The sequence below is a fragment of the Silene latifolia genome, chromosome 1 (genome assembly GCF_048544455.1).
Source record: "Silene latifolia isolate original U9 population chromosome 1, ASM4854445v1, whole genome shotgun sequence".
Classification (NCBI taxonomy): Eukaryota; Viridiplantae; Streptophyta; class Magnoliopsida; order Caryophyllales; family Caryophyllaceae; genus Silene; species Silene latifolia.
Genome location: NC_133526.1, coordinates 40,467,561 through 40,611,739, shown reverse-complemented (window position 1 = coordinate 40,611,739; position 144,179 = coordinate 40,467,561). Strand labels below are relative to the sequence as shown.

At 39.9% G+C, this 144,179-nt stretch overlaps 1 protein-coding gene across 1 annotated transcript; it reads right to left on the bottom strand.

Annotated features, from left to right (window-relative positions):
• Nucleotides 1–88,856: 88,856 nt before the first annotated feature.
• LOC141587746 (putative indole-3-pyruvate monooxygenase YUCCA5) lies at nucleotides 88,857–90,335 on the bottom strand. The gene is made up of 2 exons (XM_074409231.1): nucleotides 89,301–90,335; nucleotides 88,857–89,081 (listed from the first exon to the last, which is right to left on the bottom strand). The coding sequence occupies exons 1-2, from the start codon at nucleotides 90,333–90,335 to the stop codon at nucleotides 88,857–88,859; spliced, it is 1,260 nt and encodes a 419-aa protein (XP_074265332.1).
• Nucleotides 90,336–144,179: the final 53,844 nt, after the last annotated feature.

Here is a 144,179-nt window from a genome sequence, read left to right as displayed (position 1 = left end):
TTCTTGTGAGATATAAACCAAGAGGTCGATCTCGTTGTGGTGGCATGAGCACTGGTGGTTTAGCCAATATCTCCTTGATTCGGTCAAACGCCTTTTGACAATCATCATCCCACATGGTGTGGTCTGTTTTCTTGAGTTTCTTGAAGATAGGCTCGCAAATCATGGTAAGTTTCGATATGAATCGACTTATGTATTGTACCTTTCCCAGGAATCCCCTGACTTCTTTTTCTGTTTGAGGTTGCGGCATTTCGATCAGAGCTTTGATTTTTGAGGGATCTATTTCTATACCGCGTTGGCTAACGATATATTCTAGGAGTTTTCCGGATGTTACCCCAAATGTGCATTTCTGAGGATTAAGTCTCATGTTGTACTTTCGTAGCCTTGCGAAGAACTTGCGAAGGTTTGCAATGTGTCCTTCTCTTTCCTTGGATTTGACGATCATGTCATCTACATATACCTCAACTTCTTTGTGCATCATGTCATGTAGGAGTGTAGTTGCGGTGCGTTGGTATGTAGCTCCGGCGTTGATCAATCCGAATGGCATTACTGTATAGCAATAGGTTCCCCATTGGGTGACGAAAGCGGTCTTGTGCATATCTTCCATGGCCATCTTGATTTGGTTATAACCCGCATACCCATCCATGAAGGATAGTAATGCGTGGTCTGCAGTATTGTCCACCAATATGTCAATGTGAGGTAGAGGGAAGTCATCTTTCGGACTTGCTTTGTTCAAGTCCCTAAAGTCAACACAAACACGGATTCTCCCATCCTTTTTGGGCACAGGTACTATGTTAGCTACCCAGTCAGAGTACTCGGAAACTTTGATGAACCCGGCTTTGAATTGCTTATCAACTTCTTCCTTAATCTTTAGAGCCCATTCTGTTCTCATTCGTCGAAGTTTGCATTTCACAGGTTTGAAACCCGCTTAATCGGAATCCTATGTTCGGCGATATCCCTGTCGATCCCTGGCATGTCTTTGTAGGACCAAGCGAAAACGTCTTTGAATTCATTTAGGAGGTCTATGAAATCGGCCCTTTCGGTAGAGCTCAAGGTAGTCCCTATCCTAAGTTCTTTGTGTTCTAATTCGGTTCCTACGTTGATGGGTTCGGTATCCTCTATTACTGGTCCTCCTTCCCCTTCCTGTAATATTTCTTTGGCTACGTAGGGAGGTATTTCGGTCAAGTCTGGGTCTTGGTCATCCTCAGTATCATCATAAACAGAATTGCACTCGAAAGAACACAGAGAGTAAGCAGAACCTGATTTATTCATATTAAGATTTGAGTAAAGTTGAAACAAAGAAGCCAACTGATCCATGGTCAGTGGCGGCAAAGGAACACTAATTGGGGCATTCCCCGAACTACCGTGACTACTCGATGCTAGGCTAGGAGAAACGAAGGGAGTGGGGATGACAACAGGAGTAGACTCTCTAATGACTTCTCTAGACTCCGACTCTGACTCCGACTCCGACTCCGACTCGAACTCGTCGTCTTCTGGTTCTCCTTTGAACATCTCTCCTTCTCCAGTAGTGAGCTTGAAGAGTCTTGCTTGGTTATTGGTCCATTTGATAGATTTTCTCCATCCTTTCTGCTGCTTTGTGTCGATTTCTGTGATCAACGCGGTGGGGTTGAAGCGATCGTCCTGAAGTATCATAGTAATGATCTCATCCTGCGCGGCCCTAATGAATCGGTCTTCTCCAAACAGTAGGCTAACGGCTTGTTCGTCGAAGCAAGGTGCTTGACGGGTTTTGACGGTAGGAACCGTTTCGGGAGGAATGAAGTAGCAATCTTGAAAGATCTCGATTCCGGCTAACTTCCTCTCAAGATAATGCCAAGGTTCGGGAAATCCGTGAAAGAGTTCTGAACTTCCTTCTTGAACGAAGTATCCATTTAAAGTAGGGAGATATGGCCTCATTTGGACTCCCACGTACTTGCGATTTTGGACTTGAGCGAGCATTTCGAGAACTTCTTCAGTTGTGGGTTTGTATGCTAGTCCAAGTGGTATCCTTGTCGAGTTGCCTTTCTTGTATGGTGCGAAGGTGTTCTTCCGGATTGGGTTCAAAGGCATTCCAGGGAAGTATCCCTGAGACTTGAGTATGTGGTTGACCACCAAGTTGGAGTAGGGATTATAGTATAAGGGTGCCAACTCACTTTCTATGACGTTCACACTTTGGAAGCCCCCAAGTTCGTATATGGGATCCGAAAGGACTTGATTGTTTGATTGCTTCTCAATTATTGCCTTGATAGGTGACGAAGTGATCGTCACAACTTTGCCATTTAGTGGGGTCTTGATCTTTTGGTGAAGGGTGGATGTTACCGCTTTGGAAGCGTGAATCCAAGGCCTTCCCAGAAGTATGTTGAATGAAGCTTCGATGTCCACTATTTGGAAGTTGACTTTTCGCTCGATTGGTTCCGTGGCTATGGTTAGGCTAGCAAGTCCAACCACTTTTCGTCGTGTACCGTCATATGCACGTACACCTTGATTGGTGGGAGTCCAATCCGACTCTTTCATGCCTAGTTTGTATGCCGTTTTGAGGGGTATGACGTTGACCGCGGAGCCATCATCTACCAAAGTCATTGGCACATTCTTCTTTAGACAAATGACAGTGATGTATAGAGCAAGGTTGTGACTAGCGCCAAAAGGTGGCAAGTCTTCATCTGAGAAAGTAATAGGATTACTTAGCTTCGGTGATTCTTGGAAGACCAAGTTGACTACATCTTCGGGAGTAGAGTTATGCGCTACATTCAATTTGGCCAAAGTTTGCAGTAAAGCTTGGCGATGCGGAAATGAGCTTGCCACTAGTTGCCAGACTGAAAGATCAGCCTTGGTCTTCTGTAATTGCTTGAGCAAATGATCGGTGGGGTCGTCTTCGTTGTCATTTGGTGTGATGACATTGGTTGGACCATTTTGAGTGGTGCTTTGATATGGGCGACCCGAACGAGTTAGGTGATCCACATCTTGGTCTTCACCATTTTGGACTATTTCCTTGACCAAGGAGTTTTCAATGAGGTATTCGTCTTCATCGTCATCGGCCCAAACCCCATTGATTGCAGCTAGTTCCTTCATCCTCATGATATCACTTTCTAGTCGTATGATTTGATCAACTAGTTTATCAACGACGACTACTTCTTGCATAGTAGCATTTTGAGAGAAGATCAATGGTACACGTTCTTTAGGCGTTGCATTGGGATCGCGTAAGGTCGTTACCATGTTTTCTAGTTCCCACACTTGCCTATCTACACTCCTTGCCCATGCGATGAAGTTGGAAATGGTAGGGGAGATGGTAGAGTAGAGTCTTTCTTTCTCAATTGCATGAATTTCATTTTCGGTGGGAGAAATAAGATGTGAGCAATCTAAGGTAGATTCGTCACTTGTAATCACTAGAACTCCAAGAGGATTCTGAGTGTTGTTGGGCTTACCTCCTGGTGGAATTGGGAGTCGACCATCTTCGATCATATCTTGAAGCACGTGTTTCAACTTGTAGCATTTTTCTGTGTCGTGCCCTTTGCCCCTATGGTATTCACAGTAAGAGTTTTCGTCCCAGAATTTGGACTTCTTTTCAGGTTCGGGAGTAGGCCCAATGGGTTGGAGTTTACCTTGCTTCATTAGCCTTTTTAGAGCGTTGGAGTACGTATCCCCAAGGTTTGTGAACTTCCTTGGTGGGCTAGTTTTCTTGGATGGCTCGAGAAGGTTAACTTCGTCGGTCTTGCTAGTAGAGCCGTATGAACGACTCGTGGACCCTTGATATCCTCGACCTACCGTTTTGGACAAGAGTCCTTTACGGATGTCATCTTCAATTCGTGTCCCTAGTACAGTTAAGTCCTTGAAGGTCTTGATGTTTTGATATCTCAAATGGTTGGCATATATGGGTTTGAGATTATCCACGAATTTTTCCACGAGGGTGGCCTCATCCGGGCGCTCAACTAGTTGAGTACTAGTCTTCCTCCACCTACTTAGGAAGTCGGTGAATCCTTCTTTGTCATTTTGGGTAAGAACCTCTAGAGTACGCATGTTGACTTGGATTTCGGCATTATCCGCGTATTGTTTCGAGAACTCGATCGCGGCGTCTTCCCAAGTAGCGACCTTTTTGTGATCTAAAGTGTAGAACCATTGCTTTGGGATGGTATCAAGAGATGAAGGAAAGATCCTTAAGAACATCTCGGGTTTGATGCCTTTGATAGACATGTAGTCCTTGAAGGCGCGGATGTGGTTCAAAGGGTTCTCATGTCCTTTAAACTTAGGGATATCCGTCATGCTAAAGTTAGTGGGCAATTTGGAATTGACGGCTTCATACTTGCGATTGTTCTCCCTGTAAATGTCATCCCCCTTAAGGTACATCAATTGCTCCTCTAGGTATTGGAGTCTTTTCTCAGCTGCGGTTGTTCCTAGGACAGGATTCTCATCTTTAGACTCGTCATCGGAAAATTGTAGTACTCCACCTTTAGGGGGAGGAGGCTTTCCCTCTACATCAAAGATACGGCCTTCGATAAGCTCCTGGCGGTCATAGGTTTGTTCTTGAGTGATTTGCATTTGGGTTATCGCGGCCAGGATTCGATCATTACTTTCTTGAATTTGCTGGAGGTTCGTTTCATCACTTGATCCGGGCATCTTGGAAACTGGATAAGAGATCGGCGACGAATCAAAACACGATCGACCATTCTATCACGCTTGCTAAAAGAGGAAAGATTTGACTCGTGAAGTGGGTGTGTGCCACTTGTGTTGAGTGAGTTTTGAAGAAAGACAAGGTCTTTGAAAATGTGTGTCCTAGTCAACTGTAGTGTAGTTGTAGGAGTGGACTCGAAGTGAGGTTTTGAAATGGGCTTGTGGCCCGAATTTTGACTTGACAAACGGACAGAGTTTTGACCGGATTTTGCGCTAATTAAAGGCCTACTTTTTCGAAATTCCTGTTTGAAAATGAAGATTTTGAATTTTTGAAAATTCGTCATGGTTTTGTTTAGAAGTGGTGATCACGTAAGATTTACACATTTATACAAGCATTATAACGGGATGCTGAGTGCATTTAAAAGGGTTTTGGTTTAAAGGGTGGGTTGCCATACCGAACCATCAAACCCGAAGTCTGTGGAGAGGTTCGTGCCAAACAAGAGTAAGGCCGATTCCTAGTCCATTTCCTCAAGTAGTGAAGGCCCTTGACACAAACAAGAGTAAGCATCATGGTATAGATGACGTCAATCGCTATCCATCCTTAGGCCCAAATAAGAATTAGGACCGTTTAGACGGGACGATTGGTCGAATGGGTTGGGTTGGGCCTAGGAAGGCCGAATAAACGGTCTAGGAAGACCGAGTTATGAAAACCGACAATTGTCTTGTACAAACTTATTCCCTAACCTTGTTCAAGTTTCACCCTTAGCTACACGTAAGTGTATTATCCCCAGCGGATTCGCCAAACTGTGGACAGCGGGCCGCCCACGGGGGCGCTTGGTGAGAAACGAGGGACAAGCGTTTGCATTTTGTATGGAGTCGCCACCAATTTTTATGGGAAATTGGAACCGTTCGAATACCTCGTGTCATGTCAAGACACAAAGTAGTGACATGAACACTAAGCAATCGTTACCCTTAGCATTCTATGTCTAGAATGACTCTCGTGGATGCCAATGAACACGGGTGCTCACGGAGATCTGGAGTAAGGGGTGAGGGTACGTATTAGGAAGCTCTTTTGATCGAACACCTAATCCCGCCCGCCTCGATAGCGGCCTCTACTAATGATTAGGGAAGTTATTCGTACTTGATATATCGTCGGCTATATGCATGCAATGCAACATCCATTGTTTTGATCCTAGCATGTGAGAATTTATACTAAGTCGGTGAAACACGTAATTAGCAAGCAATTGGGTCGAAGTTGGAGTTAATATTGATTTATATGTGAAAACATACAAGCAATGAAAGAAATACAATAACTATGAATTGCAATAATGAAAATTACATTAATTACATTGAAATAGGCGATTTATGTCGAAAATACCTTTAAAACGGACAATTTGAGAAAAAGAAATAAAAGAATAAAAGGATAAAATTAACGAACGAAACAGAAAGTGATAATACGGATAATAGTTGATTATACGTAGACTAATTAAACTAGGTCAAGGCAGAAACGGAGTTCAGGGACAGAACTCAGCCAGGAACAGGCGCAGCAGAGCTGCGTCCTTTGGAATAGGCGCAGCAGACGCTGCGTCTGTTCCCTGGCTCAGTTCTGGCTGTGAAGCCGTAATTGCAAGCCGTTAATGTTAATTGTTAATTTTAAGGATTGATTAGATTATTGACTCGGATGGAAGTGATTTAATGTATTATTTAGCATGTGAATGGGTCATAAAACGGTAAAACATGAATGAGACGGAAATTAGACGGATTAATTACATGAAGGAACGATGTTAATGAATGAGTCTTCTATTGAAATTAATTAACTAACATTAGATATGATGACGAATTAACAATGAATATGGATGCAAATATATCAATGACGAACCCCAGAAACCCAATACGAACAAATTGAATTTTTAAAATCCGGATTTGAATATTAATAACGAAAACCCGCAAATATGAATTATAAGGAATTTAAGTCGGACTTATGATGATTAAAACAAGTTAATGAATGATGAATAATATACATATGATTATTAACTATCATGTGAACGAATTAAAGAACAAATATGCGAAAACAAATAAGAAAGACGAATTACAGAAGACGAAGAAGAAGAAAAGAAGCAGGAACTGCGGCAGCCTCACGAAGAGGCGCAGCAGGAACTGCGCTCCTTCGAAGAGGCGCAGCAGTTGCTGCGTCTTTTCTCGACGTCTGTCTACTGGAAATCCGCAAAAACAGGTTTTAAAGTACGGTTTTAGAAATCGGTTTTAATTGGTATTTTCGACATAAACCTTACAATGGACGATACAATGAATAAAATACAATAAATAAAAGGATTATACACCCTCAGACTTACATGTTGACGGAACGAGATGAACTAAGATATCGACTAGTGAATGCTCGACGCGAATGCAAAGAGAGTGCCCTCGTAAGAGGAAAACGATTGATTAATTAAGTTGATTAATTATTGGTGTAGTTGGTCAAATTGGTCGGTCATGCAACGGAGAGGCTGGTACCCGGAAAGATCCGAGCTTACGTGGTCGGAAGTCCAAGCACGTAGGCGCCAATTAGTAAGAACGAAGTCTAGAATGCAAAGGGAGAAGAGAAGGGCGGACACTCGCGTGAGAAATATGAGGAACGAAAGCTCCTATTTATACTAATCACGTGAAGGAATAGGGTTTCAGAGACTCTTTGGAAGTGAATCTCGGAAAGATATAAAAAAGATACGTAAATCATGCAAAGAAGGGCCTGGGAAGAGGCGCAGCAGTCACTGCGTCTCTTGGAAGAGGCGCAGCACCCGCTGCGTCTGTTCCCAGGAGGTTTCCTCCTGCTGAAGAAAGATTTCCGCGTTTGAGTTAAGGTAGGACGGAAATAATTCGATTATCTTTTGAATATTACGGGATATTATTTGCCAAAAGATAAAATTTGTGAAATATGGAATAGAAATATCCGGAACATTCCAGAACATTCTGACTCGGGATTTAACAGCTATCAGAAAATGGAGACGGTTTTTGGCCCGGACTCCGAATGTACTCCAATTACTGCCAAAACGACCGTATCAGGACGTAGATGACAACTAAGAGGTCGACATTAATATTTGAGCAAACACTTGACGATAATCTTACGAACTGTCACAAATCGTTCCGCGAATCAAACATGCGGCCCAATCATCACCGGGTGGTTTGCGGGAGGTGCAGAAACGAGGTGTCTACAATATCATCTACATAAATAAGCATATAGAGACTGATTTTGCCAGTTTGTAAAATAAATAAAGAGGGATCAGAAATTGATTGAGTGAAGCCAACGGTAGTGAGATATGATTTTAGTTCGGTGTACCAAGCTTTAGGAGCTTGTTTTAGTCCATAAATAGCTTTGTGCAGTTGACAAACAAAGTCAGGTTTGGTTTGATCAACAAATCCAGGTGGTTGTGTCATGAATACCTTGTCGGCCAGCGTGCCTTGTAGGAATGCATTATTTATGTCAAGCTGACGGAGGGGCCAGGCTTTAGCTACTGCCAAAGAGAGAATTAGGCGTACGGTGGCGGGTTTGACAACGAGACTGAATGTTTCCGTATAGTCAATGCATGGTCGTTGGTGAAATCCTTTTGCAACTAGGCGAGCTTTGTGTTGTTTAAGAGTTCCATCAGGATAATATTTATTCCTGTATACCCATTTACATCCAATGATGTTTTGAGCAGAGGAACGGGGTACCAGGTTCCACGTATGGTTGCGAGCAAGGGCATTATATTCTTCTTGCATCGCTTGACGCTAATGTGGAAGAACAAGAGCCTATTTTACGGTATTATGAAGGCTTGTGGCCGAGGTGGATACATGAGCGTGTTTAGCATATTTTGGGTTCGGCTTTCGAATATTATTGTCGAGCCGAGTGACATGCTTGTCTGGCGGAGGGAGAATCTGTTCAGGCTGATTTGAAGATGGGGTAGAGGTGGTGGTGGAGTGTTGTTCAACAAGGGGTTCAGAGGAAGGAGGAGGTGTGACCGTGGGATTGGTGGGGAGTCAACGTGTGTAGACAAAGCGAACAAGAGGGTTTGGACAGGGAGGCTGGGCAGCGGGTTCAGGTGGCAGTGTAGTGGAGGTGGTCGGTAGGATAGGAAGAGATAGTGTGGCCCATTCGTCGGGCGAGGGAGAGGGCGATGAGTCCGTAGGCAATTTATGAAAAGGGTAGATATCGTCATAAAATTTAACGTGACGCGAGGTGTAGATACGATGGGTTTTGGGGTCAAGGCAATGAAAGGCGCTTTGAGTGGTCGAGTAACCATTAAAAACACACGGAATAGAGCGGTTCTCTAATTTATGCTTGGTGTAGGGCCTTAACCAAGGGTAGCAGAGGCACCCGAAATTATTAAGATTGGTGTAGTCGGGTTGTTTGTTGTGAATCACATAATAGGGATAGTTGCCTTGGAGTGAGCGAGTGGGAAGGCGATTTATTAGATAAGTTGCAGTACTAAAGGCGAAAGGCCAGTACTTAGTCGGTAGACGGGCGTGGTTAAGAAGAGCTAGGCCCGTTTCAACTATGTGACGGTGTCTCCTTTCAGCATAACCATTGTGTTCGGGAGTATGCGGAGGAGATGTGGAATGAGAAATACCGTTGTTAAGTAGATTGGTTGTTAATTTAATATATTCTCCTCCATTATCGGAAAATAAATGTTTAATGGGTTTATTAAAATGTTTCTCTACAAGCGCTTTAAATTGTGCAAACAATTGACTAGTGTCGGACTTTCGTTTTAAGGGATACAACCAAATATACTTGCTATAGTGATCGACGAATACAATATAGTATTTATAATGGTCGAACGAAGTGATTGGGCTTGTCCAAAGATCCGAGAAAATAAGGTTCAATGGTGCGTTGGTTGTGAACGACGAAGTAGAAAATGGTAGCTTTTTGCTCTTTGCGATATTGCACGATTCACAGTGAAAATAATCAAAAATAGGGAATGGTAAATTTTTATTAATGATCTTGATTACATCATATGTTGGGTGACCTAACTTATGATGCCAAGATAATGAAGCGGGACCTTTAATAGAAGCATAGATTTTTGGTTTAGGAGGACACCACTCGTACACGCCGTCTTTAGCTCGGCCCTGGAGAAGTATGGCTCCCGTCTCCATCGCCTTAACAAAGTAACAATTATGAGAAAAAATAACATTAGCTTGGTTATCGCGACATAATTTAGAAATAAAAATTATATTTCGTGAGATTCGTGGGACATGGAGAACATCTTTAAATTGAAGCGATTGCAAATTAAAATTACCTATGTTGGCGATAGGTATGGCGAAACCATCTCCTATGATGAGATCATCAAAGCCGGTGTAGGGAGAGTGGAAGGCGAGAGTGTCCAGGTCTTGGGTAACGTGATGACTTGCACCACTGTCAAGGAGAAAATTCGGGTTTAGGGGTGCCGAGGCAGTGGTGGCAGTGTGGGCTTGGTGTGTGGGGTGCGGCTGTCGAGTGGTTGACGGGGCACGAAACACAATGTTCGAAAATAATTTCCGAAACAGAGGACAATTTGCAATGACATGGCCTGTTTCACGACACCATTGGCATATTGTGGATTCGAGGCAGGTTGATTGAAATATCGAGATTGGCCACGGTTTTGGTTATGGCCACGGTGGGCCGGGTTGGCAGAAGGAGTAAAATGATTGTAGGTGGGTTGGTGTTTGATAAGTAATTCATGTTGTAGTAATTTTTCATGGAGAGCCTCGAAACTAATTGGTGTGTCTCGGGCTCGAATTGGATCAATGACAGGTTTATAAAGTTCGTAGTCGAGGCCCTTAAGGACTTTCGAGACGACATCTTCAGGATCTATTATCTTGCCCATAAGAGCAAGTTGGTGATGGTTTGATCGTGGTTTTGACTATGGAATCGAGTTTATCCTTAAAGTTGTTGGATGTGAATGCGCGAAGGGTTTGCATATGTGTGAGCGAGGATATCCCACGCTTCTTTCGCTGTTTTTGCCCGTATAATAAGGGTTTGTAGGGCTGCGGTTATGGTGCCCATAAGGGAGCTGAGGATAAGACCGTCTTGCTTGAGCCAAGACAGGTGCGCTGGGTTTGGGTTCTCCTGTTTGTTGGCATCAACAATGGTAGGAGGGAGGAGTGGGTTCGGATCCATCAAGGAATCCGGGAAGGCTTAGGCCAAAAAGGATATCGGTGAGTTGGAATCGCCAGGTGGTGTAGTTAAGGGGTGTGAGCTTGACTACGTAGCTGAGGTTCGGGGCTGTGAGAGGTTGAGCCGTGTTGTGTGGGTTGGGGATAAGGGTGTCGTTATTGGTGTTAATCATGGTGAGACACGGATGAGGAATGGTTTGTTGGTGGCGTTTGAATGAGCGACGTTTGGGTCGAAGGAGATTTGATCGATGTAGACTCGATGATATCATATAAGACAAGAGGTTTATGTGAATTGTAATTGTATTCATAAGTCTGAGAAAATGTACAATATATATAGTTGGAGATGATAACTAAATAAGGAGAGGAGCCTATATAATTGTGCTAATTGATACTAATTGATTGACAGAAAATATGTATGCTATATTTACAATTATTTGACAGCTATATGATGAGATTATGTAGGATTAGGTGTATCTTTTGAGTTGAAGATATCTTGAGATATTATACTGTTAATACAAGGACCATGCAAACTTTATCCGGTTGAACCACTACCCACCGTGTCCTAGTCCTCATCTGGCTCTGGGTGTTGGATGACACCAAGATACTGTCGGGGGGCTTCAAGTCAGGCAAAAGTCAGATGATGAATGGGTAAGTTTCAAGCCCACTCCAGGCGCCTGTATTATCAATGTCGGCGACATTATTAATTAAGGTCTGGAGCAATGATAAGTACGAGAGTGTAGAGCACCGAGTCATGGTTAATTCCAACAAGGATAGATATCTATCGCGTACTTTTTAAACCCCGCACACTATGTGATGGTGAAGCCACTGCAAGGCCTGATCAGCGACCATAATCCCGCTTAATACAAAGAATACAACTTGGGGGAGTTTTTCGCTACCAGGAAGAAGAGCAACTTCAAGAAGCTTCATGTTGAAAACACTCAGATTTCTCACTTCAAGATTACTGACTAATTGTCCAAATACGCTCAATATGATCGGTCACCTAGTGAAACGTAAATCGTAATGCAGTTCAGCTCTAGCTGGGTGCATTTAATGTATGTCTGTATCTGTATGCTTGCGGTTGCATATTTCTTGTTATCCATCACTAGTATAGTAATCCGAGAGCTACTCATCTATGCGAATGACATAATAAAACGGTTTAGTCAAAACTGTTTCGTTCCATAGTTGCTTACATGTTCATACAGCTAGAGCTTAATTATTGCAGATTTGCAATTGCATTAGGTTCAGGCGTTCTGCCGAAAACAACTGCAAAAATGGCGCAACCAGGAGAGTATAGACGAGTATTCATATACTAACAAAGCAAATCAGTAACGCGTAGGCGTGTTGGAAACCCAATAATCAACATTGTGAAGCTCATGAACTGTACAGAGTAAATTTGATAAATTACAGTTAAATGAGGGCAATGTGTTTCTAGTATGTCCATGAATTCTGACCTTTATCTGTTTAGACTTGGGCTTAGCTGCAACTTTTGAAACCTTTGAATTCAGTCTTTGTTGAAGCGTGGTATTTAACAAGTATTTCCTCATTTTCGATCATTTGATTACCTTTTTTTTTAAAGAAATTGTTAGCGGTATTTAAGCCTGAAGTAAGGGAATGATTCAGAATCACCTTTGATATTACGGAGTATTCCGTATTTGTGAAGCATCAGATAACACAACCATTTTCAAGGTCATGAAGTTACATGAGATGAGTCCTTGTTTACTGTCAAATTCATAATAATGGAAATCCTCACGTTTAATACATGTAAAATTGACCAATTCTGTCCGTAAGAATGGAGTTTAGTGGTTAAAACTTGAGTGAAATTCCCAAAGAACCTAGATTCAAGCCTTTCCAAGAGAAATATTTCTTGTGGAGGGTTATGCCTTAATGGATACTGCTATGCCTTCTAAACTTCGAGTCTGTCACTCTCGGATAGCTTACCTGTACCCTAAAGATAGCAGCTTATTTGGAGTGCACACCAAAAATAAAGGTCGTGAGACCCGTCTTAACTTCGAATCTAGTCTTAAAAGGTAAAGTTTTCAAATAAATATTTACTTTCAAAGTCAGGACTCACTCAAATACTCAATAGTCAATTCTTATGTGCGTCGAGAAAAAAGGAACATTCATCGGATGTACAACCTTAGCTTTATTTTATTTGTTTTTGAGCATATGTGTATTTTTTCTGAGCTTATTACATCAAACTTTATTTGTTTTTGATCATATGTGTATTTTTACCGAACTTATTAAAGTTTATAAATTAGATTTTATTTTTTTTCCGTCAAAACTCAAATTTAACTAAACTTATCTTATATATATGAATACTATATATTAAATCCAGAAACCAAGGGACTTCAACGTAATTGAAGAAAGTTATACAAATTAATTATACTATATTGTTTTAAATCAATAGCACCGTGTGACGGACCCGATTAAGGGATCTTAATGCAAATATTATATAGTTTGAGTTAAAATTAAATTATATAGAAGCTTGGTAATTTTCCTAAAAAATTGTAAGAGACTAAAACATGGTTAATTTCCTTAAAATAAAATAATTAATTAAGATGGTCAATTTCCTTAAAATAAAATAATTAATTAAGATGGTCAATTTCAAGGAGACTAAAAGAAAGAAGATACTTGGTAATTTTCCTAAATATTTATAGAAGACTAGAAGATGGTCAATTTTCTTAGAATAAAATAATTAATTAGTATAAACATGCACACTTATGGTATTAATTATTATCATCATAAAATTATATATTAAATTTAAAATCTATGCAATTTTATTAAACTTTATAGTTTATTAGATATATAGAGATGTTAATTATTTAACATACAAAAATATAATATAAGTAGGTTATAAATAATTCAAGTTAGATTCCATAATATATAATATTGCATAATTCTTTCGATTTGATTTAATGCATGTATGTAATATATTTATATAAATATATAATTCTCATAAAATTGCATGCGTAAGTAGTAAAAGTAATTTCGCCAGTAAAAAAAGAATTGTAGTAACATTGGATATAGTTATATGATAGTAGTCACTCATTTGAAAAGTAAAAGTAACAATATTATCAGCGAGATTAGTGAAAGTAGTAGAAACAACAACGGGAGTAGTGAAATAATCAATATTAATGCGGCAATAGTGAAAGTAACAATAATTACGGTGGAGTAGTGAAATTATCAATATTAATGCGGCAGTAATGACAGTAACAATAATTACAACAGAAGTAGTAAAAGTAACAATGATTACGGCAAATAATGAAATGTTATTACTATTGTTTCATTAATACGAGTAAAATATTAATAGCGGGAGTAGTGAATTTGTCGCAAAATTTATTTTATCGTAATTTTAAGATATGTCATAGAAAAATATATTAATGATAAATTTATGGGTTATGCAACTTTAAGTAATTTTATTTAATGAAAAAAAAATTTAATGGTAAGTAGAGGTAGCCCGGGCGAAGCCGGGCACCAATACTAGTATATATATATATATATATATATATATATATATATATATATATATATATATATATATATATATATATATATATATATATATATATATATATATATATATATATATATATAAGCTCGGGTTGAAGCGTTGTGGATATAACACGTGTCAACCCAGTCATAAATACAAGTATTTATTACAGCTGAACATTAAATATAAACCTAATAAATGCTACATAAATCTCAGCAAAATATTTATTACAGTTTAATAAATGTATTATAAAATTATATATAACAATTACGGTGATTTGATACTAAATTTATTAAAAAATTATTTTGATAAAAATTCTAAAATGAAAATAATTACATTCATTGCGAAAAATGCTTCAAATTGAGTATAATTTTCATTATATTTGTTAGGCCTGGAAATCCGCAGACCTTCCTGATCAGTATCTCATCTAAACCTGACTGTCAGGCTGTCAGGGTGCCAGGCTATCAGGGCACATGAAGATAGGCGCCAGGCCATGGAGAAGACAACGGTCAAAATATCAGGACGATATTAGACCATATACGCGTATTATAAAGGAATTATATACGCAGCATTAAAGTGTGAAGATCTCGCAGTAAATGCAGTAATCAAGGGAGGAATAATTAGCCATTATTACAGGCAATAATGGAGAATAATCCGTATTTAATATCATATCAAGCAGCTGTTCAAGATAGAAGCCTATATAAGGAACACTTTGGAGATATTGGAGACATCTCATTCACACGCAAGAAGAAGCATACGCAATACATAGAGAGAAATAAGCATTGTTATAATCATATAATTATTCTCCCAAAATTATATAGTGAAATCCTCTCCTGGCTTGGTGCCCGTGGTTTTTTCCCATTCAAGGGTTTTCCACGTACAAAATTACTTGTCTTATTATTGTTGTTGTTATTTCATTTCTGACTTATTATTGTACCACGACCACCAAAGACTATCTAGAGCTAGTTAACCTTACACAAGTCTACCCTGACCTGATTTCGCCTTGCGCAAAATCCACACAAAACAATTGGCGCCCACCGTGGGGCATCTATCTCTTTAAATCCTTTTTTTCTTATCTTACAAAAATTCAAAAAACCTACAAAAATGGCCGAACCCACCGTTGAAGAACAATTGAATGCAGCTCTCCAAAAAATCGCTGAGTTGGAAAGCCTGAAAGAAAAAGTAGCCCAAACTGAAGCAAAAATCCTGCAATTGAAAGAATCTGAGTCAGCTCTAAAGAAAAAATTAGAGAAGACCCAAGGGACAGGCTCTAGATTCCAACCAGGAACCCCGTTTTCATCAATCATTAAAAATATTGATTTTTCAAGTTTTAGGAGCCCAAGTATTCCTAAATCCATCAATGTTGATGGTGATGATGAACCAAAAGATGATAAGGAGAAACCTGATGAATCCGCAGCAGCCATCATGATGGCAGTGGTTTAGGAGATCAAGAAACTTAATGAAAAATTCGATAAGATACCCGGAGTACCGCCAAAGATGGAAGAAGTCGCCGACAGCTATCGATTCGATTCGCCTTTCATAGACGAAATAGCAAAGGTAGACCTACCCAAGAAGTTCACAATTCCATCCATGAGGGTCTATGATGGAACCACGGATCCACAAAATCACGTGGCTTTTTACAAGAGAAAATTTGCCGCATCTATTCCCGGCCGAGTTGAGACAAGTTTGCATGTGCAAGGGATTTGAACGACCCCGACCTGGCCCCGCTCGCAATGGTACATCAACCCGCCAACCGGGAGCATCCATTCCTTTGCCAACCCGATCAATAGTTTCAACCAGCGATTCGCGAGTAGCGAGGAGTTGGAGAAACGATCCCGGTGACCTTTACCGAGTTACACGAAGCTGATGAAACTCTCGGGACATTTATTGCAAGATTCAACAAGGAGAAAGTATCCATACCCAGGTGTGACGTTGGAACAGCAGTGGAGGCATTCAGACAGGGGTTACTACCATATAGTGACTTATATAATGAACTCACTAAGTATCCCTGCCACACCTTCGAAGATGTTCAGGCCAAGACTCTTGCTTTCATCAGGCTGGAAGAAGATAAAAGCTATAAACTTGGATCACCCAGTAGACCAAAGGATCATGAAAGGAGCAGTAGGAAGAGCAACAAAGGAAACAACTATAGACCTACTCCATATTCCAGGCCAGATCAGTCAGAAGTCAACCTGGCTCACGAGTATCAAGGTAAAGTTAAAGTTTATCCACCTATCTCCGGACATAACTTCAGTGTTGATATTGCAAGATTGATCCAGAGACTTGACAACATGGGATCAGCTGTTAGATGGCCCAGGAAGTTAGAAAATCCAAATCCCAGAAGAGACAATTCAAAATGGTGCGAATTTCACATGGATATTGGACACACCATGGATGATTGTTTCACCCTGAGGAAGGAAGTGGCCTACCTGCTAAAATCAGGATACCTGAAAGACCTGATCAATACAAAAGGCAGGAACGCAAACCAGGATAAAGAGAATCAGGAGCATAAGCAGGACCGTAGTCTCCCTCCACCACCACCAATCTATGAAGTAAAATTCATATCTGGCGGTTCAGAGATTTGTGGCCTGACAAGTTTAGCAGCGAAAAAGATAGCCAGGACGCCAAAGACTGTATCGCCCTGCAAGCCGGATCATGTTCTAACAATCACTTTCAATGATTGTGACCTAGTGGGCATCCCTGATGTTCATCATGATGGCCTTGTAATTTCTATGCAGATTGGAACAACCACAGTAAGAAGGATCCTGGTAGATGGAGGCAGCTCAGTGAACCTGATCATGCTTGACGTACTAAAAGCCATGAAGATCAACGAGGACCAAATCATCAAGAAATCCAGCGTCCTAGTAGGATTTAGTGGTGAAACCAGAAGCACTCTAGGATAAATCCACCTCCCAACCTACGTGGAATGAGTCTCATCTTATGAGAAATTTGGAGTGCTTGACTGCCTGTCATCCTACAATGCTATCCTGGGCAGATCCTGGATTCACAATGTCAAGGCCGTACCATCAACCTATTACCAGTGCATCAAGATACCAACATACTGGGGCATAGCCACAATCAAAGGGGATCACAAGACAACTCAGGAATGCTACACAGCAGCCTTGAAGCCTTCCAAGGCAGGTAAGTCCCTGGAATAGCAATTATAGTACCCTGTCAGGAGCACTTATGTTGCACCTCCCAGAATGGAAACAGATCAGGTAATCCTAGACCCTGAGTACCCTGACAGGTATGTTTTGATAGGATCTGACGCACCAGATAGTATCGGGCCTGAACTGGTAAAATTCCTTAAAAATAAATCATCTTGATTTGCTTGGTCACATTTTGATATGACTGGAATTAGCGCTGATATAATTACTCATAAGCTCAATGTTGACCCATCTTTTAAGCTGTCTGTTGAGAAAAGGCGTAAATTTGCGGTGATTTGAAAGAAATACCATAATAAACGAGTAAATAGAGAAACTCTTGGATATGAGGATGATCAGGGAAGTAATGTACCCTGAGTGGCTGGCTAACATAGTTGTTGTGCAGAAAAAGAATGGGAAGTGGAGAGTCTGTGTAGACTACACTGACCTGAACAAAGCCTGTCCTAAAGATCCATTCCCCCGCCTCATATTGATGCCATGGTAGACCCACAGCAGGCCACGAAATGCGACATTCATGGATGCTTCCAGTGGATTCAATCAAATAAAGATGCACCTGCCGACCGGGAGAGTCTTTGCATTCATTACGGACCGAGGCATATCTTTGTTACTTTGTCATGCCTTTCGGCCTAAAGAATGCGGGGGCAACATCTGGCGCCCGGTCAACATGAAGTTTAAAGACCAAATAGGTGACATCATGGAAGTATACATAGACGACATGGTGGTGAAATCCAAGAATGCGGAAGATCATGTGAAACATCTAGAAATAGCGTTTGAGATCTTTGGAAAAATATAACATGAAGCCGAACCCCGCAAAATGCCACTTTGGAGTCTCTGCAGCAAATTCCTTGGATATATGGTCACAAAGAGAGGCATAGAAGCTAGCCCGAGCAGGATAAAGGCTATCCTGGAATTCTGATCACCCAAGTCTGTCAAGGATATCCAAAAATTGACAGCCGGGTAGCTGCCCGAACCGTTTCATATCAAGATCCTCCGAGAGATGCAAAACATTCTATAACCTCCTCAAAAAAAAAATAAACAGTTCCGGTGGACGAGATGAGCATGAGATGACTTTTCAGGATTTAAAATCCTATTTATCATCTCCACCCTTCTTGTCTAAGCGAGAAAAAGGAGAGCCTTTGTCAAGTATACCTATCTCATCATCGACACAACGATCGGTGATCTGGTGAAAGAACAGGGACGATCGGCAACATCCAGTCTACTATGTAAGTAAAAGCACGCTAGATCTTTGAGTTGAGGTATGGACTACTTGAAAAATATGTCTTAACTTTAATTATGTCATGTACTAAATTGCGACCCTATTTTGAAAGTCACCCCATTATAGTCGGGACCAATCTGCCCATAAAATCATCTGCGTAAACGAACTTTCAGCGGGATGGCCAAATGGTCGGTCAGATTAGCACATACGACATCTGCTTTGAACCCAGGGCAACGATCAAATCGCAGGCCCTAACAGACTTTGTGGCTGACTTTAGCCCTAACCTGGAACCAGACCTGATAAAAGAGGTCAACCAACTAGAAAACAAAATCCCAGACCAAGAATGGACCCTATTCATGGATGGGGCATCCAACACCAGGGGGATAGGGTTAGGGTTAGTACTTAAATCACCACAGGGAGACGTGATAGCTCAGGCTATAAGCTGTGAGTTCAAAGCTACCAACAATGAAGCAGAATATGAAGCTCTTATAGCAAGCTTAAAGGTATGTCTAGACCTCGGTGTTCAAAACCTAAAGGTAAAAACTGATTCACTCTTAATTTCTAATCAAATAAAGGGAATTTATACGGCTAAGGATGCAAAAATGATTTCGTATTTAGAATATGCAAAAAAACCTTACTGCTAAATTTGCTTTATTTGACATAGATCAAATATCAAGAGACCTGAATACCCAGGCTGATGCTCTGGCTAGCCTAAGTTCAAATTTCACCCCACTGTTTTCGACAAAATACCCAATGTGCACTTGTTAGAGCCAGCCATCAGCAAACCTGAACAGGTTAGTCCTGTCAATCAGGACAATAACTCTTGGACTAAACCCTATTATGACTGGTTCCTCCGAGGAATACTGCCTCAGGGCAGACATGAGGCAAGGGCTTTTAAAATTAGAGCCTCAACTTATGCTATCATCAATAACACTCTGTTCAAGAGATCGCAGGCTGGACCCTACCTGAGATGTTTGGAGCCTGACGAAGCTAAACTAGTACTTCAAGAAATACACGATGGACACTGTGGCAACCACAAAGGAGGAAAGAGCCTGGCAAGCAAAGTTCTCGGACAAAGCTACTCGCCCACACCGAGGGTGACTACGGAATACTCTTCAAAATGCGAAGCTGCCAAATTCATGCACCAATCATACATCAACCATCCGAACTCCTCCATTCAATTTTCGCACCCTGGCCTTTCATAAAGTGGGGCATGGATATTGTGGGAAAAGCGCCCGTAGCTCCGGGACAAAAAGTATTCATGTTAGCTATGACTGATTACTTCTCCAAATGGATTGAGGTGACTCTTTCAGTGCAAGTAACCGAAAAAGAAGTAATATCCTTCATCGGGACAAACATCATTTGCGAGATATGGAGTCCCATCGAAATAGTATGCGATAACGGAACTCAATTCGTGGGGAAAAGGACCCAAGCATTTTGCCAAGAATGGAATATCAACATGGTAACATCAACCCCTGGATATCCAAAAGCTAATGGCGGTGAATCTAGCAATAAGGTAGTCATAATTTGCCTAAAAAAGAAGCCGAAAAAAGAAGACGAGGCGGATGGGTGAAGAACTTCCATTAGTACTATGGGCGACAGGACAACTCCAAAAGCGCAATGAGGCCAAACACCTTACTCCCTGGTGTATGGTGTGAAGTCTGTCATTCTGCGAAAGTACGAGTACCAACATCCGGATGCGGCTGAACAACGTTGAAGCAAACAAAGACCTGATGCAAGACAAGTTGGTCCTGACAGAAGAATTAAGAGACGCTGCCAAAATCAGGGTGGCATCATATCAACAAGCAGTCACCAGGACTTACAATAAAAACGTCAGGGTCAGGGGCTTTAAAGGAGACCTTGTCCTACGCAAAGTATTTCCAAATAAAAAAGAAAAATCAGCAGGCAAACTGGCTCCCACATGGGAAGGCCCTTACTTAATTGATTCAATTGTTGGACAAGGAGCATACAGGCTCCAAACGCTAGAAGGGGAAATGATCCCGAGATCCTGGAATGTAACTCATTTAAAATTATTCCATATGTAAAGATCAGGCTACAATCAGGTATAAATTCAATCACTATTCAACCTAACGTGCTACGTGATAAACTACATGTTTTACATGCCTTGTCTGTATTTTATATTTGTTCAAACTAACCTATCTATTTACTTTTTGAATCCTGAACAATTATACATGATAAAAGATTATATGCATAAATATTCAGGATTGAGGGCTACTCTACTATACATTCCTGAAACAAAAATTTTTTGCACTTAACTATGCCTGACGAGTTGGTAACCACCACGGATACGAGAAAGAGCAGGACCAATCGGGCATGAAATAATTGCTGACGACTAGGTTTTCGCCACGGATTACACAACCTGGCCATTTGGAAGCAAGTAGGGACGGAGGTTTAAGGGTGTTCTCTCCCAAACACTTAGTCTAAAATGCCCTCTTGATAGGCCAAATACCAAGCCCTCCAGCTAGGCATGGGACATAAGCCCTCCTGACAGGTCGGTTTTCCCACCCCTTCAACCATTATAGCAAAAAACTATACTTGGTTGAATTACTCATGAATAACAAAATAAAACGAAAATAATGTGCTGGTTATTCAAACAAAATGTTTGACAGGCCCAACAGGATGAAACTCACAAACCAAGCAAAGTCAAAAGTGAAATCAGCCAAAAGAAGGCCACCATGCCTATATCAATAAAAACCTTCACCCCCTGGGGCAAAGGTGCCAAAATATTCATAAAGGCCAGGGATAGTCTCCCTGACCCAAGACATGAAAATAAAAATATTGTTTGTCCAGGGACATCGCCCCTGGATGGGCCAAAATACCAACTGAAAAAATATATTACTGTTTCTCCTTAGAAACAGCAGCAGCATCAACAACCTGCTCCCCACTCTTAGCCGGATCAGCGTCAACATCCTGCTCCCCTGGAGAGTCGACCTCCTGTTCATTCTCCATATTATGCGAGTCGGGATACTTTGAGGCAGCAAAAGCCATCTCAGCCTCAGGGTTCCACTTCGCCCTGGCCTCGACAGGCTCCGACATAGCAGCCGCCCTTGCCTTGATATAGAAGTAGAGGGAAGCATCATCCAGCTTGAACTCCAAGTCATCCCTCTCTTGGGTGAGCTCCTCATTTCTGTCCAAGGCCTCTGCAATGCAACCGCTTGCTCAAAGCGCCTCGATCTTAGCAAAGCATCCCTCTCGGCCTACGCCCTTGTCAACTCAGCAGCTTTAGCAACCAGGTCAGCTCGTTCAAAATCCAGCTCAGACTTTAGCCTATCATAATCTGATCTCATCAGATCAATTCTGGCTACCAAAGAAGTAGCCTGATAGGCATTATGGAGACAGTCGCAAACACCCGATCAAAAACAAAGAGAAAAGTATGAGTAACTTACCCTAATAATAGGAAACTACCAAAACAAAACACACATAGAAATTATTCCAACCTACCTCCCTTACGGCAGCTAAGGCACCACCAAGAGGTCGATGAATGATCCATGAAGCAATCGCCGAGTAGCGAGTCTCAACAGGGTCAAGGGTGAGCATGACATCGATTTAGAAGCGGCGTAGTCCCCGATCTTCACCCTAGCACCTCCATATTGTCCACCCTGGCTCTCACTTCCCTAACCAAGGGCGAAACATCAACATCTTCAATTTTTTTTTTTTTGGGCTTGAACTTGTCTCGGCAGGGGCAACAACAACAATGATGACCTTGCGACATCGACTGTTCGGTCAAGTCAATAACAGCTCAAGCATCCCCGCTTCCCGGGAACCTTCCTCCTTGATCTTAGCCACTGGTGAAAGGTCGACCATACCAAACCACGGCAAGGCGAATAGATGACCTAGTGGCTGCAACATGAAATACTATATTAGCAATATAAACCAAATATTATCAGGAAGCTAAAGTAAAAAGAAAAGAAAGACTAAGATAAGACTTACTGCCTGAGGTAGTAGCACTAGCGACCTCGAAGGTTTAGCGCCCTGGCAAAGCACCATCACCTTCAAACGGCGAGGAAGGTGACCAACCCCACAAGAGAGAGGCGGGACCTCTCCAAAGGAGGAATAGCAAGGAAAGAGAAACATTGGGAGTGGGATACTTAGTTTGATAACTCCGAGTCATCAATCGCACACATAAGAGGTATGACTTATTATAATTTTCATTTTATTTTTCACTAACAAATAAAACATGCAGGGCAAAGAAAGAAACCAAAAGACTCACCAGCAACGCAGGCCTCATGATTTAAATACGCCACGTCAGGACCCACATAATTGGTCCTGATAAACATGTACCCAGCAGCCCAGCCTTTATCATGGCCGCTGTCCAAATTACTCAGAAGAGGAGTAGTAGACGCCCTGACCTTAAAACTTATACGGCCAGGACTGTTTGTTTTAACAGCATAACAAATCTTCAAGTCGTCAAGAGAAAAAGAAATATTGTGTTTTTACAGAGATTCTCAATGGAACATATAACCTTCCACACCATTGGCATTAACTGATAAGATGGAACACCGATCTCCTTAATAACCTCAACCATAAGAGGAGAAAAAGGAAGCTTACAGCCTGCCCTGAAAGCCCAGTCATGAATATAGAACCAACCAGGACAAGCCCAGTCGGCCCTGATGGGATAATTCTCAGGGATCCAGACTTCAGCATCAGCAGGGATGATCCCCTTATCCTTCAAAATCTTCTCAAACTCAGGCTTCAAACGGTTTGCAGGAGACTGATCCCCATTTAAAGCCTTCGTAGGCTTGAATTGAAAATCACCATGGAATATTGAGATCATCTCCAATCGAGAATCACTCGGCTTATTGACTATGGGAGATGGAGCAGCAGAAGAAGTAGGCAAAGTTTCAGAAGAAGTTTCCTCAGGATTCTGAGGAGGAGGAGTTGTAGGAACCGCTGCCATGGTAGACTTCTTCTTTGCAGCCATTATTTGAAAGATTATGAAGAATTGATTAAAGATTGAAGAAGTTGGAAATTAAGAGAACTAAAGAGAAAGATTATTAAAGAGAGGAGATGAGAAGAAATGGATTTGGTGAGTACAACTTAATGAAGCACGCAGGTATTTATAATGAAGAAGATTAGGGTTGCAGCCGCAAAGGAAGTGGATAATCATTAAGGAAGTTGCAGTAAATATCACACACGTCATCAACTGCAGTAAAATAGCCGTTACTGGAAACTGACTAGGCAAAATTTAACCGTTGGGTAATCTTCCTAAAAATAAAGTTATCTCCTCATTTTTTCGTCCTGGCACACTGCAAATAAGGAGATAAGGGGCAATTGTTAGGCCTGGAAATCCGCAGACCTTCCTGATCAGTATCTCATCTAAACCTGACTGTCAGGCTGTCAGAGTGCCAGGCTATCAGGGCACATGAAGATAGGCGCCAGGCCATGGAGAGGACAACGGTCAAAATATCAGGACGATATTAGACCATATACGCGTATTATAAAGGAATTATATGTAACACCCCCATACTCCAAGTGCCTTACCAGGACCACCCAGGTATAAGGATGTTACCACCTCGGTTACCCGAGGCAATGATAATCAAATAAACAATGAAGAAACAACATTTAAATAGAATTACTTAGTAAAAGGTTACAATCGAAAAACCAAACCAAATACTAATACATGTTCTCAAAATGGCTGTCTACTGAACTAACTGAAATGTATATGAAAACTACTAAGCTACAGTGGAAGACTTCTATCATCAGATCGTAGCAATCCCAGCTATCCCAGTACTCATGTCATACCTGCTTAATATCTGCTCACCATCCCCGAATGGATCACCGCAGGTTTTAAAAACATTAACCGGGGTCAGTACTATTTACACAAGTGATATAATCAACAATACAGTAACCAACACAATTCAAACAATCATACACGATCAAGCACTCCACTCCATCTCCGTCACCGACTGTCCACTGGACCAGCCCTGCCATTGGGGGACCGCAGCCGTTCCCACCTAAGCCCCGCTCATCATACCGAGCGATAACCCTGTCCCATTAATGTGCACATCCCCTTCCATGGCGGGTTCCACGAAGGGCGAAACTAGGGCGTGAAGCCACTCCCGCAAGTGACTCCACTCAGCCGAGAACGCATCTCGAGAACCACAGACAAACAATCACAATCACAATCACAACATCGTCTGAATCAACCAATTATACTAATTACAGCACAACACCACACCACATGTAAATAATACTGAGTAGGGAAACCCTACCTGGAAAGCACAATAGTCAGACGATCTCACAGCTGATATCAAAAAGCTTCCTCTAGAAATCCTCCTCCTAATTATATAAGCACATAATTACTACTATGCACATGACACAACAAAACCCCCAATTCCCAAAATTAGGGTTTAACTAACTTTGACGAAATATAATAAAAACGGTATAAAGGTCTTACCCTCGACGCAAGGATTACAACGATGTAAAGAAAGGTGAAATCCGACCTTCCAAGCTCCGGGATTTGTTAACAATGCGATTAAGGTGATGAACGTAGTTTGCTTTCTCTTCTCACAGTGATTTAGGTTTTAGAAAAGTGATTAGAATGAATGACGAAAAGATTATATACCTTAATCGCATAATTAACAAAACCCGAGAAAACAACCCCCGTAAACCGGCTACTCGATCGAGTAGCCATGGTACTCGATCGAGTACCCCCCTACTCGATCGAGTATCGTAGTTACTCGATCGAGTACCCAACAGGTCAGAAACTATTTTATTTCGCAAAACTCCCTTACTCGACAGAGTAAGGCCTACTCGATAGAGTACCCCAAGACTCATAAATACGGAGTATTACAGTCTTCCCTCCTTAAAAAGAACTTCGTCCCCGAAGTTCAAACCAACACCAAAAAAAGACTCACACTACAACACTCCCGACTCAACAAATCAAAACAGAACTCAACATAAAACATGACTCCAACTCAAACTCAACCCGACTCAACGATATCCACCATGCCGACACAACATAAGAAAAGGTACAAGACTCATAAAAACTCTTTGCGATCATCTCCTACCCCCCTAAAAGAAACAAGGTTACGTCCCCGTAACCATACATACCTGATAAAAAAGGAAAGGGTAGCGTTCTCTCATGATATCCTCTGCCTCCCATGTAGCTTCCTCAGTCTCGTGGTTAGACCAAAGGATCTTAAGCAAAACTGTCTCACCACTCCTAGTCTTCCTAACCTTCTGGTCAAGAATCTGCTTAGGTACCTCAAGATATGATAAAGACTCATCTAGCTCTATGCTCTCTGCCTCTAACACATGTGACGGGTCACTCACATACTTCCGCAGCTGCGATACATGAAACACATTATGCACTCTCTCTAACGCAGCAGGTAAAGCCAGACGGTAAGCAACCTCTCCAACTCGCTCTAAGATCTAATAAGGACCGATGAACTTCTGACTCAGCTTGCCTTTCTTCCCAAATCTCATAACCCCACGCATAGGAGACACTTTCAGAAGAACCTTATCCCCAACCTGAAACTCTATATCCCGGCGATGTAGATCTACATAACTCTTTTGCCTATCCTGAGCTGCTCTCATCCTTTCCCTGATCATCTTAATCTGTTCAACCATCTCATGTATCATCTCTGGTCCTAGAACTACTGCCTCAGCAGTGTCATCCCATTAAATCGGACTCCTGCATCTCCTTCCATACAAAGCCTCAAATGGTGCCATGCCAATACTAGTGTGATAGCTGTTGTTGTAAGAAAACTCTATCAAATCCAACCTCTGCTCCCAGCTACCACCAAAGTCCATCACACAAGCTCGTAACATATCCTCAAGAATTTTGATTGTTCTTTCAGTCTGACCGTCTGTCGCAGGATGAAAAGCTGTACTCATCTTCAAAGTTGTTCCCAAAGATTCCTGCAACTCTTTCCAAAACCGTGATATAAACCTCGCGTCTCTGTCAGACACTATGTCCTTAGGGACTCCATGTAACCTTAGCACATTCTTTCGATAAGCCATGGCCAATTGTGCTTTAGTCCATGTATCTTTCATTGGAACAAAGTGAGCTGACTTGGTCAGTCGATCCACTATCACCCATATCATGTTATTACCCTGTTGACTCTTTGGTAAACCCACGATAAAATCCATAGAAATGGATTCCCACTTCCACTCAGGTACCTCTAAAGACTGAATCTTACCTTGTGGTCGTCGCTGTTCCCCTTTAACTCTCTGGCATGTCAAACAACGGGCCACGAACTCAGCTGTTTCTTTCTTCACCCCAGGCCACCAAAATGTGTTCTTCAAGTCCTTGTATAGCTTGTCTCCGCCTGGATGTACTGAATATGGTGTACAATGTGCCTCTGTCATGATTGTCTTTTTCAACTCCTCATCATTAGGGACACACCACCTACCATCAAACCTCAAACTACCATCTGTGTGAATAGAAAATCGGGACACTGTCCCTTTCTCTACTCCAGCTCTCCACTCAACCATCTTAGGATCTAAAGCCTGTTTACCTCGAATATCATCATAAAGATCAGGCTGTACTGTCAAATCTGCCACGGCATCTCCTCTCTGAATCATATGTATCCCGAACTTCCCCACCTCATCTCTCAGCCTCATCAAAGATAGAGCTGTACACAGGGAGTGTACACTCTTCCTACTCAAAGCATTTGCAACGACATTGGCTTTCCCTTCATGGTAGATAATATCCATGTCATAATCGCCAATCAGCTCCATCCACCTCCTCTGTCTCATGTTCAACTCCTTTTGGGTGAAGATGTACTTGAGACTCTTGTGATCTGAAAATACCTTAAAGGTCGCCCCATAAAGGTAATGCTCCAAATCTTGAGAGCAAACACCACCGCACCCAACTCTAGATCATGTGTAGGGTAGTTCTCCTCATACGACTTCAATTGCCTAGAAGCATAGGCAATCACCTTACCGTTCTGCATCAACACACATCCCAACCCATTCTTTGAGGCATCTGTATAAACCTCAAAGTTCTCAATCCCTTCAGGCAATGCTAAGATAGGAGCTGTGGTCAAACGCTCCTTTAATGTCTGGAACGCTTTCTCACAACTCTCATCCCAACGGAACCTGTTCTCTTTCCTCATCAACGCTGTCATAGGTCTAGCTATCTTGGAGAAATCTTTCACGAACCGTCTGTAGTATCCAGCTAAACCCAAGAAACTCCTAATCTCAGCGACATTCTTTGGTGCTTCCCACTTTGTCACTGCCTCAATCTTTGCCGGATCCACAGCTACTCCCTTCTTAGAGATCACATGCCCCAGAAAAGCCACTTTCTCTAACCAGAACTCACACTTGGACAGCTTAGCATACAACTCATGCTCCCTCAAAGTCTGCAACACAATCCTCAGATGCTCCTCATGCTCCTCTTTAGTCTTAGAATAGACCAAGATGTCATCTATAAACACCACCACGAACTTGTCCAGAAACTGTCTGAAGATTCTGTTCATCAAATCCATAAACACTGCCGGTGCATTAGATAACCTAAACGGCATCACCACATACTCATAGTGACCATACCTCGACGTGAAAGCTGTCTTTGGTATGTCCACCTCTCTAATCTTCACTTGATGATACCCCGACCTCAAATCAATCTTAGAAAAGACTGATGCACCACTCAACTGATCAAACAGGTCATCTATCCTTGGCAAAGGATACTTGTTCTTCACCGTCACTCGGTTCAGCTCTCTGTAATCTATGCATAACCTCAAACTCCCATCTTTCTTCTTCACGAAAAGAACTGGTGCTCCCCACGGCGATACACTAGGTCTAATGTATCCCTTCTCTATCGGTCATCTAAGCTGTTTTCGAGCTCCTCCATCTCTTTAGGACCCATCCGGTACGGTGCCTTAGAGATTGGCCCCGTCCCCGATTTCAACTCAACGGTGAAATCTATCTCCCTCTTCGGTGGCAACCCCGGAATCTCGTCAGGAAAAACATCGGCAAACTCTCCCACCACTGGTATCTCATCAACTGTCGGACTCTCTATCCGGTCATCTCTCACATGGCACAAGATCATAGGGCATCCCTTCCTCAGATAAGACTTTAAGGTGATAGCTGCAATCAACTTAACTTTGGGCTTGACTAAAAACCCACGATAAGACACACTAACACCCTTAGGCCCTCTCAAAGACACTTTCTTTTGATGACAGTCTATCTTAGCTTTATACTTACCCAGCCAATCCATCCCGACTATCATCTCAAAACCGTTAAAAGGAAACTCTAGCAAGTCTACAGGTAGATCAACTTGCCCAACTATCATAGACACGTCTCTAAACAACCTCCCACAAGATACAGACACTCCCGAAGGTATAAAAACTTTCTCACTCACAGACTCATATACTCTCAAACCCAACCTTTTAACATGACGCGACGATACAAACGACTGGGAAGCCCCCGAATCAAACAAAACAAAGGTATGAATACCGTTAACAAGAAAGGTACCAGTGATAACATGCGCATCCTCCTCAGCTGCTTTCTTGTCCATCATGAACTTGACTTTCCACTTTGGTCTTGTCCACCTCCTGGACAAAGACTAGTCGATGTGGCCGGCTTAGCACCCGATCCCTGATTGTCGTTGTTGTTCGTAGCTGGTTTCTGATAAGAATTACCGCCATTGCGGTTACCTCCACCTTGATAGCCCTGACTTCCCCGGTTAGACCATGACCCACTTGGTCTGTTGCTTGCATAACTCTGTGCAGGTCCCTGAGAATAACTCCCCCGAGCCGTTCCCTGAAAAGCTCAAGGCATACTCGTACACTCATGTCTCTTGTGGCCCACATCGCCACAGCCAAAGCAAGTCATACCCCAACTACTACTACTACCCACACGGCCACGCCCGAAGGAAGCCCCAGCACTAAACCCTGACCCAGCAGAAAACCCCTTAGCTTGATTGTGGTTGCCTTTCTTGTGACTAGATTGGCCACCACCCTCACTCTCCGCCTTTCTTTTCTCCACACCCGACCTCTCCTGAGCCATCTCTACTAACCTCTCAGCTCTCCCAGCTCTCTCATAAGCTTCCTTAACATCAGTAAGGAATCCTACAGGTAGCTTATCCATGATCTTAGGGGTCAACCCCCTCTCAAACCACAGCGCCAGGTTCTCCTCACTCAAACCCATATCCTCAGCATACCTAGACTTCTCATTAAACTGCTTATAGTACTCAGCCACAAACATGTCATATGTCATCTTAAACCCATCGAACTCCTCTCTCAGCTTGCTTCTCACATGCTCGGGCACAAACTCTTTCCTCATGGCCCTACGGAACTCATCCCAAGGTATAGCAGGTAAGCCTTGGTTGGCATACATCTCTCTGGCACTCACTTTCACCATATCCCACCACTCACCAGCTGCCTCCCTCAGGTAGAACGCAGCTTGCTCAACCCTCATCTCATCAGGACAATGAACCAGGTCTAGTATATTCTCCATCTCACGATGCCAGTTGTCAAGAAGGTTTGGTTCCCCGGTCCCCTTGTACTCCTTTGGGTTGAACCTAGCTATGTAAAGGCTGATCTTAGAGTGATCAACCTCCTTATCCTTATTCACTTTCTTTAGAGCCTCAGTAAGAGCATCTTGGTGCTCCAACATCTTAACAATATCATCCGTGTTCATGGCCTCAGCCCTCGCATAGTAAGCGTTTCTCTTAGGCGGCATCTTGAAGCTATATATAAGAAAGGGTAGACATAAACACGTGCACTAAACCTCAAAACACGAAAACAGGTTGCCCAGGTGACACTCGATCGAGTGCCCCAACCTACTCGATCGAGGGCCCAACATACTCGATCGAGTGCCTCGACTCCAGAACACAAACAGACCTTCTAACTTCTAATATACTCGACCGAGACTCGATCGAGTGACCCTCTACTCGATCGAGTACCCCTAGTTACTCGATCGAGTACCCTAAAACTCGATTCTGGTCGCAAAATCGTCAAATACCCACCCGATCAAGTCAGTCCCACTCGATCGAGTCGTGCTAACTCGAATATGCTACCCGCATGCTATAACATATTCTAACATGTAAAACAATTTATAAACACGATATCATTTCATAGCTAAGCATACTATGCTACTCAACTGCTCATGCGATTAACAAACAATTATATCATGTTATCAATACCACATAGTAATCACTCAACATGCTTCTCATTCTAACACGATTCTATAAATATATATATATATATATATATATATATATATATATATATATATATATATATATATATATATATATATATATATATATATATATATATATATATATATATATATATATATATATATATATCTCATCAATCTTTCATCCATATTCTCAACTTCTACTTCAACATCCAACATTTACAACACACCTCATCACATCCACACACAAGCGAACAAACAACACATACGACTTAACAGATATTCCCCCCCATGTGACCGGTTCAAAATTGTAGGGCGAGTTCGCGACTTTAGGACGTCTCCCAAGCCTTTGCATTAGCTCCTACAACCTTTACCCCGGGTTCATTTTAATTGACTCCTATATTCATTGGGTTCATTGGTTACGAGGTTTCGGGATCGTCGCCACGATACCATTTTGTAACACCCCCATACTCCAAGTGCCTTACCAGGACCACCAAGGTATAAGGATGTTACCACCTCGGTTACCCGAGGCAATGATAATCAAATAAACAATGAAGAAACAACATTTAAATAGAATTACTTAGTGAAAGGTTACAATCGAAAAACCAAACCAAATACTAATACATGTTCTCAAAATGGCTGTCTACTGAACTAACTGAAATGTATATGAAAACTACTAAGCTACAGCGGAAGACTTCTATCATCGGATCGTGGCAATCCCCCTATCCCAAGACTCATGTCATACCGCTCAATATCGCTCACCATCCCCGAATGGATCACCGCAGTTTTAAAAACATTAACCGGTCAAGATCGATTACTATTTACACAAGTGATATAATCAACAATACAAGAACCAACACAATTCAAACAATCATACACGATCAAGCACTCCACTCCATCTCCGTCACCGATCGTCCACCGGACCGCCGCCGAGTGGGGGACCGCACCATTCCCACCTAAGCCCCGCTCATCATACCGAGCGATAACCCTGTCCCATTAATGTGCACATCCCCTTCCGTGGCGGGTTCCACGAAGGGCGAAACTAGGGCGTGAAGCCACTCCCGCAAGTGACTCCACTCAGCCGAGAACGCATCTCGAGAACCACAGACAAACAATCACAATCACAATCACAACATCGTCTGAATCAACCAATTATACTAATTACAGCACAACACCACACCACATGTAAATAATAATGAGTAGGGAAACCCTACCTGGAAAGCACAATAGTCAGACGATCTCACAGCTGATATCAAAAAGCTTCCTCTACGAATCCTCCTCCTAATTATACAAGCACATAATTACTACTATGCACATGACACAACAAAATCCCCAATTCCCAAAATTAGGGTTTAACTAACTTTGACGAAATATAATAAAAACGGTATAAAGGTCTTACCCTCGACGCAAGGATTACAACGATGTAAAGAAAGGTGAAATCCGATCTTCCAAGCTCCGGGATTTGTTAACAATGCGATTAAGGTGATGAACGTAGTTTGCTTTCTCTTCTCACAGTGATTTAGGTTTTAGAAAAGTGATTATAATGAATGACGAAAAGATTATATACCTTAATCGCATAATTAACAAAACCCGAGAAAACAACCCCCGTAAACCGGCTACTCGATCGAGTAGCCATGGTACTCGATCGAGTACCCCCCTACTCGATCGAGTATTGTAGTTACTCGATCGAGTACCCAACAGGTCAGAAACTATTTTATTTCGCAAAACTCCCTTACTTGACAGAGTAAGGCCTACTCGATAGAGTACCCCAAGACTCATAAATACGGAGTATTACATTATATACGCAGCATTAAAGTGTGAAGATCTCGCAGTAAATGCAGTAATAAAGGGAGGAATAATTAGCCATTATTACAGGCAATAATGGAGAATAATCCGTATTTAATATCATATCAAGCAGCCGTTCAAGATTATATAAGGAACACTTTGGAGATATTGGAGACATCTCATTCACACGCAAGAAGAAGCATACGCAATATATAGAGAGAAATAAACATTGTTATAATCATATAATTATTCTCCCAAAATTATATAGTGAAATCCTCTCCTGGCTTGCTGCCCGTGGTTTTTTCCCATTCAAGGGTTTTCCACTTACAAAATTACTTGTCTTATTATTGTTGTTGTTATTTCATTTACAGCTTATTATTGTACCCTGACCAACAGACTATCTAGAGCTAGTTAACCTTACATAAGTCTACCCTGACCTGATTTCGCCTTGCGCAAAATCCACACAAAACAATATTTATTGAAATATTTTTATTTGTAGAGATGATTAAAGTGAGTGCCTCATAATGTTTTATGTTTATATAAAAAGACATTTTGAGAAAGTTATAAAACTTATTAAATCCTAAGAAAAATATATTTGGAAGAGTCTTTGTATTTCTTAAAAACATAACTTAAAGAAAACTACTAAAAGATAAGTTTTTATGTGGAAATGAAAAAAAAAAATATTGCGAAAAATGTAATACATGTGAGATTTTCATAGGTTTAAATAGTGTGATAACGAGTATGTATGTACACAGTGGTCGAGAGTCCATTTGAATAATCAAAACAAAAGTAATGATTATTAAATAATATTGTATTATAAACGACATGAAAAATTAGATAAAAATGTTACATTTTTCTTTAATATCTTCAATTAAAAATATGTATACGTCAAGTATAAATATTGATTATGACTAGATATTGTTACTTCTAGTTAAATATTTGATATGTTATCTTTTAAATACTTGAAGTTAAACCTCAAAACAGATTATTTAAGAAAGTTTAACCTATTTTATTTACAGGTAAATTCTTAAACATCATTTATATATAGTTGTTTAAAAATACAAAAGGTGCAATTCTTATAGATATGTTTGACACATAACACATGTAAGACACAGTCAAAACATTTGAATAAGTTGAGTTAGAAATTTATATGTTTGATACACAAATATCACACGTTATACATAAAAAATTTAAAAATATATAAAATTATATTCACATCATTTTGAACAAATATTAATTGACTTGGAACATAACGTATAGTGAAATAATATAATTTGAGAACTTAATGTTGATTGTTGAATTATTCGAATAAATTTTATTCTAATTAATATGATATTTGATCAGTCACAAAATAATTTATAAATGTTGATCATGCATAATTAATTATCACTTATTAGTTTTAATTAAAATAATATGTATTTTATTTTAAAACATTGAATTTAAATCTAAAAAAATTAAATTTGAGAAAAATTGATTTATTTTTATTTATAATTAAAAATATTAAAGGTCATATAGAAATTATGTTATTTGTTCTTCAATTATAATAATAAAATTTTAAAACAGGTCGCGCGAAGCGCGGGATACTACCTAGTATGTAATGTTTTTGAGTTTTATTGTAATTATTTTTTGAGCTTAATGTTTAAGTGAATTAACTCGGAAACTTTATAATAAAACTCATAATTTTTAAAACAAAATTCAAATTTTTTATTATAATGCTCAGAAACTATACAAATAGTGATAATATATCAAATGTATCATATACTTATTGCATGTGCGTCCCATCTCCTATTTAATCAGCTGTTTCTTAAGCCACATAATCAACTTCACGTAATGTTTATCAAGATTTTGATAGTTTGATGATAATATGTTGCGAAAATAAATAAATACTCGTAATAAATAATGGAATAAGAGATGAGATACGAAAGAAAGTCTGGAGATGGGATAAAAGTAGACCTGGTAAACGGGTCAATTGAGTCGAGTTTGGGTCAGGTCAGTTCGCGTGGTGTTTAGGTTGGATCTCTCGTTGATTTCGGGTTAATTAGGGTCGGGTCAGGTCGAATCATTTTGTGTTTCAGATCTATTTCGGGTTTGTTGGGCGGGTCGGGTCGGGTCAAGTAGATCGGGTTGTTTCGGGTCCGGTCATTTTCAGGTCAATGGATAAAAGAGAAAAAAGTCATATCAAGTTTTTTCAGTTCAATTAGAGTTATGTTTTATCGGATCATTTTCGGGTTTTATATAAGAAGTATATAAACACATAAATATGTGAATTTCACTGGATTTGGAAATTGAATATTCCTCTAAAGTTAAAATTTTTCCTTTAGAAAGCCTGTGTTGATGGCCTCCCAACGAAAGGCAGACTTCTTAAAAGTCATATTAATGTCCAACATAATTGTGTTTTGTGCAACCATCATATTGAAAACAAAGATCATTTCTTTTACGAATGTCCCTTGATTGGTTCAGTTATCCAAGGCATGAATATTATTAGCTTTAACAATTTCTTGTCAAATTATGATAATATTGCAAGTCAAAGTTTTCTTATGAAACTCAATTATCTCAAAAATTTAATTCCAAAAGGTAATTTCATTAAAATTACCTTTATTTGGTGGAATGCATGGTTTTATAGAAATGACATTATCTTTGACAATGTTCATTTCAATATCAGCAAATATATTATTTTTTGTAATAATAGCATTAAGATCTGGAATGAGACTAGACATAAGGATCTCAACAATCCCGAAAAAGACAAGTCAACTAGAATCAATTATAGTAGGGAAGAAATCTGGTGGGAGAAAACTAGAAACGATTTCCTAAAGCTAAATTTTGACGGTTCAAAAATAGAAGGCAATAAAGCTGCATTAGGATATTGTATAAGAGATCATAATGGTAAAGTCCTTGTGTTAGGAGCAAAAAAGTGCGGATCTAATAGTATTCTTGTTGCGGAAGCTCTTGCTTTAAAAGAAGGTGTTTTAGCCGCTAAACAGTTATGAATCTCAAAGTTAATTGTGGAAGGTGATAATTTATGTGTTATTAACTCACTCCGTAGTACTTGTCAAATTCCTTGGAATTTTCTAGTATTATCAAGGATGTAAAATTAAACCTTCATTTGTTCGATGAAGTAATAATTAAACATTGCTTTCGTGAAACCAACAAGGTTGCTGACTTCATGACTTCTATTGGACATTCATGTCCAACTTTTTCAAGGTGGTTTGAAAGCCGGTGGCTTCAACTTACTTCACACATTCGAAAGAATGAGATAAGTTGGTCGTACCCTTGAGGATCAACCTAGGTTTCCTACCTTATTTAAAAAAAAAAGTGTGACTCTATGAGTGAGATGTAGAAAAGTATTTTAGAAGGTATTGTAGAGATGAACGGTGTTTACCTTGAAATTTTGCATAAAAGTAAAAACATCTGAAAATTGATTCTTCCATAAGAATACTAAAAATCTCAATATTTATGCCTATCAGTTCATCTATATTTCAATTTAGCATTGCCGAACCAACTTAAATTTTAAGCTAAGTTTATCCACGGTTTAAAGTTGGGTCTTACACTCATATTTTTCCAAGTCTGACACTAAGACTTTATAAAGTGGCAGAATTTTTGTTTGGGCCAAATTCAGCATATTGGCCTAGTGAAAAATAAGTCCATCAAGACTAACTTAATGAATTGGACCGAGTAATCTAGTGGCCACAAGAGGCCCGCGAACAAAAGAAGCCAGAGAGATCTCAGGGAGATTTTAGGGAGATCAGGGAGAATAGAATACAAGGAAGCGGATTATGGAAAGAAGCACGGTAGGACCAAGATTCCTTGCCGTACAAGGAATTGGACTCGGCTAGGGTTCTAACCCTATAAATAGCCAAGAAGACGAAGAAGGAAGAACATTCAAGAACTATCCTAAGAACGCCTTACATCGTGCTCATTGTATTATCACGCCATTTCCCTTTTATTCCTTCTCATACTAAAAGCTAGTGCAATCATTGGAAGGGTACCGTCCCTTCCCGCGGTCGTTTCCCACATTGGGTTTTCCGCGTCACCAAATGTCTTGTGTCAATCTTTATTTACATCTCTAGTTTCCATATTTAGCATTAACATAGACAATACGATCAACATACAGTGAATAAGACCGCATTGCCCTTACTTAACCTAATTTTGTAGAAAAATACCAAAAAAGTTTGGCGCCCACCGTGGGCACTGTGGTCGTCATCGTTAGTCACTCAGATACAGAATGGATAAACAAACATCACCAGCCGAGTCGGGTAGCAACCAGCCACTGATACCACCAAACCCCATCCAGAATCCAACATCAACGGCTCAAACTCAAGCATCCGGACACACACTAAGAGCCACATCTGCGACAAATGTCACCCTGCCTCCCAAGACTCCTGCTGTGGTGGCACACTCCAAATCAGACAAGGGACATGGAAGCTCGAATCTCACCCCACCGCCAAGTCCAACACAAACCTTACTTAGTGGCATGGAAAATCTGCAGAAGGTGATGGAAAGCATGCGGGAAGATCAAAGGAAGGCAGAAGCTGAGGCAAGGAGGAGGACATGGAACTCTGGACACAGATAGACGTTCTGAGGCAGCAGTCCAGTACACTAGCGTGCGCGGGGGACGAGGATCAGGCCCCAATAGTGGATCTCACCCAGGGGGCATCGGGCAGCAGGAGTCAACCTTGGCAAATACCAGCTGAGCTAGTAATAAGATTAGATCTAGCAGCAGTATCAACGGGAGAAAGGATAGTCCCACAAGGACTATGATACCTCACGCCGGATAGCTGGCAGCCTGCCAGTCGCACAGAAATAGTACCAGGTAACATACCAATTAGTAATCTTGCAGTAACTAACCAGACACCGGGTGCAGGATCTGTAGGTAGTCTGCAAGTAAGCTGGCACCAGGGAACGCTCATGACACCAGCCCCATTAGGCAACACGCCACATCAGAGTCCTCCGGAGCTCGGGCCTGGAAACAACATCCAAAATCAGCAGACAACAGACGGACGCAGCCCAGATTCAGGAAGCCTAACCAAGAAACAGTATTTAGAGCTGAGGGAGATGCTGAGCAGGGTCCCAGGAATGCCACCTCCACTCGAGAAGACAGCACCCGACAGTTATGCTGACTCACCATTCGTGGATGCAATATCTGTTGTCGCCATGCCAAAGTGTTTCACAAATCCAAACATGCCCCTCTTCGATGGCACAACAGACCCCTTTGACCACGTGAGCCAGTACAAACAAAATATGATGACGGTAACAGTTGTTGGTCACGTAAAAGAAGCCTGTATGTGCAAGGGGTTCAGGTCCACACTGCCGGGACCAGCACTCCGATGGCTCGTAAGTCTGCCTAACAGATCGATATCCACGTTTACCGACCTGGTGAATGCATTTACTCAGCAATTTGCAAGCAGTCCGAAGCCACAAAAGCACGCTGGCGACTTATACAGAATTGTTCAAGGCGCAAACAAAACCATTGGAGAATTCAACACCAGATTCAATAACAAAAAGGTGGCAGTACGGGAGTGTGACATGTCAACATCAGTAGAAGGCTTCAGAAGAGGCTTACACCATGAGTCAGATCTATATATGCAGCTGACTATGCACCCTTGTCATAGCTTCGAAGCGGTACAAGAAAAGACAGTAGCTGCAATCAGGCTAGAAGAAGATATCCTAGCTAGAGCCAGGATACCAAGTACGCCAAGCGTATCCAGCACGTCGGCTATGGAGAAAACAAGCAGAAACCAGCCCACCGGATACAAGGAAGAGAGATATAGGCCATACGGCATGGGAGTCAACATAATTGACAACAGAGAGGAAAACCAGCAACTCCTTACGCTGGCAGAATACGGATTTATAACTGGCGTCGGAGGAATCCTAAAAGCACTCAGGGAGATGGGAGATGGGGTAAGGTGGCCTAGGGCCCTAGGCCACCAGTAGAGGGACAATCATGGCGAAAAAACAGTAAGAAGAAGTACGAATTCCACCGTGACATTGGGCACAACACTGAGGATTGCTATACTCTGCGCAGGGAGACCAGGCACCTGTATGAACAAGGAGAGCTGAGCCAGCTATTACCACGTGGGGGCAAGTAGTGAAGGGTAATATCCGTATAAAACTCATTAAATTTAAGGATTATAACGTAAATTTTATACGTGATTAATAGTCATAAACGAAAAACACAATGAAACGATAAAGATTAAGTAATAACCTCCGGTCCTAGTGCAATTCGGCAATGAGAGATCAAAGTAGATCTCCTCCTAAATGATGCACCCAAGATTGTCCGAGAAATGCCCTTGTGCTAGAATGAATCCTCTAATTGCCTTGCAATATTGAGAGGATTGTTTTGTGAGTTTTCGTTGGATGAGAGATCCGAATTTTGAGAGGCAATTTTCTCAAAACCCTAATTTTGTTTTTGCAAATGACAATTAGGTTACAAGTGAGGAGAGGGTCTCCTTTTTGTTTCCTCTCATTCGGCCGGCCATGGGCTACCTAGGGAAGTGGGCTTCCACTTCCTTTTAGTTTTAGCTCATGGTCTGGTTCGCAAATCGCTAAAATGTATATGACGCGGTTTTGTTATAAATCGTCATCGGTTATCGGTTATTAAAGCATCAACTAATAATACGGATTAGTTGAAACATTAATACATGTCCGACAAAGACGATATTGTATAATTATGTTCAATATACATTTAATCAAATATAAATCGCTTATATTCAATTTACGAATTAACTGCTTAATTCGCCTTAGCCATTAGTATTTAATCCGTATTAAATAAAATATCTCAACATCACATTTTGACTAATTATTAGTCAAATAACTCAGACTAACTGGTTATTCAAATTTGGCATCTACATGACTGTATTTTCATACCGTCACATCTCTCAAACGTATCCTATAGGTGTGACTTTTAGGGACCAGTTGATCACCGCCATCTGTATGACAATAACGTCAAACTTATCTAGCAAGCCAACCGTTATTGATAAATGTGGACCAACTGATTATGATACAAAAGTATACCCTTTGATCCTTTTAGAGATTTATAAGTCCTTGCACTAATCGTAAAGGACACCGGCCCAACAAGCTCCCACTTGTCCGTACAAGTGTATGTGCAATGACGTTATCCGCACTCACCGGAGGACACGGCTCAACAAACTCCCACTTGTCCGTACAAGTGTACGTGCGATAACCGATTCTCATATTCATTTAAAATTTCTCCCACTCAATGTAAAACAATTTGCGGATCCGGATCCGCAAAGGTCGTATTTTACAATCGATGCGGATCTAGAGTGGTTTCCCCGACTAGAGAGTAACTTAAGCGATAAAACGAATCCGTATCCGAGCATGGCCATGCATTTCGATTCTGACTCCTCGAGTGGCCCCGAGAAATATCGAGTACTGATAAAGGCTGAATATTTCCTTCAACTCGAACTCCTTCCGATCTAAGCACTGCATGAAATGACCCAGAAAAAATCTACTTGGCCCCCTGTTACGGATGACCGTGAGAAAGAAACCAAAGTCACCCAAATCTGCCTTAGTCTCAAGAGACAGTCGATAGTCAAAAGAATCGACTCTTAGGATCACCATGGAGGTCCTATCCACGACCGGGCACCGAATGTTATAAAACATTTAGGACTCCACGTCGATGTCACAATTGTGTCCTACGAGATATCCGTATAACTCGCCTCTGCGATTGGTCAGTCAACCGGTTGACTTATGGCTCGTTGAACCCACCATCAACCAACGTCACAAAATAATTGCCAGAGTTATCAGCTCATGTGGGCAATTAAGGACTGAAAAATATAATGTTTGTTCAGTTCACTTTGTGGTGTTCAAAAATTGTCGTACAATTCCACATGAAAAACAAAATATATAAATATCAAAACGATGATGTCGTATAGAGTACAAAAGAGAATGAATCTAATCCATAAAAGAGTACTACAACTTAGGAACACGTTTAATTCCCATGGAATTAACGTGCCCTTCATGCTTATCTTGTCGTAATGGTTTAGTGAGAGGATCTGCTATGTTATCATCTGTAGCAATCTTTTCTATCACTACTTCCTTTTGCTCCACGTAATCTCGGATTAGATGAGCTTTCCGTTGTACATGTCTAGACTTGTTGCTAGACTTTGGCTCCTTAGCTTGGAAGATGGAACCACTATTGTCGCAATAGATGGTGATCAGGTCATTCGAACTAGGCACTACAGATAGCCCATGTAAGAATTGACGCATCCATATCGCTTCCTTTGTAGCTTCAGACGCGGCATAGTACTCGGACTCGGTCGTAGAATCTCTTTGTAACGAGTTTGTTTGGAACTCTTCCGGTGATCTGCAGCACCATTAAGAGTAAAACGAATCCGATCGAGATTTCGAGTCATCACAATCCGTTTGGAAGCTAGCATCTGCGTAACCGGTTGCGCATAGCTTTTGTTCGCCTCCATAAGTCAATGCCCAATCTTTAGTCCTCCGTAGGTACTTAAGAATGTTCTTAACAGCCATCCAATGTGATTCACCTGGATGCTGTTGGAATCGACTTGTCATACTCAATGCATATGCCACGTCCGCACGTGTGCATATCATGGCATACATGATTGATCCTATAGCCGAGGCATAAGGAATCCGTGTCATGCGCTCTTTCTCTTCCGGTGTCTCTGGTGACTGAGACTTGCTCAAATGCACCCCTGGAGCCATAGGAAGAAACCCCTTCTTGGAGTTAGTCATGCTGAATCTCTCTAGGACTTTGTCTATGTAAGACTCCTGACTGAGAGATAACATCCGTCGTGATCTATCTCGATAGATACGGATGCCTAGAATTCTTTGTGCCTCTCTGTAGATACCCGTATCCGTCGATATTGGAATTTATAGAGAACCCGACAAACACCCGATGATGATAGGACACATGTATTCTTTAGTTGTCACTGTCATTTATTTGGGTTTGTTTACGATGTAGAATGGGCGTCGTCGATGAAGTATTTTATTTAATTTAAATGATATTTAAATTAATGTTTTCTTAGTGAGTTCATTTTATTAATTTAAATGATATTTAAATTAATGTTTTTTTAAGTGGGTTCATTTTGTTAATTTAAATGATATTTAAATTATGGCTTTTTAGGTAAATTCAATTTATTTTATTTTATTTTGAATTTATTTTCCCAAGTTTATTTTATTGAAAATAAAATAAATAATTGATTTGAAAAATCATTTTATGAATATATTTGATTTGAAAAGTCATTATTTTTATGGATTAATTGATTTGAAAAATCGTTTTGAAAATCGAAAAGAACTCGTTTTGAACACTCGTTTTTGAGCTCGATTTTAGCTCGGTTTTTGAGCCCGTTTTCTTTACGAATTGGCACGAATCTCGAGTACACTAACCCACCTAGACCAATACCCATCCACCCTTGTTCGAACCCCCCATACCATGGCCCAAATCCTCGTCCCAAACCCCTCACAAGCAGCCCGCATAAACCGAGCCCTCCTGTTTTGGCAGCTCAATTCCCGAGCCCAAACCCGCTCCAAATACCACCAAAACCCGTACCCATTAACCCTAACCCATACCCTAATATCCTACCCATATTACCTTACCTTAATCACCAAGAAAAACCCCCAAACGAACCCTAGAAAACCCCCCAAAAGCTGCTGGACAGCAGCTATGTTCAGCAAGCCCGATTGCCTCTCCCTCTCTTTTACCCTACTTTAACTCCTTATAAATACCACCCCTTCACCATACATTCATTCCTCTAAGTTCTCGATACATCCTACCATCACCCAAAAGCTTTAAACCTCAGAAACAAACCCTAAACATCCTTCAAAAACCCTAAACAAAACCGACACACAAACTGAACTGTTTGTGTGTCCCCTTCGAAAACCCTTTCGTTCCTCCATCAAACCTTCATAAAAATTCGAGTTTCTCATTCCTAATTAACCACATAACATCCATATACACATTAGACAAAGAATTACGAGCCAAATTGCCCTTGAGAGTACACGAAATCCCTCGAAAAACAGAGTGAAATAACACTCTGTTTTCGCGGTTTCTTCTTGTCTGTCCAGTTCTGTTTGTGCTCGTTTTTCGTGCCCAATAACCCAAAACGAGCAGGGGTTGCTTTAAGATCCTTGTTCTCCTCTCTTTCTAGTTTCCAAAACATCTTTCGAATCGAATTTTCGTCGTGAAACGAGGGAGATATCACTGTTTTAAAATCGCTGTCCAGAAACTTTCCAAAACGCGTGTTTGCTTTATTCTTCGTCGACGACGGCCTCTCGAGATAAAATCTACCATCGATTACGACCCAAGACGGTGTCAACGATACATGTAGGTTGAGGGTGCATCAAATCCCCTTTTCTCTCCTTTTTTATTTCGTTTTTTATGCCTTTTTTTTATAGTTTGTTTTTTTGTTTTGTTTTCGTTTTGTTTATCGTTTGTTTTAATTAACTATGAAACTAGTTAGTCCGAGTATGAGTTAAAGTACCACCATGAACACCCGCGTTGACTTGAGATGGGAAAAGAAACCGCTCCTTCTGTCGGTCGTACACCCCCGTCTCATTTACATATCCTCGTGTTCAAGGTAGGGCATAAATAAAACGAGTTGTCTAACTTTCATCGCTTTCGACCCCCTTACTGTTTCGGCCAGTCGACATACCCTAGGACCCGTTGTATGTTAGTTTAACCTCTGATTGTTAACCTACGACGTATTTAGATAACATTAATTTAATTTAATAATCTAATTAGACACGATAGGTGGCTTCGACGTAAGTTATAAAATCAATCGACGATTCTGTAAATAATTGAATGCATCTCTCTCTTTCACCTAATTTCTCGCTAGAATAAGAGTGCGTGATTAGCACCTTCTTATTAACACTCGATGAGTTAAATTAATTAGCGAATTTGACCTAATTAGACCCTTTAGGCCGTGTAGAATGCACCCTCATGCGACAATCAATCAGCATCGTTTTAACTCGTTCTCTAACTTGTTTCCTATCCCTTTTCGCAATCATTCGACCTAACCAATGAATCTAACTTAGGAACTAGGTTGGCCTTGTTTTGGCCGTGGGTTGGCCGTGTGTTTTGTCTTTCTTATTTCGTTTCTCTTTCCTTGTTCATCATTCGTTCTTTGTTTGTTTTGTAGCTTGTAATTCATTGTTTGTTTATCGAGTTGTAATTTTCGAGTTTGTTTTTTTACTTCTTTTGAGTCAAAACCTTTTCAAAAACCTTGGTCTTGTTTGGTTAGACGGTTGTTCCCCAATGCTTGTAGGAGCGTAGTAAACCGCATGTTGTTTAAAGCAACATGGCCCGGTTTATGCTAATGCATGCTTTGGTGCGTAGCCCTATGTCTAATTCGATGAGATTAAGCGCGAGCACGCATTACGAGGAGTGACCCAAGGCCGTGGGTCATGTGAGTCGTGGGCCACCCCTCATGTGCACGGTTTTCTAGGCCAAGTGGCCGTGTTTTGTGTCGTTTATTATTCCGTATGTAGCAATTGTATTTAGATCGAGTTGTATCTTTAATTTGTTGTTGTGTCGGCATGAAATGCCTGGTTTGTAATAGGTAGATCCCAACGGCTCCCCCATTCCCCCTTAAGCCTTGTTTGCTTTGTTTGTATGTTGTTAGATCAATCAACTCACATGCTAAATTACAACTTTGACAAAGTTAGTTTAGTTGCATCTAAAACGACATAGAAATTGTTGTCACATGATAGGGTTAAAACAACGTTTGCATATCATACATCGCAGTAGCTATGACCTTGTTTGAAATCCGACACTTGACTTAGTAGAGGCCGTTATCGACGGGCGGGGTTGGGTGTCCTTATGGGCTTCCCAACACGTACCCTCACCCCTTACTCAAGATCTATGGTTTGTGGATCCGTCTAAATACCATTGGATTACGAGAGTCATTCAAATCGAGTGATATAGGGTACAAGTCTTTATCTTTAATCACTCGTAGTCGATTGGCTTTATGCTTTTCGATGAAAGGTGTAAAGTTGACTTGAACGGTTCCAAGTTCCCAAAAAACTTGGTGGCGACTCTAATTGGTCTTAATTCGATTCGAAAGAACCTCGAGTCGATTATGCCTAGTGTGGATCCCTCGGACGCAGTTCCCGAGGGCCTTGTCCTGATTTGGCGATTCCATTACTGGGGAAAAGAGGACTAGTTACACTTTGTGTTTCTAGGGTCTTTTCCTCCGAGGTGAAACTTGAAAAGAAAGTGTTGGAAAGTAAAACATTACTCATAGTGCTACGATTCATGCATAAACCCTTAAGGACTTGCCGGGCCGTCCCAGCGTTTCTTCGTGATGCGTGGGGGCGACGTCCCACTATGCCGGGGAAGCGCACATTGCTCGCTTCCACTTCGCCTCGCGTGGTTCTTGGGAGTGGGGACGATCTTCTAGGTACTTTACCTTAAGACACCTTGCTCTATAAGACCGCAAAAGGATGGAGGGCATAGACCTTCTTGTAGAAGACTTGCCGAGACTTAGAGATGTCTAGGAGCATACATCCTTATAACATGAGAATGACAATGTGCAATATGTTTTCCCGAGTTTTTATTTTCGAAAATTCCCATGTCCTTTTCAAAACCGAACTTTTGAACAACATATTTTCGAAATAGCATGGTTTTAAAAACGCGGAATGCTGCCCAAATAGGACTAGAATTTTCGGCCCAAAATGAGCTTTTATAGCCGGCATGCTGCCCATTTCAAATCTCATTTTCAAATCAATCCTTCATTTTTCAAAATCAATCCAACTGTTTCCCGAACCTCAACCAAGCATGAAATGCGTCGAGTCGTGTCCAGGTCTTGGCCGTGTTAGGCCGGGTTTGTTTCGTTCTAAGAGTCTAGAACACGACCTAGTTGGGTCACCCAAGCTCACCTCTTGGGCTTCAAGTCATGTTGGTCGACCTTTTGGTCTAGAATAGTCCACAAAAAAACGTCCAAGCTAGGCCCTTATGGACGTTTCACACGAACCCATGGGCTATGTTAGCCCAATCACGGGTTTAGTCACACCAAGTCCAGTTTAGAATCGAGTTATGACAGTTTGAGTCATGTCGTTTTGTCGAGTCTAAAGTGAACCGATGTCTAAATCAAACCGTGAGTCGAATCCTTGTTAATCAATCTCAAGTCGAGTCTTTGTTCGAGTCAAGTTGGGGTCGAGTCCTTAAGTGTGCAGGGGCTCTTACTTTAAATATTGACTCAGTACGGGGTTTTCTTGTAGAAAGGCCGCCAAAAACCCGACGTCAAGCAATGGAAGATGCTGTTAACAAACTCACTGAGGCTGTGAACCTCATGATGACCAGAATGGATGCAATCGAATGTAAGCTGGGTGAAGATTCCCCTCCATTTACCCCACCTCTGACCGATCTGGAGAAACGGTTCAAGTTCATCGAAGACCGTCTGAAACTCTCCCAGGGGAAGAACATCCACTATGAGAATGCTAGGGCCTATGCCCCAGTTCAGGATAAGTTGCCCACGAACATGGTACTCACCGACATCCCAAAGTTCAAAGGCACCGAAGATCCAGTCCACCATGTTAAGGCCTATAAAGGGTACTTAGCTCTGAAGGGAGTACCCTTTGACATGCTCTCTCGAAATTTTCGCTCAATCTCTCGGATGAACACCCGAAGGCGTGGTTCTATAATCTTGACCTTAAGAACTTCCCCACTTTCGAAGATATTACGGTGGAGTTCGTAAGCACTATCCTGACAATGTTGAGATTCAAACCAACATAAGAACATTGGAGGTGATGACACAGAAAGACAAAGAAGGCTTTACTGAATTCCTTGCAAGATGGCGCGCTGAAAGCGTGAAGTTAGCCAAGAAGCCTGACGAAGTTGAAATGGTAGATAAGTTCGTAAAGAATCTACGACCTATTTACCGCAATGCTCTGAAATACCAGAATTTTGGCTCTTTCAAAGAATTGATAAGGATCGGGATAAAGGTAGAAGATGATGTCATGAGGGCAGAGGCTGAAAAGCCGAAAGGGTACCAAGGGGCCTCATCGTCTAAGGCCAAGGCCCCAGCAATGGCCCATTTGAATTGATAAGGATCGGGATGAAGCTGACAGCTGAACAAGGGAAAGCTCAAGACCAGATTTGAAAAATTATGAGTCGGGATCTATTTTCTTATTTTAGTCGAGTCGAGTCTAGGACTTTCTTTTCCTGAAGTTGAGTCGTTTGTTCCGCGATGACCTAGGGTATGTCCTAGGAATCGTTCCTTCGAGTCTGTTAAGCATGTGTCATTCCAATAAAAAGTTGCAGTTTCGTTTCCAAATATGTCTTGTTTCCAATCCTCAATCATTCCGAAAACATGATAAAATGCACAACACACTCAAAGGCATCCCTGGGGTGGAAATATGTCTCGTTTCAAAATGTAAGGATACCTTAGGATCCCGTTTCTATTTCCTTTACCTATTCCATGTCTCGCGGTAGAAAACCTCCATCAGAACCAGTGCTTTTGACAAGCTTTTAGATGATTCTATGACGAACCCGAACTAGCTCCTTTTTTCCCCTATCGATGACGGAAGGCAAGCCTTTTCCCCAACAAAATCATCCCATCTCGAAGAGAGAAGATATCAACCCGTTCTAACAAGGAATTGTTAGTTCCTACCCAAATTAGTTGGCGAAGCCCAGTTTTCAAGGTGTATCCATTTATGACTAAGAGAATGAATAGAAGATCATTTTCCAAGAGAGAAAAAAAATGAAAAAGAATGAAAAAAATGAGAAAAAGAGAAAAATTGGAAAAATGAAAAAAAATGAAAAAAAAGAAAAATGAAAAAAGATGAAAGAAAAAGAAAAAAGAAAAAAGATGTTGAAGTTATTGCGGAACGCTTCTGGTTGAATGACGAAGTTACGGAAGCCAGAAGTCAAGTCAAGTACCCATAGTTGAAGTTCAATGGGCGAAGCCCAAAAGATTAAGTAGTAACCTCTTTACCCTCTAAGTCCTTCCTGAGACAGTTACAAAGGGATAGTCGGGAATTTTGAGAATTATTCCGCTTGTATTGTTGTTACACTGACCTTTAGGGTCCGGACATGGAAATTTGAACCCACATCATTTTTCAACCCATTTGCACTCGTGGTTCATCAAACCCGAGACACCCATTCCAACCACATCAGCAGCCATAGCCCTTGGCCTTAGCACCACAAAACAAACCTTCAGAATGATGGTTAACCATTCCAACTTGTTATTACCAAGCTCCACATCCCAAAAGATCCAAGCCTTTTACACCTAACCCCAGACACGGGATTTAACGATACCTTACAGGCTAGAATGGGATATGACATGATACCTTAGGTGAAACCTTCGAGTGTGTACACACAATCAAAATGCCATGTTTATGCACCATGATCGAACTACGTCGGATTTGATTTTGCTCCACGCAAATACGTAGGCAGTCCTTCTGAACAAGGGATTCAATCCACTCATCAACCAAGTTGTCATCTTGTCGGTTTCTTGCGGGTCTTAACCAAGTCCAAATGAAGCCACCTTTGTTTGAGTCAGTCTTAGCACTCGATGTAGGCTAGGATAAGGATATAGGTTCGGATGAATAGTATCAAGTCTCAGAATGAGCTTTATCTAACGGTGTAGGCAAAGATGCTGAGTCACATAGATGTGGGTTTGTGTTGGGAACGGAAAATATGAAAAACCCGCTGAAAAGAAAGAAGGCGTGGAAGAAAAAATAGTAAAAGCCCGCTGAAAAGAAAGAAGGCGGTGGCAAGAAATGATGAATACTCGCTGAAAAGAAATGAGGCGAGGAGAAGAGTGGCAGAATGCTCCCAACAAAAGTCATGTGTGATGTCTAAGTGTTCTCATAAAATCAGCCTGTGTTTAGTGTCTGGGCGAAACCAACGTTGTTGCTCCGTGAGTTTAATCCACCTTGTCAATGCCAAGTGATCTTTATTCCCATGTGTCCTCGGGAGCACGCCCATGCCATACGATATCTCTGTCTCAAGTCCGATGGCCTTGTGATTCCCATTTGCCATCTTTTGGCGCCAGAATGGCCAATTTACATTTTTACCCCCAACAAGTCAATAATTGAATTAAAACCCGTGCACACTTACGGTTTTATTTTCCTTTTTTGTTTTACGGTAGCGGGCTACGCCCACGTTTGTTTACGGGTCATACGGAGTGTCTGAGTCGTATTTCATGCTCACCCATCAAGGTTCGATTTCAAAAAATTCAAAATTTCAAAATTCCATAAACTTTTTGCGAATTATGGATAGATGATCCAAGTCAAGGTTCAAATCTCAAAATTCAAAATCAAATTTTGGGTCGACGACCGAACATCCAAATGATTCGTTTCAAAATCAAATTTCGGGTCGACGACCGAACATCCAAGTGATTCATTTCAAATTCAAATTTTGGGTCGATAGCCCAATTATTCAAAATTTTCAACATGTTCAAATTTCGGGTCGATGACCCAGTCTTTCAAACTCAAATTTCGGGTCGATGACCCAACATTCCAAGTGATGTCAAATTCAAAATTCGGGTCGATGACCCAATCATTCAAAATTTTCAAATTCAATTTTCGGGTCGATGACCCAGTATTTCAAATGACCCAATCTTTCAAATGATCTAATTTTAGGATCGATGATCCAAATGTGCTTATGTGATGATTATTGCTAGTACGTTTTTGTGTTTCAAATATAGCAGGATATGCTTCAACTGGGGGCTCTAAAGTCTTCGACTTTAGAGCTATTAGAATGGGGGCTGCAAGCCGTCGGGCCAGAGACCATTATCAAGATGTAAAGGATGATATCCACCAAGAATTCAATTCAATTACAAGAGTAAGAAATGGAAGAATTCCGTAGCTGAAAGCAAATGATGAAAGCGGCGGCAACCTCCTTGGAAAGTCCCGTCCCATTCGGACAAGCGCCAATGAGATGATAAATTTTGGGCAAATGTCAGCAGATGATGAATTTTGGACAAATGCCAGCAGATGATAAACTTTGGGCAAGTGTCAGCAGTTGCCGAACTACGACGCGGGTTTGATTCCGTCAAAAACGGATACGTAGGCGCCTAAGGATAAGGCTCAATCCACCATTTATGCAATTTATGGGTCGACGACCAATGACGATAATTTGACACAACAGAAGCAAGAGTCAATCCCCAACGAAGTTTCAGGTATGATCTCTTCTTATGGCTGGCGAGCTTATATACGCAAGTCTAATGGACTATAAACGACCCGAAGAATCCTTAGGTCGAGAGGGACCTGGGGTATACTTTGACTTTCGCCTTGTCCAAGCCTCAGTCAAAGTGGGGGCTCTGTAGATACCCGTATCCGTCGATATTGGAATTTATAGAGAACCCGACAAACACCCGATGATGATAGGACACATGTATTCTTTAGTTGTCACTGTCATTTATTTGGGTTTGTTTACGATGTAGAATGGGCGTCGTCGATGAAGTATTTTATTTAATTTAAATGATATTTAAATTAATGTTTTCTTAGTGAGTTCATTTTATTAATTTAAATGATATTTAAATTAATGTTTTTTTAAGTGGGTTCATTTTGTTAATTTAAATGATATTTAAATTATGGCTTTTTAGGTAAATTCAATTTATTTTATTTTATTTTGAATTTATTTTCCCAAGTTTATTTTATTGAAAATAAAATAAATAATTGATTTGAAAAATCATTTTATGAATATATTTGATTTGAAAAGTCATTATTTTTATGGATTAATTGATTTGAAAAATCGTTTTGAAAATCGAAAAGAACTCGTTTTGAACACTCGTTTTTGAGCTCGATTTTAGCTCGGTTTTTGAGCCCGTTTTCTTTACGAATTGGCACGAATCTCGAGTACACTAACCCACCTAGACCAATACCCATCCACCCTTGTTCGAACCCCCCATACCATGGCCCAAATCCTCGTCCCAAACCCCTCACAAGCAGCCCGCATAAACCGAGCCCCCCTGTTTTGGCAGCTCAATTCCCGAGCCCAAACCCGCTCCAAATACCACCAAAACCCGTACCCATTAACCCTAACCCATACCCTAATATCCTACCCATATTACCTTACCTTAATCACCAAGAAAAACCCCCAAACGAACCCTAGAAAACCCCCCAAAAGCTGCTGGACAGCAGCTATGTTCAGCAAGCCCGATTGCCTCTCCCTCTCTTTTACCCTACTTTAACTCCTTATAAATACCACCCCTTCACCATACATTCATTCCTCTAAGTTCTCGATACATCCTACCATCACCCAAAAGCTTTAAACCTCAGAAACAAACCCTAAACATCCTTCAAAAACCCTAAACAAAACCGACACACAAACTGAACTGTTTGTGTGTCCCCTTCGAAAACCCTTTCGTTCCTCCATCAAACCTTCATAAAAATTCGAGTTTCTCGTTCCTAATTAACCACATAACATCCATCTACACATTAGACAAAGAATTACGAGCCAAATTGCCCTTGAGAGTACACGAAATCCCTCGAAAAACAGAGTGAAATAACACTCTGTTTTCGCGGTTTCTTCTTGTCTGTCCAGTTCTGTTTGTGCTCGTTTTTCGTGCCCAATAACCCAAAACGAGCAGGGGTTGCTTTAAGATCCTTGTTGTCCTCTCTTTCTAGTTTCCAAAACATCTTTCGAATCGAATTTTCGTCGTGAAACGAGGGAGATATCACTGTTTTAAAATCGCTGTCCAGAAACTTTCCAAAACGCGTGTTTGCTTTATTCTTCGTCGACGACGGCCTCTCGAGATAAAATCTACCATCGATTACGACCCAAGACGGTGTCAACGATACATGTAGGTTGAGGGTGCATCAAATCCCCTTTTCTCTCCTTTTTTATTTCGTTTTTTTATGTCTTTTTTTATAGTTTGTTTTTTTGTTTTGTTTTCGTTTTGTTTATCGTTTGTTTTAATTAACTATGAAACTAGTTAGTCCGAGTATGAGTTAAAGTACCACCATGAACACCCGCGTTGACTTGAGATGGGAAAAGAAACCGCTCCTTCTGTCGGTCGTACACCCCCGTCTCATTTACATATCCTCGTGTTCAAGGTAGGGCATAAATAAAACGAGTTGTCTAACTTTCATCGCTTTCGACCCCCTTACTGTTTCGGCCAGTCGACATACCCTAGGACCCGTTGTATGTTAGTTTAACCTCTGATTGTTAACCTACGACGTATTTAGATAACATTAATTTAATTTAATAATCTAATTAGACACGATAGGTGGCTTCGACGTAAGTTATAAAATCAATCGACGATTCTGTAAATAATTGAATGCATCTCTCTCTTTCACCTAATTTCTCGCTAGAATAAGAGTGCGTGATTAGCACCTTCTTATTAACACTCGATGAGTTAAATTAATTAGCGAATTTGACCTAATTAGACCCTTTAGGCCGTGTAGAATGCACCCTCATGCGACAATCAATCAGCATCGTTTTAACTCGTTCTCTAACTTGTTTCCTATCCCTTTTCGCAATCATTCGACCTAACCAATGAATCTAACTTAGGAACTAGGTTGGCCTTGTTTTGGCCGTGGGTTGGCCGTGTGTTTTGTCTTTCTTATTTCGTTTCTCTTTCCTTGTTCATCATTCGTTCTTTGTTTGTTTTGTAGCTTGTAATTCATTGTTTGTTTATCGAGTTGTAATTTTCGAGTTTGTTTTTTTACTTCTTTTGAGTCAAAACCTTTTCAAAAACCTTGGTCTTGTTTGGTTAGACGGTTGTTCCCCAATGCTTGTAGGAGCGTAGTAAACCGCATGTTGTTTAAAGCAACATGGCCCGGTTTATGCTAATGCATGCTTTGGTGCGTAGCCCTATGTCTAATTCGATGAGATTAAGCGCGAGCACGCATTACGAGGAGTGACCCAAGGCCGTGGGTCATGTGAGTCGTGGGCCACCCCTCATGTGCACGGTTTTCTAGGCCAAGTGGCCGTGTTTTGTGTCGTTTATTATTCCGTATGTAGCAATTGTATTTAGATCGAGTTGTATCTTTAATTTGTTGTTGTGTCGGCATGAAATGCCTGGTTTGTAATAGGTAGATCCCAACGGCTCCCCCATTCCCCCTTAAGCCTTGTTTGCTTTGTTTGTATGTTGTTAGATCAATCAACTCACATGCTAAATTACAACTTTGACAAAGTTAGTTTAGTTGCATCTAAAACGACATAGAAATTGTTGTCACATGATAGGGTTAAAACAACGTTTGCATATCATACATCGCAGTAGCTATGACCTTGTTTGAAATCCGACACTTGACTTAGTAGAGGCCGTTATCGACGGGCGGGGTTGGGTGTCCTTATGGGCTTCCCAACACGTACCCTCACCCCTTACTCAAGATCTATGGTTTGTGGATCCGTCTAAATACCATTGGATTACGAGAGTCATTCAAATCGAGTGATATAGGGTACAAGTCTTTATCTTTAATCACTCGTAGTCGATTGGCTTTATGCTTTTCGATGAAAGGTGTAAAGTTGACTTGAACGGTTCCAAGTTCCCAAAAAACTTGGTGGCGACTCTAATTGGTCTTAATTCGATTCGAAAGAACCTCGAGTCGATTATGCCTAGTGTGGATCCCTCGGACGCAGTTCCCGAGGGCCTTGTCCACACTCTCCCAGATCTTTCATCTGGAAATGGGTTTTCAACCATACTTTCACCGAAGTTAAGAGAGGTATGTCATTCCCAATCAGGAGTATGTCATCGACATACAATATTAGGAAGACAATCTTGCTCCCACTCGACTTGATATAAAGACATGGTTCCTCGACCGATCGAGTAAATCCATTTTCTTTAATCACTTGGTCGAAGCGATGATTCCAACTCCGAGATGCTTGCTTAAGTCCATAAATGGAACGCTTAAGCTTGCACACTTTCTTAGGATGTTCTGGATCGATGAAACCTTCGGGTTGTACCATGTACAACTCCTCCTCCAAAAAGCCGTTTAAGAAGGCGGTTTTCACATCCATCTGCCAAATTTCATAGTCATGAAAAGCGGCAATCGCTAAGATAATCCGAATGGAACGCAGCATGACTACGGGTGCAAAAATCTCATCGTAGTGCAAACCTGGCACTTGGGTGAAACCTTTAGCAACTAGTCGTGCTTTGTAGATATCTTGTTGACCTTCCACAGAATGCTTTATCTTGTAAAGCCATTTGCATTGAAGGGACGAACCTTAGCGGGTAAGTCAACAAGATCCCACACGTTGTTCTCATACATAGAGTCCATCTCGGATTGCATGGCCTCAAGCCATAGCTTTGAGTCGGAACTAGTCATGGCACCTTTATAGGTTGCGGGTTCACTACTCGTTAAGAGTAGAACGTCATCTATGTCATTTTCCTCGACCATACCAATGTATCATGCGGAGGAATAGAGACTCTTCCCGACCTCCTAGGTTCCTCGGGAATATTCACCGCAGCCGGGATTGAAGGAATTGGTTCCTCCAATGGTTGCTCGGTATTTGGTTCGGGAATCTCCGACAGGTCGAAGGTTCTATCACTCTTTGCATTCTCGAGAAATTCCTTCTCCAAGAATGTCGCACTAGCCGCAACAAAAACACGTTGTTCGGTTGGCGAATAGAAGTAATGACCAAGTGTTCCTTTAGGATAACCTATAAAGTATGTCTTGACCGATCGCGGGCCGAGCTTATCCTCGTGTCTCCACTTGACATAAGCCTCGCAGCCCCAAACCCGTATAAAGGACAAGTTAGGGACCGTTCCTTTCCATAGTTCATATGGAGTCTTGTCAATGACTTTAGACGGACTTGGTTAAGTATTAGAGCGGTGACAGAAGAGCATAACCCCACAATGAGTCGGGCAACACGGTGTGACTCATCATGGATCGAACCATATCAAGTAGTGTTCGATTTCTCCGTTCGGACACACCATTCAGTGAGGTGTTCAGGTGGAGTTAATCGTAGGGCAATCCCACGTCTTTAAGGTGTTGATCAAACTCGTGAGAAAGATACTCGCCACCATGATCCGAACGCAGTGTTTTAATCTTTCTACCCAATAGGTTCGTACCCTATTCGGTATTCCTTGAATTTCTCAAAGGATTCACTTTTGTGCTTCATTAAGTAGACATAGCCATATCTACTTAAATCATCCGTGAAAGTGATGAAATACCTATAGCCTTCTCGTGCGGTGATTGACATAGGACCACATACATCCGTGTGTATGAGTCCTAATAGGTCAGCCAGCGCATTCCAACACCTTTGAAGGAAATCCGAGTCATCTTACCGATGAGACATGATTCACACGTGCCAAATGATTGAAAATCAAAGGCCGAGATAGCTCCATTTTTAATGAGTTGTTTAACGCGTTTCTCATTAATGTGTCCCATACGGCATTGCCATAGATACGTTTGATCTTTGTCACCAACCTTTAACTTTTTATTCATTACGTGTAATATTTCGGTGGTCGGATCTAAAACATAAATTCCGTTCATGGAGACTGCCTTGCCATAAATCATATCGTGTAAAGAGAAAATGCAGGTATTATTCTCTATTACAAATGAAAAACCAAGTTTGTCAAGTGCGTAAACCGAAATAATGTTTTTCAAAGATGGGTACATAATAGCGATTATATAAAAATAACTCAAATCCGCTAGGAAGTCTGGATCACATATGTTCCCCTTGAGACGGCAGCCACTCGTGCTCCATTCCCAACACGCAGGTCCACCTCACCCTTTACGAGGGGTTCGATGTTTCGGAGCCCCTGCACATGATTACACAGATGAGAACCACAACCAGTATCAAGTACCCAAGTTCCGTAACTTGCATGGTTAATCTCAATCATATGAATAAAAGTAGAAGAGGATGAAGACATACCAACAGGTTTAACGCGACCTGCCTTTAAGTCCTCATGATAAACAGGACATGTACGCCTCCAATGCCCAGTCTTGTGGCAATGATGGCATTCCATGTTATCATTCTTGCTCTTTGTCGCGCCTGATGAGGTGCTCGACTCACCAGGCCCACTCTTACCTGAACCCGACTTCTTGAACTTCGGTTTACCTCGCTAGGTTTGCACGAGCTTTGCCCTTACCCTTTCCCTTGTTTGTCACAACGAGAACATCCTGTTTCATGCTCCCACTGGACTTCATGTCCTTCTCGGTCTGTACGAGAAGGGAGTGCAGTTCATGGGGGCTTTTCTTCAAATCATTCATATAGTAATTCGCTCTAAAGAGCGCAAAACCATCGTGGAGTGAATGAAGCATGCGGTCGATCACAATGTTTTCGCTGATCTTACAATCAAAGGTCTCCAGCTTCTCGACATTCTCAATCATGCTAAGAATGTGTGGGCTAACTGGTTGGCCCTTCTGGAGTCTCGCGTCAAAGAAGCGAGTGGTATGCTCATAGGTCACGATTCTCGGTGCTTTCGAGAATTCCTTAGTGAGCGTGGTGAAAATCTTGTTTGCACCATGGGCTATGAAGCGTTTCGGCAAATTGGGTTCCATTGCAAAAATGAGTACGTTTTTAATCGCACCGCTTCCATACGTAAATCGTTAAACTTGGCGATTTCATTAGCTCTAGCCGTGGGACCTGGGTTTGCCGGGATGGGCTCTAATAGATATTTGAGCTTCCGTCGCAGCAGCGGCAGCATTCCGTAATGCCGCCTCCCAATCCGCGAAGTTTGATCCATCATTCTTGATCCGAGTAGACTGATTCATCCGATTCATGAAGATCCGAAGCCGGGACTCACGGTCCAATGTGGCACTTGGCATTGGGTCGTTAGTAGGACCAGCCATTTGTTATAGCAGTTAAATAGATCGTGTTCTACACTGAAAAAGAAAGAAAAACAAAAACGAAATAAGCAACTCATCGAGGTGATTTAAGTCTATTTAAAATTCATTTTAACGTGAAGACTCATTGCACTTGGATAATTGATCTCCCTCAAGAATAATACAAGTGATCCCAAGACTCAATTTCCGTAAATTGATAAGCCAACTGTTTAGCTAATTCTTCCGTAAGAACTCTTGGTCGATAGATTTCCGTAAATCCTATCTATAGTCCACCATGATCACAGGATCGTACGAGTGACCATAGTGTTGAGATAAAATAGGTCAATCGGTTCCAACTTACCCGACGTAGAAGGGGTCATATTATGCCTACCGACGAAGAAGGGACTCATTGGAGTTTGACCTATAAAGACTATTCTCAATTTTTGTTTATACGAGGAAGATCCCATCAACTAAATTATAATTCATATTAAGTGAACGAATAACTAGCGTCTGCGTGAATGAATTAATTTGGGTGATGGCTTAAAATCATGTGACATAAGAATGTCAAAGAAAACTAACTCGTGACCTCTATATGAGTCAGTTTTCATGCAAATATTAGGTGGTTTGGTTTTTAGGCGGAATATGATGCATACTATCGTTACGATAAAATAAATAAATGAATGCAATACGTAAATAAAAATTCCTAGTGTGGCCTATCCTAGTAAAAAGAACATAATACAACTTTGGAATCCACCGTTGGACCCGAAAAGCTTGTCTTGATGTTCCATCTTTGTCCATGCAGCGGGAGTGAGCATCCGATCTCCATCTTTAGTCTTCTCAAAATTACAATTAAAAATTACAAATATAAACCTATTTACATTCTAATTAAAAACTGTAATTAAAAGAAATAAAAAGGGAGATACGAGATCTCAAAATACAACCAAGACCGTGTTCCATCATTACGGTAACACGTTCTACTAAGGCCACACTAAGTTACAACCGTTTGTAAAATAAATAAATACGTAATAAAAGCATTCAAAATAAACAAGAACGATAAATAAAATGCATCAACTAAATTAAATTTATTCGTGACATAATTCCGTAATTATGTTAAATTTATCCAAACCACCAAAGACAATTAAAATTATATGACAAAACCGCTTCAGTCAAGTTAATTTTAATCCGAGATAATCCGTTACTATAAATCGTTTTAAAGTAACTTAATTTTACGTGGGTGAACCGTTTCACTATCAAGCGAGAGCATAAATCCGTTTTATGCAACAAAAGCCGAAAAAAAAAAAACAATTTTTTTTTTCCTTCACTGCTGGGCGTGAACAGTACCACGAAAAAAGAAATTTTTTTTTTTTTTTTTTTTTTTTTTTTTAAAAATGTTGCTGAAAACCGTGAGCAACAATAGGAACAAAAAACGGCTCAATCAACAAAAGATCAAACAACAAAACAATTTGTAAAAACCCAATTGCAATTTAATCTAATCCGTATAGAATTGAAATTACAATTGATACATCTTTAACATATTGCAATAATGATCGATTAAAATTACAACATGTAAAGAATGATTGAAAACAAGAGATCGAACGATCTAACAAAATTGTGTGGCACGCATAACGATGCAAAACAAAACAGGCCGTGTACATAAAAACACACGGTTTCCAGAAAAAAAATTTCGAGACAAAATAATGCCACACGAAATTTTATGCAATCACTTTGATAGATTTTTTACACATTGCAATGAATATCGATTACAATACAATATGCAAAGATCAAAATGAAAACAAAAAACAACCAACACCGTGTATACAAGACACGGTTCCCAACAAAAACAAAAAAAACGCAGCATTAAAAAAAAAATGCCGAGAGGGAAAAATTTTCAGCCGAATGAAAATTAATCAAAAATACATCGATTCAAAGATCGTTTGATGAAAATCACATAGAAAACTTTACGTGGCCTCGCTCTGATACCACTTGAAGGGTAATATCCGTATAAAACCCATTAAATTTAAGGATTATAACGTAAATTTTATACGTGATTAATAGTCATAAACGAAAAACACAATGAAACGATAAAGATTAAGTAATAACCTCCGGTCCTAGTGCAATTCGGCAATGAGAGATCAAAGTAGATCTCCTCCTAAATGATGCACCCAAGATTGTCCGAGAAATGCCCTTGTGCTAGAATGAATCCTCTAATTGCTTTGCAATATTGAGAGGATTGTTTTGTGAGTTTTCGTTGGATGAGAGATCCGAATTTTGAGAGGCAATTTTCTCAAAACCCTAATTTTGTTTTTGCAAATGACAATTAGGTTACAAGTGAGGAGAGGGTCTCCTTTTTGTTTCCTCTCATTCGGCCGGCCATGGGCTACCTAGGGAAGTGGGCTTCCACTTCCTTTTAGTTTTAGCTCATGGTCTGGTTCGCAAATCGCTAAAATGTATATGACGCGGTTTTGTTATAAATCGTCATCGGTTATCGGTTATTAAAGCATCAACTAATAATACGGATTAGTTGAAACATTAATACATGTCCGACAAAGACGATATTGTATAATTATGTTCAATATACATTTAATCAAATATAAATCGCTTATATTCAATTTACGAATTAACTGCTTAATTCGCCTTAGCCATTACTATTTAATCCGTATTAAATAAAATATCTCAATATCACATTTTGACTAATTATTAGTCAAATAACTCAGACTAACTGGTTAGTCAAATTTGGCATCTACATGACTGTATTTTCATACCGTCACATCTCTCAAACGTATCCTATAGGTGTGACTTTTAGGGACCAGTTGATCACCGTCATCTGTATGACAATAACGTCAAACTTATCTAGCAAGCCAACCGTTATTGATAAACGTGGACCAACTGATTATGATACAAAAGTATACCCTTTGATCCTTTTAGAGATTTATAAGTCCTTGCACTAACTGTAAAGGACACCAGCCCCAACAAGTAGCAGGATAAGGTAGGCTCCACGAAGCCCGCAACACCACCTACATACACCAAAATAATAAACGTGATAACAGGCGGCTCAGACTTAAGCGGATTAACATACTCAGCAGCCAAGAGACGTCCTATTGAAACTAAGGGAGATAGACCAGAGACTTCATGCAGAATTTCCCACAGTAACCTGCCTGCTGTCGCCTTCGACGAGGAAGATATACACGACAGCCAGGAGCATCATGACCCACTTATCATAACACTGTCAATGGCCAATTGCACAATTAGAAAGGTTTTGGTAGATACTGGCAGCTCCGTCAACCTAATCATGCTGAAGACCATAGAAAACATGGGGTTCAGCGAGAAAGGCTTGCAGAAGAAAACCATCCCGCTGGTAGGATTCAGTGGAGAGACAACTAACTCGCTAGGAGAGATCGTGATTCCAACCTATATAGGAGGAGTCAACAAACAAGTAAGATACTTGGTCATAGATGGACCATCTACCTACAATGTTATTCTTGGAAGACCATGGTTGCATATGATGAAGCCGGTCCCCTCAACGTATCATCAGTGTGTGAAGTTCCCCACCCCCATGGGGAGTAGAGACAATACAAGGAGACCAGGAGGAAGCTAGAGGCTGCTACAAGAAGGCATTGAAGTGTACAGCTAACCCTCCAGCATAACAATCACAGAAGCAGCACGTCCAGCAAAAATACGTCGAGCCCCCAGTTGAGGAGCTAGATCAAATCAACCTGGACAAGCTGCACACAGAAAGAATTGTGCTAATAGGGGCAGGATGCACAGGAGACCTCAGACAGCACCTAATCAAATTTTTGCAAGCCAATATGGATTGCTTTGCGTGGTCCCAAGATGACATGACAGGAATATATCCATCTATCATAACACACAAACTCAACGTAGATCCAGGATGCAAGCCCATCCAGCATAGACGAAGAAAATTCGCAGCTGAGAGAAATAAGGTGATCAACCAGGAGGTGGATAACCTGCTAGCAGCAAACAAGATAAGAGAGGTAAAATATCCAGAATGGAAATCAAACGTAGTAGTAGTGCCCAAGAAGAATGGAAAATGGAGAGTATGTGTGGACTTCACCGATCTCAACAAGGCATGTCCAAAAGACCCCTTCCCACTACCACACATTGACGCAATGGTGGATGCGACAGCCGAACATGAAATGTTGACGTTCTTGGACGCCTAGAGTGGTTACAACCAAATTAAAATGGATCCAGCAGATCAGGAGAAGACAACATTCATGTCTGAGAGGGGGATATACTGCTACAACGTTATGCCCTTCGGCCTGAAGAATGCGGGATCTATGTATCAGAGACCGGTCAACCGGATGTTCAAGGAACAGATAGGAAGAACCATGGAGGTATACATTGACTATATGGTGGTAAAATCAAAGAAGGCCAAGGATCACATGCAACATCTGGCAGGTACCTTCAGCACACTCAGAGAATACAAAATGAAGCTGAACCCTTCCAAATGTACCTTCTGAGTCTCATCTGGAAAATTCTTGGGCTACATCGTAACTCAAAGAGGAATAGAAGCCATCACGGAGCATATTAAGGCAGTATTACAGCTAGATTCACCAGAAAAGCCAAAAGATGTGCAACGGTTAGCAGACAAGGTGGCAACCTTGAGTAGGTTCATCTCGAGATCCTTAGACAATGCAGGCTATTTTACGACATACTGAGGAAGAGCCAGAAATTCGAGTGGACTATAGATCATGAGCAAGCATTCAGGGAGCTGAAACACTACCTCAGCACTCCGCCGTTACTATCAAAGCCAGAAAAGGGAGAAACACTGTTTCTTTATCTAGTTGTCACAGAGGTAGCAGTAAGCGCGGTCCTAGCTAGTCAGAGAACAAGACAAAGAGCAAAAGCCAGTCTACTATGTAAATAAGTTTTTGCTGCCAGCAGAGACCAGGTACACATCTCTCGAAAAGTTGGTACCAGCACTTGTAATTGCATCTTACAAACTGCGACCTTACTTTGAGTCCTACACCATACATGTTGTGACTAATTACCCACTAAAATCTGTAATGAGAAAGCCTGAGCTATCAGGCAGAATATCAAAATGGTACGTACATCTTAGTGGGTACGACATCAGGTATGACCCAAGAACGGCGATAAAGTCTTTGGCACTGGCCGATTTTGTGTCAAATTTCAGCCCGGCTATCCAAAACTTGGCAGACAACGAGATCCTAGCCCTCAAAGGGAACAATGAGGCAGAAGTCTGGCAGATGCACATTGATGGAGCCTCCAACCAAAGGGGGACATGTGTAGGTCTAGTCCTACGATCTCCACATGGAGATCTGATAGCATAAGCAGTACGTTGTGAATTTAAGGCGACTAATAACGAAACAGAATATGAAGCCTATTAGGAATGCAGCTAGCTCTGGAATTGAGAGTCAGGAACCTGCAAGTATTCAGCGACTCCTTACTTATAGTTAACCATGTGAATGATGAGTATGTAGCTAGGGACTCAAAGATGATAGCCTACCTAAAAGTGGCAAAGGAGCTTAAACAGAAATTCGGAGATTGCAAGCTCAAACAGGTCCCCAGAGATGAGAACGTGGAGGCTGATGCCCTAGCAACCCTGGGGGCAACCTTCAAGCTAACAGAGGTGGCTAGCATCCCCATCGCACATGTATTGGAGCCATCAATCCAAAAAGTAGAAGAAGCAGATAAAGGAGAACTAGAAGACCAGCAGGATGGGGGCGATAGTTCTATCAAGCACGGATAACCAGTCAGCTGACCAGTCAGACGACCAGTCAGCTGATCAGACAGATGACCAGGACTGACAAACGCCTTACCTAGATTGGTTGAAACACGGCAAGCTACCAGACGACAAAAAGGAGGTAAGAGGTTTCAAAATGAAAGCCTCCAGGTTCATACTGATTGACAATGTGCTTTTTAGAAAGTCACTGGCAGGATCCTACTTATGGTGCCTGGATAAACAAGAGGCACAAACCATATTGCATGCCCTCCACAGTGGCGAATGCGGGAACCATTCATGGGGAATACGTCTCTCAAACAAAGCCCTCAGGCAGGGTTACTTCTGGCCTACAATGAGAGCAGACTCGGTGGAGTACGCCCGGAAATGTGACGCCTGCCAGCGGTCGGCACCAATGATCCACCAGCCAGCAGAGCCCTTGCATCCCATCATTTCCCCTTGGCCGTTCATGACCTGGGGAATGGACATCATGGGCCCTCTGCCTAGAGCCCCAGGAAACAGACTGTGGATGCTTGCAATGACAAACTATTTTTCTAAATGGATAGAGGCCGAAGCATTCACGGAGGTAAAAGACAAACATATCATTTCTTTTATCAAACATAATATCATCTGCAGGTTTGGTACCCCGTTGGAATTTAAATGTTACAATGGATCACAATTCATCTCAAATGATGCGGAAGGATACTGTGCCAGATGGAACATCTCTTTGAAAAAGTCAGCACCCAAGACTCCAAAGTCCAACGGGCAAGCTGGATCTAGCAATAAGATCATCATGGATAACTTAAGAAGGAGATTGCAAGAGTTAGGAGGAAAGTGGGCAGATGAGTTGCCACTAGTGCTTTGGTTAGATAGAACGACACCTAAACCGATGACAGGCCAAACACCCTTTAGCCTGGTGTTTGGCGCAGAAGCAGTAATTCCATCAGAAGTTCTAGTTCCAACCCACAGGTATGGATGTATGACAGGGGAACTGAACAACGTAGAGATGGTCAGGAGCCTGGACACAATAGATGAGCTGTGAGCAAGTGCAAAGATACAACTGGCTGCCTACAAGTAGTCAGTCGCCAAAAGCTACAACAAGAATGTAAAAATCAGGCCCCTGGAGGTAGGAGTCCTGGTTCTCCGTGAAGTGTTTCAAAACACCAAGAATCGTAAGGCAGGCAAATTCGCCTATAAATGGGAAGGAACATACCAGGTTGAAGGCGTTGGCCATGGGACGTACAGATTGATGACCATGAATGGTCAAATCATACACAAACCTGGAACATACTTCACCTGAAGAGGTATCACTTTTGATAACAAATAGAGTTTAGTGTACAGAGTTTTGCATCCAAAAACGCCAAAAAAAACGGTGGTAGGCATACTACCAATTTTATTCCACCTCTTTTTTTTTTTTACATTTCTTTGAACTTTAAAACTGCTATTGGAGTTGTGTGGTCTGTAGCTTCCTGGGACCACAATTGCTCTGGCACCCCATGAGATAGCATCAGGTACTTCACATCGCTCTGGTGGATTTTTCTATTCTTAGGCTTCTTTGAAAGCATCACTCTGCACTCTAACATCTATGGTACATTGAAAGTGTTGCTAGCAGGACTGTCAACTGCAAACGCGGGGTGACAAGGCACATGGTACTCCAACATGCCTAACTTAATTCTCCAATAGGAGCACCCTCACCAGGCGGCTTGTGGAACATACGAAAGGGAGCCTGGCTGACAGCTTAAAGCTCACCCAGCTACCCTGGATACCACCCCCAAACGTAGCTCTCAATACCGAGTACTCGACGCAATCAATCAGGGCCCCAACATGCATGCACAAACATATGGTGCACAGGGATCACTGAGCTACCAGAATCTTGCAACGTTCCACTGGTCCTAGAATGCCGATAAACTTGCCTAAGGTACGCCCCAGTCAGCTTTAAACGTGATGAACACACCTTGCGTCATGAACAAGGTTAAGTAGTCAGAATGTGGTATATGCCTAAATCAGTCATTGGACTGACACGACAGCTAGCTAAGTCTAAATCAGCCTTCTCAGGCTGACATGACTGGTCTAAATCAGCCTCACAGGTTGACACGACCACCTCTATCCAGAATGCGGCATATGCCTAAATCAGTCATTGGACTGACACGGCAGCTAGCTAAGTCTAAATCAGCCTTCTCAGGCTGACACGACTGATCTAAATCAACCTCCTAGGTTGACACGGCCACTGCCAACTGAAATCAGCCATTAGGCTGACACAACAGCTCCCTGAGCTAAGTGCATAAAATCAACATATCACAACATAAGTAAATCTTGCCAAAACTGGGCAAGGGGCATTTCAAAATACGGCCAAATATGCCACTAGGTCAGGCAAGGCCCAGAGTTCAAAATAAACGCAACCAAGGCGGAAGAACATAAAGCAAAAGGTCTAAAAATTCTTACAAATCTGCGCCACATAGGGCCAGACTACCAGTTAAAATAACTTAAAGGAAAAAACTTTAAACTAGAGGCTAGGTCAATGACCTCCCTCTCAAGCACATATCCTGCCTTCTCTTGCTGACCCTCCATTTCAGGTAAAGGACCAGGTTGCACGCCCTCAGTACCAGCGGCCTCTTGAACCTCCGCAGCAACAGCAGTCTCCTGAAAAGAACCAGCTTCCTCAGCAGCAGTCTGCTCCATCAACGCAAAGGAGTTCACCTCGCCGACCTCAGGCATCAGTACGCTCAAGTCAGGCTGAACAGGGTAGAGGGTCTCCAGCTGCCTTTCTTCCTCCTCTATGGACTGCAGGGTAGGAGGCTCAGCTAGTGCAGCACGCATCCCGCTGATCTTGCCCTGCCAGGTAGCATAAGCAATAATATTGGTGGCATGGGAGATCAGCTCAGTGATCTTTTCGTCAGAGCGCTTGAGGGCATCAGAGAAAGTATTGCACACTTCTTGAGTGCGTGCCAGTTTATCAGCCTCCTCCTTTAACTTCTACTTGGCTCCACTCGGCTCAGGCTTCAGCTCCGCCACACGTCCCCTTAGGTCAAGGCGCTGCTGCTCCAGGTCGGCAATGGTCCTAGTAAGCTCCTGATTCTTGGCACTGGTAGCCCGGCTAGTGGTCTGAACCACGTTGATCATCTTCCTGTTGTAGAGGGTTGATTGAAAAGCCTGTTGGAAAAGAGGAAGAATTAGCAAACTCAGCAACAAAGATTCAAAAACAGGAAAGACAGTAAAAGAAGAGTACATACCATAAATGCGTTGTGCACGTCATTTTCAGCCATCTCCTCAGGGGAGAACTCAGTAAAAGCCTCCACCAGTGAAGGAAAGAGGATTTGGTCTATCTCCGACCAGTATGGCACCTGATCTATATTTCCAAAACCATCGGAAAATTGGGCTATAATACCGCCACTAGCAGCGGAAGCAGGGCTCGCTTGAGGAGTAGGAGGATGACGGGACAGAGAGCTGGCCTCTAGGGGCTCAGGACGAACGATGCTGGAATGGGTAGGAGGAGATTGAAAGGAACTAGCAGGGGCACTTCTCTTGGAAGCAGAGGGCACGTCAGGACTCCCACAACTCTCTTTTTTTAGCACTCTGAAGAATAGCCTCCAGAGGATCAACTTTGGCACCTGCAATTCAACAAGAAGTCAGGCGTCAGAAATGTCAAATAATATAGTTAGTACGCCAGATATAGGACAGCATACCAGAGGACATGCTGTGAGATGACTGTTGAGGATTGGAAGAGGAGGCGGGTGAGAAACTGTGGACAGCGGGCCGCCCACGGGGGCGCTTGGTGGGAAACGGGGACAAGCGTTTGCATTTTGTATAGAGTCGCCACCAATTTTTATGGGAAATTGGAACCGTTCGAATACCTCGTGTCATGTCAAGACACAAAGTAGTGACATGAACACTAAGCAATCGTTACCCTTAGCATTCTATGTCTAGAATGACTCTCGTGGATGCCAATGAACACGGGTGCTCACGGAGATCTGGAGTAAGGGGTGAGGGTACGTATTAGGAAGCTCTTTTGATCGAACACCTAATCCCGCCCGCCTCGATAGCGGCCTCTACTAATGATTAGGGAGTTTATTCGTACTCGATATATCGTCGGCTATATGCATGCAATGCAACATCCATTAGATTAATCCTAGCATGTGAGAATTTAACTAAGTCGGTTGACACATAGTTAGCATACAATTGGGTCGAAGTAGGATTTAATATTGATTACATGTGAAAACATACAAATGATGAAAGAAAATACAATAATTATAAATTACAATAATGAAAATTACATTAATTACATTGGATAGGCGATTTATGTCGAAAATACCTTTAAAACGGATGATTTGATAAAAAGGAATAAAAGAAAGAAAGGACAAAATTAATGAAATAAACGAACAGAAATTAGTGATATTATGGTTAGTAGTTGATTAATACGTAAGCTAATTAAACTAGGTCAAGGCAGAAAAGGAGTTCAGAGGCAGAACTCATCCTAGAACAGGCGCAGCAGAACTGCGCCCTCTGGAAGAGGCGCAGCAGACACTGCGTCTGTTCTTGGCTCAGTTCTGGCTGTGAAGCCGTAATTGCAAGCCGTTAATGTCAATTGATGATTTTAATGGTCGATTAAATTATGTACTCGGATGAAAGTGATTAGTAGGTTATTTAACATGTGAAGGGGTCATAAAAACAGTAGAACATGGATGAGACGGATGCAAACGAATTAATTACATGATGGAACGATGTTAATGAATTAACAAACTAAACAAATTATTTAGGTTAAACAAGATGAATTGATGACGAATATGAATAAACAAACGATGAATTAACAGGTGCAAATATGTCAACAATGAATTCCAGAGACTCAATATGAACGAATTGAATCCCTAAAACCCGAATTGAGTTTAATGACGAAAACCCGCGAATATTGATTATTAGGGATTTAAGTCGGATTTATGATGATTAAAACAAGTTAATGATGATGATTAATATGATACAATATACATGTGAATATTAAACTATTGTGATGAACGAATTAAGGAACAAACATATGAAAACAAATAAGAACAAGAACGAATTACAGAGGACGAAGAAGAAGAAAAGAAACAGGAACTGCGGCAGCCTCACGAAGAGGCGCAGCAGGAACTGCGCTCCTTCGAAGAGGCGCAGCAGTTGCTGCGTCTTTTCTCGACGTCTGTCTACTGGAAATCCGCAAAAACGGGTTTTAAAGCACGGTTTTAGAAATCGATTTTAATTGGTATTTTCGACATAAATCTTACAATGGATGATTACAATAAGATAAAAAATAATTAATAAAAGGAATTATACACCCTCAGACTTACATGTTGACGGAACGAGATGAACTAAGATATCAACTAGTGAATGCTCGACGCGAATGCAAAGAAAGTGCCCTCGTAAGAGGAAAACGATTGATTAATTAAGATTGATTGAGTGTAGTTGGTCAAATTGGTCGGTCATGCAACGGAGAGGCTGGTACCCGGAAAGATCCGAGCTTACGTGGTCGGAAGTCCAAGCACGTAGGCGCCAATTAGTAAGAACGAAGTCTAGAATGCAAAGGGAGAAGAGAAGGACGGACACTCGCGTGAGAAATATGAGGAGCGAAGGCTCCTATTTATACTAATCACGTGAAGGAATTAGGGTTTCGGAGACTCTTTGGAAGTGAATCTCGGAAAGATATAAAAAAGATACGTAAATCATGCAAAGAAGGGCCTGGGAAGAGGCGCAGCAGCCACTGCGTCCCTTGGAAGAGGCGCGGCGCTGCTGCGTCTATTCCCGGAGGTTTCCTCCTCGTGAAGAAAGATTTCGCGTTTGAGTTATGGTAGGACGGAAATAATTCGATTATCTTTTGAATATTACGGGATATTATTTGCCAAAAGATAAAATTTATGAAATATGGAATAGAAATATCCGGAACATTCCGGAACATTCTGACTCGGGATTTAACGATTATCGAGAAAATGGAGACGGTTTTTGACCCGGACTCCGAATGTACTCTAATTACTGCCAAAACGACCGTATCAGGACGTAGATGACAACTAAGAGGTTGATATTAATATTTGAGCAAACACTTGACGATAATCTTACGAACTGTCACGAATCGTTCCGCGTACCAAACATACGGCCCAATCATCACCGGGTGGTTTGCGGGAGGTGCAGAAACGAGGTGTCTACAGAGCCCCCACTTTGACTGAGGCTTGGACAAGGCGAAAGTCAAAGTATAGCCATCAGGTCAATCGAAGATTACAACCTGACGACTATGGCGACGCGAGGCGATTCAAGGGGTCTGAACCAAGGACCTGTCGTCGGGAACATTTTAGAGTCTGTCGACTATCGGGGAGGGTCGTTTAAAGTCCATTAGACTACGTAAGGAAGCTCGCCAGCCATAAGAAGAGACCATACCTGAGACTTCTTTCTCGAGATGCTTCCGGAGGTGCATAGGAGCTAAGGGTAAGCGTAGGAGCTAAGGGTAAGACCTAAAAGATATATAAGATTGTGCTAGGGTATGGGGCCCTAAAGGAAAGCATTGACGGGAAGGTGGCCTAACAATAAGGTCAACTTAAAGGTGGCTAAGGTTTGGGTATAGGAACTTCTGGAGAACGACACCCTGTCGAACTCCGCGGGGAAACAAGAAATATTGAAAGCAGCAGGACGTCGGTAGAAACTGCTGGGGAATCCGCTTGCGTCGGTCTCAAGCGAACTCTGGCAAAACTTGAGGTTGAATCTGCTTGCGTCGGTCTCAAACAAACTCTTGCTGGTGAATATTGACGACTAGGAACATCTTGATCGTCGGGGAAGAAATCTCGAATGAGTAGTACTGCAAAATACTACTGCGCTGGGGACAGACGACTAGGAACATCTTGATCGTCATGGAAGGAATCTTGAGTGAGCAGTACTGCAAAATACTACTGCGCTGGATATAATGATCTTGAGCAATACTGCAAAATACTGTTGCGCTGGATATAATGCGGGCCGGAACGAAAGAAAATCATCGAAACGGACCAAAAGAATATAATAGCGTTGAAGAAGAGGCGCACCAAAGATGGGCCCACAAATAACGAACTCATAACGAATTTTCGAAAATTCGTATGGAGGGAACACGAGGAAGAGGCGCAGCAAGAGCTGCGTCTCTTGGAAGAGGCGCAGCGCCTGCTGCGTCTTTTCCCCAATTTGGCTATTTCCGCGTAAAAACGCGAAATCAGAAGGATCATATTCATTATTTCGAAACATAATTCTTGCCATTTCTCTCTCAAATCTTCATCATTTCCGTCGAGGTTTGATTCAAAAGCTTGCATTAATCATGACTAATCGAGGTATGTGCCTTAATCTTGCATTAATCATCTACATTTGTTGAATTTTGAGCCGCGAAAACTAGGGTTTTCGACCCTTTTGATCGAAAATTTGGGGCTTTTCCCCCAAATGGATTTGCTTTGCCAAATTGATGTTAGAAATGGATAGTAGGCAATGTTAGGAACATAACCATGTATTTGCTTCGAATTTTCATCGAGTTTTGAGCCCTTGAGCGAATTTTGAGACGGTTTTACAGCTGAACCGTAAATTGCTTCGAAAATAGCCTTAGGATTGTCCATTGGCGATGAAATTTGATATTTGGGATCCTGGGATGATGGGTAAACTTTCTGCCATCTCGAATTTTTGGTTTGTGACAACTTTTTCAGGACACCTTTCTAGGGCATAATCGCCGTTATAACGAAATGCTGCCGAATTTTCGACTTGAACCTGGAACTAGGCTTTGACTTGGACCTGACTTGACCCAATTTATCACATGAGTGATTGGGTTGGCGGGAATATGGCCAAAGATGGCCGGAAAGGACAGTTTTCAGGGCCCTGAGGGCTTGAAAGCTCCTAACAAAGGCTTGTCGTCATGTGACGCGGCCTAAATTTACTTTAATATTGCAGGTGATGAGGCTTCTACTTCTGGGAGGACTCCCATGGAGATAGACGCCAGTGCGGTTGAGGAGGCTTTAGAGCAGGCCTTCACCGATGCGGTGATGGCCACTGGAGACGAGGCTCACGAGGAGGAGGAGGAGGAGGAGGCCCCGAGGCGGGCCAACGTCAGGCGAGGAGGTCGTCAGCTGAGGGGAGCTCCTGCGTGGGCTGAGACCTGGGAGAGTAGGCACCTCGTGTGGGCTGCAGAGGGTCACCTGTCCTACAGGACGGTGAAGAGCTTGGTAAATAAGAATTCACTACTCATTACCTATTCTCTTTCATTCTTTTTGTCCAAACTTCTTGCAAATTTCATTCAAAACTAAAGATAGCTCTGTTTCAAATCATAATAGGAGGCCGGGAACATCAGGTCGTTCTCGGGTTACACGACGGCGATGGAGCACTACGAGCGGCTGTCGGCGGAGGAGAGGGCCATGATCGAGCGTGGAGCGTTTGGTCCTCTGGTTCGGGTCTGGAGGGATATCGTGAAGAGGAAGTTGCGGGCTAACCTTAGCCTGGTCCGCGCTTTCTTGGATCGGTTCTGGGACACGACTTCCACGTTTCACCTGCCTTTTGGTGAGGTGGGAGTTACTCTGGAGGACTACGGCATGATTTCTGGTCTGCCGTGTGGGACCGAGGAGATGGTGTGGCCGGAGACTGCTATGAGGGCGGATTCGGCCGAGGCGAGGAGATTGATCGGCTGGAACCTGTCGCCGAAGGCTGTTGCAGTGTCGGGTTTGGTACCCAGTACCTATGTTCGAGACTAGTTTGCGGGGAAGACCCCGGCGCTGGTGACGATCGATGGGAGGGAGACAGCTCCTCCTCCTTGTACAGCTGAGCAGAGGGCTCGTCTGTGGCTTTGGTGGTTCTTGTCTTCGATTTACCTTGGAGACAAGGGCGAGAGGCTATCGACGAAGCTTCTTCCCTTTCTTTCTGACCTGAGTTCCCTAGGGCGCCGGGACCGGGTCATCTGCTTGGTTTTGCGGTCCTCATCCGCTTCATGAGGGCCATGGTTCGTCCGGAGTTGATGGAGAAGGGGACTTCTCCTGGCGCTGTCGGACCTGGGCTACTGTTGGAGGTATGAACCTTCCTTTAGACCAAAGTAAATTCCTTTCTTCATTGAATCACGAAAGATCGTCATTGATTATTCTTGTTTTACAGGCATGGGTGTACTCTTACTTCCCGAGTCTTGCGCCCAAGAGGACAGAGCCGCTGGAGAAGGCCTATCCCGTGGTGAGGGATTGGGTGATGTGCCGGACGAAGAGCAAGCGCTCTTCTCACAATGTCTACCGGCGGGATGTGAACGCCCTTCAGCTGAGCAGCGTGAGTATCCCACTCGTATTCATTTATATTTCTTTTGCCTTCACTTGACCGTAGGAATGACCTTTGCTTTATCTTGTCGCAGTGGGTGCCCAGACCTTGGGCGGAGTACGCTGGAGCGCCTCCTTTTGTCGCTGAGGTCCTTCGACCTAGGAGCCCGAGTCGGCTGCTGCTGTGGACGTCGATGGGTCCTGTGTGGTATCTGGGCGAGCATTTGGCTCGTCAGTGCTCTCGGGGCGCGTTGACGGTTCCCATTGACCCTCCGAGGACGATGTTCGGGGAGCCCACCGAGGCCGAGAGGGAGGCGGATCGCTGGTGCCAGTGGCGACGACCTTCTTCTGCCTGGCGAGGACTACTCAGCGTTCCTTTACGGGAGGTTGGCGTACTGGCCAGTAGTGGTGAGTATCCTTTATTTTTCTTGATTTGATTTCGGGAATTACGATGAAAGATCGTCGATTAATGAGAGCTGTTTGTCTTTGCAGGAGGTCGAGGCGGCGGGCATCGAGCTCCCAGCGTACCCCAAGACTCTTGAGTACACTGACGCGACTGGGAGGACGACGATCTCCGAGTTGCGTGACTTTGACGTAGCTGTGACGGATCTTTGGCCTAGACGATCGGCAAAGATCGATTCGGAGGGTGAGCCTCCAGCTTATATACCTTTCGTGTAAGAACACATTTGATTGAACTTGTTCACTTTACTGAGAATTTCTTTTGAAATGCAGGTCGCGCCATCTCGGTTCGTGGCACTATGGAGGGTGGCCAACCGGCTACGAGCTACCGCCATCGAGGCACTCGTCGGTGGTCGAGGTCGTCAGGTACGAACCTCATTTGATTTCTTTTGATTTTTGGTTTTTTCAGTTTTGTTTGAGTTGATTGACATGAGTCAATTTGTTGTTTACAGGGTGACCGCGAGCTGGAGCGAGAGTTGGCCCAGTCTCGGGAGGAGACAGCTCGCTTGTCGAGGGAGCTCGAGTTTCAGGACGCCGAGATTGCTGCTCATACGGCGAGGGTTGCTGAGTTGGAGGGTGTCCAGCAGTAGTTTTGTGTAGTTTTGTAGATTTGTACATCTGATTTTGAACATTTTTGGACTTGTTTGGGGCGCAAGCCCCCAGTTTGCTTGGATTTTTGGACTTGGTTCGGGGCGCAAGCCCCCAGTTTGCTTGTACATTTGTGTATATGATGGCCTGAGTGCCTTTGCTACTGGGTTGTGTTGCTTGTACCTGCAGGTTAGTTTTTGAACAGGTTTGGTAGACAACGGTTTACGCCGTCATGCTGCCGAAATTTACATGGAAATCACACCAAAACATACATTTTATACACATATGGTCTTAATTAGCGCAAAAATGAGACTCAAAAGGACAAAAAATGCAAAAAATTTGCCGGAAATGACCGGACGGTAGGGAGGGTTACCCCCTAAAAAAAGAAAAAAGAGAAATCTACAAGTGTATAGATGAAAATGTTGAAATATGTTAGAAAATGAAAACAAAAGAAAATTATTTCCTAAAAATAAAAAAAAATGAAACTTATTTCCTAAGAATAAATAAATAAAAAAAGAATAATAATAAAAGGAAGAAATAAGTGCGATGAAAATGGCGAAGGTGTCGACGTCGCCTCGAAATGCGTGCCCGCGAATTTAGGAAACTTGAAACATGGTAAACTGCTTGTATTTACCAAAGTAAAATCCCGTAGGAATAGGAAATTATTCGCTATAGAATTAGGAAAGATCCAAACGCGGAAATCGCAGAAAGTGAGCCTGGGGAAGAGGCGCAGCATGAGCTGCGTACCTTTGAATAGGCGCAGCAGGCACTGCGCCTGTTCCCAAGCCGGTCTTTTCTGGCGGATTTTTTGGAAACAGCAATTAGTATAAATAGAAGCGCCGACGAAGCTTTAAATCATATAATTCTTCCGTCTCTGCTCCGTTAATCCACATAAAAACTCCCAAAATAAATTTTCAAGAGAAAATTGTCATCATGAATACTTTGGAGATCCGTTTGAAGGAATGGACTAATGAATTCTCGAATATTGAGAAGCACGACATGGGTGCTCATAACCTTGGGTCTCTATTGAGTTTGAAACTCATTAAGGTTGTAAAACCGTTCTTGGATGCTTGCCTTGACTATTGGGACCCAAATTATCATGTTTTCGCGTTCCCAGGTGGTGATATTTGTCCTTTTAGGAAGAAATTTCTTGCTATTGGTGGGTGGGACCCGAGCATTTACCCGCCATTCCTTCCACTTCACAAGGGTATAAGAGCAAATTCAGAGACCTGCTCGGATTGACTAGACTCGAGGTGGATCGCTTAGTTACCCCGAAAGGCGTGAGAATGCTGGACTTTGTAGACCGATTCATTAACAGGGCCGACCCCACTGTCTCTTATGTTGCTAGGAGGAGAGCATTTGGCTTTTGTTTGCTGCATGTGTACGTCTTCCATGGACACGTTGATGAAGATTTGCGAGGTGATCCCCGTCTTTTGGGTCTTATCGAGCAAATGGAGCTGCGCAGGAGCCAAGCTTGTTTATGCTTAGGGGAGATTATCTTGGGTTTGGATAATAGGAAATCCAACCGCGATCTTCCGCTTTTGGGGAGTCCCGTTATCTTACAGGTAAAAGACACCCCTTTTTTTTTCTTTCTCTTTTTTGTTGTTTTTTCGTTTTTTTTTTTCGGGTGTTTAATACTTGCTTTTGGTAGGTTTGGCTTATGGAACGGCTCCGACTGCTCGAGCCCCCAGTTCATGCACTTTCCTACCATTCCCGTATGATTGCGATGAGGACGCGGTTGTACATGGTGGACTTCACCCGGGTCTGTGACTATTGGAAGAACAAGCTGAAGAATGATGATGGCCCGTTGATTAGGTGGGTTATACCGTGGTGGCACCTCAAGTCTGTCACTGGAGTGTCTTCTTTGGATCCCACTAGGTCCGTGCGCATTCCGGGATTGGAGTTCATGGTATGCATTTTTCCGGAAAGATTGATGAGGCAAGTTCAATGGGCGGACTATCCCGAGGCTTGATACCGTTCCGCAGACTGCTGTAGCGCTTACCACCGAGAGCCGAAGAGAGTGGGCCATCAAATGGGCCCAAAGGAACATGTGGTTCTTGAGCTTCTCCGCCAATGCTTTGTGGGTGTCGGATTCCTATCTGAGGTGGAGAAAGGCTGCAACTTCGGAAGAACGCGAAAGACTGAGGAAACGCGAACTCGTCGACTACAAGGTGCGCGAGGGAGAGAAAGAGAAGGAGAAGCATCTGACAGAGGGAGAAGAAGAAGCCGGGCTTCAGGTCATTCGTCCTTCAAAGAAATCAAAGACTACTCCTGTTGCGGAAATGGTGGTTGGCAAGAATGGAAGAGTCAGGCCTTGAGAAAGACCGTTGGTGATTAGGTCTGAAGTGGTGCAAGAGCGTCCGGCTCGAGGTCGTGACAAGAAGTATGACAAGAGTGACAAGGGCAAGGGAAAGATGGAAGAATAGCCCGAGTCTTTATTTATTATTTGATTATTATTATTATTGTTTGTAATAAAAAGGAGGGATTTTTAGAATCCTAGCCTATTCTATTTTTATTATGTAACGTACTATTATTATTAGAAAGCGAATGGAATAAAAAAAGGTTGAATGGTTATGAAACCGCTGTGATTTTCCTTTATTATTCTTGTCGAATTTCAAGTGCAATGCAAATGTCCTTCTATTTACATTTTAGGTATAACGGGTTGAATCATGTGAAGGATTGCCTACGTATTCACTGAAAAAAGCGAAATCAAACCCTTGCGCATAGTTCGAGTAAATGTAAAAGAATAATTGTTCGAAGCAAGAGCTTGTAATGAACATATAAAATAAGCATGAGCTTTTGCTTGTTCTCAAGGTGCGAATTTAGTTTATTTGATGATACGAGGATGACAATCTTGTCAAAATGCAAGAGCATAGTGACACTTAGCTTATTTCAGCTTGGCCAGGGGCCGTTTATTTAGTGTCACAAGAGCGACACATGGGTTTACGCGAGGCGCGTTTTTGTCCCATTCTAGGCATAGTATCGTTTCAGTTGGTCAAGGTTGGTGGGGTTTGAAAACTCATTCCCATCTAGGTCTGTGATTCTAACCGCACCCCCTGGGAGTATGGATTTGACTAGATATGGTCCGGCCCAATTAGGTTTGAATTTTCCCCTTGGGTCGACAGGTAAAAGAGCTCTAACCGATTTGAGTACTAAGTCTCCTTCCTTGATGTTTCTTGGCCTAACCCTTTTGTTGAAAGCTCGTTTGATACGTGCTTGATATGTTTGGACATTATGTAAGGCTCGTAGCCTACGTTCATCCAGGAGGATGAGTTCTTCATATCTATCCCTCTTCCAATCGGCTTCAGGGATTTGGCTTTCGAGTAGAATACGCAAGGATGGTATTTCTAGCTCGACTGGTTGTACGGCCTCCATGCCGTAGGTCAAATAGAAAGGAGTATCCCCAGTGGGCGTTCTAACAGATGTACGGTACCCCCACAAAGCAAAGGGTATCTTGCTTGGCCAATCTCTATAGTTGTCAGTCATTTTCTTGAGAATTGTGACAACGTTTTTGTTTGCCGCCTCTACCGCGCCGTTAGTCTGTGGTCTATAGGGCGAAGAGTGGTATGCTTAATCTTATATTTGGCCAGCAATTGCTCGGTTTCGGCTTGGAAGTGTGACCCATTATCGCTGATGATCTCATGTGGGCAACCATATCGACAGATGATGTTATTTTGTATGAATTTTGCCACATTTTTAGCCGTAAGACTAGTGTAGGAAGCCGCTTCTACCCACTTGGTGAAATAGTCGATTGCCACTAGAATGAAACAGTGACCTCCTGTTCTGGCTGGGGTTATTTTCCCGATTATGTCAATTCCCCATGCAGAGAATGGCCAAGGAGATGTCATCGTGTATAGCAATGAGGGAGGGACATGTTGTACATTCCCGAAGATTTGGCAATTGTGGCAATGTCTCACGTATTTGATGCAATCAGATTCCATGGTGGTCCAATAATACCCTAAACGTGTGATTTTCTTTGCCATCATGGGCCCACTCATGTGAGAACCGCATTCTCCGTCGTGGACTTCTTCCATCACCTTTCGTGCCTGTGAATGATCAAGACAACGTAGGACTACACCAAGAGGTGTTCTTTTGTATAATTCTCCTTGCATCAGAATGTATTGGGAAGCTAATAGGCGTATAGCACGTTGTCCCCTCTTGTCCATATCTGGTGGATAGGTACCATTGAGCTTGAAATTCAGGATCGCTTGGAACCAGGGTTCTTGTGCGATTTCTTCTTCATCGGCGATTTGATGGACATAAGCCGGCTCTGACCGTCGTTCGATACACAAGGGCATTTCCATCATGTGGTCTGGCATATTTATCAAAGATGCAAGTTTCGCAAGAGCGTCTGCAAATTGATTTTCCTCCCGAGGTAGGTGTAGGTATGTTACGCGGTCAAAGAATTGAGCCACTTGGTCTATCCTAGCCTGATAGCGTTGTTTGTCACCTTGAAGTCGAGTTTGACAGCAATCGGTGTATGCTCACCTTCAGGAGAAATGAGCAACACTCCTATTCCGAATCCTCTTAAATTTGATGCCCCATCAAAGTATAGATCCCAGGAGTCTACGTCTGTTTGAAGTATATCCTCGTCGGGAAATGACCAAGTATCTATGGTTTGTGCGTCGTTGATAGGATTTTCTGCGAAGAATTCGGCGACGGCGCGACCTTTTATGACTTTTAGTGGCACATATTTGAGGTCGAATTCTGAGAGCATCAGAGTCCACCTTGCAAGACGTCCGTTGAGGACGGGTTTCTCGAAGAGGTATTTGACTGGATCCATTTTGGAATATATTTTGACGGAGTAGCTAAGCATGTAGTGACGTAGCTTCTTCGTTGCCCACACAAGAGCGAGGCATATTTTTTCGAGTTGCGAGTATTTGCACTCATATTCCAAGAACTTCTTACTTAGATAGTAAATAGCTCTTTCTTCACTTCCTACAGTTTGAGCCAGCATAGCACCCATGGCAGTTTCAGTTACCGTGAGATATAAACCAAGAGGTTGATCTTGTTGTGGCGGCATGAGCACTGGTGGTTTAGCCAATATCTCCTTGATTCGGTCAAACGCCTTTTGACAATCATCATCCCACATGGTGTGGTCTGTTTTCTTGAGTTTCTTGAAGATAGGCTCACAAATCATCGTGAGTTTCGATATGAATCGACTTATATATTGTACCTTTCCCAGGAATCCTCTGACTTCTTTTTCTGTTTGAGGTTGTGGCATTTCGATCAGAGCTTTGATTTTTGAGGGATCTATTTCTATACCGCGTTGGCTAACGACATATCCCAGGAGTTTTCCGGATGTTACCCCGAATGTGCATTTCTGAGGATTGAGTCTCATGTTGTACTTTCGTAGCCTCGCGAAGAACTTGCGAAGGTTCGCAATATGTCCCTCTCTTTCCTTGGATTTGACGATCATGTCATCTACATATACCTCAACTTATTTGTGCATCATGTCATGTAGGAGTGTAGTTGCGGTGCGTTGATATGTAGCTCCGGCGTTAATCAATCCGAATGGCATTACTGTATAGTAATACGTTCCCCATTGGGTGACGAATGCGGTCTTGTGCATATCTTCCATAGCCATCTTGATTTGGTTATAGCCCGCATATCCATCCATGAAGGATAGTAATGCGTGGTCTGCAGTATTGTCCACCAATATGTCAATGTGAGGTAGAGGGAAGTCATCTTTTGGACTCGCTTTGTTCAAGTCCCTGAAGTCAACACAAACACGGATTCTCCCATCCTTTTTGGGTACGGGTACTATGTTAGCTACCCAGTCAGAATACTCGGAAACTTTGATGAACCCGGCTTTGAATTGTTTGTCAACTTCTTCCTTAATCTTTAGAGCCCATTCGTCCTCATTCGTCGAAGCTTCGTTTCACTGAGTTTGAAACCTGGTTTAATCGGAATCCTATGTTCGGCGATATCCCTGTCGATCCCTGGCATGTCTTTGTAGGACCAAGCGAAAACGTCTTTGAATTCATTTAGGAGGTCTATGAAATCGGCTCTTTCGGTAGAGCTCAAGGTAGTCCCTATCCTAAGTTCTTTGGGTTCTAATTCGGTTCCTACGTTAATGGGTTCGGTATCTTCTATTACTGGTCCCCCTTCCCCTTCTTGTAATATTTCTTTGGCTACGTAGGGAGGTATTTCGGTCAAGTCTGGGTTTTGGTCATCCTCGGTATCATCATAAACAGAATTTCACTCGAAAGAACACAGAGAGTAAGCAGAACCTGATTTATTCATATTAAGATTTGAGTAAAGCTGAAACAAAGAAGCCAACTGATCCATGGTCAGTGACGGCAAAGGAATAGTAGTTGGGGCATTTCCCGAACTACCGTGACTACTTGAGGCTAAGCTAGGAGAAACGAAGGGAGTGGGGATGACAACAGGAGTAGACTCTCTAATGACTTCTCTAGACTCCGACTCTGACTCCGACTCCGACTCCGACTCGAACTCGTCGTCTTCTGGTTCTCCTTTGAACATCTCTCCTTCTCCAGTGGTAAGCTTGAAGAGCCTTCCTTGGTTGTTGGTCCATTTGATAGATTTTCTCCATCCTTTCTGCTGCTTTGTGTCGATTTCTGTGATCAACGCGGTGGGGTTGAAGCGATCGTCTTGAAGTATCATAGTAATGATCTCATCCTGCGCGGCCCTAATGAATCGATCCTCTCCAAACAATAGGCTAACAGCTTGTTCGTCGAAGCAAGGTGCTTGACGGGTTTTGACGGTAGGAACCGTTTCTGGAGGAATGAAGTAGCAATCATGAAAGATCTCGATTCCGGCTAACTTCCTCTCAAGATAATGCCAAGGTTCGGGAAATCCATGAAAGAGTTCTGAACTTCCTTCTTGAACGAAGTATCCATTTAGAGTGGGGAGATATGGTCTCATTTGGACTCCCACGTGCTTGCGATTTTGGACTTGAGCGAGCATTTTGAGAACTTCTTCTGTTGTGGGTTTGTATCCTAGTCCAAGTGGTATCCTTGTCGAGTTGCCTTTCTTGTATGGTGCGAAGGTGTTCTTCCGAATTGGGTTCAAAGGCATTCCAGGGAAGTATCCCTAGGATTTGAGTATGTGATTGACCACCAAGTTGGAGTAGGGATTATAGTATAAGGGTGCCAACTCACTTTCTATGACATTCACGCTTTGGAAGCCCCCAAGTTCGTATATGGGATCCGCAAGGACTTGATTGTTTGATTGCTTCTCGATTATTGCCTTGATGGGTGACGAAGTGATCGTCACAACTTTGCCATTTAGTGGGATCTTGATCTTTTGATGAAGGGTGGATGTTACCGCTTTGGAAGCGTGTATCCAAGGCCTTCCCAGAAGTATGTTGAATGAAGCTTCGATGTCCACTATTTGGAAGTTAACTTTTCGTTCGATTGGTCCCGTGGATATGGTTAGGCTAGCAAGTCCAACCACTTTTCGTCGTGTACCGTCATATGCACGTACACCTCGATTGGTGGGAGTCCAATCCGACTCTTTCATGCCTAGCTTGTATGCCGTTTTGAGGGGTATGACGTTGACCGCGGAGCCATCATCTACCAAAGTCATTGGCACATTCTTCTTTAAAAAAATGACAGTGATGTATAGAGCAAGGTTGTGACTAGCGCCAAAAGGTGGCAAGTCTTCATCTGAGAAAGTAATAGGATTACTTAGCTTCGGTGATTCTTGGAAGACCAAGTTGACTACATCTTCGGGAGTAGAGTTATGCGCTACATTCAATTTGGCCAAAGCTCATAAAGTAAAGCTTGGCGATGCGGAAATGAGCTTGCCACTAGTTGCCAGACTGAAAGATCAGCCTTGGTTTTCTGTAATTGCTTGAGCAAATGGTCAGTGGGGTCATCTTCGTTGTCATTTGGTGTGATGACGTTGGTTGGACCGTTTTGAGTAGTGCTTTGATATGGGCGACCCGAACGAGTTAGGTGATCCACATCTTGGTCTTCACCATTTTGGACTATTTCCTTGACTAAGGAGTTTTCAATGAGGTATTCGTCTTCATCATCATCGGCCCAAACCCCATTGATTGCAGCTAGTACCTTCATTCTCATGATATCACTTTCTAGTTGTATGATTTGATCGACTAGTTTATCAACCACGACGACTACTTCTTGCATAGTGGCATTTTGAGAGAAGATCAATGGTACGCGTTCTTTAGGCATTGCATTGGGATGGCTCAAGGCCGTTACCATGTTTTCTAGTTCCCATACTTGTCTATCTACACTTCTTGCCCATGCGATGAAGTCGGAAATGGTAGGGGAGATGGTAGAGTAGAGCCTTTCTTTCTCAATTGCATGAATTTCATTTTCGGTGGGAGAAATGAGGTGTGAGTAATCTAAGGTAGACTCGTCATTTGTAATCACTAGAACTCCAAGAGGATTCTGAGTGTTGTTGGGCTTACCTCCTGGTGGAATTGGAAGTCGACCATCTTCAATCATATCCTGAAGCACGTGTTTCAACTTGTAGCATTTTTCTGTGTCGTGCCCTTTGCCCCTATGGTATTCACAGTAGGAATTTTTATCCCAGAACTTGGACTTCTTTTCGGGTTCGGGAGTAGGTCCAATGGGTTGGAGTTTACCTTGCTTCATTAGCCTTTTTAGAGCGTTGGAGTACGTATCCCCAAGGTTTGTGAACTTCCTTGGTGGGCTAGTTTTCGTGGATGGCTCGAGAAGGTTAACCTCATCGGTTTTGCTAGTAGAGCCGTATGAACGACTTGTGGACCCTTGATATCCCCGACCTACCGTTTTGGACAAGAGTCCTTTACGGATGTCATCTTCAATTCGTGTCCCTAGTACGGTTAAGTCCTTGAAAGTCTTGATGTTTTGATATCTCAAATGGTTGGCATATATGGGCTTGAGATTATCCACGAACTTTTCCACGAGAGTAGCCTCATCCGGGCGTTCAACTAGTTGAGTACTAGTCTTCCTCCACCTACTTAAGAAGTCGGTGAATCCTTCTTTGTCATTTTGGGTAAGAACCTCTAGAGTACGCATGTTGACTTGGATTTCGGCATTATCCGCGTATTGTTTTGAGAACTCGATTGCGGCGTCTTCCCAAGTAGCGACCTTTTTGTGATCTAAAGTGTAGAACCATTGCTTTGGGATGGTGTCGAGAGATGAAGGAAAGATCCTTAAGAACATCTCGGGTTTGATGCCTTTGATAGACATGTAGTCCTTGAATGCACGGATGTGATTCAAAGGGTTCTCATGTCCTTTAAACTTAGGGATATCCGTCATGCTAAAGTTAGTTGGTAATTTGGAATTGACGGCTTCATACTTGCGATTGTTTTCCCTATAAATGTCATCCCCCTTAAGGTACATCAATTGCTCCTCTAGGTATTGGAGTCTCTTCTCAGCTGCGGTTGTCCCTAGGACAGGATTCTCATCTTTAGACTCGTCATTGGAAAATTGTAGTACTTCACCTTTAGGGGGAGGCAACTTTCCCTCTACATCAAAGATACGGCCTTCGATAAGCTCAAGGCGGTCATAGGTTTGTTCTTGAGTGATTTTCATTTGGGTTATCGCGGCTAGGATTCGATCATTACTTTCTTGAATTTGCTGGAGGTTTGTTTCATCACTTGATCCGGGCATCTTGGAAACTGGATAAGAGATCGGCGACGAATCAAAACACGATCGACCATTCTATCACACTTGCTAAAAGAGGAAAAGTTTTGACTCGTGAAGTGGGTGTGTGCCACTTGTGTTGAGTGAGTTTTGAAGAAAGACAAGGTCTTTGAAAATGTGTGTCCTAGTCAACTGTAGTGTAGTTGCAGGAGTGGACTCGAAGTGAGGTTTTGAAATGGGCTTGTGGCCCGAACTTTGACGCGACAAACGGACAGAGTTTTGACCGGATTTTGCGCTAATTAAAGGCCTATTCTTGTCATGGTCTTGTTTAGAAGTGGTGATCACGTAAGGTTTACACATTTATATAGGCATTATAACGGGATGCTGAGTGCATTTCAAAGGGTTTTGGTTTAAAGGGTGGGTTTCCATACCGAACCATCAAACCCGAAGTCTGTGGAGAGGCTCGTGCCAAACAAGAGTAAGGCCGATTCCTAGTCCATTTCCTCAAGTAGTGAAGGCCCTTGATACAAACAAGAGTAAGCATCATGGTATGGATGACGTTAATCGCTATCCATCCTTAGGCCCAAATAAGAATTAGGACCGTTTAGACGGGACGATTGGTCGAATGGGTTGGGTTGGGCCTAGAAAGGCCGAATAAACGATCTAGGAAGACCGAGTTATGAAAACCGACAATTGTCTTGTACAAACTTATTCCCTAACCTTGTTCAAGTTTCACCCTAGCTACACGTAAGTGTATATCCCCAGTGGAGTCGCCAAACTGTGGACAGCGGGCCGCCCACGGGGGCGCTTGGTGGGAAACGGGGACAAGCGTTTGCATTTTGTATGGAGTCGCCACCAATTTTTATGGGAAATTGGAACCGTTCGAATACCTCGTGTCATGTCAAGACACAAAGTAGTGACATGAACACTAAGCAATCGTTACCCTTAGCATTCTATGTCTAGAATGACTCTCGTGGATGCCAATGAACACGGGTGCTCACGGAGATCTGGAGTAAGGGGTGAGGGTACGTATTAGGAAGCTCTTTTGATCGAACACCTAATCCCGCCCGCCTCGATAGCGGCCTCTACTAATGATTAGGGAGTTTATTCGTACTCGATATATCGTCGGCTATATGCATGCAATGCAACATCCATTAGATTAATCCTAGCATGTGAGAATTTAACTAAGTCGGTTGACACATAGTTAGCATACAATTGGGTCGAAGTAGGATTTAATATTGATTACATGTGAAAACATACAAATGATGAAAGAAAATACAATAATTATAAATTACAATAATGAAAATTACATTAATTACATTGGATAGGCGATTTATGTCGAAAATACCTTTAAAACGGATGATTTGATAAAAAGGAATAAAAGAAAGAAAGGACAAAATTAATGAAATAAACGAACAGAAATTAGTGATATTATGGTTAGTAGTTGATTAATACGTAAGCTAATTAAACTAGGTCAAGGCAGAAAAGGAGTTCAGAGGCAGAACTCATCCTGGAACAGGCGCAGCAGAACTGCGCCCTCTGGAAGAGGCGCAGCAGACGCTGCGTCTGTTCTTGGCTCAGTTCTGGTTGTGAAGCCGTAATTGCAAGCCGTTAATGTCAATTGATGATTTTAATGGTCGATTAAATTATGTACTCGGATGAAAGTGATTAGTAGGTTATTTAACATGTGAAGGGGTCATAAAAACAGTAGAACATGGATGAGACGGATGCAAACGAATTAATTACATGATGGAACGATGTTGATGAATTAACAAACTAAACAAATTATTTAGGTTAAACAAGATGAATTGATGACGAATATGAATAAACAAACGATGAATTAACAGGTGCAAATATGTCAACAATGAATTCCAGAGACTCAATATGAACGAATTGAATCCCTAAAACCCGAATTGAGTTTAATGACGAAAACCCGCGAATATTGATTATTAGGGATTTAAGTCGGATTTATGATGATTAAAACAAGTTAATGATGATGATTAATATGATACAATATACATGTGAATATTAAACTATTGTGATGAACGAATTAAGGAACAAACATATGAAAACAAATAAGAACAAGAACGAATTGCAGAGGACGAAGAAGAAGAAAAGAAACAGGAACTGCGGCAGCCTCACGAAGAGGCGCAGCAGGAACTGCGCTCCTTCGAAGAGGCGCAGCAGTTGCTGCGTCTTTTCTCGACGTCTGTCTACTGGAAATCCGCAAAAACAGGTTTTAAAGCACGGTTTTAGAAATCGATTTTAATTGTATTTTCGACATAAATCTTACAATGGATGATTACAATAAGATAAAAAATAATAAATAAAAGGAATTATACACCCTCAGACTTACATGTTGACGGAACGAGACGAACTAAGATATCAACTAGTGAATGCTCGACGCGAATGCAAAGAAAGTGCCCTCGTAAGAGGAAAACGATTGATTAATTAAGATTGATTGAGTGTAGTTGGTCAAATTGGTCGGTCATGCAACGGAGAGGCTGGTACCCGGAAAGATCCGAGCTTACGTGGTCGGAAGTCCAAGCACGTAGGCGCCAATTAGTAAGAACGAAGTCTAGAATGCAAAGGGAGAAGAGAAGGGCGGACACTCGCGTGAGAAATATGAGGAGCGAAGGCTCCTATTTATACTAATCACGTGAAGGAATTAGGGTTTCGGAGACTCTTTGGAAGTGAATCTCGGAAAGATATAAAAAAGATACGTAAATCATGCAAAGAAGGGCTTGGGAAGAGGCGCAGTAGCCCATCTGCGTCCCTTGGAAGAGGCGCAGCGCTGCTGCGTCTATTCCTGTGGAGGTTTCCTCTCTTTGAAGAAAGATTTCGTTTGAGTTATGGTAGGACGGAAATAATTCGATTATCTTTTGAATATTACGGGATATTATTTGCCAAAAGATAAAATTTATGAAATATGGAATAGAAATATCCGGAACATTCCAGAACATTCCGACTCGGGATTTAACAGTTATCAGAAAATGGAGACGGTTTTTGTCCGGACTCGAATGTACTCTAATTCTCGCCAAAACGACCGTATCGGGACGTAGATGACAACTAAGAGGTTGATATTAATATTTGAGCAAACACTTGACGATAATCTTACGAACTGTCACGAATCGTTCCGCGTACCAAACATGCGGCCCAATCATCACCGGGTGGTTTTGAAGGAAAAGTAGATTCATATACATACTAACATACTCATATATGTTAAAAATAATTTGTCATAAAATTAAATACGGATTTTATGCATGCAAACAATATAATAAAAGGAAGAAATCATGTTCTTACAATGAGTATTTCGGTTTTATTGGGCACAAAAGAAATCTCCTTTTCTTTTGTTCTTGAGCTTTCCTTATGGATGAATCAAGATCCAAGTGTAGGATCTCTCCCTAAGCTTTATACCCAAGGCTTTCTCTTAATTAAGATTGATATTATAAGAACTAGTATAATATAAATCTAGAAGAAAATTGAACCAAAATATTATTAAACACTTGAAATATTTCGGTTTAGGTGAGGAAGAGATGGGAGCTTTTTATCTCTCTAAAAACTCTTATTTTAGATTAATGGAATGGAATGAATTTTTGCACACACCAAACAAGGTAGTGTATGTAGAAAAATAAGACAAAACCCTTGCCTTTTCTCTCTTGGAAAACCGGGTGGGTGGAGGTCCTTTTGAGGAGCCAATACATGCCCATATTGGTCTTCACAAGGTGAATAGGGTTGCATGGCTACCTAGCTATTTCATCATTATGTTTTCTATTTAAAATATAAACACAATTTTAGCTAATGCACCTCAATTATTTCGGCACTTTTAGATAATATGGATTCCATATTATTTTTGTCAATTGACAATATGTTACATGTCACATGTCACATAAATTTGTTATGTATTTTTAACATATTAAAAATCAACGTATTAATAAAAATACGTCACATACAAAAATTGATTTAGTAATTTCATAATTACTTGTGCCAAAATATTTTACCAATTTATAAATCGTATTTACAAAAATTCATTCAATTCGGATTGTTTCCTTAAACAATAATTTCATCCGAGTAATGAAACAATTCGATTACTCAGACCGTATCTCATTTAATCACATTTCAATATGATACGTAAATTTTACTTCCAAAATCGTCCGTCAATTTTCAAGTAATTTAATTAACTCGTAACGTTATACGATTAATTAAATAATCAATTAAGAGTGTTGCCCTATAGGTATGACCTAGGGGTCAATCGATCACCACCGTCGCACGACGGTAATGTCAAACTCTAGTCACCAATCAAGATCACCGATATATGTTGACCAGTTGACAGTATAAATACTTCCCAATTGTATTCTTTAAAATGAGATTTAATGATGATATTTAAATCATGTGATCGCACTATTGTTGAGGACACATTTCCCAACAGGTTTGCGGGAGGTGCAGAAACGAGGTGTCTACAGAAACCAGGCAGCAGATCAGGAAACTTCCTGTCAGGAAGAGAGATGCAAAACAATTTATTGCGGGCAGACGCCGGGTCACCCAGACGAGTCAGGTTGCGAGGGCCTGAAGAGAGATGAAAAGTAAGCTGGTAAGCATTGGAAAGACAAGAACAGGTGCTAGGAGAGCTACTTAGTCGAGGTTATGACCCACTCTTCGAAAATGTAATCGGCAGGTGGCTGAATGGAGGCCTTCCTCAAGTAGAAGAATTCCTCAAACCATTTTTCGTCCCTCAACTTCGACACATGCCTAAAAGGAGTCTTGCCATGGCCGCGGAAGGAAAACTGACCCCTTCCCAGAGACCGGATCTCATACATGTGAGTCAGCTCACCAAGGCAGATGGTGCTGCTCGTGTTCTGACTGGCCGATAAAGAGTAGAGGAGAACCCTCCAAATATTGGCAGCAATTTGGGCCATGGAAAAGTTGTTGGTTCGAAGGAAATCTTGCATAAGCTTAGGGAAGGGGAATCGAAGACCATATCTGAAGGGGTAAAGGTAAAGGCAAACCCATCCCGCACGGATGGCATCCGCCTTTTGGTCGGGCTCAGGGATGGCAATATCAACCCCGTCGCCGAGCCCCAACATTTCTTTGATTATAGGGATGTCAGCGGTGGTCAGGGAAGAGTTGCAATTGTGAGGATGAACAGAGAGATTGTGGGACGGAAAGGTAGGGCCTGGGTTTAGGTTGGCCGGAGTAGAGGTTGAGGCGGTGTGGCGAGTTTTTCCCATAATTAAAAAAGGAAAGAAAGGAAGATTAAAGAAGAAAGGAGTACCTGGTGAGGAAAGGCTACGGTGGGAATGACGGGAGTCCGGCGAGAAAGCAAGGAGAAGGGGAAGGGTTTTAGAGGGAGTGGAGGTTTTAAATTTTGGAGTTAATAGGAGAAGTAGGTGGAGTAGTTTGGGTTATAAAGAGAGAGGGAGAGATAGGGTACGGGAAATGAGGGAGAAAAGTAGGGGCAATGATGAGTGTTTGGGAAGCTGTGCAGAAGACGGCGCGAGTCTTAAAAATTCGTAATTCCTTATTCAACATCTCTAGGCGTATCTCACAAGGAATTAGGGGAAAACTGTTTGGGCCAAATTCTGTATATTGGCCTAGTGAAAAATAAGTTCATTAAGACTTACTTAATGAATTGGGCCGAGTAATCTAGTGGCGACAAGAGGCCCGCGAACAAAAGAAGCCAGGGAGATCTCAGAGAGATTTTAGGGAGATCAGGGAGAATAGAATACAAGGCAGCGGATTATGGAAAGAAGCACGGTAGGACCAAGATTCCTTGTCGTACAAGGAATTGGACTCGGCTAGGGTTCTGACCCTATAAATAGCCAAGAAGACGGAGAAGGAAGGACATTCAAGAACAATCCTAAAAACGCCTTAAATTGTGCTAGTTGTATTATCACGTCATCTCCCTTGTATTCCTTCTCATACTAAAAGTTAGTGCAATCATTGGAAGGGTATCATCCCTTCCCGGGGTCGTTTTCCACATTGGGTTTTCCGCGTCACCAAATCTCTTGTGTCAATCTTTATTTACATCTCTAGCCTCCATATTTAGCATTAACTTAGACAATACGATCAACATACAACGAATAAGACCGCATTGACGTTACTTAACCTAATTCGGTAGAAAAATACCAAAACAATTTTATGAAGTCTTAAGTTGGGTCTTGAAAATTCAAGACTCAACTTGAGACTAGACCTAACAAAATTGGCCAAATCCGAGACCCGAAATTGACCCGAATTATGGAACCCAAATAACACCCAAAACCCGAATTAACCCGACCCGACCCGAAAATGACCCGAGCTTTCTTGACCCATAACTAACCCGACTCGAAAATGGGCCGATCGGAAACACTCAACCCGAATTTGACCCGACAAAATATAACTCTAATTCAACCGAATAGACTTGAAATGACTTTTTCTCGCTTATTTATTGACCCGAAAATGACCAAGCCCAAATTAACCCAACCTGCTAGACCCGAAACAATCCCGACCAACCAACCCGAAACCCAAAATGACCCACAACCCGACCCAAAATCAATGAGAGGCCCGAATTAACCCGACTCGAACCCGACCTAATTGACCCGTTGCTAGATCTACTTGAGACCGATGAATAATATTTTATATGAGTAAAAAGTAGGTTAAATGGGTCCCATACATTTTTGAAAGTCTGAAAGTCAGATTTTGAAGAGTCTAATGAATAATGCGGGAGAAATAAAAGAGTCTAAATTAAGTCAAAAATATAAAATAATAATATTTTACTAAGACTTTTATCAAATATGTGAATAAACATAGTAGCTTTGTAACACAAATTTGATGAATGGTGAATTTTTTTCCTTTTTACTTCACTATACAAAACAAAAGACTATTACAAATAACAAATGTAGAAAAAAAAAAACAAATGTAGAAAAAAATAAACAAAATATAATAAGGAAAAAAGGCCACATCACCCAAAATATAACAAAATGCCCAAAAATACATGGCAAAACTTTGGGCTTCTGGCTTTCGGAGAGGGCTACCGTCGATAGTTCCATCTTAAGGTAGACTTGGTGCTTTCTCTATTACTAGCTTGTCATTTCCGTTATATACAATAAATTAACCCAAGAAAATAAATTAAAATCTACAGTATGTATTTTCTCGGTCTTTTTTTCGTTTTGTTTTTGAACGCCATTGCGAGTCGATTAGAACGTAGAAATGCACCTCCTATGACGAGGTATAGTAAGCTTCTTATGCGTGGTTTCTTCGTTCCAAACTTGGCCTATATCTTGAGCAATTTTCATGGCGTCAAAGGAAGCACCGGCTAGCCCTTTCCTTGTGAACCCGACCGCGTAAAGTCCACTCTTTCCTTTCCATCCGCTTGGGAATGGCGTCTTTGGGAATCCGTTCTTGTTAAAGAATTCGCCTTCCTGATAACAAAATAAATAATATATCAGGTTAGTCCATTATCCTTAGTTGTTTTTTTAAAAACGGAAACTTAGACGGTTACACTTGCGTAGTACTCAATCTCGGTACCACACGTAGTGTAAATGTAATACCACTCTATTACGTGCATTACAAAAAAAAAAAAAAAAAAAAAAAAAAAAAAAAAAGTTTAGAAACAGAGAGAAACAGAGTATATATCTAACCTTTAGCCAAGAAGGGACATTGCTGCGATATCCAGTAGCCAAAATGACCGAATCGACCTCCATTTTATCGCCATTATCGAGCTCGACTCCATTGGAATAGAAACACTTGACTCCAGGAACAATTTTGATATTTCCTGATCTAATTTTAGCCAAGGCACCAATGTCCAACACAGGTGTTTTCCCTTGCTTGTTCTTTAACTCTAGTGGACCAGTTTTGGGCCTTTTTAATCCGTAGCTCTCAATATTACCGAGTGTAAACAATGTGAAAAATAAAAGGATTTTATCCACAAACCAAAGTGGTAGCCATTTCATTAGTAACATTGCTACCTCGAACGTCGATTTTCCCATTATTTCCCTCGGGAGTACGTGTACCGAGCTCCGACACACCATTGATGGTGAGGCATTGTGATTAGACAAGTCAAGGCTGACTTCCATCCCGGAGTTTCCGCACCCAACTACGAGTACCTTCTGACCCTGGTACTCGTCACCGGACTTGTACTCGCTCGAGTGTATGACCTTGCCGTTAAAATCAGCAAGCCCGTCAATATCCGGGACCACACACTCAGCATTCTCGCCGGTGGCCACAACCAGCCACCGGCAAACATACTCAACCTCGGAGGTTGTTACCCTCCAGAGACCCAAGGTCTCATCGTATTTTGCAGACTGAACACACTCGCTAAAACGCGGGTTAATCTCGAAATGTGTTGCGTAAGACTCAAGGTATTCAATAAACTGTCTTTTTGTAGGGTACTCAGGGAATGATTCAGGGAAGGGCATTTTAGGTAATTGACAGAATTGTTTAGGAAGATGGAGTTTAAGACGGTCGTAGGTGCGTTTTTGCCATAGGGAGGCAATGCAATCAGCCCTTTCTAGTACTACAAAGGGAACTCCTTGTTCCCGTAGGCATGCACCTACGGCTAATCCCGACGGACCCGCACCTACAATTACGGGTCCGTTCACCCACACACATCGTTTTGAGAATAGATCATCTCCTATAGGAGTTGAGGGTTTGTTCATATTAAACATTTGATCCATGTTTTTTTTTTTTTTTGTTATAAAGTGAATTACAAGGACGATTTTTTTTATGCTGACGGGATTTGTTTGTTGGTGTTAGTGTTGTTGAGATTGTTTTTACGGATGTTGATGTTTGGAATGAGATGAAATGAGAATGAGAATGGAAGGGGGTTTATATAGGGAATTTAGAGGATAGAGAAAGCATGTGAGGAGAGTGAGTGACTAATCAGAGTCTCTATAAATTATGAGTTTGGGGGCTGCCTATCTTATTTGTTTATTGTGTTATTTTATTCTCTGCCTCATGCGAGAGTGCGAGACTATGACTATGATAGTATGATGCTTAGGATTAGGAGTTACTCGTATGACTTGGGGAGTATTAAAGAAAACAAAATGAGTAAAATAACTTTCTTCATTTTCTAAGTTAGTTTTCTATTAGGTGGGGGAGCAAGTGTCATTAAAGATGAGTATATCTATCACAAGTTGAAAACGGGTCAAATAACATTCGAGTGAATAGATTAGACAAAAGCAGAATGGCTAGGGAGTAGCATTCTGCTTTTGTCTTATCTACCCACTTAGATATTATTTAATCCGTTTTCAGCTTGTGACGGATATGTCCGTATTCAATGAGAATTTGTGTAGGTTGGTATTAACGAGAATGTGAGAGCATTTATTTCATTCGTTTCTTAAAACAAATAAATGACATTGATTATATTACTCTCTCCACACATCTATGAGGCTATGACAACCCATTTCAATAAAATACTCCTTACATAAATTAGAAAAATAGGGTGAACACTTATGTACAGATCAAGGGAGTACATTTCTACAGAGAATCTTGACTATTTTGTTCCATAATAACGCAAAATCTACCCTACGATCGAGCAATGACATAAAAAGTGACCATTATCATATAAGAGTAAAATCATAAATAACTCCCTTATATAATCGACCTTTATGAAATAACTCCCTTTTATAATTTTTTGTTCGAATAAGTCCCTTTTAAAACATGTTTTATATAAATTAATGCCTCTTCACCGGAATGAGACTTATTGTTGAATTTTCCGGCCAAAAATTCATTTTTTCCTTCATTATTCCCTTATATGATATGTTAAATTACTATTCTGCCCGTTTATTCACTATGTTGTTCTTTAAAATAAGACAAAACGACGAATTTATGCTTGATTCTGCTTCGTTCGGAATGCATGATTTGAATGTATTATATTTAAGAGAGATTTGGAATTGTTCACAAGTTATGAAAACGCAATAGCGATATAGAAATTACATTATAAGAAGGGTAAATCAATCGAATTATAAAAAATAAATTTAGTTCCGTTGAAAAACAAGTTTTATAAGGGAGTTATTTGGATAAAAAATTATAAAAAAGAGTTATTTCAAAAAAGATGGTTATATAAGGGAGTTATTTGTAATTTACTCTATGATAAATAATAATCATTTTACGATAAATAATAATAACGTTCTTTTTATAAAATGAATACTTTTTAAAATTGATCACAACCAAAGCCCCCGTTACAAAATATGCTAAGATGAAAGGAATTATATTGGATAATAGAGTTAGTTGGCAATTAGTTAGGAGTTAGTTGCAAACTAACTATAGTCGAGTCAACTAATTAAAGCTTGAAGTTAGTTGAAGTCGGTTTAAGAGTTGTTATAAATACTAACAACTCTAATCATTGTACCTACTTCTTCTTATGATTCTGAAATATACAATATTATCATTCTCTCAAATATAGTTACAATTACAGTTCATATCAAACATAACAATCGTATATACTCTTCTCTTCTTATCTCAAATCTTCATCTTCTTCATCTTCAATGCTCTATTCTTCATCATCATCATCTTCTCTGGGTTTCATGGATTCTACATGGTATCAGTAAATCAGTAATATCTTTTCAGTGTTTTTATCTCTGATTCTTGCTTAGATCATATCAAGAACACGAGGTATATCAAATCACTTCCGCACTTTATTTCTGTTATTTTTGTTAAAAAATTTCTTGAAATTTTATCAATATGCCCGAGGTTAATTCCATTGAGTCTTCTTCAAATTTTGATTACTATGATGATCCTTTATACCTTTCTACCTCTCATCAAACCAATGCTGTTCTTACCTCTTTCCTATTTGATGGTCATGATTTTGTTGGGTGGAAGAGGGAAGTTCTCATGGCATTGGTTGCCAAGAACAAACATGGCCTCATAGATAGCACCTGTACCATCCCACCTTCCACTGATAAGAGGCATAAACAGTGAAAACGGTGCGATTTTATGATTATGCGTTGGATTTCAAATTCTTTAGACAAGAGTGTTAGGGAGAATTTTAAGTATGTCAAATCATCAAAATAGTTTTAGAATGAGTTACTTGAACGTTTTGGTGTGTCTAATGCCTTGGAAGTATATCGGTTAACAAAGGATTTTGAAGCCATAGTTCAAGATAATCTTTCCTTGGTTGAATATTACAGTAAAATGAAAAATATGTGGAAAACACTTGATTCTCTTAATCCACTACCTGTATGCTCTTGTGGCAAAATTGATCTTTGTTCTTGTAGTTTGTTGAAAAAGATGATTGAAAGAGAGAATAATGCAAAGGTAATTCAGTTCCTCATGAATTTGAATAGTAGTTATGATGGTATAAGAACACATATTTTATCTTTAGAGCCTTTACCATCTATCAACAAGGTGCTAGCTTTGTTATAGAAAATAGAGAGACAAAAGCAAATCACAGATGTTGTTTCTTCTTTAACTAAAGCCAATGCTTATGCTAGCTTCAGGCACCCTAATAAGAAAAAGACTGGTTTTCCTGGTTCAAAGAATGGGGATTTTGGTCCTGCTAAGCATTGTGATAACTGCAATAGAGTTGGATACACTAGGGAGACTTGTTTTGGACTAAACAAGTGCCCTCATTGTGGTAAAACATGACATAATCCTGCCAACTGTTTCTTGATAAGAGGTTTTGCCACTGACAAGTCTAAGGGTAAAGAGAATATTCAACAAAATAAGTCTAGTTTCCCTAAAACAGGAGCACATGCAGCTGATGTTATTCTTCCCGATTCACCTTTGGATGATACTTGTATGGATGTAGCTAGACACAATGGTTGCAGTATGGTTAATGTTGTTCCTGAATCTATTGTTTCTCTTAATTCAGAGGTGTTTAATGGCCTGATTACTTCTGTTGTTGATCAGTTCTGAAAGAATTTCTGATCAACAACCTGCTTTGTCTGCTGCTAATTTTGCAAGTATTTTAACTCCTACATCTTATGTTTATACTGCTAATATGTCTAAATTCATGGTTGGTTGGATAGTTGATACAAGTGCATCTGATCATATGACATATGACTGTTCAATTTTAAATAATGTTCATGAATTTCAAAAGCCTGTTAGGGTAGGATTACTAGATGACATTATTTAAATAGTTCATAAAATGGGTACTGTGTTTTTGACAGATAGAATTACCTTGTTTAATGTGTTTTTAATTCCAGACTTTAAACAAAATTTGTTTTCTATAAGTAAGTTGCTTGACTATAACAAACTGTATGTTGTGTTTACTTCCCATGATTGTGTTTTTCAGGACCCTTCAAGTAACATTGTTGTGGCTAGGGGCAAGAGGATTGGTGATTTGTATAGGTTTCATAAATAGCACGATCACTCTTATTCAGCTTTATTAGTTAATAACATTAGGCAATTAGTGCTAAATAAGTTTCAATCTCTAAATAAAGATCTTCCTGTTCATAGTGCAGCTCAGTCTTTTGCTTCAGCTGTCAGTTCTAAGTCTGTAGATTTACTTCATGCAAGGTTAGGTCACATGTCTGTTGATAAGTTGAAATTTTTAACAGGTTTTCCTAAAGTAATAAAAAATGATAATTTTCATTGCAAATCATGTACTCTTGCAAATAATCACATATTACCTTTTTCCTACTAGTTCACATAGAGCTTCTTCTTGTTTTGATTTAATACATATGGATGTTTGGGGTCCTTATAAGACACCTTCAATGACTAGTGCCAAGTATTTCTTGACTATTTTAGATGATTTCTCAAAGAATACTTGGACTATTCTGTTCCAGACAAAGGATCGGGTTGTTTATTGGATAAGAGATTTTTTGGCATATGTTCATACTCAGTTTAAGGGTATTATTGAAACCATTAGGTTTGATAATGGGACAGAATTTCTGCAGCATAGTTTATCAAGCTAGTGTAGTTGATACACCACAACAACATGGTAGGGTAGAACGAAAACACAGGCAGTTGTTGGAAACTGTCAGGGCTTTGAAACTTCATGCTAACTTATCTATTAAGTTTTGGGGTGATTTTTTACTAACTGCTACTCATTTGATTAATCTTATGCCTACACCTGTCATTGATAACAAAACTCTTTATGAATTAATTTTTGGTTAAATTCCCTTATATGATTCTTTAAAAACTCTTGGATGTTTATGTTATGCAACAATGCCACCCACTTATATTGATAAGTTTGGAAGTAAAGCAAGAGAATGTATATTCATTGGTTATCCTCATAACCAGAAGGGCTACAGATTATATGATTTAAAATTGCATAAGACTTTTGTTAGTAGAGATGTAGTTTTCAAAGAGCAAGTATTTCCATTTCAAAAAGACGAGTCATATGAGGATCTGCAGATTACAACAAGTAATTTGATAAATCTTGCAACCTAAACTGTCATAATGCATGTTCAAGTATCTCATATCCAACCAGATACTAGCAATACACTAGCTGTTTCTGTTGGAGATCTTGTCTCCTCTTCAAGAAATTTTGTTCAAACTTTTGATGATATTCAAGTCAGGAGATCTACTAGACCAAGACAGTTAAGCACTTGGTTACAGGGCTATCAATGTAAGATACCAGGTAAACAGGCCACTGCTGGTTTAGTTCAAGCTTCTGCTTTTCAAGCGGAAGTGCTTCAGACAATAGATAATTATCCACCAGACTATATTGCTTCCTTGTTTCATGTTCTACAAGAGCCTGAGCCATATTCTTACAAGCAAGTACAGAAGGATCCAAGATGGGTTGAAGCCATGCAAAGGAGGTTAATGCATTAGAGGAGAATCAGACATGGGAAGTTGTTGCATTACCGGATGGGCACAAAGCTATTGGATCAAAGCGGGTCTATTAGATTAAGTATAAGCCAGTTCAGTTGTAACACCCTCATACACCAAAGTGCCTTACCAAGACCACCTTATGCATGGAAGTGCTACCATCTCGGTTACCCGAGGCAATGTATATCAAATTGACCATAAAGAAACATACTTAATTAAATGAGTTTAAGTGATTACATGAACAAAATCCCAAAACTGTTAAATGAAATATAACTATTCCAAAATATCAAACTAACTGAAAGGAAATATAAGTTTAAGACACAGCGGAAGACTCTAGTGACACGTGGTGACTCCATCCCAGCTATCCCTCGCGCAATCCATCTCATACCTGCTCAATAATTGTTCACCATCCCCGAATGGATCACCACTGTTTTCAAAAACATTTAAACGGGGTCAGTTACTGATTACATAAAACAAGATATACAAGGTAACAATACACAGATCACCCAACTCCGTCACATCTCCACACACCTGACTACACACTAAAGTGTGTAGTCCTACCAGAATACCCATCGCAACAGATATTTCACGCCGCCAGTGGGGGGCCGCAGCCGTACCCACCAAATCCCCGCTCATAAACTCCGAGCGAAAACCCAAGTTCCTTAATGTGCACATCCCCTTTTGTGGCGCGTTCCACAAAGGACAAATCAAGGGCATGAAGCCACTCCCACAAGTGACTCCACTCAGCCGAGGACGCACCACGCGAACCACAGACAAACATATCTAACCAATTATACAACAACAATTACCAATACGATAAAGATCAACAACAGTAAACAACCAACAACAATCCACCATCAAACACAATGATCAATAACCGAGTAGGAAACCCTACCTGGAAAGGCAAATCACCAAGATCGTCACAAACAGCTATTCAAAACCGCTCTTCTATGAAATCACCTTCTATAAACACTCAATCATATAATTACTATCTAATAATCACCATACTCCCAAAATCCCCCAAAATACCCAATTAAAGTTTCAATCAAAATTAATTAAAAGACATAAAAACTGTACAAGGATCTTACCCATAATACGACGGTCTCAACGTCATAAACAACACAATGATCCGACGACTCTAACCCTTAGGATTTGATAGCAATGGGAAGAAGAAAGCAACGTAACTTGTTTAACTCTTGTGAAGTTTTATAAAAAGGTAAAAGTGAAAAAGAAACTAACAAAAGGTGTTTATATATCTTTCTCGCATTGCTAACAAAACCCGGCAAAATAACCCGTAAAACCGACTTACTCGATCGAGTAAGTCACTTACTCGATCGAGTGACCCCTACTCGATAGAGTACCACACTTACTCGATCGAGTACCCATCAGACAGAACACTGTTTCGAAACCAAAACTCACTTACTCGACAGAGTAAGCCTTACTCGATAGAGTGCCTAATAGTATAGAAAACCGTAGTATTACATCAGTGGAGAGATTCATAGTTAGATTAGTGGCCAACGGTTTTAAGCAAATCAATGATAAGGATTATAAGCACACTTTTTCACCAGTGGCCAAATTCACAACAATAAGGACACTCTTAGCCATTGCAGCAGCAAACAACTGGCCATTGTTTCAGTTGGACATAAATAATGCCTTTTTACATGAATTCTTGGATGAGGAGGTTTACATGAAGTCACCAGATGGTTATGACATGGGAAAGGGCATGGTTTGCAAGTTAAAAAAAAAAAAGATCATTATATGGCCTGAAGCAGACATCAAGGCATAGAAATAAAGAATTGACAAAGTTTTTTCAAAGACATGGTTATGAGTATTCAAGGCAAGATTACTCACTATTTACAAAGAGAAATGCAAGTGACAATTCTTTTACTGTTGCTTTGGTTTATGTAGATGATGTCCTACTTACTGGGACATCCACTGATGAGATTACTAATGTTAAAGCTGCTCTACATACAACTTTTTCCATAAAGGATTTAGGAGAAATGATATATTTCCTTAGTTTGGAAATATCAAGAAATGAAACTGGTTTAATGATAAACCAAATAAAATATATAATGGACAATCTGCAAGTCCTTCAGATGGAGAATTATTCACCTGCAAAGTTTCCAATGCATCAAGGCTTAAAATTGTCCATAGATCAGGGTGATCTATTTGATAATCCAGAACAATACAGAAGATTAATAGGGAGATTGATATATCTCAATATGTCAAGAGCTGACATATCATATAGTATACAACATCTTAGTCAATTTGTGAGTCAACCACGATTGCCTCATCTACAAGCTGTCTTACATGTTGTCAAATATTTAAGAGGGACTATAAATGTAGGGTTATTCTATGCAGCAAAGCCTAACTTTCAGCTTACAGCCTATAGTGATGCTGATTAGGGGCAATGTGCTTACTCATGCAAGTATTTAAGTTGTTATTGTGTATTGTTGGGACATTCATTGGTCTCCTGGAAGACCAAAAAGCAAGCTACACTAAGTAAGAGCTCTGCAGAGTCTGAGTACAGGAGTCTTTCATGTACAACATCTGAGTTGGTTTGGTTGCAAGCTTTATTACAGGATCTGGGTGTTGCAGTAACTCAGCAAATTAGTCTATACTGTGACAATAAAGCTGCTTTGCACATATTAGAAAATCTAATGTTCCATGAGAGAACAAAACATCTCAGTATCGATTGTCATTTTGTCAGGGATAAACAACAAGTAGTTCTTATTACCAAACATATTAGAACAGGCCTGCGGTTGGCTGACATCATGACAAAGCTCTTAGGAGCTGCACAGTATATGTTTCTTTTCTCTAAGCTTGGTCTGTTTTTTCCTAACCATCCAGCTTAAGGGGGGTATATTGGATAATAGAGTAAATTGGCAATTAGTTATGAGTTAGTTGTAAACTAACTATAGTCGAGTCAACTAACTAAAGCTTGAGGTTAGTTAAAGTCGGTTTAAAAGTTGTTATAAATACTAACAACTCTAATCATTGTACCTACTTCTTCTTATGATTCTGAAATATACAATATTATCATTCTCTCAAATATAGTTACAATTACAATTCATATCAAACATAACAATCATCTACACTTTCTCTTCTTATCTCAAATCTTCATCTTCTCCATCTTCAATGCTCTATTCTTCATCATCGTCTTTTCTGGGTTTCATGGATTCTACAAGTTAACTTTTAAAATTCAAATGAACTAATTACAAATAGAGCAGAAGACTAAACGATAACCGATAGAACCCAAAATGCTATAAACCAAAATCAATCTGATTTGAGCTAGAGGGTAGACCATAACCGTATAACCTGAAATGTAAGGAACCGAAATCCATCTGACACGGCCCATAGGCTAAGTGATAGCCACTTCAAATCGATCTATCGTCGTCTCGATTTATTGTTTGACCCGATCTGGCAAGGCCTAATGTAATACTACGGTTTTATGAGTCTCTGGGTACTCTATCGAGTGGGGCTTACTCTGTCGAGTAAGTATGTTTTGGTATACGAAACAGTGTTCTGTCTGTAGGGTACTCGATCGAGTAGCCTTGGCACTCGATCGAGTAAGCGGCACTCGATCGAGTATGTTACTTACTCGATCGAGTAAGTTGGTTATCGGGTAATATTTTGACGGGTTTTGTTAATAATGTGAATTAGTATATATAATACGTCGTTATCTTTCATAAACACTTTTATAAACCTTATACACTCAAAAAGAGATTGCAAACTACGTTGTTCTCCCCATTCGCATTATTGGCAAATCCCGGAGCTAGAGAGGTCGGATTTCGTTGTTCTTTGCATCATAGTGATTCTTGCGTCAAAGGTAAGATCCACGTACCATTTTTATAGCATTTGGTTGACTTTGCTTAAACTCTAATTTTGGGAATTGGGAGTTTTTATGATTTATTGTGTTGTTAGTAATTGTATGATTATGTGTTAGGAGGATGATTCGTAGAGGAGAGATTTTGAGACAGCTGCTAAGATCATCTGTTGTGTGTTTGCATTCCAGGTAGGGTTTTCCCTACTCAGTATTAGTTACATGATATGTGTGGTGATTGTGTTGTAGTTAGTGATTGTTGATTGATTCAGACGGTTGTGATTGTATATTGTTGATTGATTCAGACGGCTGTTGATTTTGGTGTTATGGTTATTGTTTATCTGTCCGTGTTCTTCGGGGTGCGTCCCTGACTGAGTGGAGTCACTTGCAGGAGTGGCTTCACGCCCATGATTCGCCTTTTGTGGAACCCGCCACAGAAGGGATGTGCACATTAATGGACTTGGGTTTATCGCTCGATGGAGATGAGCGAGGCTTAGGTGGGAACGGCTGCGGTCCCCCACTGGCGGCGAGGAGTAACCTGTTGCGATGGGTACTCTGGCAGGGCTACACACTTTAGTGTGTAGTCAGTTATGAGGAGTTGATTATGGAGACTGGGGTTGATGTGACGATTGAGCTGTTTGTGTACTTGTTCCATTGTGGCATTGTGGCATTGTTATTGTGTAATTAGTATTGACCCCGTTAAATGTTTTATAAACTGTGGTGATCCACTCGGGGGTGGTGAGCAGTTATTGAGCAGGTATGAGCTGATGCATATGGGATAGCTGGGAGGAGTCACCACGATGAAGTTTAGAAGTCTTCCGCTGTGTTTGATAGTCTTATAGTCTTTTGATAGTAGACAGTTTTGGAGAACTTGTCTCTCTTTATCAGTTTTGGTTTTTGGCATGTAATCACATTAAACGTTATTTACTATTTAAATATGTTTCTTTATTGTCTGATGATTATCATTGCCTCGGGTAACCGATATGGTAGCACTTCCATGCCTTAAGTGGTCCTGGTAAGGCACTTGGAGTATGGAGGTGTTACACCTAATCTGTGACAAGACTCAATCTGACATTACAATTGACCCGACCCCGGTTGTACTCAAAATCGAACTGAACTCGATCTGATCAAACATTTTGACTCGGCGTAAACCCGCCCATTAAATGACACGACCCAAACTGAACTTGATCGTTATAATTACTGCCCAAGTGATCTGACTCTAAGTGGCTCAGCCGAACCAAACTCGACTCGATTAAATGTTTTGATCCAATCAAACTCAAACCTGAATTAAACCGCCCAACTTAAACGAACAATAATCTACATAAATGGTACGGTTGACACCTCTAATATTATTATTATTATTATTATTATTATTATTATTATTATTATTATTATTATTATTATTCTACTCCATCCATTCATAATTCGATGCGACGCAGTTATACCCATTTTTTTTATTTTCAATGTAAAGACTAGTAAATCTTGATCGCTCGATGCGATGACCGAAAGATAAATTTATGTTAAAGGGACGATATTTGTACATTTTTTATCTAAACAAAGCATATACCAATATTGTGGAGTGCCTAAGTAAGAACACAAATACAAGTATACAACTATACAAGTCCAAATTTCAAGTATCGTTGTCAAAAGATTTATTGGCATTGCGACTTGCAAATTGCAAGGGTGTATTATGTATGTATAGCAGTATAGGTCCCCAATGCCCATTCTCGTGCCAACTCAATTCTACTAAATCCACAAAACTAAGGTTTCTATGTGTTGGCAAATGATCTTAGGCATGAGGCATCCCTCCCTACGTCCTACTACTCCTCATCTTTTTTTCGTTATTTTACAATAATTTTTTCCGTTTTATCAATAATTATCTACTTCCTTTAATTTCCTATAATGTTCCTCTCTTCCTTTTTGTCCAATTTCATTGTTGTTCCCTTTTTGTTTTTTGGACAAGTTTGTGTGGTCAAAAATTAACTATAATGGGGTCATGTATTGTGGTCCAAATTGATTCTCTTAATTCTTGGGCAAAAAAGAAAAGGGAGCAACGTAGGAAATTGAAGGGAGTATTATTTTAACACAAAGATTAAGAAAATAAAGATGAAAAAATTTAGACGGATAAAACACATAACCTCGTATGAATAGATAATTATTGAATAATACGTCTAAAATAGAAATAGATAACTATTGGGTTTTATAGTTTTGTCTTTACACTTGCGAGTTGCGATCACCAACTTTCATAATAAATACCTTCCAAGTACTAAGCATGCTTGAAAAGATCTCTACCAACGTATAATTAATTACTACAACATAAAATATACCTAAACACCCAAACTTTGATGATTAGTTTAGTTAGTTAGGCTTGAGTTTTTGATATAATATATACTTGTGGTTTCTATTCAATGCATTTGACTTTTCTGAATTTATTTCTCGTGCTTTCTGATAATAAGTTTAGTCTTGCATCTTGTTATCAGTTCAATGATTCAATGCGACCTTTGTTAATTTAATTAACGAAAGTAAACTCTACTAATCGTCTCAAGTGTGGTCAATGCATTACATTCTTAGAAACAATGAATACAAATACTATCGAATTATCACCTCTAAAGTAAGTTGAGAAATCACTAACGACATACTCCCCTACATACAAATCGGGTTTATGCACTATTATCGACGATGAACACCTCGATTTACACCCAAAAACAGATCGAATTTATAAAATGGCTATATTAGAACGGTTCCTTTCACATTAAATTAGGACAGTTATAGTTAACTACTCGTATATAAGAACGGTTCTTTAGTAGTTTAGTAAACCATTCTTTAAGAAAGTCACTCTTTAATTTAAAATCTGCTAATTACATTTTAGAACGGTTGTTTAAAAGAATCGTTCCTCTATTTATGATATTCGAACGCTTCGTCGGCACAACTGTTCTAGATCTAAAATAATGTTATCAAGTATATTCTTGTGGAGTGGATCTTCTATCCCACTTTTGTGTCTCATTATGTGTTTCACTTCATACACTTCGTGACACATCACGTGTTGCAAATAAAAAAATATACAACAATTATTCTAATGTGTTGATGTGTATCGAGTCGGACAGAAAATGGGACACTAAATAAGACAGAGGATCCTCACTGATACTTTTACACACTACAAGAATATCTGTTAAAGGCGTCTAAAGCAAGCGACGGGAAAAAAAAGCGGGCGATCGAAAACATTCGCCAATTTGGCGACTAGGGAATCTTATCCCAAAATCCGTATGAAATCCAAGGGAGACGCAATAATATCCAATTTGGCGACGGAAAACAGTCGCCAAATTGGCGACGAATGACGGTCGCCAATTCTCTGACTATGAACTTTTTCATCTCCTTCCTTCCTTTCACCCGTCACTTGTATTCCGCACAAAAAAAAATGCAACACACACCTGACGAAACCAACACCACCACCCACCACCACCACCACCGGAGAGGCAAACCATCCACCGTAGGCGCCACATCAACACCGACCATCGAAGTTTCCTTCACGATTCTTCTTTTTTTCTAAAGGTTTGTTTTTGACTCAATTTGATTTAATTACTTAAATCCTTAAATTTTTTTTTTTGTTTAATTTGTCACTTTAATTAGTAATGGAGATTGTTATGATGGTTTTAAAAACATTTGTGATGCCTATTAAGTATGTAATTGTAATTTAATTAGCATTGTTCTAAATTAATTGTAGTTAGGGTTAGAAATTAGGGGTTTTGTTAAATTGCTAATGTCATATGATTAGAGGATGGAATTGAAGGTTATCTTGATAATATTAGTATTATTGAAGGTAGTAACTTAGTTTTAATAATATTGAAGGTAGTATAGTGTTAGTATTGTTGAAGGTAGTAAGTTATTGTTAATGTTAGTGTAGTTTTAGCAATATTATTGATTATGATCTTGGAATAGAGTTTAGTTAGTTGTTGATTAGAATAATGTTAGTATTGTCAATATTTTTCATACTTTAGTTATAACACAAATTTGCCTTGATTCGTATTGTGACACCGCCATACTCCAAGTGCCTTACCAGGACCACTTAAGGTATGAGAACGTCACCATCTCGGTTACCCGAGGCAATGATAATCAAATGACAATAAAGAAACATACTTAAGTAGTAATAAAGTTTAAAGTGAACACATGTCCAACCCCAAAACTGAATAAAGTAAATACAAATGTTCTCAAACCAAAAGTACTAAACATCTAGTCCAAAAACAGCAGAAGACTCTAAGACTGCATCATGGTGACTCATCCCAGCTAACCCAAGCGCATCATCATCATACCTGCTCGACAAGTGCTCACCATCCCCGAATGGATCACCACAGTTTTTTAAACATTTGACAGGGTCAGTACTAATTACATAAAACAATGCCACAATGAAACAAGAACACAAACAGCTCAACAAAACCCCAGTCTCCATCACCAATCTCCACATAACTGAATACACACTAAAGTGTGTAGCCCTACCAGAGTAGCCATCGCAACAAGTACTCCACGCCGCCAGTGGGGGACCGCGGCCGTACCCACCAAATCCCCGCTCATCTCCATTGAGCGATAAACCCAAGTTCATTAATGTGCACATCCCTTCTGTGACGGGTTCCACAGAAGGCGAATCAAGGGCGTGAAGCCACTCCCGCAAGTGACTCCACTCAGCCAGGGACGCGCCCCGAAGATCACAGACAGATACAAACCAATCAACAATATGAAATCAACAACCGTCAAGAACAACCAACAATATAATTAAACATTAATAACAACAACAATCACCACACATTATGTAACTAATATTGAGTAGGGAAACCCTATCTGGAAATGCAAACACCAACAGACGATCAAGCAGCTCAGTCAGAATCTCTCCTCAACGAATCCTCCTCCTATACATACATACATACAATCACAACCATACTCACATAAATCACCCAAAACCCCAAATCACCCAATTAGAGTTTAACCAACTTTAACAAAATATTATAAAACTTATATGTAGAGCTTACCCTCGACACAAGGATCACAATGGTGCAAAGAACAATGAAATCCGACACTCCTAGCTTCGGGATTTGCTAATAATGCGGTGAGGATGATTCAACGTAACTTCTTAATCTTCTCTTGAAGGTTTATTAGGTTGAAAAAGTGTTTTAAGAAAAGTGACGAAAGTCTTAAATATCAATCCCGCATTATTAACAAACCCGTCAAAAATCACCCGTCAACTCACTTACTCGAGCGAGTAAGTCACTTACTCGATCGAGTGACCCTTACTCGATCGAGTGCCAAGCTTACTTGATCGAGTACCCTACAGGCAGTCTACTGTTTTGCGTAAAAAGCTACTTACTCGACAGAGTAAGCCCCACTCGATAGAGTACCCTAAGAAACATAAAACCGTTGTATTACACGTATGGATTATGATATATTTTAATCATCTAATTGACGAAATTCAGTTAGAATGAGCATGACGTATAAATTGCATTTTTCAAAATTTTATTTACATTTTTGACAACTTGTTTAATATTGACCCAGTACCCGTTCAAGAATTACTCATTAGGAGCAATTCTTGAATAGTCCCCATTTTGGGACTATCTTTATACATTTCAAGTCACTTAGATAGTAAACACATAGTTGTAATTTTATTAATGAGAAAAGAGTTTGGTGGCAATTCCTTTAATATTTTCTAAATACATATGTCATATGTGGAATATAAATTTATTCCACATTGTGTATTTGGAGAACTAAGGGGAATTGCTGCCGATTTTTTTTCTTCTCATTAATAAATCACAAATGTGTGGTTGCTAGTGAATTGAAAAGTACGTTGATGGGTTTAGATTGGAGTGATAAGGACCCAATTGAAACCTTGAAGTTAGTATAATATGGAGGATGAGATAACTGTTGTTGAAGTACTGTGATAAATTAGTACAATTTTAAAGTAAGAATTTTTTGTTGAAATATTATTTAAAATGGTTAGTTTGCTATATATTGTTTAGATTAAAATGAAGAGATCTGAACGTAGCTGGATGTACGAAGAAATAGTAGATAAGAAGAAACGTCCTATCGCTAGATTTGTAAAGGGATCGGAGTTCATGGATTTATTGAATTTGCTAGATTTTTACATATGATTTGGAACAACATAAACTTAGGTGTTCTTGTTCTAAATACAAAAACTTAAAATATTTACTTGACATTGAAGTACAAGATCATCTTATTACAAATGTTTTTTTTTTCCAAACTACTACAATTGGATCTCCCACGGAGAAAAATATTCTCCCGATTTCAAACAGCCTCAAATCCAACAAAATGAGAATCCATATAGAGATATGGTACTTGATGCCTTTGAGTCTAATGCTTTCATTAATAACGACCGTGTACCAATGATTGATGAAGAACCACCAAACCCAAAAGCAAAAGCCTTTTTTGACATGCTAAGTGATTCCGAAAGAACCTTATATGAGGGGAGCAGAATGACATTGTTACAAGTTGCATCCAGGATAGTTACTTTAAAATGTGTGTTTAATATGTCATTTAAAGCCGTTGATAGTATTGCTACGTTGGTTGAGGATGTTATACCTGATAATAACGTTATGACCCGAAATTTATAATATACCAAGAAAGTGGTTAAAGGTCTTCAGCTTCCACATGAAAACATTGATGCATGTCCCAAAGGATGTATGCTTTTTTGGAAAGATGATGTTTTGCTTGACAAATGTAAGAAATGTCAAAGGGATAGATATGAGACAAGTGAAGGAAATATTGTTTTGAAGGGGAAGAAAGGTAATAAGAGGAATGGAAAGAGAAAGAAACCAATATCATTAAACTCAATAATTTATTTTCCCTTAGCTCCAAGACTTCAAAGAATGTATGCCACGAAAAATATTGTCAACCAAATGAGATGACACAAAGAAAATTCTCGTACACTAGGAAAGATGTGTCATCCGAGTGTCGGAGAGGAGTGGAAGTGTTTCGATAGGTTATATCCTAATTTTGCTGAGGAACCTCACAATATGAGACTTGGCTTGTGTACGGATGGGTTTGACCTTTTGGCCAGTTTGGTAGATCTTACTCATGTTGGCCCATAATGACCACGCCGTACAACTTACCTCCTTGGCTTTGTTTGAAAAGACAATTTATTTTTCTTTCACTACTTATTCCCGGTCCTGATAACCCAAAAATCCATATGGATGTTTATTTACAACCATTGGTGGAAGAATTGAAGCATTTGTGGGAAGTTGGTGTGCAAACATTTGATGTGTCCAAGAAGCAAAATTTCCAACTAAGAGCTTCACTGTTATGGACTATAAGTGATTTTCCTGGATACGGTATACTATCAGGATGAGCAACCGCTGGGCGAAAGGCATGCCCTTATTGCATGGATAAGAGTAAAACATTTTATCTTCCTAATTCCAAAAAGATTAGTTGATTTGATTGCCATAGATGCTTCTTACCGGATGGACATATCTATAGAAAGAACAAGAAAGCTTTCTTAATAGGTAATGAGGTGCGTGACGATGCTCCGGATCGACTCACATGGGACGAGGTATGGGAGGCTGTACGTGATTTGTCATCCACTGTCAATGGGACTGAAGAAGAGTTGAAAAAGAAAAAGAATGGTTGGTTTAAAAGAAGTATTTTTTGGGAGCTTCCCTACTGAAAAACAATGTTCATCAGACACAATTTGGATGTAATGCACATAGAGAAGAACTTCTTTGAACTACTTATTCATACGATTATGGATGTAAAAGGAAAGACATGTGATAATATTAATTCAAGAATAGAATTGAAGAAATTTTGTGATCTTCCTAAACTTCATATTCATAAGGATGGGGCTAAACCAAAAGTCATATTTGCTCTTGACAAAGCTCAAAGAAAGGTATTGTGCGATTGGATAGGAAAAAGTTTCCCGATGGATATGTCTCCGATTTGAGCCGTTGTGTTGATTTGAAGGAACTGAAGTTGAAAGGCTTGAAAAGTCATGATTGTCATGTTTTCATGGAGCGCATATTACCCGTGGCTTTTAAAAATTTACTCCCGACTACCGTTTGGAATGCAGTTACAGAAATAAGTCAATTTTTTTAGAGATTTATGTTCCTCCACGATATCGATTGACGACATGATTCGTCTAGAAGACCAAATACCAGAATTTTTTTGTAAACTTGAGATGATATTTCCGCCTACTTTTTTCAATTCGATGGAGCATCTACCTATCCATTTACCATATGAAGCTAAAGTTGGTGGACCCGTCCAATATAGATGGATGTATCCTTTCGAAAGGTTTCTTAATCATGTGAAGAAAAAAATTGGTAATAAAGCTCGTATGGAAGGTTCTATATGAAATGCCTACCTAACGGAAGAGATTGCCAATTTTTGCTCTCTTTACTTTGAAAAACATATTGACACCAAAGCAAAAAACTTGAATATTGATGAAGCGGATGAACTAGACACAATTATAACCAAGTGTTTCCAAATGCAAGATGATGAAGGGTGTTCGTCAGCTGAGGGAACAAGATTTCTGGATGACAAGGAGTATAACTGTGCTCACCTTTATGTGCTATCTTTATTGTGAGGTTTTGGAGTCATATGAAGTGCAATTTGTGACAGATTTCATTAAAGAACACCCCAATGTGAACAGAGACGATGTTTAGAGTAAATATGAGGATAAATTTCCAGCCTGGTTTTAGAAGCATGTCTTTGAGCTAAATATCCAAGATGATGTGATAAGAAGCTTGACTTTGGGTCCTTATCGAAAGGTTGTGACGTGGAATCGATATTCAGTTAATGGGTTTAGGTTTCAAACATTTGACTACGGGAAAAGTAAGGCTAGATGCAACTATGACGTTACTATTTCTTCTCTTGATGGCAATGAATATTATGGCATATTAGAGGATATCTTTGAGTTGTGTTATAATGGGCGTGATCGGGATTATAAAACTGTCTTATTCAGGTGTCAATGGAGGGATAATTCCATAATTGGAACGAGAATCCATGATCGTTATAAACTCGTGGAAGTGAATAATACTCGAACCTACTCTAAATATGACCCATTTATACTTGCACAACATGCTCATCAAGTTTATTTTGCATCTTTTACGAGCACTAGTAATGATAGACAACAAAAGAAATGATGGGTGGTCTTTAAAACAAAATCACGTTCAGAAGTTGATACATCCTTTTTCCAAGAAGAAGTTATATCAGAAACAATTTTGTCCCCGGTTGATCATGAAATTATTTACGCAAATGAGATAGAAGCGGAGGAGGAGTTAGAAGAGGATGAAGAAGAACAAAAAGATGAGGAAGGGGATGAGATAGAAAAGGAAGAAGAAGAAGAAGAAGATGATGGGGGGGGGGGGGGGGAGGAGGAAAAGAGGATGATGATGAGGATGATGAGGCTGACGATAATGTTGATGATGATGATGATGAGTAAGAGAAGGTATTGAAAATTTACATATCAAAATTTGGAAACAATTATTAGTGTTTTATCTTCTTCTTTTATATCTGTTTAGGTTGTATTTTTTTTATATCTTATAATAATTATTCTGTTATATGTGTTAACACTTTTTTTGCAATTGTATTTCACGTGGCTCGTGGAGGTAGGTAGCGGGGCGGCTTCAGTGGGGGTAGTAGCTCCGCCCGAGAGCACGAGTACGACGTTGACAGTTCTTTGGAGGAGTTGAGTGAGGAGGAGGAGGAGATCACTATACCCCGCCATACTGACGGCAGGATGATCCTTGATTCGACGGGTCTTTGGTAATTTTTTATTCACCCTAACTTGTAATTTTTTATTTAGTAATAAATGACTTTTTTTTTACTAGTACGTAATAAATGATTTGTTTTCCATATAATTATGTTTTTAACATGTTTGATTTCAGGTTTAAGAGTTAAACGGTCGTTCGTGGCGTGTCTTCTAGTACCCAAGAGAACATGGCGCATGACGTCACTTGTTAGACTAAAGCTAGTGATGAAGATAAGGAGATGTGGTTCAACAACTTCCGGATATGTATTTTCTATATATATTATTAGATATAATTTTATTTATTTTAATTTTCTTATTATTGATTTGTTTCTCATGAGTTATTTTTTTTTGTAGCGTCTATTCTATTGGCCAACCGACCTTGAGCGCCTAGTTTGGTAAAGGTATAATGACATTGACAAGAAGAGGCTAAGGGACAACATGTATAAGGTGTCTAGGAGGAAGAAGGTGTCATCTTTCATGAAAGGTATTTAGTTCCTTTTAATAGCCGTATTTAGTTAAATTTTTTTACATATTTTGAATTTATATTAATAGTTGATATTTTATTGATTATACGTACATCATATGAGGAATTAAACAACTATCGGAATAGTCCTGAGTTCAAGGAAGCGTTAGCCCGGTTAAAGATCAACAAGAGGTTAGGAGAAAAGGACGCGGAAGTTGAGCCTACTCATTATGGAGGGTCTCAATCTTTCCACGATCGAGTGTTGTCAAGTGTAAGTTCTTAGTCTTAATTTTTAATTTAATAATCTTGTAATTTAGTCTTAGTTATTATATTTAATTCTTAGTCTTATCTAGTCTCTTATGTTCTAACTTGATGAATTGTCTTGTTTAATTTTTTGAGTACGTAACATCTCCTTGTCTTTTTTTTTCCGGAAGGCCAAGAAGAATAAGGGCAAGATACTCTCGGTTGTAGATCTCTTTGTTGAGACACACGCCAAGAAGACAAGCAAGGGAAAGTTGATCTTCACGAAGGCAAAAGGTCAAGAATTATATGTAAGTGTCAAAAATTTAATTTCTTAATGTATTAATTATATGTTTTATCAATTTTAGACAAATAACCTCTAACCATTAACGTTTTATCAATTTTGTAGGATCGATTTCTAGTCCTAAAGAAGAACAACCGGGACATTACCGACAACGAGTTATGGTTTGATCTTGTTGATGGGTTTCAAAGAGGAGATGTGTACGGAACTGGAACGCCAAAAGAGCTTTACTACGATCCTCCAACAAGAAGAGGGCCCTCCTCCCAACAACAAACTTATGCCTCGGGTATCGTAAGTCAGCTCCAATCTCAACTAGCCGCCAAAGATAAGCGGGACGCCGAGAGAGATGAAGAAATAAGGAGGATGAAGGAGGAAATGGAAAACGATGAATTCCTATTTCGCCAATTGCAACAGTGGGTGGCGCCCGCAAGAAAAGGATCCTAGAGATCCTAATTATGGAGGTGGTAGTGGAGTGGGAGCAAGTTTCCCGATTATGTAGTTTGGTTATTAGAGAAAACGTTATTGGATTGTCGGATGAATGTTAATTACTTAGAGAAGCACCAAAACTCGTACTTGTGTATGAAACTTGATTTTATGTATAAAAGCTTGACGTGTTTGGCTTCCCTTGTGTTGTCAACTGGTGTCGTTGGTTTTCTTTGCGGATTTTTACGTATTTGGCTAGGTCAAAAATAATTTTTATGCTAAAAACATGTAAAATTGGCGACGGATATCAGTCGCCAACCTTCTGATATGAAATTCGACATGGCGACTGAAAACAGTCGCCAAAATGGCGACTGAAACCGGTCACCAAAATGGCGCCTAAAAACGATCGCCAATTGGCCGGGTGGAAAAGTGGCATGACGACTGAAAACAGTCGCCAATTTGGCGACTGAAGTGGAAAACCAGTCGCCAAACAGTCGCCCGCTTAAAAAAATAAAGTCACCAAATTTGGCGACTATGACCCATTGCCAAATGCGACTAAACCTTGCTACCAAGGGCGGGCGACTGTTCTCAATCGCTAAATTTATAAGGGCGACTAAAATCAGTCGCCTTCTTTAGTCGCCCTTATCGTGATTTCTTGTAGTGACATTCGCGTTTTTACTTTTTAAATCTTATGTCTTTATTATTGTCTTCTAAATATACAAAGACACTCCTCAATATCCAAACAAACAAAAGAAAAATAATTTGTCATCAATTTTCATTTTATCTAATTGCCTTTTATTTCAAGTATTTAATCTATTTTGAGTTAATAATTACTATAGGTAGAACATAGATGATTCACGGAGTAAAAAGCCCCAACTTATGGAACCTCTCGAGTCTTGAATATTTTCGGAGTAAAAAGCCCCAACTTATGGAACCTCTCGAGTCTTGAATATTTTTGCAACTCTTGTACACTAAAATTTAGTCTAAGGTTCTCTTTTTTTAAGACTTAATTTCAACTCATTTCAATTGCGTTCAACTTTATTCAGTTAAGCTTATCTAATCACAAACTAACTCTTTTTTTAGTTTAGTTCACTTTCATTAAGTTCAGTTCAACTCCATTAAGTTCATTTCAGCTCTTTTCAACCGAAAAGAACAGAACTTAAATCATTTTTTTTTTGCATATTAGTCAATGAGATAATTATTACAACTTGGATGGTTGAAGTTTACTACGTATTACATATTTACATTTTGTTAATTCACCGCCCACTAGGTGATCGACGTAATTCCTTGATTAATTTAATTACTTGATCATGAACTATGATTACCTTAGTTGTTTTCAATACAACTTTCACTCAATTCAATTTGAAAGTCATCCGGACTTGTACAAAAGATAGAATAAAGACGGAACATTTGGGCAAGTGTTTGTAATAATTCCGAGTTTACCATTTAACTCTATTATAGCTACAATCACTCTTCCTTATGTCCAATTTTGCACCTTTTTTTCGATAACAATAAACTGATATATTAAATAAAATAAAAATGTTAATATTAAAGAGGAGGTAAAAAAAAGTTGGCCCGTAGCAAGGCTAACGGACCAAGCACGGTTCAAGCAAAGTCATATTTATGATTAAACAAAGTTGCTTAATATCCAATTTTGCCCTTTATGAGTGCATATGTCAATCTTCATGATAAAAGATTAGGTTATCAAAATAAAACTAAATAATATAAATGTGTTTATTCTAACGATAAGTATGGTTTAACCGAGTTATTGATAAACAATACGGAGTATGTTTTAACATTTCAAGAGATTAATGAATAATAGTCTTGAAAATAAATTATGATAGCATGGTCTTAAAAAGTAAAGCCCGACCTGTTTGCTTGATCAAATAGCGGGACTGGTACAGGTGCAACACAGTACGTGAGACATGATTCATGATGCATACGTTTGAATATCGGTGGAGGTACAACACTTAGACTATGATTGTGCTGATGTTTCAAATTTGTCACGTTGATGACCTATATATGTTGCCTTTTTTATTTCTTTTTCCGATTCTATTGTATAATGAATATTGTTTAGCTATGAATTCAACATGCATATGAATACTCTCTTCACTAGGTAAAATGTTTCTTTTCTCACGAGTGATCACAGTCGCAAAAATTGAATTATAGGTCAAGAAATTTAATTTTTATTATTTTTTATGAACGGTCTCACATAGGTCAAGAGATTTATGGTTTTCATCTCATGCGTTCCATGATCAACCTAGCAAAGTAAAACCAAAGTCGTTTAAGTCAATCATAACCATAACTTGTAATTAAATACACACTAATAAATAATAATGTTTATTTTTTTTCTAGCCGCTTTTTGAAAACATCACTAATTGTGCACTCGTGATTTCTAGACCTTAAGTCCTCTAAGAGCAAGTACAATGGTAAGCAATTACCTTGTAACTTGACAAATCCACATCACATTTTAAGCAATAATTTTGTAGCTTGACAAATTCACTCTAATGAATAATAATTTAGCTAGTTTATGAGAAAAATCAAACCTAATTAAATTTTACAAAAATTTAAATTATGAAAAAAAAAACTATATTGTTATTGGTTGATATGATATCGTGGGCTCATTTAAGCAACTAGCTTAAGCTAGTTGCTTAACACAAGCTAATCTAGTTGGACATCTCCAATGGTATAGCAACTAGCTTGTAATTTTAAGAAATTGTAAGTAAGTCCCTAAGTTACACTATTAGACTTGTTCTAAGTATACGACCCATATTTCTAGCTTTTAAAATGACCACTCTTATAAACTAGAGGTAAAATAAATAAACAATAAAAGCGAACTAATTGCGGGTTTGGACTCAACATGATGTCAGACAATTCAATTCATAACCTAATAGGTTCAATTCTAAGAATTTTAAATCTTGTAAAGTAAGTTCAGATCTTATAAAATTAATTTAGTTCAGATTATACAAATTCAGTTTAACAAATTTTAGATCCTATAAAGTCATCAGTCCTATCCAATTCAGTTCAAATCCTACAAGTTCAATTCTACAAATTTCAAATTTTATAAATTAAGTTCAAATCCTATAAATTTAAATCAGTGTCACTTTCTTTTTAATCAACTTATAACTCAACTTAACTTAAAACCATCAAATAATCAATCATTAATCGCCGATATATACTAAACTGAAATAATATAAGAATATGGATACCCATTACACCACCAATATTTTCACCTCCAGTCTACTACCCAATCTTTAACTACCACTCTTCATGTCCACTCGCCACCTTGACCATGCTCCACCCAAAGAACCCACCTTACACCACCACACTTCGTTTTTATCTCCTTCGTCCACCATTCGAACCTCCATCCTTGTGCACAAACCCACGCTCCGACCCCACCACCAGATTGATGGGTGGCTAATAATAGGATTGATCATGGAATAGGATATGGGTGGAGAGGTAGGAGAAAAAGGATTGTACATCGGATGTACTACATCATATTTAATGACTTTTTGAGTTTTTGTGTAAATTTTTCGAGTACTATAGAGTTTATAAATTACATTTTAGTTTTATGATGTCAAAAATCAAATTTTTTTGAGCTTATATGTAATTTTTTTGAGTTATAATGTAACTTTTTGAGATTAAAATTTAAGTAAATAAACTCAAAAACTTTAAAATAAAACTCAAAAAATTTAGATTAAAACTCAAAAACTTTATTTTAATGCTCAAAAATTATACTATCTGATGTACTACATCAGATGTATAATCCACTTATTGTCAACGGCCTATTAGGGTAGATGTGGAAAAATATATATAAAATGAATTTTTATTAAACAATTTACAAAAGTGAATTGGTCAAAAATGACTGGATTACAGGGAGTAATAAATTAATAATTAAGCTAAATTTAGTTTAAATCTTATAAATTAGTTTAGATCTTATGTATTCATTTCATAAACATTCGGATTGTAACATTTAGTTCAAATTCTATAAGTTCAATTCAGAAAATTTCTGATCTTCTAGATTTTAGAAGTTCAGTTTTATTCAGATCCTGTAAATTCAGTTTAGATGTTATAAGTCCGGTGTAGAAAAGTTTACCAAAATTTAAGTCTAAAAGACTAGGCCTTAAATTATCATAATTTTTTTTGCTTCATAAGAGCAACTTCAATTGACAGCTACCACCCCTTATATCTTGGTTTTCCAACTCAACATTTCAAGCAACTCTACTTTCCGGCTACAAAGCCGTCTAGTGGTAAGCTACAATACCTTGTAGCTTTTATGAGGCCCATAAATTAAATTAGTGTTTTAACTTTAATTTTTACATTATATCATCCAAATGATTTAATTTCAAGCATGTAGCTTGTTTAAGCTACATTAGCTTCCAAATATACCATCATTTTTCTTCACCAATGGTTGCATTGTAGTTAAATAATTTATATAAATTACAAGTTAAACCTAAAAATATACCATTGGAGTTGCTCTAAACAAGAAGTCTGACGTGTTCAGGACGGATTAGCCTATTAACCCTTTACAAATTCTTGAAAACGATATACATTATTGCCCGTTCCACGTCTTAATTTTATAATTCGACACGCTAGATTTAATTGACGGGAGGAGACCCATTAGATACTCAAAGGGGTGTTTAGTTAATCCTAGAAAGACAGAATTTACTGGAAAGTTATCTCATGAATTTAACAACTAAATAATATAATATTTATTTAATATATGAACAATCGTATTATTTCTCTTGAATTAGAAAGCCAATCGAATAACACAAATTTTCATAATAAACGAATACTATACGTGTCTCTCTCATAAATGAAAGTGGGTAATGCAAGTAGGTGGGAAATGGATACCCCCACTTGCCCTCCCACTTTAATTTTGTGAGAGGGCACTATAGATGTATAGTGGCCGTCTATAATGAGACGGACTGATCGAATATTTCCTAAAGAAATACTCCCTCCTATTCACTATTTTCTGCCATATTTCATTAAACGGATTATTCAGTTTTTCTTTCCCTTTCTTATTTTGGAAACTTTTACTCTTATTTTATTCATCCATCTCTCCTATCACTTAATCCCACTCAACTCTTTTACACATATTTTATTAATTTCCTTAGGCCTTGTTTGGATAGAAAAAAAGGAGGGAAAAGAAGGGGAGGGAGGAGGAGGGAAGAGAAAGGAAGGGAAGGGGAGGTGAGGGAGAATGGAGGAGATGATTTTCCCTCCAAATCTTGCCTATGTTGGTGGGGAAATAATTTGCCTTGTAGGAGGGAAATGGAGGGATCCATTTTCCCTCCCCTCCAAATCCCTCTACCTTCATTTTGCTAACCAAACAATGGATTTCCCATCCTTCCAATTCCCTCCCCTCACTTTCCCTCCAAATCTCTCAATCCAAACACACCCTTAATGTTTTGGCGCACAATTCCTTATTTAACTCCTAATTATTCATACCTCTCTCCTATTACCAAACCCTACCAAATTCTTTTACTCTTATTTTATTTCTCGCCTTAATAACCGTGTCCACAAAGGCACAAACAAATGAAAGAAAATAGAGATCAGGAGGGAGTAATGTAAGAATTATGGGCCTAAATACGATCTATGTGGACAAATTATTAATTCGGTAATAATTGTATTTATGTGTTATCTATTAAGTCAAGCCCAAATATAAAGTGATCCACTACGGTGTATTAAATATGGGCTTATTTACGTCTTAAAAAGTATGGGTCAGTCTATTATCTAAGTGTAGATACCCATTAGGTTTCTAATGCATGATGGGCGCATTAGACTAAGGAGACTATAAATAGTCACCTGGGTTATGGTCCCTGGTAGCACACAATAACCTAATCTCCCCGCATCCCATCAGTAGAGAGATCCTATTGGTATGTGTGTCTACTAGAAGACCTAATCCGAAGACCGTCTCTTCAAACGGTTCATCCCAACCATTCGTCATGTAATCAGGTACGCTTCCGCTCTACAGTTTATACCGAGTAATTTAGTATGAAATTTATGGTCTCTATTCGGATTAAATCTAACAAGTGGTATCAGAGCCACCTTCATATTAAATTATTTGGGTGTGATACGGTTCATGTTTTCCTTTGAATTCAGTCTGCCGCAAGTACGCTAAGTATTCGTTCACAGTTGACTTTATGGGTGATCTGGATTTTGATTGTTCTTGTGTTTCTCGTATATTTTGACTAGCATTAAAGTTTGTTTGATGTGGAGCACATGATTAACTAAATCTATCACCCTATTTTATGCCATTATGATTAATTTATTTCAAAGTTCATAGTGATGTTTGGTTTAATTCAATATTTGGTTATGGGTTTGTGAATTTAGTTTAAAGACAAATCCTAATAATCAATTTAAGGATTATCGCACCAATTTTAATTGGGAATTGTGGGCATAACATGGTACTCAAGGTGTTAAAGATATCGGCCCAGAATCTTATGTGGAAATTTAGTGCACTATGTATATGGTAAGTAATTTGTTATACAGCAGGCCATTATTTGGTATCATAATGGTTTTACGGTTTTTGGTTTGATGCTTAAGGAGTTAAACATGAGTTAGACATGATCATTATATATGCCTTCTTTAGGTTTGGTCTTCACTAAAGTACTTTGGTTATACATGGTTAGAGACTAGAGTCCTTGGTTGGTGAATTAAGTACCCACTGATCTTTGTTTAACAATAAGGTTTATTCACATGTTTGGTTGGCTTTTCCCACGGGTTTTTGGGGGTTGTGTATTTACTGTATGATTGTTTTGTTATAGTATTTCTAAATCATGCTTTACAATTTCGGTTTTGGTATAATATGCTATTGAGGATTAAAATAAGGTAAGGGTTCTAATTAGAACAAGTTAATAAATAGTATGTCAACCAAATTCTATTATGATTATGATCAAAGTTCTTAAGCATGATAATTTGAGATAAGGTTTATAATGATCCGGTCTTAAGTTAATGACAAGTGAAAATTGAGGATATATACTTGCATGGTCTATCAATTTTACAGACTTATATGACTAAGGAACTATTTTCATATAGTTTTGTATATTATCACTAAAGGTTAAGTCACTTGTCAATTAAGGACTTGTGTTTTCAGATTTACAAATTGGTCAATCGGATTTATAATAATGGGTCTAATATTTTACGTTGTTTGATCGACACAATAAGTTGCCAAAGTAACCTCTATTGTGTAAGTTGAACGATTTAGAATATTATGACTACAGTGTGTGATTGAGTTTCATGCGGATAATAGTCGGCCCAAAGGAAGGCTATTATTTGGCCGAAATTCAATCATGCTTGTGGTGGTAAGTATGTAACAATTGTAAGGTTTCCATGTGAATATTAAGTCGGCCCAAAGGAAGACTTAATGTTTGACAGGAATTTATTGTTAATATTTGATCACTACACCAAGATGACCACTTACAAGTTAATTTTATGTCCAAAGACTAAACTTAATGTTGTGCTAGGTGTCTTGTGTTGATGGGGATGCCAATATTTGAATCTGAAAATCAAGTTAAGGGAGTGTCGTTATGTTTATGACACTCATAAGGATTATGCCCATACAATTTGTTAGGGTGAATAAATTCAAATTTTCAGTTTAGTGTGTGTAATTCATGCGAATAATGGTCGTCCCAAAGGAAGGCCATTATTTGGCAGAATTATATACACTTAGGGTAATAAATATGTGACGATTATTCGGATTTTCATGTGAATATTGAGTCGGCCCAAAGCAAGGCTTAGTGTTCAACGTGAGCTTATCGTCAATATTTGATTACAATTACTAAAGAGTGATGTCTTTATCTAGTTAATATTTATGTTCAACAACTAAATATTAATTTCGGAAAGACACTTTAATTATTTGAATTTATTCAAAATATAAGGATGTCGTTTTGTTCATTCGTTTGACATTTATGGTTATTATATCTGTCATTTCAGTTACATTCTCAACTCGGATGAAACTATTTATTAAATGAATGGTAAGAGAATGTGAATTTTATCTCTGGTTGCTTTGATCTTACCTTGCTTTAAGAATGTATAATTATGCTTCTCATAAGGTAAAAGTTATTGTAAGGACTAAGGTATGTAACTTTGAGAAGTATTACATTCAAAATGCATGAGTTTAGTGATTATTCGAATTTAGGGAAATATCTAAGGGCATTGTTTCAGTTAATTCGGTTAAGTTAATTCAGTTAATTAAGAAGCTGCAAAAGTCAAACTCAAAGAAATAACAACAAACATAAGGTTAAACCTTTTTAGTCGTTAGTTTGTTAAGAGTTTGGACACATAGGAAAATCTAGTACCAGTTTTAACGCTTGGCGTGTAGGTAAAGTTAAACTTCTCATTCGGTTTGTCTAAGGTTAATTTTTATATCCAATCATGTTTGGTGGGTGAATTTGGTTTTTCCACCCACATAAGTATATTGATGCAAGTATAATTGAGATGTTACAAGCCAATTGATGATGAAAGATTCATCTATTTGGGGCATGTCATCATCCAAGTTATTTGAGACAATCAACTAATTTAGTTATTATTACTGACTTATTCTTTTATTTGTATGTGGAAAATACTTTCGGTACCGCCTTTAGGTGGACAGGGTTATTTTTCGTATGGACAAATTTGGTTTCTTGTCTATTGAGAAATAATTAATTTTGTGTTTTCCTAATTCAAATAATAGTGAACCTATCATTTTTAATAACTTTATATAGTTTAGATTGGAATCTCTTTTAAGTAAACATGCATTAAAGTTCAATGGATATAAAGAAAAATTAAGAAATAACTATTGTCTTTCAGTATGACACATTAAAAGAAAATTAATGTTTTGTGTCAAAATGAAATTGTTGAACCCCTTTACTTCGGATATTCAAATTTAAGGGGATAAAGATAAACTAAGGGAGATTAGATATCAGTTATTTTTCGATGTCTTATTATTAACATATACGGAAAGGTGAACCATTTTATACTTAAGTATTAATGGTTTATATAATTATGTTAGTTTGTTGACGGAATTTAGGCATGGATATCTAATTCTCATTTGTGAGAAGTTTTAAGTTCTTGACGTTTTTAGTGATGTTTGACTGAGTTATTTTACTCGGTAAAGGAATAATTATGTCATCTTTGATCTAAGTGTTAATACTTTGGGAAATGACTATTAAGGATCACAACGTAAAGGTTATTTTTTAAAGAATTTCTAGAGGAGTTTGATCTTGTATTTGATATTATATTACACCATATGAGGATTCTTAATATGGATGGTGTAGTATGTATACAAACAAGATCCTAAGGCCTGGTAAGGAGTGTGATTATCATACTCTTTTCCATATTACTCTAGTTATAAGTTCTTAAGATTGCAGCTATCTCTGGGTAAATTTCTAACAATACCATTGACTATTTAATCATAGTGTAAATAATGTACACATCCGGTATGTCCAACTAATTAAGGTTGAGGTTTAAAAGTCATAAGATTAATAGTTGGATTTAAGGATAGTCAATGACTATTTTGTTGGATAGTACTTAAAGTTTTAAGGGTAATAAAGTAATGATCCCACAATAAAGCTATTTAAGACGGAAATTAAGGGGTTCATTGAGAATATTGAGTTTGAGTGGGAGAAAAGGTAATTGACATTGTTTTAAGTCTCCTTATACATGATTATAAGATCAATTTAGTTAAACAAACTCAAATATCTCAATAATCAATTCATTAGAAGATCCACATAATAAGGTAAATACAACTACATTAATTACATTGTTTTCCTATATGGATAAAAATGGACAACAATGTAGTGACGGATTAACTAGTTGTAATAAGAGTTAGATAATGGAATGGTAAAGATGATTTAATCTCCTTTTGCCAAACCATTGAAGGTCCTAACTCATACAAGTGGATTAATGCCATAAAGAAAATAAGTCATTTTAGGAATGATGATATTTGGACTTTGTTCCATTACCTAAAGTTGTGAAATATATTGGTTTCAAATATTCATTTGTTACCAAGAAGGGTGTAAAAGGAAATGTGACAATCAGGATCATCGTGTCGGTATTGACTATAAGGACTTTTAGGCATATTCGGTTTTTTGGTTATATTGGATGAATGTTAAAGGTTTGTTTTGCAATGGTGACATTGATGAAACTATTCAGTGCAGTAACTAGAACTTTGATTCAATAGAGTCAAAGTAGATTTTCCGCAATAAGGAAATTCATCCAATAAAGCTCAAGTAAGGTTTTCCGTCATAAAGATTACAAATCTGCCTTGCTATCATCTTATTTGTTTTAGATGAATGGGTAGATGATTGTGGATACTCAAGATTCAGTGGGAGTAAGTAAATATTTCTAGTTAATACCCTTTCAGTAAAGGAGACAAATTAGTCTCAAATGCCCTAAGGAAAATATTCAGAAAAATTCATTAATTCTTAAATTCATGTGCCTCAGGAAATATTTAATGTGTTTAAGTATTATGGTATATATTTAGCTTGTATGCGTTCGGATATTGCATACATTCTAAAGTTTGTTGGACAGATATTAAGGGAATACGGATTAGGATCTTGGATCCACTAAGGGCAGCCAAATATATTGTTGGTCATTTATATTTGGAACAAAACATTATTTATAGGAGATCGATTCAGGTTGAGATCATTTGGTATTTCGACTCCTAGTTGGTTATGAACATTTGTCATGAGACTGCAAATTCAGTACGGTATTGAAAGACCATTTAAGTTATTTTGCGACAAATGTACAACTGTAAAGTTTCTGATAACAATATAAGTGATGTATTGTTTAAGAAACAATTCAGAGTGAAAAGGTGTCAATTATACACGTTGATGCAAACTCCATTTTGCGGATCCGCTTACTAAGGAATTACCACCCACGGTCTTTCTTGAGCTAATTGCTCAAATGGGTGTTTCAGTTTTAAGGAAATTCAGTTTAAGTGGGAGTTTGTCATGTTAGACACATTAAAGTTTACGGTTATTAAGTTCTGCAGAAATAAGGTTTTCGGTTTACGGTTTCACTCTGTGTAATTTTGGTTGATCTCACTAAGGTGGACCAGTTGAAAATATGCATATAGGGATCACATTTGGATGCTATTTTCATGCTGCACTCTCATGCTTGATTTATGTCGTTGGTTATATTGACATATGTGACCATTGAGGGTCCTGCTACGACAAACTGGAGCAAAGGCCGCTTTGATCCTATGTTGGTATGATTGATGGACCGAATTGCTTAAGACGGTTGGATTGTTTGATAGCATTTTTGAGCTCACTACGGTTATTGTAAATACAATTATGAGGTGTCACATATATATGGATCTATTTGGCCCAAGTGGGAGATTGTAAGAATTATGGGCCTAAATACGATCTATGTGGACAAATTATTAATTCGGTAATAATTGTATTTATGTGTTATCTATTAAGTCAAGCCCAAATATAAAGTGATCCACTACGGTGTATTAAATATGGGCTTATTTACGTCTTAAAAAGTATGGGTCAGTCTATTATCTAAGTGTAGATACCCATTAGGTTTCTAATGCATGATGGGCGCATTAGACTAAGGAGACTATAAATAGTCACCTGGGTTATGGTCCCTGGTAGCACACAATAACCTAATCTCCCCGCATCCCATCAGTAGAGAGATCCTATTGGTATGTGTGTCTACTAGAAGACCTAATCCGAAGACCGTCTCTTCAAACGGTTCATCCCAACCATTCGTCATGTAATCAGGTACGCTTCCGCTCTACAGTTTATACCGAGTAATTTAGTATGAAATTTATGGTCTCTATTCGGATTAAATCTAACAAGTAATTGATAGAGAGATTTTTGGGAGTAATTTGTGTCTATGAATACCCTACCAAGTGAAAAGGCAAGTTATGGGGAATGAGAGGGGAGCATGTGCAAGAAACGTTGGTAAACAAAGAATGAATGAAGTTCTCTACTTTTGATGAGAAAATAATGAACTTAGCTAGGGTTCGGCATTTGTAGGTTTTCATGCAATATTTTAAGAGTTCTGAAATGAGTAGAATCAATGTTTTTACACCTTATTGCTAAGGCCACTAGCTCAACGCCAATATCAATGAGCAGAAACAAATAATAAGCTTCCAAATCCTACTTATTGGTTATATGACTATATCTTATGCATGATCTTGTAGGGATAAGTCACCTTTTTTCTTCATTCTTAGCAACTTCCACCAGGATTGCAAAGTTCCAATGCTCCACATCCAGATTTTATGAAAATCTCCCCAAAGCCTTCTAGTAGCTACATAAAAATGTAATTAATATTTGGTTAAATGTATTTTACCATAATCCCTTCTTTCTAGTCATTTATTTACCTTTTATTTTGATACAAAGACTAAGGAAAAAAGAGAACCAATTATTTGATAACAAGTAGACCAAATTGAGTGTGGAGAATCAAATTGTTATCAAAAGCATTCCCAAAATAAAAAGATAAACAATTGACTGAGACAGCCAAAAATGAAATAGATAAACAAATGACTCGGAAAAAGTACAATATAAACTCATTCTTTATGCAAAATAGAATAGAAAATCATTCACTAGGAGGAAGAGAGTAATTTCATAGGTAATTAACGAGATGATTTAAAATTGTTTAACCATGATAAAAAAAAAGCTTTAAATAAGACTAATTAATTTATAATCAAACGCTCAGTACTTTCAGTAGGTTTAATTTCAAACGGCCATTTTCGTGTGAAGCTTTCAGACGGGTTATATGTGACCATTTTAGGTAAACATGTAGCCATTTTAGTACGACTGTTTTACCGGTATAATTTCACAAGAAGTGATCATTAAGCATTAAATACCTTCTAAATTTGGTATTAATTTAAGAATTAAGAAGCAAATTACACATTCACCGACCAATGCAATTAATGCATAATTAAGAATTTATTTTCTCTTTTAGCTTCTTAAATACAGCCCTAAGGATTGTAGTTATCATTTCATTTTGTTAGCACTCCGTAATAATTAGCCACTATTTATCATAAAATGATAACTATTCATTAAAAAAATAATCTTTTTATGGTCGCATGTATGACGGTCGTAGAATAGTTTTAGGTGATACGCTAAATATGCATAGTTTTCGAAGTTTAAAATATTTTTCCTTGCATGGTGTAAACTTGCAACACCAAATGATGTTTTTGATTTCCTCAACAAAGAATTAAGTACCTAAACTTGCGTCATGGCCAAGTATTTTGGGGTTGTTCCTACATAGGAATTAATTAAGGTAGCGCGTAACAGGTGATGAAACGACTTTTTATGTGACTTAATTAATCAAAAAGTGGGTTCATAATCTATAATTAAGGGTAATCACGCGCAATATACAAAAAAGCAATTACACAATTGGTATAGCTAAAAAGGCCTTTTTTAGCTATCTTGCCAACCTTCATTTAGCAGAAAGTTGCATTGATTATATTCTAAGGTATCTTGCCATGAATTTGGCGGTGCGGCCACCATATTTTTGATATTCTTAAATGATTGATAATTTGATTAAAGATACTGATGATGATTATAGTGACGATTCTGATGATATATTGATATGTAGGTAGTGTGCTAGTTTTAGTAGCAAGTAGTAGTGACAGGAAGAATAGTGAAAGGTGGCTAACAACAAATTTGAAGTGTAATATGAGCTCGGATTCGGAAAGACATGATGAGATCAGCTTTGAAATTTAAGTTTGAGCTCAAACTTCAACTCATCGAGTTTAAGGAATGTGTACGTGGGCCTCATACTCTCATATATTGTTGTAAAAATGGTTCATGAGTCTAAGCAACAATTTAGGGATAATGTAACATATTTCAAACAAAATCGGGATCGAGAGAGAGAGAGTTGTGACTTCTCTCTAGTTTTCGATTTACTCTAGGGTTTGGAATTGTATTACGGTATTGAAGAACAAATCTAAATTCCCAAAAAAAATTATATCACAAACAAAATCTTTATCTAAATGTAGGAATTTTTGGTATGAGCCACTCAAACAATAACAAAGATAATAAGAATCGGATAAATAACAAAGACACAATATTTACGAGATTCACCAACTTGGCTACGCCCTCACTATAGTCGCACTAGGAATTTTATTGATCACTCAAATAAATATAACAATGAGGAAATGAGGATACAAATTACATAGTTTTCTCCTTCTTTTATAGCTAAATGTTAAGCTATAACTTCCATGTAACTTTATTATATTCATTGCCTTGATCAATGTAGAAGGTAAGTAAGTTTTAGTGAGTTAGAAACTCCTCTTCATTATGTCTCAATTAGAAACATCTAACTCCATAATGGAGGGACTTAATTCTAAGAATCTCCCACCTCCCGACAATTTTGGAGGTAACATCAACTTTACTTTTCACCTAATGCGACAATGTCTTTGCTCATGCTAAATGCAAGAGCTCAGCCAAGGTACTACCCATCCTTGACCATTTACCATTCAACTTTGTTCCCAAAGGCAACCATACTTGTCGGGCTTCACTCATCGTTTTCCGAGGCGTGCACTCCCACCTAAACGAAACACCTTTTCTTGCCTTATTAGAACTTCTTAAATTTTCACACACATTTAAGCGTGCCAGTTTCACCTTGTGCGTTCTCGGATCACCTTCTGCCTTCAAGCCACCGACTTTACTCCCACGATGCTTAATGTAAGGCCCACTATGCATAATTTTCAGATCCCGCAACAAATCTCTTGAAACAATTTTATTCTTCATCCCTCCAGCAGTTACACTACTCATGTCACTACACCCTGTAGTGGTGTACAAAGTTCCACTCTTAGTCCCACGAGCTAAAATCATAGCTTCCTTGACTATTTTCCAGGAACTTTGCTCAAAGACAACCTTGTAGCCTGCTTTATCGAGCTTTCCAACAGATATCAATTTTTTTTCAAGTTCGGGATGAACATGACATCTGTTAGTTCCCACCTACCCCCAGTTGGGGTACGTATCTCACCATCACCTTTTTCCATAATCGGCACCACTTTACCATTTGCCAAGTAAGCAGTACCACACCTTCCACCAATAAATTTATGAAAGGAACTTTTATCTGAAGAAGCGTGAAATGATATATACACTAGAGTCTAATACCCAAGACTCAATCGGATCTTCGACACTCATGATCACTGCCAAAAGATCACCCCCATCCTCCACAGCGATAGCTGCATTACCATCCTCATGATTACGCTGTCCATTTTTCTTAGGATTTGGACAATTCCATTTTACATGTCCACTCTCGCCACAATTCCAACATGTAGCATCTCCTTTAGTTGTTGACTTTGATTTTCCGCGATAACCATCTCTATAATTTGTATTTCCTCTACTATCATCAATTAATCCGCTCCCATTGATTCCCGACGTCTCACCTAATTCATTTTTGTGAATGCTCCCGTTTAGAATTAGATCACGTACATTTTCAAACTTAAGCTTCTCTTGTCCTTGCGAACTACTAATTGCAGTCACTGTAGTATCCCAACTACTAGGTAACGAGGATAATAAAATTAATACTTTTATCTCATCATCAAAATCAATTTTTACAGAGCTAAGTTGTCTTGTGATCACATTAAAATCATTAATATGATCCGCCATTGTGGTTCCTTCTTGCATTTGTAAACCAAACAACCTACGCATAAGAAAAACCTTATTTGTAGCTGAAGGTGTCTCATACATATTTTCTAGGACATTCATCAGGTCCAATGTCGTCTTTGCACTCATCACATTGAATGCAACATTACGTGCCAACGTTAATCTCACCACACCTAGGGCTTGCCTGTCCAATTTTTTCCCACTCTTCCTTTTCCATGGAATCCGGCTTAGTGCCTTCTAAAGGAAGATGTAGATTATTTGAATACAAATAATCCGTTATTTGCATTTTCCAGAAAGCAAAATATTTCCCATTGAATTTATCGAACAAAACTTTACCTCCTTCCATCATTGTGAATTTTAGTGGATCATTCTTCCCCCACCCGCCCAACCGGGCTCTGGTACCAGTTTGTAGGGATTTTGGTATGAGCCACTCAAACAATAATAAAGATAATAATAATCGGATAAATAACAAGGACACAATATTTACGAGGTTCACCAACTTGGCACGTCCTCACTATAGTCGCACTAGGAATTTTATTGATCACTCAAATAAATATAACAATGAGGAAATGAGGATACAAATTACATAGTTTTCTCCGTTTTTTATAGCTAAATGTTAAGCTATAACTTCCATGTAACTTTACTATATTCATTGCCTTGATCAATGTAGAAGTAAGTTTTAGTGAGTTAGAAACTCCTCCTTATTATATCTCAATTAGAAACATCTAACTCCATAATGGAGGGACTTAATTCTAACTCTAAACATCATGAAACCAATGCAATAATAAGAGAGCGTTGTTATGGAGGATATAAACACCAAGATATTCATTAATGGTGATGAAAGATATAGCTATTGAATAAAGGAAGAAGAAGTAGTTAGAGAGATTATGTAAGAGAGTAATCTGATTCTATTATTTTAGCAATCAATGTTTACATCAGGGAGAGTTGGTATTTATACATCATGTGTAACAAACCTAACTGCCTAACTAATCATGTTCTAAGTCGGTTACAGTTTTTTAGTTTGTTACACTAATATCTCATATACTCTACATCCCCCCCTCAAGATGGACTAGAAGGATTTAGCTGGAGTCCAAGCTTGGCAACCAAAAACTGATGTTCTGCTGTACCCAGTGGCTTTGTCATAACATCTGCTAGTTGTAACTTGGTACCCACATGTTGTGTCTGCAGAAAACCCTCCATTTGTTTATCTCGCACAAAGTGGCAGTCCACATTTATGTGTTTGGTCCTCTCATGAAATACAGGGTGTCTGGCTATATGTTGTGCAGCCTTGTTATCGCAATATAAAGGAATAGGCAACCTGACTGGCACTTTGAGCTCCTGTAATGCACCTGCAGTCCAAACCAGTTCACTGGCTGTGTAGCTCATGCTTCTGTATTCGGCTTCAGCAGAGCTCTTGCTCACGGTCTTCTGTTTTTTAGTCTTCCATGAGATGAGTGAGCTACCCAAAAAAATGCAATACCCACTCAAGGACCTGCTACTGAAGGCACAAGTTGCCCAGTCAGCATCAGTGTAAGCCTTCAATTCTAATGATGCAGATGCTGAATAGAACAGGCCAGCATTAATGGTCCCCTTTAGATACTTGACTAAATGTTGGGCAGCTGCATAGTGTGCATCTCGTGGAGCACTCAAAAATTGACTCAAGTGCTGAACTGTAAAAGAAATATCAGGCCTAGTCAAACTGAGATAGAGCATTCTCCCAATAAGTCTTCTATACTTCTCTGGCTCTGCTAGCAAATGTCCTTTATCAGTTGATAGTTTGAGCCCTTTTTGCATGGGAAAGCTCACTGCCTTTGACTCCTCAAACCCAGCATCTTTGACTATGTCAATGATGTATTTTCTTTGGTTAAGAAGAATGCCATTTTTATTTCTGGCCACCTCTAATCCCAAAAAGTATCTCATCAAACCCAGATCTTTAATGGTGAACTTGGCATGTAGCTGATCTTTTAATTTCTGAATTGCCACATCATCATCACCAGTTACCAAAACATCATCTACATATACCAGAACAACCAAAAATCTTTGACTGACACCATCTATCCTGGTAAATAAGGAATAGTCCAACTTAGACTGTATGAACCCTAACTCCAAGAGATACTTTGTTAACTCAAGATTCCATTGCCTTGAGGCTTGCTTGAGGCCATAGAGAGATCTCTTGAGTTTACAAACTTGTCCTTTCTTTGCAAGACTATACCCCAAAGGTGGCTTCATGTAAACGTCTTCATCCAAGTACCCATGAAGAAAAGCATTGTTGATATCCAACTGATGCAAAGGCCAGTGCTTGACTGCAGCTATTGCTAAAAGAATCCTCAAAGTAGAAAATTTTGCCACTGGAGAAAAAGTCAGCTTGTAATCTCTATCTTTAACTTGATTGTAACCTTTGGCTACCAATCGTGCCTTGTATCTCTCAATGGATCCATCTTGCTTGTATTTGATCTTATATATCCATTTACATCCTATGGCCTTCTTATTGGCAGGCAAAGTTGTCAACTCCCATGTATGATTTGTTTCAAGTGCTTGCAGCTCCTGATTCATTGTTGTCACCCACTTGTCATCTGTACATGCTTGTGAGTAATAACTTGGCTCATTTGCTTCAACTACATTACATAAGGAAAGCACATAATTCTTGTCAAAAGCTTGCAGCTCATTTAGGACATGAGTATGCAAAGCTGCAGACTTCTTGGCTTTTTGAGGAGGACAATGATAGCCTGACAATAAGACAGATGGTACTCTGGGTCTACCTGATCTCCTTACACCCTGATCCTGCTGGACTGTGACTATTTCAGTTGGCACATCCTCAGTGCTTATGTCAGCAGTCACAACAGTATCATTAGTTGCACCAGTCATGAGGTCCATGTTATGTATGGCTTCATCTGCTGGTGTTGAAACTCCATTCTGCACTTGTTCAGAACTGGCAATAGGAGATAAACTGCCAGTGTTGATAGACTACAAAAAATCAGAGATCTCTGGCTCGACAGTTGGACTATCAAGGACACTGTCTTGAACTTTATTTCTGAAAGGATAGATCCCTTCTCTGAAGATAACATCTCTGCTAGAAAAGATTGTGTGACTGTCCAAGTCATATAACTTATAACCCTTTTGGTTATAAGGATACCCAATGAACAAGCATTTTCTTGCCCTCTTCTGAAATTTATCTGTAGCAGTAGGAGGCATTGATGCAAAACACAAACTACCAAATATTCTCAATTCATCATAGCTTGGTTTAGTTTTGAACAGTAACTCATAAGGAGTTTTCCACTTCAACACAACAGTTGGCATTTTATTAATTAGATAGGTTGCTGTTAACAAGCACTCACCCCAAAATTTAATAGGGATATTAGACTGTATTTGAAGTGCCCTAGCAGTGTCTAGTAAATGCCTGTGTTTTCTCTCCACTCGGCCATTTTGTTGAGGCCTCCCTACTATAGATTTTTGATGTACTATGCCTTTTTCATTAAAAAACTCTCTATAATAAGTCTGCAAAAACTCTGTGCCATTGTCTGATCTAATCACATGAATTTGTTTACCAAACTGAGTGGCAACATAAGACACAAACCCCTTCACCAAACCAGGTACCTGAGTCTTGTTATGCATTAAAAATGTCCAGGTTAACCTAGAGTGGTCATCTAATATGGTCAAAAAAGACCTAGCACCAGTCAAAGTAGGTATTCTGTAAGGTCCCCACACATCCATGTGCACCAACTGAAAGCAATGACTAGCATAAGACAAACTTTTAGGAAAAGGCAAGGTGTGATGCTTAGCAAGGATACAAGTATCACAATTGAATTTCTTTATTCCTTTAAAAGAGTCATGACTTACATGCTTCATTTTGTCTAATGATGAATGCCCCAATCTAGCATGTAACAAACTTACATTCTTACTTTTATTTAATGCATTAGCACTACTTACAAAAACTCTATTATTAGCCAAATTGCAGCTAGCTGCTAAACAATAAGTACTACTAGTTCTTAGCTTGTATAAATCCCCATTCCTCTTAGCCAATGCAACTATTTCCTTACTTGTAGGGTCCTGAAACACACAATTAAAATCCAAAAACAACACAAGTAAGCCAGCAGTAGTGATTAGCTTTCCTACAGATAATAAGTTCTGTTTAAAATCTGGAATGAACAACACATTCTGCAATGTTATTTTATCAGTGATTCTAGCATGTCCTGACTGATATACTACCTTTATACTCCCATCAGGCAGTCCAACATAAACAGGCCTAGGCAAACATACTATATTATGAAGCAAAGACAAATTGGAGGTCATATGATCAGACGCTCATGTGTCCACAATCCAGTCTATATTTGAGCTAGAATTATTAACTGCACAGGCATGAGATGACTGATACATACCAGCAAAATTGACAGACGACTGAAGTGTGGAATGTGATGGCTCAGGTTTTTCATTCAGAGCTTGTAAAACCTTAGTCATGACTGAATTAACAATGCCCTGAACAAATTCAGGAGAGACATGAGCATTAGTTGCTATCTGATTATTTCCAGAAAACCCCATGGAACGATTGCCAGCAGAAGAGTCAGACATTTGGGTATGATTCACAGAGAATGGAGCTATATCTTGATACTGAGAATCTTGATCTGAATAGAAAACCTCAGCATTATTAACAGCTTTAGATGACCTTGCATCCCCATTGTTCTTGCCCTTCTTAGCATTGAATGCCTTAAACTTGTAGCACCTTTCCTTGATATGTCCTTTGACATTGCAAAAAGTACAAGTTTTGCGTCTCCAACACTCATCAATTGTATGTCCAGTCCTTCCACAGAACTCACAGGACTTCTCATCTTCAGGATCACCAACATCACTATCCTTAAGACGTTTCTTGCTAGTTCTATCTTTAGAAGAATAAGACTGACTACGCTTCTTGGCAGCGTAGGCAACTGACTCCACAGCAACGTCAGAAGTTACATCATTAATTAACTTCTGACGTTCAACCTTTTGCAACATCCCTAAAGCTTTGTTAATGGGAGGCAAAGGATCTAAGGTCAGTATGTGTGTCTGCAACTGCTCAAAACCAGAGTTCAATCCCATCAAGAGCTGTATCAGCTTTGCCTGTGTTTCCCTATCCAACAACCTCTTAAGCAGCTGACAAGTACAGTTATTCATAGCATCACAGGTACACTGTGGGATTGGATCCATGGTGTCAATATTCTCCCACAGGTTCTTGATTTTTCCATAGTAATCAAGAATGGAGGATGTGTCTTGTGAAACATTACTTAAATCCTTTTTAAGAGCATATAAATCCAATACATTCAATTGACCATATCGCTCAAGGATGTCAGACCACAAAGACTTAGCAGATGCAGCATATTGCAGATTATTAACAATAGGCTTTGCAATGGAATTCTTAATCCAACGAGAGACGAGAATGTCGCATCTTACCCAGGAATTGTGTTTCTTGTCTGTAGCAGGAGGACAGGGACACTCGCCAGTAATAAACCCGACCTTGTTCTTCAAAAGAAGTGCCCAAATGATCTCTCTCTGCCATTGAACAAAGTTTGAGCCATCAAAGAGGAAAGAAGACAGAGTTAAGCTTGGTTGATCTGTCTGAGAAAGAAAAAGAGGATCGTCTAAAGGTGAATACAACGTTTCTTCAGGCATGATTCAGAAATTAGAGTTTATTATGCGGAAGCAATTGATAAAATTGATTGAAAAGGATCTTTTATTTAGGCTGATACCATATAAACACCAAGATATTCATTAATGGTGATGAAAGATATAGCTATTGAATAAAGGAAGAAGAAGTAGTTAGAGAGATTATGTAAGAGAGTAATCTGATTCTATTATTTTAGCAATCAATGTTTACATCAGGGAGAGTTGGTATTTATACATCATGTGTAACAAACCTAACTGCCTAACTAATCATGTTCTAAGTCGGTTACAGTTTTTTAGTTTGTTACACTAATATCTCATATACTCTACAGAGGATTTGGATGAATCATCTGTAGTTCGACAATCTGGGCTAAGAAAACTCGCTCAACCACCAATGGCCAAATCTACGTGAACAAACAACAAATTTGTAGATATTTTAGTACTTAATTTGGATGCGATTGTGGAGAAGGATATATAACTATTCTGATAGAAAAATTGAATATGATGATTTATATAATTATATATATATATATATAGGATGGAGAGGTTATGATAGGCACTAACATCGTAGCAAAGGTTCTTCTAATTTGATTACTAACCCTCCAGATATACTGCAAATTAAATTACCTTAGAGGATGTTGATCCGGAATAATTATAATACTAGGTTGAAAGCCCGTGCGTTGCACGAGGTAATTAACTTAGTTATAATGAAAAAATATTATAAGACTTTAACTTTTATATATAAATATTTGTTTATACATGATTACGATATTTCTTTCAATGAAAATAGAAGATAAATACATACACACCTACCGTTTATTATTTATGCAAGAAATACAAATAATAAATAAATTTCGGTATTGTAGAGATAATAATAAAAACTCTAATAAGAGACCTCTAAGACAATAATACTTATAGACTCAAGAAATTTTAGGTTGCTGACACGTAAGTTCAAAAATGATTCATATTAATAATCATAGGAATATAGGATCACCTCAATTCGACTCTTTATACTTTATATATTAATCATATCTATATTATTTTTCAATATGGGACAAATAACATACCAAGAAATATGCCATCTTTTTCGTACTTAGTACTATACTCTGTCCGTATGTTTTTGTTTTCTATTTTTTTATCATAATTAAAAAATGTGCAAATAATAAGAAATACTACCTCCGATCCACAGCAATGGTAACACTTGTTTTTTTTGGCACTATTCATGGTCGTAGTAATCTTTGATATTATTTTTAATCTATAAGACAAAATATAGTCATGTGAGATCTTGTTTGATTTACCGTCATGGATGCTATAAGAATACCAAATTTTTATAATTTTTAATAATGTGTAACTAAAGATATTCACGTTGCAAAACGTGTCTCGGCATGTGTGATAAAGCAAGTATTACCATTAGTGTGGATCCGAGGGAGATATACTCTAATGGTAGCATTTTTTACCACAATTCTAATTATATAATTTCCATAATTTTTGTTTTTTCGATACTTTTTTGTCAAATAAAATGTATAATTATTTATATAAAAATTATAAACATCACTTAAATATATATAATATAGGAAATGTGTCTTATAATAATTAGAATATTTTCCACATTATTTTTTATATCATATTATAAGAGCTCTCTAAAACAATATTTGAGAGACTCAAAATATTTTGGGTTGATACCTAAGTTTCAAAGATGCATTCTATTTATAATCATAGGATCACCCACCTTATGCTAATCTTTCGATGTGGACAATTCTATTATTTATACGTTCAATTTAGGATATATAACATGATAAGAAGTATCCCATCTGTAATATGTGCAAATAATACGAAACATATACTTTAATGATAACATTTTTTTACCATGAATTTAATCATATTATTTTCATAATTTTTTTTCACTATATCATAGGATCACTCACGCTGCAATTATTGATCTTTGGGAATATAGAATAATTATTTTCACTAATCTAATTGTTTAAATTACATATTTTTATTTTTATTTTCCTAACACGAATTTTAATATGAAATGGAGGAATCAATAAAATGTATAAATAAATGTAAAATATTTTTTTCTAGTGCGATTTCAATAAATGGTTAAAAATAACGTTGTGTTTTAGTCTTACTCAAATGTTATAAGGCATAATAATTACCTATATTTGAAAGTTAAAATGATTTAGTTCTACTATTTATCAAAGTAAAAAGCTAATTATTGATTTGTTTGCGTCTTTATGATTTTTTTATATAACACCTGATTTTATTATATTTTATAAATTTTCTATCTTAGTGTAGAGATTATCATTATTTATGACAAATTAATAACCAATTTACGTATATTTAGCACCATTATTTTAAGTTGTGATTTTGACATAAATGAAGTTATTTATACTAGCTATCGATTGTCTTAAATAATCATATTATAATATCACTAATATGTAACCGCTTTTATAATTATTTACGTGATTAATATTTGTATGTTATTGTTGTAACTGAGGCGTGCCGTTAATACAAACTTTTATAAGAGCTATCTAAGGCAATACTTGAGGGACTTAAAATATATAAGAGCTCTCTAAGACAATACTTGAGAGACTCAAAATATTTTCGGTTGATAAGTAAGTTTCAAGGATGAATCCTATTTATAATCATGAGATCACCCCACCTTATGATAATTTTCTAATGTGGGACAATTCAACTATTTGTACGTAGTGTATTCATAACACCTCCATTATTTTTCAATGTGGAACGAATAATATACTTTTTTTTTGGTAAAATGTGAGTATATTATATATAAATATGGAGTCAATTACATACTAGAAAGGCTAAGCACTTCAAAACTCAAATAAATTTTAAACTTCCTAACCAATCTAGCTCATGTGTAGTCATCCTATTCTTGTCCCTTTCCTTTATTCTCTTCTTCATGTCCTCACTGATCACTTGAGCCAGACACATAGGCCTCATCAGAACTTGCTCAAATCTACATTTGTTCCTTTGCTGCCATACTTGGTACAAAATGCTCATAACCAAAGCAATCTTCACCCCTCGCTGAGTTTTCAAACCAGGATTATGGACGCACCAATGCAAAACATCAACCTCAGGGAGCTTTAAACTAGTACATTCCATCATAGACTGTAGAACTCTCCTACTGTAGGCACACGCAAAGAATAAATGCTGCTGCGTCTCTCGTGCTAACCCACAGAGGGCACACTATCCATCAACATCCATCCCAAGGCTCATAAGTCTGCTATTTGTATGCAAAGAGTTATGAGCAATGAGCCATCCCAGGAACCTGTGCTTAGGCAAGCTCCAGTTATCCCAAACAGCTGTAGACCACTCCACCTTGGGTCTTGTACCTCTGAGCCACTCATAACAGCCAGCAGGAGTGTAACCAGACGGTTGCACCTGCCATATCCCCCGCAAGTACCAGTGCAAAGCATCGCTTCACTCTGCATATCCTCCTCCACACCCAACTGGAGTTACTTGTTGGTGCATATTCCTGCCATTCCCTCCCCTTCAGGTAATTAGCATTCACCCATATCACCCACAAGGACTCCTTGTTTATAGCTACCCAATGCACAAGTCTTCCAACCATAGCTATATTCCATAGTTCCTGATTTTTTAGATCCAATCCCCCTTCTTGCTTTGGTCTGCAAATTGTATCCCAAGCAACTAATGGAGTACGCCTATAATCTGCACTGCCATCCCATAAAAAATTCCTGCAAATAGCCTCTATTCTCAGAATGACTCCCTTAGGGAGGACAAAAACAGATGCCCAATACGTATGCAACGTGTTCAGGACATGTTTAACCAGGGTTAGCCTTCCTGCATACGAGAACTTCCTTGCACCATAGCTATGAATTCTGTTGCAAATCTAGTCCACCAAGCATTCACAATCCTTCTTCTTAAGCCTTGTAGTCTAAATGGGCATCCCTAGATACTTGAAAGGCAGCTTGCCCTCCTTAAAACCAGACACACTCAGGAAGTCATTCTTGAGCTCTTCAGACACTCCATTAAAATAGACATTGGACTTACTTGGACTCACTTTAAGCCCTGAAGCTTTTGAAAAAGAGGAGAATGATTTCAGCATAAGCATCATTGAATCAGCATCCCCATTACTAAACATCAAAACATCATCAGCAAACATTAAATTGGTAACTCTCAGCTGCTTGCATAGAGGATGAAACTTGAACTGGTATTTAGCTGCAGCAAACATAAGCATTCTTGTCAAGTAGTCCATGCACAAGGTGAAAATTAAAGGGGATAATGGGTCTCCTTGTCTCAATGCTCTCTTAGCAGGGAAATACCCAAAGTTTTCTCCATTAAGAGCCAAAGAAATAGAGGGAGTTGTAATACATTGCAGGATTTTACTCTTAAAACTCTCAGGAAACTCCAACATGTCCATCAACTGTCCTACAAAGCTCCATTCTACAGTGTCATACGCCTTTTGCAAATCAATTTTTAGCATGCATCTAGGGGTCACAGATGGTCTCTCATACAACCTGATTAAATCCTGACAGATTAATATGTTTTCCTGGATGCTCCTTTCCTGTATGAATGCCCCCTGATTAGTGTGAACAATATCAGGTAGTACAGATGCTAGTCTAGAGCACAGCAGTTTGGAGATGACTTTGTAAACAACATTGCAACAAGCAATGGGACGAAATTGTGTTACATCTTTAGGCCTTTCACATTTAGGAATGAGCGTCAGAGTAGTAGCATTAAACTGTTTTAACAACTTCCCTTTCAAAAAGAAATCTCTTACTGCAGCCACAACCTCTTTGCCAATTTCTCCCCATGCATCTTTGAAGAAGCCACTAGTATAGCCATCAGGGCCAGGGGCCTTGATGTCAGGAATGCTAAACATAGCTTCTTTTATTTCTTCTCCAGTAACAGGTCTAAGCAATTGAGCATGATGATTACTGGTGCATTTCTTGCCCTGATTTATAATTCTCATATGGACTGGTTTAGTAGCCTGGCTTGTCCCCAACAACTGCTCATAGAATTCCAGGAATGCTGACTGTACCTGATCACTCGTATCACAAATCTTTCCATTCATATCCTCAATCACAAAAATCTTATTCCTATTCCTCCTCTTCTTAATAATGCTATGAAAATAAGATGTGTTTGCATCACCATCCTTTATCCATTCACCTTTGGCTTTCTGGTACAAGAAGCTATCCCTGGCACACTGCAGCTCCTTAAGCTTTTTGCTAGCCTCACACTCCTGATTTATCAAGCTCACATCAGACGGATCAATACCCAACTGGATTTGCATCTCCTCAACCTGTTTCTCCAGGATACCAGTTGCCTTCTCAATGTCACTGAATCCCTCCCTATTCAGTCTCTTTAAACCTGGCTTAAGATTCTTAAGATTCTTGGCCAATTTAAAAAGGGGAGTCCCATCAATATTGTAATCCCACAACTCATTCACCAGAGGAATAAACTCCTTGGATTTACCCCACATGTTGAAGTATTTAAAGCTCCTGTTGCCTTGCACTACCTTATTACTCTTCACTATACAAGGTGTATGATCCATCATCCCCTCAGGCAAAAAGTGAGCATACATATTAGGAAAACTATCACACCAAGCCTTGTTAACCAAAAACCTATCCAATCTGCTGTAAATCCTCTCCTCAGGCTGGTGCTTATTGTTCCAAGTGAACACAGACCCTACAGCAGTAATGTCAATAACTTCACAGTCAGCAACACACTTTCTGAATGGCTCCATCTCAGCCAATGTAGTAGCCCCTCCAAATCTCTCATTAGCAGCAAGCACACAATTGAAATCTCCAGCAATGGCCCAAGGGCCTGCAATCTGCTGTGCAATCTTTCTCAAATGATCCCATAAAGGAGCCCTCTCATTAATCCCATTGAAGGCATATACTATAGTCAAATAGAAAACACTCCTAGACACCAAGACATCCACCTTCATATGAATATATTGAGCATTGTATTCAAGAACATGCACCCTATACATCCCAGGCTTCCAAAGAATCCAAATACGTCCACCACTATGATAACCATTATTGGTAGTAATACTCCAACCATTATTAAAACTATTTACTGCTTTATTGAAAGCTTTATTCTTAATTTTAGTCTCCAGTAAGCCAAATAATCCTATATCTTTATTCTGTAGAAAATGACTAATATGCTTCTGTTTACCTACTCTATTCATGCCCCTCACATTCCAAAAACCTAAACTATCCATTGGAAACATTATGTGAGGGGGCAGTACCTTGAGCTAACACAATCTTCTTAGAAGGGGATACCAGTGTCTCCTTATAAGAATAAGCTCCAAAATTTTCTGTACTATAACCTCCACCACTCCTCTCCTTTCTATGCATCTTAACCAGTCTCTTTGAAGGCGTAAGGAACCCTCCTTCTTCCCTAGCAGCTGGTTTTGGTGACTGCACTGTCTGAACAACAGTCTTTATGACAGCTGACTCCACAGCTGGCTTAGGCATCACAGGTTTCCAGACTTTCTTAACGTATTGAACCCCTTGCTTCTTTTGTTCACCTCGTTTACAATGCTCCTGTTCATGTCCCATACCCTTACATTTGATACATCTAATCGGTTTCCATTCATACTCTACTTCCACCCCAATCACAATTCCCTTCTCATTTTTGAATTCAATTTTCCCAGGCAAATTTTGATCCACCTCCATTTCCACCATCTCCCTGGCAGAACCCAACATGGTTCTCTCCTCTGTAGCACTATCACTCTTGACATACTTGCCTATCAAACTCGCAATTTTGGGTAACCCCTTCCCCCAGAATTTCAGAGGAAGACAATGTAGTCTAATCCAGGCAGGTACTGATTTCACATCATCTTTTTTCATCTCCAAATCTTTCACCCACTCCTTAACAATCAATGGCTTATTGTCAAACATGTAATATCCTGATTGTAAAACCTTATGTTGCATTTCCATTGTCTTGAACCTTACTAAAAAGATCCCATTATGCATAAATGAAATCTTATCAATATTGAACTTCGTCCAAATTCGCCTAATAAAACCCTCTATGATCTCCCATGGAGGATTAGCACCAAGAATGAAGCATACCACGGCTTGACTCCAGTACTGTGGACAGCGGGGCCGCCCACGGGGGCGCTTGGTGAAGGTCGAAACAAGCGTTTGCATTTTGTATGGAGTCGCCACCAATTTTTATGGGAAATTGGAACCGTTCGAGTACCTCGTGTCATGTCAAGACACAAAGTGGTGACATGAACACTAAGCAATCGTTACCCTTAGCATTCTATGTCTAGAATGACTCTCGTGGATGCCAACGAACACGAGTGCTCACGGAGATCTGGAGTAAGGGGTGAGGGTACGTATTAGGAAGCTCTTTTGATCGAACACCTAATCCCGCCCGCCTCGATAGCGGCCTCTACTAATGATTAGGGAAGTTATTCGTACTTGATGTATCGTCGATTATATGCATGCAATGCAACATCCAAGTTTTAATCCTAGCATGTGAGAATTTAACTAAGTCGGTTGACACGTAATTAGCATACAATTGGGTCGAAGTTGGGATTTAATGTTGATTTACATGTGAAAACATACAAGCAATAAAAGAAATACAATAACTATGAATTACAATAATGGAAATTACATTAATTACAACGAATTAGGCGATTTATGTCGAAAATACCTTTAAAACGGATAATTTGGGAAAAGGAAATAAAAGAAGGAATTACGAACAGAACAGAAGTGATAATACGATTAGTAGTAGATTAATACGTAAACTAATTAAACTACGTCAAGGCAGAAACGGATTTCAGGGACAGAAATCATCCTGAACAGCGCAGCAGAGATCGCGCCCTGCGGAAGAGGCGCGGCGATTCTTTGCGTCATTCCAAGGGTGAGTTCTGGCTGTGAAGCTGGAACTGCAAATCGTTAATTTGAATTGATGAATTTAATTATGGATTAAAATATTTACTCGGGTGAAAGTGATTAACAGGTTAATTACACGTGAATGATGGTCATAAAAGCGATAAACATGGATAGGACGAACCGGAAACGGATTATTTACATGAAATTATGATGAAAGCGAAGAACATTAATGAGTCCTCTATTGAAATAAGTCAATTAGACTAAATACGACGGATATACAACGAATATGCGACGAACATGCGAATAAACAGATGAAACTATATCAATGACGAATTCCAGAAACTCAATATGGGCAAATTGAATCTCTAAAATCCGGGTTTGAGTTTAATGACGAAAACCCGTAAATATCGGATTATTTAGGATTTAAGTCGGATTTATGATGAATTAAAACATGCTAATGATGAATGACTATAATACATGTGGATTATATACTATTACGACGAAGAATTATCAGACGAAACAAGCAAAAGAAAGATTTGAACGCGAATTACAGAGGACAAACGAAGAAGAAAGGAAGCAGGAACTGCGGCAGCCTCACGAAGAGGCGCAGCAGGAGCTGCGCTCCTTCGAAGAGGCGCAACAGTTGCTGCGTCCTTTCTAGACGGTTATTTACTGGAAATCCGCAAAAACAGATTTTAACAAAGGGTTTTAGAAATCGATTTTAACGGTATTTTCGACATAAACCTTACAATTGATGATACGAAAAGTAAAATACAATAAATAAATAAGGATTATACACCCTCAGACTTACATGTTGACGAAACGAGAAGAACTAAGATATCGATTAGTGAATGCTCGACGCGAATGCAAAGAGAGTGCCCTCGTAAGAGGAAAACGATTGATTAATTAAGTTGATTATTGGTGTAGTTGGTCAAATTGGTCGGTCATGCAACGGAGAGGCTGGTACCCGGAAAGATCCGAGCTTACGTGGTCGAAAGTTCAAGCACGTAGGCGCCAATAAGTAAGAACAAAGTCTAGAATGCAAAGGGAGAAGAGAAGGGCGGACACTCGCATGAGAAATATGAGGAATGAAGGCTCCTATTTATACTAATCACGCGGAGGAATTAGGGTTTCGGAGACTCTTTGGAAGTGAATCTCGGAAAGATATGAAAAAGATACGTAAAACATGCAGAAAAGGGCACTGGGAAGAGGCGCAGCCACCACTGCGTCTCTTGGAAGAGGCGCGGCGCCTTTCTTGCGTCTGTTCCCAGGAGGTTTCCCTCTTTGAAGAAAGATTTCGCGTTTGAGTTATGGTAGGACGGAAGTAATTCGAATATCTTATGAATATTACGGGATATTATTTGCCAAAAGATAAAATTTGTGAAATATGGAATAGAAATATCCGGAACATTCCAGAACATTCTGACTCGGGATTTAACAGTTATCTGAAAATAGAGACGGTTTTTGACCCGGACTCCGAATGTACTCTAATTACTGCCAAAACGACCGTATCGGGACGTAGATGACAACTAAGAGGTAAACATTTAATATTTGAGCAATCACTTGATGATAATCTTACGAACTGTCACAAATCGTTCCGCGTATCAAACATGCGGCCCAATCATCACCGGGTGGCTGGCGGGAGGTGCAGAAACGAGGTATCTACAGAGTCCCCACTTTGACCGAGGCTTGGACAAGGCGAAAGTTAAAGTATAGCCATCAAGTCAATCGAAGATTACAACCTGACGACTATGGCGACGCGAGGCGGCTCAAGGGGTCTGAGCCAAGGACCTGTCGTCGGGAACATTTGAGAGTCTGTCGACTATCGGGGAGGGTCGTTTAAAGTCCATTAGACTACGTAAGGAAGCTCGCTTGACCATAAGAAGAGACCATACCGAGACTTCTTCTCGAGATGCTTCGGAGGATGACACCTTTGCCGAACTCCGTGAGGAATAAATATCGAAAGCAGCAGGACGTCGGTAGAAAGCGTTGGGGAATCCGCTTGCGTCGGTCTCAAGCGAACTCGGCAAAAACTTGAGGTTGAATCGGCTTGCGTCGGTCTCAAGCGAACTCTTGTTGGGGAATATATTGACGATTAGGAACATCTTGATCGCCATGGAAGAAATCTTGAGTGAGCAATCGCAAAATCTGCTTTGGGGATAAATGTTTTGACGACTAGGAACATCTTGATCGTCATGGAAGAAATCTTGAGTGAGCAATACTGCAAAATACTGCTGCGCTGGGGACAAATGCGGGTCGGAACGAAAGAAAATCGTCGAATGGGCCCAGAGATTAAAATAGCATTGTGGAAGAAGCGCACCAAAGATGGGCCCACAAATAACGAACTTATAACGAATTTTTGAAAATCCGTATGGAGGGAACAAAAGGAAGAGGCGCAGCAAGAGCTGCGTCTCTTGGAAAGAAGCGCGGCGCTGCTGCGTCTTTTCCCCCAATTTGGCTTTCTGCGTAAAAACGCGAAAATCAGAGGCATTCGTTTCATTATTTCGAAACACAATTCACACGATTTCTCTCTCAAATCTTCACCATTTCCGCCAAGGTTTGATTCAAAAGCTTGCTTTAAACATGACTAATCGAGGTATGTGTCTTGATCTTGCATTAATCTTCTACATTCGTCGAATTTTGAGCCGCGAAAATTAGGGTTTTCGACCCTTTTGATCGAAAATTTGGGGCTTTTCCCCCAAACGGACTTGCCTTGCCAAATTGATGTTAGAAATGGATAGTAGGTAGTGTTAGGAACACAACCATGCATTCGCTTCGAATTTCCATCAAGTTTTGAGCCTTTGAATGAATTTTGAGACGGTTTTACAGCTGAACCGTAATTTGCTTCGAAAATAGGCTTAGGATTGCCCATTGGCGATGAAATTTGATATTTGGGATCCTTGAACGATGGGTAAACTTCCTACCATCTCGGAATTTTGGTTTGTGACAACTTTTTCAGGACACCTTTCTAGGGCATAATCACCGTTATAGCGAAATGCTGCCGAATTTCCGACTCGAACCCGGAACTAGGCTTCGAATTGGACTTGACTTGACCCAATTTATCGCATGAGTGATTGGGTTGGTGGGAACGTGGCCAACGATGGCACGGGAGGAGTAGTTTCAGGGCTTTAAAGGCTCGAAAACCCCTTAACAAAGGCTTGTCGTCGTATGACGCGGCCTGAATTTGCTTTAATGTTGCAGGAGATGAGGCTTCTACTTCTGGGAGAGCTCCCATGGAGATAGACACCGCTATTGTTGAGGAGGCTTTAGAGCAGGCCTTCACCGCTGCGGTGATGGCTGCTGGAGACGAGGCTCACGAGGAGGAGGCCGTCGAGGAGGAGGAGGCCCCGAGACGGGCCAACGTCGGGCGAGGAGGTCGTCAGCTGAGAGGAGCTCCTGCGTGGGCTGAGACTTGGGAGAGTAGGCACCTCGTGTGGGCTGCAGAGGGTCACCTGTCCTACAGGACGGTGAAGAGCTTGGTAAATAAGAATTCACTACTCATTATTCATCCTCTTTCATTCTTTTTGTCCAAATTTCTTTCGAATTTCATTCAAAACTAAAGATAGCTTTGTTTCAAATCATAATAGGAGGCCGGGAACATCAGGTCGTTCTCGGGTTACACGACAGCGATGGAGCACTATGAGAAATTTGTCGGCGGAGGAGAGGGCCATGATCGAGCGTGGAGCGTTCGGTCCTCTGGTTCAGGTCTGGAGGGATATCGTGAAGAGGAAGTTGCGGGCTAACCTTAGCCTGGTCCGCGCTTTCTTGGACCGATTTTGGACACGACTTCCACGTTTCACCTACCTTTTGGTGAGGTGGGTGTCACTCTGGAGGATTACGGCATGATTTACGGTGCCGTGTGGGGCCGAGGAGATGGTGTGGCGGGAGGCGCCATGAGGGCGGACTCGGCCGAGGCGAGGAGATTGATCGGTTGGAACTTGTCGCCGAAGGCTGTTGCGATGCGGGTTTGGTACCCAAGACTTACGTTCGAGACTACTTTGCGGGGAAGACCCGTGGCTGGTGACGATTGATGGGAGGAGACGGCTCCTCCTCCTCCTGTCTGGTGAGCAGAGGGCTCGTCTGTGGCTTTGGTGGTTTCTGTCTTCGATTGACCTCGGAGACAAGGGCGAGAGGCTGTCGACGAAGCTCCTTCCCTTTCTTTCTGACCTGAGTTCCCTAGGGCGTTGGGACTGGGTCACTGCTGGTTTTGCGGTCCTCATCCGCTTCATAAGGGCCATGGTTTGTCCGGAGTTGATGGAGAAGGGGACTTCTCCTGGCGCTGTCGGGCCTGGGCTACTGTTGGAGGTATGAACTTTCCTTTAGACCAAAGTAAATTCCTTTCTTTATCAAATCACGAAAGATCGTCATTGATTATTCTGTTTTACAGGCGTGGGTGTACTCCTACTTTCCGGGCCTCGCGCCCAAGAGGACGGAGCCGTTGGAGAGGGCCTATCCCGTGGTGAGGGATTGGGTCATGTGTCGGACGAAGAGAAAGCGTGCTTCTCACAATGTCTACCGGCGGGACGTGAACGCTCTTCAGCTGAGCAGCGTGAGTATCCCATTTGTATTCATTTACTCTTCTTATACTTTGCTTTTAATTGGTCATAGGGATGATCTGTGCTTTTATATTGTCGCAGTGGGTGCCCAGACCTTGGGCGGAGTACGCAGGAGCGCCTCCTTTCGTCGCTGAGGTCCTTCGACCTAGGAGCCCGAGTCGGCTGCTGTTGAGGACGTCGATGGGTCCTGTGTGGTACTTGGGCGAGCGGTTGGCTCGTCAGTGCTCTC

Bases quoted from the DNA above. Each gene is read 5' to 3' on its own strand.
- LOC141587746 (XM_074409231.1), bottom strand. From the start codon at position 90,335: ATGGATCAAATGTTTAATATGAACAAACCCTCAACTCCTATAGGAGAT. The intron at 89,082-89,300 runs GTTAGATATATA...TTTTGTTATCAG, and splicing joins ATGTCCCTTCTTGGCTAAAG to GAAGGCGAATTCTTTAACAA.